The sequence below is a fragment of the Podarcis cretensis genome (genome assembly GCF_951804945.1).
Source record: "Podarcis cretensis genome assembly, chromosome: 8".
Taxonomy (NCBI): Eukaryota; Metazoa; Chordata; class Lepidosauria; order Squamata; family Lacertidae; genus Podarcis; species Podarcis cretensis.
In genome coordinates, this window is record NC_137177.1 from 12,980,775 (window position 1) to 13,124,953 (window position 144,179).

The following is a 144,179-nucleotide window of genomic DNA, read 5'->3' on the forward strand; positions in this document are numbered from 1 at the left end:
ACATCATTAAACAGTTACTTCAACCACTCTGTGTCTATTAGGAAAGAGTTAAAACATAAACCTCAACCTGTAACTTACACAAAATACACATTGTGAATACACAAATGAATAAGCAGCTTCTGGAAAAATCTTCACACACATTTCTCCCTCTCAAATACAAATTGACATTTCTAATTAGGCAGATTTGAACAAACCACTTTAAACACATGCTTGCTCCTTCAATCCTGATCCTTCAAATGTCAGGTAAGGAAATAAATGCAGCGTTTTGTGCTATTACTCTCAGCACACTTCATGCTAGGTTTAAAAACCCCACCAGAGTTGCATGTGACCGCAGCCTTTGCAAACTCTTCAGAAAACCTTTTCGGTCTTACCCCCTTGGTTGTTCTCTCAGATCTGCACAAAACTCTCTGAACCTCTTGTTCTGGTGCTTCCTCCTCTTTGGGAGAATGGGGAGCTAAAGTATATGAAGCTGCTAAGCCTGAATCAGCGTCAGACTCACCTGAGGCTTTTGGGCTCTGATAATCTGTGCCATCATCTGGAACTACATTGGCATCAGGATTATCAATCACATCAGAACTTGCCTCCCTTTTAACTTTCTTCGCCCCTTTTGCACCATCATCACAAATGGGATGGCACTGAAAAACGCCAACTCTGTCCCATTGTGGATTGTCGTCAATACTCCTGGTCAGCCTTATGGTTTTCGTGTCTGTGATCAGGACACGATAAGACCCTTTCTCATATCCTAGGAAAACACCATGTTCTCCACGCTTACTCAATTTGTCACCCTGCGAGGGGTGCACCCAAACCTCTGAACCAAAATTTTTAAAGTGCTTCACACATGGCTTCCTTCTGTGAAGCATCTCATACGGGGTGCAATTTACACTAGACTGGTACCTCCTATTATACACGTGACAGAAAAACGAAAGAGCTTCGGCCCAAAAAGGATTGGGCAGCCCCGAATCATGCAACAGCGTTCTGATTCCTTGCTGCAGGGTCTGGTTCATTCTCGCACATAAACCATTCTGCCAGGGCGATCTGGGCGTGGCAGTCCTATGCTCAATGCCCTGTTCAGAAAGAAAAGCCTCAAACTCTTCTGAACAAAACTCTCCACCCCTGTCAGTGAAAATACAATGTACATTCTCATTATGTACATTCCTGAGCCATTTACAAAACTGACGAAACTTGGTAAAGGCTTCAGACTTTTTCTGTAGTATATAGACCCAAACATATTTCGAATAAGAGTCTATCAAAACCATGAAAAACCTTGAATTGCCTCTAGAGAGCGCTAGAGGCCCCACTAAGTCTGCATGAATGACTTCATATGGTTTCTTGGCCTCTCTCCCAGACTCTGTACCTTTGGGAGCTTGCCTTGCCTTACTCTCAGCACAAGAAACACATTTCATGTGGCAGGGACATTCTTTCAGCTTCATACCCTGAACTATATCAGGCATTTTTGCCACAGCCTGGAAATTCAAATGACCATAAACACGGTGGTAATAATGAATACATTGATCATGCAACTTCTCATTCTTATCAATAGACAAATTGCAACACTCTTTCTCAGTTGCTTCTGCAGTACCTGTACCTGAAACAAAAGGCAATTGATACAGACCATTTACACATTTTGCATATAGAATGAGCTTGCCATCTCGACGAATTTCACAGCGAGATTTAGCAAACACCACCTTAAAACCCTGATGATCAAGCTGGGAAACACTCAACAAATTGTCCTGAATATCAGGCGCATACAGGACATTCTTAATTGTTGCATTCAGGCTCTTTAAGAACACAGTTCCCTTAGCCTCACTCGTGAGAACTGTCCCATCTGCTTGATGAATTTCTTTCTCTTGCCTCTCAAGCTGAACAAAGAGATCCTTATCTTTGGCTACGTGGTTGCTACAGCCAGAGTCGATCACAAAGAAACTCCGCCCACGTTGATTGCAGCAGCGAGAGATCAAGGCCTTTGAAGTAGCAGGTGCTTGGGGCTTTCGTCCTCCTCCCCCTCTGCCTCTGAAGTTTCCCTTCTTCTTTGAAGATTTCTTGCAGCACTGGAAACTCAAATGGCCTTGTGCTCCACATGAAAAGCACCGCTTCAACTTTAGTGCTTTAACAGCAGCAGTTTCACTTTCACTTTCCCCTGCTGAAGACTCAGGCACATTTTCAAGCACATTTTTAGCAGCACAGTCCCGGCTTTCTTTAACAGCCTGTCTGCGATCCCACTCATTCAAGAGCACGCTAGACACATAATCTTCTGTTAGCCGGTCAGAAGGCATTGTAGAAATCTGGGCAGCTACTCCATCATAAGAATCATCTAGGCTATTTATCATCAGCATTGCAAACATAGCCTCTGAAATAGCCAGGTCTCGCTGAACAAGGTCCTGTCTGAGACGCTTTAACTGAGATAGATGGCTAGGCAAATCACCACCTTTCTGCAACTGTAACCTGCACAGCTTCTTGAAGAAAATCACACTGGAACCAGCATTTTGTCTCAGATGCATATCTCTCAACTTATGCCAAACAGCTTGTGCAGTCTCTTGACCCTCTAAGTTTACCAGCAAGTGGTTTGAAACACTCAAAACAATTGTCCCTCGGGCTTTCATATCTGCAGCATGCCACTCAGCCCAATCATCATTATCCTTATCTGGAGGGTCACCTTCTATCGTGTGAAATAGCTTTTCCCTCTGTAAAAGCGCTTTCATCTTAACTTGCCAAACTGCATAGTTTTCAGGCGTGAGGAGAGGAAAGGACATAGCCATCTGGCCAGAATGTGCACAGGCCATGTCTGTTATTACTTAGAGCAAGACACTTCCCTCGTGCAAACACAGATAAAGCCTTGGACTTCTTCAGCCACTCTCTCTCCCACTCAGAGCGCAATTAACAGGCAAACAGGGATGCTATCTTCTTTCTATGGCAGTCAGCAACATACCTCAAGCAGCAGCAACAGCAACAGCGACAGCTTGAACACTCTGCTCCAACACAGCTCTGCTTCTAGGCACCATAAATCAGTCCAGCATGCAGCCTCCGTTCCGCCGTCCAGCAATCAGCAACAGACACCTCTGGCGACTGGGACGACTGGGATGACTGGAACAACGACTGGTCAGACGACTGGGCCCATAACCGATGTCAGCATCGCCCTTGAGCCAGTGTACCAACTGGACTCATGCACTACAGCCCCGACTGGGCTAGGCGAGCTGGGTAGCACTGCCAGAGACCTCCTTTCCCACAGGAACACGTCACAGTGCTGTGGACTCACAGCTTGGAGCTGAGAGCACCGGATTCACTGTCACAATTATACAGCCGTTGCGCAGCAGCGTTTTGCAGAGTCTTGCAGAGTATAAACCACTCGGAGAGCAGCTCTGTAGAATATCTTCCTTTTATTCTGTAACTACAGCTATTATACAAACTATATACAGAGCTAAATATTCTGAGCATAAATCAATGCTATACTCTGAGTGCCTGCAGCTGCTCTTAGCAGCAATCTTATCTATAAACACGATCTCTTGCACTCTCTCTCCGACACACTGACTGACTCTCTCACACACAGAGAGACTAACTCACTTGACTAATTAAGTAGAGAGCAGTACATTGCTCCTCCTCTCTGTAGAGTCAGCAGAGACCTCAGGAGATGATCAGGAGATTCTTGGGTATGGGAGGGGTGAAATCTCCTCAAATGAGTCCCTATACCTCTGTGCCAAAAGGGAGATGGATTGATTGAAATGAGTCCCTTCGGTGCAACTGCTTGGGCTGCGCAATGTTCAGCCCTACTAGGAAGGCCCTGATTCCATTTGTTGTTATGAGGCCTATCCTGCTATAACAGATAAGGGATGATTGATGATCGATGATCTCTGGCTGGGTAGGCACAGAGGTGAAAGCTGTTACCTGGTTCTGCTGGATCTCTCAGTGGCTTTTGATACCATTCACCATGGTAACCTTCTGGATTGTCTGGAGGAGTTGGTACTACTGCTATACAGTGGTTCTGCTCCTTCCTCCTGGGCGTTGCCAAGAAAAAGGTGCTGGGGGATGAGCGTTCAGACGCCTTGCCGCTCATGGCACCCTCTGAGTTGCCAAGGCTGAACTGTTCAATGACTGAAATGTGTCCCAATATGGGACTGTGATTCATTAATCTTTCCCCAGAATGTCAAAGTGAGTGAATGCAATGAACATCCTGTGTGAGTGCCTGGAGGTGGATGGAGGATGGATGGTGGTTAACGGGTTGAGGTTGAATGATGACAAGACAGAAATACTGTTTCAGGGGGCCAAGAGGTAGGTGTGTGTGAGAGAGAGAGGGGGGAGGGGGACTCCTTGGTCCTGAAGGACCAGGTGTGCAGCCCGGGAGTCATTTTGGACGCACAGCTGTCCATGGAGGCACAAGTCAATTCTGTTTCCAGGAAAGTTGCCTACCAGCTCCATCTGGTGCGCCGGCTGAGACATTACTGCCCAAATGCTGTCTTGGCAGAGTGGTACATGCTTTGGCTATCTCCTGCTTGGATTATTGCAATGTGCTTTACTTGAAACTACCCTTGAAGGTGACTTTGAAACCATAACTAATCCAGAATGTGGTTGCCATAATGGTGACTGGGACTGGCCACTAGGACCATATGACACCTAAAGGATCCTAAAGGATCTAAAATGGCTCCCAGTGTATTTCTGAGCACAATTCAAAATGTTGGTGCTGACTTTTAAAGCTTTGGCCCTGCATACCTGAAGGAGCATCTTCACCCCCATTGTTCATGATGCTAAGATCCAGCTCTGATGGCATTCTGGTGGTTCCCTCACTGTTAGAAGTAAAGTTACAGGGTACCAGGCAGGCTGCCTTCTTGACAGTGGTGCCCTCCCTGTGGAACGCCCTCCCACCAGATGTCATGGAAATAAATAAATACCGGTACATAACTTTTAGAGAGAAATCTTTGCTCTGCGCTCCTCCCAGCTGTCATTCCTCTTCTGGTGACTGCTATGAATGCATGACCTAACTGCCTGCTTCCAGGCACTGTGGTGGTCTGCAATGGACTCCCAAATAGCTGGGTGGATGTTGCCAGTCATCAAGTCATGTTTGCAGACATATTTGTAACCCAGAGCTAGTCTGCCAATGGGTCTGGTGCCTGAAGCCAGCTCCCTGTAGAGCATATCCTTGGGGCCATCCTACTATCTTCCATTCTCTGGGAATGACCAAGCCAGTGCAGAATCTTTGAATGAATTAATCTTTATTTGTATTAGCCATTGGCCATAGCAACAAAACAACAATGTGATATACAACGAACAGAAATAAAAAGTCGATTATATAAAACACACCTTAGGGTCCTGAATCAGCAGTCAAATAGTGGACCTTATTCTGATTTCCCCAGCTAAAAACCTAGCAACCTTTGCTGTCATCTGCTCATCTTGATCTACCAAGAGAAAGGACACTGTGGCAGTGGTTGGGCAACCCAGAATGGACAATAAAAGAGAATCTTTGTGAATCTGTCCTGTCATGTGATGCCCAAAAATCTCCCTGATACAGTACATGTGGAAGGCATTAAGGTATGGCTCTTAGTGGTTGTAAATTGCCCACAACATACATTAATAAAGCAGCATGCTCAACGTGCAAGGCTAGTAGACCTTCAATTTGGTATTGGTCATAAGTATCACATTCTCCCACACCCTTTTGGAGAGGTGAGCCATTGCTGCAGCTGGCCTGCCAATACACTTGCCCATTAATGGAGAACTTGATGGTTATGGTAAAACCCAGGTAGAAAAAAAACATCTGTTACTCCATGGATGTCTGAGTGCTGTGAAAACAATGAAACAAAAAAATAGATTCATCTTCACTTCTATTTATGTTTTGAAGGATACATTTTGTAAAATGACTGAACGTTACAGAATTGAACACGTTAACTTGGCTGACTCTAGTGATACAACACTGAACTTTGTGTTCTAATAAAACATTATACGCAATCTCTATTTTCATCATCTCCCTCCTCTCACTGGATAAATTCTTTCCAACTCTAGCCGCATTGATCCAGGCCAATGTCTTCCTCCACAGGTCCCCTGCTGCTTTGTCTGAGTCTTCCTCAGAGGTATGAAGTTGTTCCTCAGTATCTGCCTTCTCTTGGTCCTGCTTTCTCCAGGTGAGTAGGAACCTGAAATCCTGCTTTATCCCCCCCTCCCATCTAGGAGGAGATATGTATGCAGTGGACTAAGCTAGGAAGACTGAGATAGGTTCATGGATGAGAAAGGAAGCTGAAAAAAGTGGATTAGACCAAGAGGATCTGGGGACACAAGACCATAAATTTTGGAGGGTGGGAGAAGACCAACAAACCATATTTCCAGCACCTATAGTCATTCAAAACAAAATCTATCCCCTAAACACCTCACTGTCAAATAGAATAGTAATTTTGTTATGGGACTCACTAGTTGAGGGTCTGGTAGAGATTCTGTTTCATGAAGTTGGCATTATGTAAATCTTCACTGGTAGTGCTTGATTTTAGGGTCAACACTCCCAGTGTTACCTGTGCTGATCTGGCTACTCTGCTTTGGCTTGATAAACTTCTCATGAGACTGGGGTACCAATGTGGCTTACAGGCAACCTTCCAGCTGCAACAGGTTGCTTATGACCCCTATCTGTGGATTCACTCTTTGCCTTGTGTTGGTAATTGTGGTTCCCTCAGCTGGCCAAGCAGCGGTTTGGCAGGGCTGATGAGCACAATTTCCATTGTGAGGAAGGTGGATGGGGAAGCCTCTCTTGGTGTGCCTTTCTCCCCATTACCCTCATGCACCCAACAGCTTTTTGTGAGCTGTGTGCAGAATGTGTGGTGGGATTTCTGAAATTGCACTGTGGCGCTTAGTGCCCATCTGACTGGTGCTGGGACAAAGTGAGACCGACATAGCCAGATATCTGGTCAATAGGAATGCAGAAGGTAGAATGGGGGTGGATTACATTTTCCTATTATCATGTGTTATGGTGGGGAAAGGGGATGCCTTTGCTCTAGTGTGTGAATGCATAAATCAATATAAACTATTTGGCTGTCTGTCACTGTGTGCTTGTGTGTGAGAAAGGGGGGGGAGTGTGTGTCTGTGAACATGCATCTTTCAATCCATTACTGTTTGTGGATCCTGAAAGCTAGTAAGATTGTTATATGACAAGACTTCCAAAATTCCATTCTGCACCTAAATTGATTGGTGGATAGGAGGAAAGTGTGATGGGGTGTCAGGGTGCTTCCCGTCTCTGTGTTTTGAGAAATGGAAACATGTGTATGCATATGTGGTTATGAATGGGAAGAAGACTATGCATCTGCCAGTTTCTCTGTATATTTGTGTGTTTGTGTGATGGGGAAGTTGGTGTTTCTATGTATGCAGCCCTCGACCCACCATTGCAAGTGGATCCTAAGAAGATGAAAACTGCTCATGTCTGGCTGGGTGGATTGCATCCAACAAAGGGTGTGATCATGGCCATATTTCTAACCATGAATGTAGATGTCATTTCTCAAAAAAACGGGCAACTCAATGGGGTAGCACTGTCTCCTCCTCTTTCCCTGCAGCAATGGCATATGAGGAATGTTTTGACAATTCTTTGGGTGAAGATGTATGGGATCCATTTTGCGCTATTGAGGATGGCCTTTGTTTTGCACATTTAACCAGAAACGGGTTACGTGAGTACAAAACATTTCTGTCTTATTAAAACTGAGTCTGTGGGCCTACCATCCCTAGAGTATCTAGGGATGACTTGCATATGTACGTTCACGAGAAATGTACGTGTGCATCTTGATCTCATCCTATGTTGAGAAACAGAAACCATTTTTTTTTTTTAAAGTGGAGAGATAGTTCATGTATTCAGCTGAGTCATTAAGTGCTGAACCATTAAAGAACTAGAAAAGATACAAGGTGTATATGTGAGTTTGTACGTGAACCAAGCCTGTGATTCTGCCTAAAACACTTTGTTTAGTCTGTTGACATATAATGGGCTTGCTGTCTAAGGTGCATCCAGAAGATTTCTCTTGCTGAGATCCAAGAGATGCTGCCTGGGCACATTCATTGAAGAAAGGGCTCAAACTTCCCACCATTTTGTGGGGTCTGCTGAGCCACCCCTCTGATACCAGGCAGGGTCTCTAAAGATGGCCTGGGGCAGTGATTGGTTCACTGGGTTGCTGGGGTAAAAGTTATGTTGCAATTTTGGTGGGAGGGGTAATGTTTAAATACTCTGCACGCAGCCTGGAGCTTTCTCTTTGCTGCGTGCAACGGATCACCTGGAGCACTTGGACCGTCTGGAGGACAGTGGAGCGATCTTCTCATTGTCTCATTGTCTGGTTACATTTCTTTATTTTCCCCTTCTTTTTAATCTTCTCTAGTCCCTTAATTAATTTAATTCTCCCCTTTTTCCCCCTGTTTGATTTCCCACCCCACCCCCTACCCTGCCCTTTGGGAAGATTCTCCCTGTACCTGTGAGTGCTGCCTGTGCATAATCCTCCTGGGCTTGCCTTTCCCAGTAGGGAGAGAGCCCCCATTAGGGGCTTTCTTTGCAAAAAGGTTTTCCCCATTTTCGCCTGTTTAATTGTGGGGCTAGTCAGGGCTGTTCACAGCTTACCTGGAATCACTTTCATTTATAGTATCCCCATAGGTTGGCTTTATTTTGGGTGCGTGCAGTGTTGGCCAAATTTTAATCTAGCCTTGGGCGGGAGCACTATTTTGAGTTCCTTTAATATTGCAATGAGACAAAAAGGCAGAGAGCAGAAGCAGGGAGGCCTGCATGGCCTGCACATATCATTCAAGCCTAAGCCTGCTACAGTTAGCAGTACAGTAAATTGTTAAGTTTCTGTGACATGTGACTCGTTCTCTCTATTAAGAATGTATTTGTTTGTTTGCAGGCTCACTTGTTGCTAATGTATATCTTAGGCAGACAGAGTGGAGCCAGAGGCTCTCTGTGCCTCCAATGAGCACTCTTTGTATGCTCTTTAACTATGCTGTTTCTGAACAAGTTTATTTTCTTCAAGTTTGTTTTTCCCTGATAGTGGCGACTGCCGTTTTAGAGACGAGCCATTGTGGCTTAGTGGCTAGAATACAGGACTAGGACCTGGGAGACAAGGTTCATATCCCCCACTTAGCCATTGTTATAACAAAGCAAAACAAGCTGCTCCTTTTGGACTATTTTGTTGCTGGGTAGTTTGGCCCATTTGTGTTATTGCTCCCAAAAAGAACTTTGGGTTTCTTGAGGAGTTGCTTCCCTCTAAAGGGCAAGCAAGGGTACCTGGACAGGCGGTGGGCTGCCTCGAGTTTGTTATCTCATTGGAAACATTTATGTCTGGCCTAGCAGGTGATCCTAGGGCTTGGCCCGCTTGGCCCTAGAATTTGATGGCCTCTGGAAGCATTTCTGGCCTGAATAGCATCCCCATGTGTGGCACAAAGCATTGGTTTCACCTGTTCCTCACATTGTTTAGGTTTTTCTTTTTGCAGACTATGACAGGGCCTTTGCAGATGCCTCCAAAGCTTGCCTCTCCTGCAGAGGATGACTTGCTGATGCCCCAAGTGCCTTCTTCCAGAAGGAAGCGTCTTCAGAGGCAGGAAAAAGCAGAGCAGGGATGATGCTTACACCTCCTTGCAGGTAAATCATCCCTGGGCTCTGATGATGATTCAGACATCACCTTGGACCTCTCCAGGGGTCAGGGTGAGGCTGTTCCGGGTCTTTAGGGATCATCCTGGATAGCTCAGCTGGTTGGCGTATGGTGCCGGTAATGCCTAGGTTGCAGGATTGGTCCCTGTATGGGACAGCTGCATGCTCCCTCATCACTCTACCCGGACACTGAGGTCCAGCGCCGAGGGCCTTTCTGGTGGTTCCTTCACTGTGAGAAGCCAAGTTACAGGAAACCAGGTGGAGGGCCTTCTTGGAAGTGGCACCCGCCCTGTGGTACACGCTCCCACCAGATGTCTACTACCAGACTTTTAGAAGACATCTAAGGCAGCCCTGTTTAGGGAAGCTTTTAATGTTTGATGCATTTTAATATTTTGTTGGAAGCTGCCCAGAGTGGCTGGGGAAGCCCAGGGTACAAATAGATTATTATTATTATTATTATTATTATTATTATTATTATTATTATTATTATTATTATTTTGTGGGAGAGTGGACTAGATGATCCTCGGAGTCCCTTCCAACCCCACTATTCTATAAGTGGTAATTCGCTATGATGGGAATGTTAGACGCAGGGCTGCCATCATCCCCTCAGCTCGCTAGGATCGCAGGGACGGGGACATGTGGACCACTTGCGCAGCTCCACATTTCAAATGGAAAGTCCCTGAGCAATAGAACCTGAAGCTGGTATGCAGGAAGCTGGCCCGGTGGCAGCTTTGTTGGGACTTCTTTAGGGTTTCTGGCCAGTGTTGGCCCTGTAAATTTACACATCATGGTGGCAACACAAGGCAGGGCATCTTGCCCAAGCGGGGGCTGGCAAGCAATAACTCAATACCTCTCACCCATATTTCCATAAAAATATCTCCCTTGAAAGCCTGGCTAAAAGGTTATCTAGATGGGTCAGTAGCTTTGTGCTTGTGGGAAGGGTTTTTCCCAAGGTGTTGGATTCCTCTGGCTTTTCAGCCAGTGGCTCAGAATACTGCAACTCAAAAGCCAGTTAGAGAGCTACCTGTGGTAGCCAGAAAGAAGGTTAGGAAGCAGCTTTCATTGGGACGTACGGTGGGATCCCCTTGATTCTCCTTCTAGTCCCGATTTTCATTTATCCCCATTGGGGATCGTCCCTAAGAAAGCCCCATATAATTCCATCTGATCCATATTTATTGCATCCCGAAGGCACCTCAGTGAATGATGCTATCCCTCCGGAATTTTTCCGTGAAATATGCATCTTTGGATCAGGCAGTTGAGCTTACCAACAAATTGGAGGAGGTGCCTTGTTGGCATTATGCGATACTGAATCGGCTGTTAGGCTGCTGCCGGTTCACCCTCAAGATTTTAAGTAGTTAGGCTTTAATTGGATGGTCCTTATAAGGCAATGCCAGTGAGTTGCTCAATAGGCTGTGCAGCACTTGAGTCCTTTAGCGCCTTTCTGGATTGAACATTGCGAGTCAAGACTCGTTTAACTGGGGGTATCGTTATGTGGATTATTTTACTGGCTGGTTCATGTGACACCAGCCTCTGCTTAGCTTACTAGATGCCCCTTTATTCCCTGAGGAGCTGGGTGTTCTGTTGGCAGTGGAGGACAGTGGGTCCTACTGCCCCTTTTAACGTATTTGGGGGCTAGCTGGATACCGTTGCTCAAACATCTGCTTGCCTGTGGAAAATCTGTTTGCCTTGAAGGATGTTATTCTTGTAATACTTCCTCTGAAGCAAGTGTTGCTTTGTCAGATCCTATCATTCCTAGGTCAGTTAAATTTTGTATGCAGGGTGGTTGCTCCAGGCTGCCCCTTCCATTCCTGCTTGGCCAGGTGGTCTCATGGCCCGGGGTCCCTTCATCATCATGTACAGTGGCCTTGAGCCTGGCAGGGCAAGGCAATCACATATAACCTAACTTTTCTTGAGTTTTCCCCATTGTAGTGTCAGCGCACATCTGGACTGAGGAGTTTAGGGACCGTCGGGTCTGTCTTGGTCTGATAACCAGGCAGTGTGAGAGTCCTGCCAAAAGGTCCTCATGCTCTGGCAGAGTCTTCGCACTGCTTAAGGTTTAATGCTGTGTTTCTGCTCGCTTTATTTCGGGATCATCTAATGTTTTTGCTGTCGCTCTATCCCGTTTTTTCAGTTGGAGAGCTTCAGATCCTGGGCTCTGGATGCCCAGCTATAGCTGGATTTTTCTGGAGCTCCTGTGGCACTTGGCAACAATTAATAATTATGAGGAGTAGTAGCTTACGTTTCCCCATCCACTTTCAGGTCTTATGAGAAGGCCTGGACTGATTTCTTAAAATTTAGCTGGCAGTCCTCGGCCATTCAGAGGAACCTGCCCCCATCCTCTGAGCAGGACCTGCAGTAATTCGCCCACCTGCTGCAGATCGGATGCAGTGTTAAAACTATCAGAATTCAGTCCGCTGCAATGTCTGCTAGAGTAAAGCTTTATTTTTTCAGAGACCCTTCTAAAAGTGTGTCGTGCACAGGGTCTCGGAAGGTTGGAATAGGCTCCAACCTTCACAGGACAGCAGGCAGGAAGCCGGTCAATCTGACCTATGCAGTATCCGCTACAAGTTAAGACTTGTCGGCTGGTTCAAGATCAAGACAAGACTTATTTCAGTATTCCATTGTAATTTTGGTGTACTGAGGGTTGGGGAAATTGTGTTGGAGCCAGCATGGGGCTGAGAGTTTGGAGGCTTATTGCCTCAGGACTTTTCCTTATCTCCTTTGGAGCTTGTCATAAGTGTCTGGAGCTCTAAGTCAGACCTAGTGAGCAGGGTTGCCACCATCAGGCTTCCAGTCACAGGTGAGGTGGGCCCTTGCCCTGTTATTGGATACCGGAAATATTTGGCTTTTCATTCCCCTGGGAGCTGGCTCGATCCTAGTGCACAGAAATGGGTTCCAGTTCAACAGGCATCTAATTGCTCACGTCGTGCGCCAGTTATTGCAGCCTGCGGTTTGCCTACCGCTGAACACGCCTCATTCCTTCCAAATAGGTGCTGCTGCAAAGGCTGCACACTGGGGCCTGTTAGTAGACAAGATTGTGAATACGGGTCATTGGAAGTCTGATGCTGACAAAGGTTATGTCAGGAAGCATCACCAATGATGCCTGTGCTGATGCCTGTCTGTTATTCCTTTTTTTCATAGGAGCTGCTGTGCGCATTTGGATTGTCGGCCACAGCATCATGCACTGAGCTGGCAAGCACCCTGACGAGTCTGGACTGGGGGCGCCATCTTGGCCTTCCTGCCCATGTTTCTAGCTCCAGTCCGCATCTGGATTGTGGGGCACAGCATCGTTTACTGGGCTGGCATCAGAGCTAGGCAGTCTGGAAGGGGACTGGGTCTTGGCCTCCTGCAGCATGTGCAGGTGTTGTGGATGTCCAGGCGCAGAATGCAGTGGAGCGAATTCATCCCACTAATTAAGCAGAGGGTGCTTTCGGATGCCCCCCCCCCATGGCAATTGTGGTTCAGCTGGGGGAGAACGATGTGGCAACTTATGATTGCTTTACTTTGCGCACCACGATTCAGAGAGACTTGGGGGAATTGGTGACCTTAATACCCACAGTTAAAATATTTTGGTCACAATTGCTGCAAAGGCGCAATTGGCACGGCATTTCTCGACCTGAGGCTGCTGAAAGGGCCAGGAAGCGCATTACTTCCGCAGTGTGTAAGAAGGTGGCGGATTTGGGTGGATTGGTTATTTCCCGCCCGGATATTACCTTCAAGGCTCTGGCCCTTTACCACAATGATGGAGTACATCTCTCTGTACTGGGAAATGATGTTTGGTTGGATGTGGTAACTGCAAGGTTGAAGGTTGGGTTGGGATTGTGAGTGGTTGGCGGCGAGCGTAAAGGGCTCGATTGGCGGTTAGGCATTGGTTATAAATTGGTGGAGGAGGGGTTAGGATAGGCTGGGCCTGCCCCTTGCTGCGGAAAGGGAATTCTGTTAAAGGAATCCTGGGGCTTGCCATCTTTTCGTCCAATCCCTGGAATGGGACTAGGGCTGGCAAGCTTCGGGGAGCATGCGGATGAGAATTGTTTTTTTTTTTTTTTTTTAAAGATATTTATTGAAGTTTTAAAGGTTATACAGAAAAAGAAAAAAAAAAACAATAGCAAAACAAAATACAAACACAGAAAATAACAGATATAAAAAAGACAAAATACAAAACTAAAAACTATTTAAAAACAAAGTTTCGTTCCCTTATTTTCTTATAATTTACTTCCCCAACCTCCTCATACCTCCCCTTTCTGTATTCCAATTTCTAATTATTAATTCAGCAAATCCTCTCCCTTAATTTTCATTTAATTTTTAACCTTTCTTTTCTTTTTACTTAATCATTACAGCTGAAAACCACTTAGTTTCTAAACAAACATCATTCTAACATTCATTAATTTTGCAATATTTCCTAAGATAGTCCTTAAATTTCTTCCAATCTTCTTCCGCCGTCTCTCTTCCCTGGTCTCGGATTCTGCCAGTCATTTCTGTCAGTCCCATGTAGTCTATCACCTTCATCTGCCATTCTTCCAAGGTGGGTAGATCTGGTGTCTTCCAATACTTTGCGATGAGTATTCTTGCTGCTGTTGTAGCATACATAAAGAATGTTCTATCCTTCTTTGGCACTAATTGGCCGACCATGCCCAGGAGAAAGGCCTCTGGTTTCTTCAGGAAGGTATATTTAAATACCTTTTTCATTTCATTATATATCATTTCCCAAAAAGCCTTAATCCTTGGGCACGTCCTACCTTCATTTTCTTTGCATTTCCAACATTTATTATCAGACAAGTGGTAAATTTTTGCAAGCTTGACTGGGGTCATGTACCACCTATAAATCATTTTCATAATATTTTCTCTTAGGGCATTACATGCCGTAAATTTCATACCGGTGGTCCACAACTGTTCCCAGTCAGCAAACATAATGTTATGACCAATATCTTGTGCCCACTTGATCATGCCTGATTTAACCATTTCATCCTGCATAGTCCATTTCAACAGCAAGTTATACATTTTTGACAAATTCTTGATTTTGGGTTCTAACAATTCTGTTTCCAATTTTGATTTTTCCACCTGGAAGCCAATTTTCTTGTCCAACTTATAAGCCTCCATTATTTGATAATAATGAAGCCAGTCTCGCACTTTATCTTTTAATTTCTCAAAACTCTGCAATTTCAGTTTATCCCCTTCTTGTTCCAGAATTTCCCAATATTTCGGCCATTTGGACTCCATATTGAGTCTTTTCACAGCCTTTGCCTCCATTGGTGACAACCACCTTGGAGTTTTATTTTCCAACAAGTCTTTATATTTAATCCAAACATTATACAATGCTTTCCTGACAATATGATTTTAAAAAGCTTTATGAGCTTTAACCTTGTCATACCACAAATATGCATGCCACCCAAAAATATTGTTAAAACCTTCTAAATCCAAAATGTCTGTATTCTCAAGAAGCAGCCAGTCTTTCAACCAGCAGAAAGCTGCTGATTCATAATAAAGTTTGAAATCTAGCAAGGAAAAGCCCCCCCTTTCCTTTACATCAGTTAAAATCTTAAATTTTATTCTGGGTTTCTTGCCCTGCCAGACAAATTTAGAAATGTCTTTTTGCCACTTCTTGAAACAGTCCATCTTGTCCACAATTTGCAATGTTTGAAACAAGAACAACATTCTAGGCAATACATTCATCTTTATAGCTGCAATTCGACCAGACTAGGAAAGCTTCAAATTTGACCAGATTTCTAAATCTTTTTTCACTTCTGTCCAACATTTCTCATAGTTATCTTTAAATAAATTCACATTTTTAGCTGTCATATTAATCCCCAAATATTTCGCTTTCTTAACCACAGTTAGACCTGTCTCATTCTGAAACCTCTCTTTTTCGATAGCTGTTAAATTTTTCTCTAATACCTTAGTTTTTAACTTGTTCAGTTTAAATCCTGCTACTTGACCAAACTCTTGAATTAATTCTAAAACCCATGCGGAAGAGAATTGAGGGTTTGTGACTCAGCTCCATTTCTCCCCGATTTGCTTTCCCCCGCACTGTCTTTCGGTGGTGCCCGGAAGTCAGTTCTGTCCCCAGGCGGGGGAACAGATAGTCTTAACCAATACTTAAACAACCACTCACGGTTTTGTATTTAAATAAAGTTGTGGCCAAAATTATGCCAAAAACCTTAAACAAAAATTAAGTGTGCGTTGTGAGTTATTTGGGGGGTGGCTTGGGGACCTCGACATGCAACACCCTTCATCCGAGGATCACAGGGTGCTTTACAATATAAAAACACAAAAATGTAAAACATAGTAACATCTTCTGTCTCTCAAAAATATAGTTTGAGGTAGCTTCTTGAATTTGGCCTCTCAAAAAACTCAGCCTTCTCCCATTTATGTGCAAATTTTACTGGAAATATCCTAGAATATTTACATGGTTTTGTTGATTCTTAAAAAAACAACTTGAAGAAATAGCCTGCTAAATTCAGTTGTTGAAATCCCCCCCTTATATCACCCATTCAGCCCCCCAAAATCAGTAAGCAGCATACTGTCCCCAAACTTTGCCCCCAAAGACCACTTGCCTGTTGTAGTAATTATAATGTGAGGTGCAAAATGCTCTTGGGTTTTTAATTCTTCCTTTATTACTTCCTTTATTTATTTTACTGTATTTTATTACTTCATATGAACTTGCTCTGTGAAGTGAACATTCATGACCCCCATACTAGCCTTATCTTTTTCCAGGGTTGCCAGTTCTTCTTACCATCTCCTTCATTCATTTCTTTAATTTCTACACCACCCTTGCCTCTTAAAAATATAGTACAAGGCAGATTCTTGAGTTGGGCCACTGAATCAACTCAGTGAATATCAGGTATAGATGGATGAACTCTCTTTGAGTGCTTACCAGTTTGTGTGTGTAGAAAAAAAAGTCTGTCTTCTCCCATTTATGTCCAAATTTCAACAGAAACATCCTCAACTATTTACGTGGTTTTGTTAATTCTTAAAGAAACTAAATTCAGTGCTTCCATTCTTTTTCTTAAATCACCCATTAAGCCCCAAAATATGTTAGAAAGCATTATATAGATCTCAATAAGAATCATCTTGATTTTTGTGTGTGGAGATGTAGTTATTTCCTTCCAATTCTCTCTCACAGGTGGCTCTAAAAAAGAAAAATTTGTAGTGGGGTGTACTCCAAATTGTACCGAAGAGAATTACAGTTTCACTACAGTAGACGGTTACTTACAGACTATCCATGAGTGCTGTGCCGATTTTCTCTGCAATGATGAAATACATGATACTGGTAAGTAGCTGCATGCTTTTAGAATTATATATCTGTATACATTCCTAAACATGAATAGCATTGAGTGTCAGGGAACTGACATCAGAGCGAGAGGCGGAGGCAGGGCTCCAGAGCGATGCCGGAGAGGGGACCAGCAGGGGGGAAGGAATTCAGCGCAACACCAGTAGAGAAGGGAGGGAGATGGAGGAATTGGAGACTGGTCTCCAAGACCCTGCATCAGAGACTAGTGGAGAGAGCGCTGGCACACCCCTGCCTTCCCCTTACTTGCGCAGACGAGTTCCGCGCAGGGAAAGTAGGAGGAGACTTGGCGTCAAACAGCTCTTATGCTGGAAAAGGTTCAAGAAATGCCCACTGACAGATTCTGCAAGCGACTGACCGGCCACGGAGTATGTGCTGTCAGCCGAGGCATGGAGAACCAGGCAATCGGACACAACTAGCAGGCAACTTACGAACAAGTAACCCCTTACAACCATTACATTGAGGTTTCAAATTTCTTCCTTGGTTGGTTATATAGAAATGACACTGTTCTAGTCCTTGATTCATTTCCCTAGTTTAAATGGGAGAGTGTTAGAATCAGCATCACAACCTGTGTTTCAAAGAGAAACCATGTGTACTGCCCAAAAGCATTTATTGGCATTATTTACTGACGATACTTGGGTGTGTGAATCACTCCGGATGCATTTTGGGTACTAGAGAGGGGGAAGGAGAGAATAATACATTTCCACCATGCTCCTTGCTATTCCACTTAGCTCTGGGAGTTGTCCTGCTGGGAAGAACTGGGGAGGAAGTGAGTGGAGCCCTCAGTTGCTGCTGATGGCCCCCCAGCCAGATAACTACAAAAGCAGCACTGCTGAGAAAAAGGGTGTTGGGATTGTGATGATGGTTTCCTCAGTCAAGGTTTTAAAATGGCCTCCTGCATGGGTTGGATTGTCTGAGTGTACTGCTTGGTGAAAGGAAGGAGTATTAGGGAAGTGGAGTGTACACTTGTTTGTACACAAACAAAAGAAAATATGATTATGAAAACCTTTCGTCCATGCATACACCCATCTTCTCCAGTTTCTATTTAACAATGTCTTTTCAGTCTGGGTGTATCAGAATCATTCATTTCTTTTTCTTACAAAAAGTCCAAGAAAGTTTCCCTAATTGTTCATATTATTAATAAACGTTAACCTTTTTCTTTTCTTTTTCTTTTACCTGTATTAATTACCACTACCATTACTCTGTCTTGAATAATACTAAATTCCATAAAATGTCCATATTAAAGTCTCTCAGTTGTGATCACACATTGGGTCAGTATTCAATTTTTGTTTCTCATTATAATTTGTTGGTTCATTTTCCAGTTCTGTATATTGTGTTCCATTTCTTTTTGTGTTTATGATAGCATCCCAAATTTCTCTTCTTGGACCTTCCATTTTCATTTTTTTTCTTCAGCCTTCTCCCATAAAAAGTACCATACTGGCTCCGGATTGTATGCAGAATACTTTTTCTCTGCTAGAACTAAAGAAAGGCCAGGACTGAAGTCCCAAAGCTTTGTCCCTTCTTGACTCCATCAGTGTCAAAAGCAGATTATTCTCCCAATCAGCATTTGTGATTTTATCTTCTACTTCTCCAAATTCTTGTATGGAAGTCATTTCGATTTCCGCATGACGATCTGCTTCCTTCAATTGAATTATTTCCTGATGCAGTCCTGCCAACTTTTCATCAATTTGGTTTGAAGCCTCTGCACATTCCCCATTTCCATTTCCCACATTAGAGTCCTCTGGCTCATTCTTTTCATCATCCTCTGACTCGTTTTCTTCTTCATCAAATATTGTTCTGATCATTTTTAATTGTTCAGCCAACAGTCACTGGATGATCCAAATGTGCCTTTGGCATAAGATATACTTTTAATGTTCTGAAACATATTAGCCACTTAATCCATTTTAATGTTTCCTCACAGAATTGGACTTCCATAAGTGTGACTGTGTTATCTTAAAGCAGATTCCTTTCTCATAGCTAATTATGGCTGTGTCACTTTCATTTTCTCCAGTTCTTTAGTGGCAGAGAACAAACAAAGACACAAACAAAAAGTATTATGGATTATGGATTTTTTCCATACCGGAGTTCCTATCATATGTTTTAATCTTTCTTGTCCACCATAAATCAAGCTTTCTTCTCTACTTTAGACACTTTAAGAATTAGTTTCCTTTCTGTTTTCTCAACAAGAGAAAGTGGTACCCACAGATTTTCAATTGTAGATTCACCCCAGCAAATGGAGGGGTGTCTCTCATTACAATGTCATTGTCCAAGAGATGCTTTTAAAAGAGAGGGTGTGATTCTTATAAGGCAATTTTGTGGCATTTGGGCATGATGGCCAGCTCATTCTAAACCCTGTCCAAATTGCGAGGCCTAGGCTGTAGAAAAATAACCTTGATCCCAACATCTTGGAGCTAACTCCCAGATCATCCTTATGTCCAGAGTGATTTAATAGCCAGTCTATTTGTTTGACTATTATCAATCACCATGTAATTATCTTCTGTCAGGCAGAGCTAGCAGAGAAATAACCACCGTGCCTCTCTCCAGGAAGTCCTACACTGTTACCTGGTGTTTATGTGTTTGTGTGTGTGTGTGTGTGTGTGTGTGTGTACACATGCAGAGACCTGGGGCCTCTTTTAAGTATTAAGTGTATATAAATGTATTACATACAAAATAATAATAGTAATAAATAAAATGCACAAAAACACATTTACACACAAACATACACATATATATTCTTCAATAGGTGACAGTACAGTTTAGAACAACGTAACAAAGAAAGAACATAATGTACGTACATAACATTATATACATAAATATATTTAATAGTAATAAGAAATACATGCCACAATGCATAATGGAAGATAAGCAATGCAGTAAAAGCAGCAGTGGCAAATTAGCTACATTGGCAACCCAGCACTATACTTTGCAAGTCGTCCACTACAATGTACAACTCTTTTTTGCCCATTTCAGTTGCGACTTTAAAATATAACACATATTTTAAAACAGTATCAGTATGAATATTAAGAGAAGAAATGAGAGAAAAACTATCAGCAGCATATTTCTCTCTCTTGAAAGCTAGCTCTTAATTCCTTCTCCTGCCAAGGACAGATAGCACCCAAAGCAGAAAACACCAAGCAGAAAGAAACTGCTGTTAAAGTTGCCCTTTCAGGGTCAACCTACCAGGGCTGGCTAATCACAGGACGGTCTTCCACCTGAAACCTATCTGTTCTCTCTCTCCCCATCCCAAAGCACACAATAAGACAGGTGAAGTCCAGCACCCCAGTTGCTGGCACCTCTGTCTAGTTTTTCAAGGTAGTAACCAAATCTGCTTGTTTAATGCCAGAAGCAGAGTGCAGTGGAGAATACTGCAACTACCTCTGAGAATTATAGAACTGTAATGTAGGAATTTTTATGGAGATATATGGGTTGGATCTAGGTGTTAACTGTAGTCATTGCTTTTGATAGACACAGAACGTGTTCGCAATCGGCGAAAGTGTGAGGCCTGTCGTGCATCTGGTTCAGAAGGTTGTCTGGACTTGGAAACTATCAGTTGTTATGGGAATGAGACTCAATGCATTTCATTCGTCCTTGTTCATAGTAAGTAGCATTGCCTGCCCAGGAGTGGGAGAGGAGAAACACAGCCTGCCAGGGTGCATGGGTTGCTGTAATTCTGTTTGTGGCTTCATGCCAGAAAATAGTCTGTCTGTTGCGGGGGCAGGTTTTATTTTTCTTGAAAATATTACAGTGTTAAACTCACTTTTGCTTCATATTTATATAGATGAGCCTGTATATTTCGGTGGGGGGGGGGGGGTGAGAAAGAGAGAAATAATTTGTTTGTTAATTTACATGCGAGACTGTTTTTTAAAAGAGGGTTTTCGTTAGCCTTTTTTGAAAAGTAAAAGCAGCCATGGGGCTCTGATCTGGAATGCAATTTCAGTGTGGATTGGGCCCCTCTCCCATAATAACTAAAAGAGAATTTAGTTAATTGTTTTCTACGTTTTAAACATATGTGTGATATTCAGCTATACAACTTTTAGAAGACATCTGACAGCAGCTGGGGCAACCCATTCAGGTGGGCAGGGTAATAAGAATAAGAATAAGAATTCATCTCATGATGTGATTCTGACATGCTTTCTATACTTGTGCAATGCCATTAACAGTAAAAACAAAGTGCCTATTCTCTCTCTTCTGCACAAACCCACATCCGTTACTACCCATTACTCCTGTGACCATGCCCCTTTCTCTTTACCAGATAACAGTTTGGTTCCTGATGTATCTTATAAAGGCTGTGCAACCCCATCTTTTTGTGAGTTGGCAAGGACATCACCATATAATGGATACTTTTTGGGCACTATAACCCAGGCAAGATGCTGTGACACTCTGCCTTCCCCACAGCCGCTTAACTTTGAAGGGTAATTAGGAGAGGAGAATACCTTCTTCCTTTTGGAGTCCACCACTTAATGGAGGTGGAGGTTGCTTGTCTATGGTGGGATTGCAGAGCGACTGGGATTCACAGGACCCTTGATTTTGAGTCCTCTATTTTGGAAATGTGATGCAGGGGATAGAGAAGCTAAGGAAGAAATGTGGGTCTTGGGGGCTTTGTCTCATGATATATGGGTTAAATTTTCCTTTGTTCACAATCAAAATAAATTGTTGTTGCTGAAACATCTGTGTTGTGTTTCAGTATTTATCTAATTAAGGATATTTGGTCATGGTGTTGGGGAAGGGCAATGTTCTTAGAAGAATCAAATTGGTAATTGTTATTTTATAGATTGATCACTATTTGTAAGAATAGAAACATATAACAGAGACACTGTATCAGTTATTGCTTTTGTAAATTTAAAACCAGTTTTTGCAAGTAAAGCTTTAAAACTTACTTTTGTGTGATGTGAATTTATTTCTACACAACGGTCAGATCAGAAGAAAATTTCCACTAGCTCCTCATTTCTTTCTTTTTTTTCAAATAATATTTATTCAAATTTTCAAAAAAAAAATTACAAAAAGGAACACAGAATACAGAAACACAACATATCCAAAGTAAAAGTAAAATAAAGAGATAAAAAAGCAAAAAACAGCCAAAAAGAAAAAAAGGGGGGGGGGAAAGAAAAAAAGAAAAAAAATACAATAAAAAAACCAACCTTAATATAGTTCCATTTCTTAACTTATTTCCTTGACCTCCTCACACCTCCCCTCTTTGTATTCTACCTCAAATAGATATTTCAGCAAATCCTTCATCCTTGTTTTTATCCTTATAACTTATCTTAATATACTGTAATTTTCCATTCTCTCTTTTACCAATTAGCCATCCACTTTTACTTTATTTAATCTTATTTCTCATTTAAAACTTATATATCTGAACTTATTCTCTTAAGACGTTTCCCCTGAGATAATAGAAATTCCATTCCACGATTTTCCCATCTCTCAATAAAAGAAAAAAGAAAAGAAAAAAGATATACACTTTAGATTCCCAATTTTTCTTTCACCAACTCCCCTCCCCGGTCTCGGCCCCTACCAACAGTTCCATCAATAAAAGTCAATCAACCTGGAGATCTTAAGTCTGAGGCTCTTAGCTCTCTTTTGTGTCCCCTCTGCCGATCTTTTGATAGTCTTTGGTGTTAAAAGACAAATCTCGGGGGAGCTCCAACCCAACAGTACTCATATTCCTTCTTAGCAAGTCTGCCAGGCTTCCATAGTTGAAGGTAGGGCCCATAGAATATTCCAAATCTTGTTTCACACTCCTTCCAAATCCAGAGGCCCCAAAGACTCCAATCTCCACCTGGCTCAGATTCACATCCCAAAAGTTACCTGATCCCCACATAGGGTGATCTCTCCATCCCTCATTTTCCACCCCAAGCCAGGCTCTCACCTCCAAAGACTGGCTTCTCGTAGTAGCAATCATATAGGGCCTCAAGTTATAATCCAACATTTGCCTCTGTAGGGTTAGAGCTCCCCCTTGCATCACTTTCACAGCAGCAACTTTCTCCTTCTCTGGTTCTCCAATTTGTTCAATTAAGATAGACTCCTGTGCCGGGTTCCTGTCAACCTCTTTGCCGATGCCCACTTTTGTTCCCAGAGTTTCAACATTAGTAGCCATAACATTTATCTGTTCTTGCAGCTTACCCAGCAGATAAAATGTCCTGTTCAATTCAGACGCAACTTCCTTCTCAACCGCCATCCTTAAAAATATCCAAGGTCAAAGCTGATTTCTCAGAGCCTTTATCTTTAGCCCAGCTGCATTCTTGCAACAATATCCAAAAGCTCCCTCTAGAGGGACACAGTTTCCATTCGCTCCTTCCAGCACGGTCCCAAAAGTCCCAGACGTAAAGTTGTAGCAATTCAAATTACCTTCCTTCTTTTTGTACACAGAAACGGACAATAGCAACAAAGCCCTTCTTTTATATCTTGACAGGTAGCTGTCAGATTTATCAATTCACCGTCAATGGGCTCTTGCAGACCGCTCCCGGTTTTAGGGAAGTGGCGCTTCAGTTCCTAAATTTTAACCTTCTCCTGCAGGTTTCCCTGCTTCCGAAAAGAGTATTGATAGTAGTTTCAATCAGTGGAGTTTTAATCCTTTAGGTAAGACTCTCCACGACCTTAGTTAACATATTCTTTGCTTCAGTTTATTTACAGAAAGGGGAGGTGGACTTCCTGTTTAGACCTTCCCCGATTGGTGCCAATTTAAAAATATTTTAAAAGCCCAATTTCCGTTCTACTCACGGGTTGTTGTTTAAAATCCAATTGTCCACAAGAAAAAGTCAGCGCTCTCCAGCAATGGCTATGCAGCTTCGCTCCGTGAAAAGAGCTCACCCCGTTCCGCTCCAAAGCCCGTAAACGGGTTTCCTTGCGATTTGGGGGGGCGCAAAGGGTGCCCGCCGAGTCCCACGTTCACAGGCTTCACCCGCCTGTGATTCCTGTAGGGTCCCCGCTTCACCGTAGCTGTGCAGACCCGATTTTCACGGAGCTGGTCCCTCCAAATCAGAGGGAATCCGCCATTAGCTTATGGCGCTAACCCGGAAGTCCTAGCTCCTCATTTCTTCAGCTGACACTCCTCTGGCCCAGGGGGATCGTTTGATGAGAGGGAGAAGCAACTTGGTCACTTCAGCCCGTTGAAGCGCTGTAAAACAATCACCACCCCACCCCATCTGTTGTAGCTAATCAAGGTACACTCAATGTACTTCTTTTGTAGCTGACAACCACATCTCTCTTTTATGTGAGGGGTGGAAATTGTGCACCCTCTTCAAAAATCTCCCAGTTGGGAAATTGGGTCTAGCCCTCTAGTTTTCAGCACCCTCATAGCAATCATTACAACTTGGGCATTTGATAGGTTTAGTCTTAATCTGAGCACTGATTGCAGTCTCTGCCTGCCCCCCCCCCCCCCCAAAAATAGGGTATCCAGATAAGAAGCTTCTGTTTGTATGCCCATGTGGAGGCAACAGGCCACAATACTCCCCACGTGCAATCCAGTGGGGTTATTACCCCATTATGTATGTCAGGACCTCCTCAGCCCAGACACTGAGATCCAGCACCTAGGTCCTTCTGGCATTTCCCACACGGCAAGAATTAAAGTGCAGGGAACCAGGCAGGGGGCCTTCTCAGTAGTGGCGCCCACCCTGTGGAAAGCCCTCCTCTCAGATGTAAAGGAGATGAGTAATTCTATATATTTTAGGAGACATCTGAAGGCAGCCCTGTGTTAGCTTCGCCTTTGAGCCAGTGCCACCGACTGGGCTCAACCTCTTCAGCCCCGACTGGGCCAGGCGAGCTGGAAAGCACTTCCAGAGACCATCCACGCAGGAAGCAGGTCTAAGTGCTGTGGACTCACAACTCAGAGCTGTGAGCACCAAACTCGCTTCTAGTAGTCAGCGGAGCACAGCAGAGCATGAACCACACGAATGACAGCTTCTGTAGAATAACTTATTTTATTCTCTACAGCTACTATACAAACTAACTACAGACTAAATGGAGACGCTGGACTGCACTGAGTGTTACAGCTGCATGAGCAGCAACCTTATCTATACACAGATAACACTCAGACTCCCTCTTCGAAGTCAGGCTGGAGCGGAATAAGTAATAAGCAAAATCCGCCCCCTCCTTTCTGAAACATCGGCAGATTCTTGCAATGGGAGGGGTGAAATATCCGCACCCTGTATGTTTATTTTTACAGATTCCTGAGCAATGTGAGCCCAAAGTACATTGAGGACAGCACAATCCCTTATGCTCCACCTTAAGCAGCGAGATCCTCTGGTGGAACAATTCTCCCTGCACCCCCGGGGATTAGCCTCCAAGTCAGATCAAGCCTTTTGTGTGACAGGCCCTGCCAGGTGGAACGCCCTGCCAGTAGACTTTTGACAGGAATCTGTGGCAGTGAATGGCCTTGGTGGAGGCCTCGTGCCATCTCCATGGAGCCGTGGGAACCTACGCTCCAATGCCTCAGCCCTGCCACTGTGGAAGCGGGCTCCAATAGAGGCCCAGTTGATGCTGGGGCACCTGAGAGCAGTGGCAGCCGGCGGAGGCCTAGCAGCATGCACATGACGTGGTGTGATGTCACGATGCACATGCATGCCACTGGGCACCCACAGTCTCTGAGTAAAACTTAGCCATTGTGACTAGTATGCCTAGACAAAGCCACCTCACCTGGTAGCCATCACTACATCTTGAGGGAATGAAACTCATAGCTTAACTATGCACTTTTTGAAAAAGGACTTCCTTTGTCCTGAATTATTCTGTATTTAGCTTCATTGGGTGTCCCTGAGTTATATATTATGAGAGAGGGAGAAAAACATCTATCACTGCAATAGTGTGAATTCTGATTCTTATTTGTAGATATATTTTCTACCTTCGAATAAAACTTCCAATATCATGATACTACTATACAAGTCTATGGTGTGACAATATCAGGAATATTGTGTACAGTTGTCTCACCTCATAAAGGATATTGTGGAGCTGTAAAAGCTTCAGAAAATGAGTATCAAAAGGAGTTGAATAACTATACAACTTCTCTCTGCGCTCCTTCCAGCTGTTGTTCCTCCTTTGGTGACTTCTATGAAGGCATGCCCTTGGGAATACTGCCATCTTCCATTCTTTGGACATGACAAAGCCAGTGTAGATGTCGCTGAAACAGGAGTGTGAACATACTGGGAAAGCGGACTTTCATTTAGAGTTCATTCAGACTTTGGCTTCCTGACCTGAGATCAAGACTGGTGACACCAAATTGGAAATGAGAAATGGGTGGAAGAAAACAGAAATGGATCTCTTTCAGGGTCAACACTTATAGTGATTCCTGGGCTGATCGGGCTACCCTGTTTGGGCTTGATACACTTCTCATGAGACTGGGCCACCTGCCTATTACTTTCATCACAGCTGAGCAACCTGTGACCTATGGGCCTCATGCCAGCCACAACAGGTTGCCTATGGATTCACTCCTTGTCCTGTGTTGGTAATTGTGCTTCCCTCAGCTGGCCAAGGAGCTGCTTCCCAAGGCTGATGAGCACGATTTTCATTGTAAGCAAGGTGGAAGCCTTCCCTGGTGCACCTTTCTCCCCATAGCCCTCATGCTCTCCTGATCAACCCAACAGCTATTTGTAGGGCTGATGGGAGCACACTTACCATCACCAATAATGTGGGCTTTGTGTGGAAGTATGTGACGCACTTCTGAAATTGCACTGTGTAGTTCAATTCCCATCTGACTGGGAAGAATTAAGAACCACACAGCCAGATATCTGGGAAACAAGGATGGGGGAGATAGAAGAGGGAGGTGTGTATATTTACATGCATCTTTCAATCCATCAACGTTTCTGGATCTTGAAAACCAACAAGATTGCTATATGATGGGACTTCCAAAATCCCATTCTGCACCTCGCTGCCCAACTGACTGGTGGGGAAGGGGGAAATATGATGGGATGTCGTTACTTCCAATCTCAGTATGTTGAGGTGGGAGAAGTGTGTGTGAGTGCATATGTGATTGTGAATGGGAATAAGGCTGTTTATCTGTCAATTTCTGAGTTTATTTGTGTGTGAGAGATGGGAGAAGTTTGTGAGAACTTTGCACCAGCCATTCTGCCCATTGCGCTCACATTTTCACCTCGAGTCACCCATCCACCACTCCCTTTAGGGCTTAGCTTTTCTCTTGACTTTGCTATGGACCTATGGTTGGTTGTCCTGGCTGCCCAGGGGGCCTGGTAGGATTTTTTCCCCCAGTTGGCAAATTGGCACCGGCCTTTGGGTTTTTTCCGCCAACCTCATAGCAATCATCACAACTTTCGTGGTATTTGGCGGTTAGGCATTGGAATGTGTTGTTTGTGTTTGGGAGGGCAAGGTGTGGCCATCGTCTACCCCTTCAATTTTGGGTATTCCGTTAAAGGAATCCGGCGGTCGTGGATCCTGTCCGATGCCTGTGTGGTGGGGGGGCCATGGCACGACTCTTGGTGATATCAGGGGAGAGCTTATGGTTGTATTAGCATCAACAGGCTCCCCCGACTGTGGTTAACCCCTCTTCAGACTCACCCCTCTCCGAGTGGGTGGAGTCAAATCTTCCGTGGTCCAATGCTTAAGCCAATACCTTCTCACATGCTGTAATAAATAAAGTTGTGGCCTTTTCTTGCCCATTAACCTTATATACCGTGTCCACGTGTCTTTATTTCCCAAGCGGGGATCGGGTCCTCGAATCACAAGTACATTTTGCATACATTTGTGTCTAAGATAAATACTGTTACAGACTGACTACCTCTGAGGCAAAGAGTTCAGCTGCTCTCACACAAAAGACGATTAATAAGTGCCACTGCTGTACCACCTGACATAACTGCCTCACATGTATGACATGTCTGGTTTGGGGGACTGCATCCAACAAAGGCTGAGATCATGACCTTATTTCTACTGTGAATGTTGATGCCATTTCTCAAAGAATGAGCTGCTCAATGGAGAGGCACTGTTTCCTTCTCTCTCCTCACAGGAGTGGCAACTCTCTTCTGTCACAGAGCTTTTGACCCTGGAAACCCTGTTGAGATGGGTTGCAGTATTGCCAAAGGCATTTGCTTTATTTGTTACACCAATGTCCTTTTCGGTGAGTATAAGGTTTTTCTGTCTAATTAAAATTAGTTGTGTGGCATTTTATTGATTTATTGCAATGCATTGTAGATATGTTTAAAATTGCTTTTTAATTTATTGTAGTTTCTCAGGTGTGTGTGTGTGTGTATGTACAAGCACAGGGGTGTCAACTTGAATAAAATGTTAAGTAGGCCCAGGTAAGCTCCACCCCACATAACTGATTACAAGATGTGGCACACATATACCATTTGAAAGGCAACAACCTTGAACTTTGGGGGTGCCTGGCCCCTGAATTTTTTTATTGTGGGGTGCAAAGTGACCTCAACCCCTGTTTCCAAACATTTGTGTTAGATTAAAACTACTAATAACCATTCCAGGAGCATTAGCAAACTTCAGCTAATTAAGAATTATTTATGGTCTTAATGTCTCAGAAACATCTTGTGAATTTGGCCAGGCTAGGTATTGCATCCACCATTGCCAGAACAATTAGTTTTCATGCTAGCATTGAGGTTTCACGTTTTCTCATTGGTTGTTCATAGACAAATGATACTGTTCCAGTGCAATATTCATCCTGGTTTACATGGGAGATGATTAGAATCAGCATCACCATCTGTGTCTCAAGGGGGAAGCAAGTGTCCTGTCTGAAGCACTTATTGACAAAGAGCTTCAAATGACCCCTCAGTGATTCTTCATTTATAGGGGGAGTCAGGATTCCCTGTTGAAGGGGCTTTTGTGAAGGGAGTCACTGGCCATAGGCAGATACGTTGTCAATGAACTTCCCAAAATTGGGTGGAGAACTGGGGGCTGGCTATGTAAACATGCGTTTTAAAGTGCCTCTTCTGATCCGATTAACTCTGTTGTGCCTCAGTTCCCCAGCTAGGGGGGCTGAGAGGGAAACACGCCCAATGCCTAAGCCAAGGTTTCCTACATCTGAAACTGTTAATAAAGTTGTGGCCATTTTAATCCTAATACATGTTATCATGTGTGATTCATTGTTCTCGGTCTGTCTCCCAGGGGAGAGGGGATCTCTGCCTGGGAACGCAATACATTTCCTCCTTGCTCTCTTCTAGCCCAACAAGATCCTAGGAGTTCTCCTGTAGGGGAGAACTGTGGAGGAAGTGAGTTGACCACCAGTTGCCGCTGGTGGCTCCCCAGCCAGAGAACGACAAAAGCAGCCCTGCTGAGGCAAAGGGTGTTGGGACTGTGAGGAGGGTGCCCTCAGTCAAAGTTTTAAAATGGCCTCTTGTGCTGTTTCTTTCTTTCCTGGGTTTTTGTTGTGTGGAAAGAGTGACTGGCGATAGGGGCTGGTGACTTTAATAAGCGATGCTGGAGTGACTGGGAAGATGATATATCTTATTTTTATTTCTTTTGAGATTTGATTGTTTTATTGCATTGCATTGTAGTTATGTGTAAAATTGCTTTTTATTTTATTGTACTTTCTCAGTTACACACACACAGTTTTAATTGGCAAACCGTTTAGAGACTGTATTGTGGTATATAAATGTTTAAAATGTATATAAATGTATTGAATACAAAATAATATTAAATAAATAAATAAATGAAAATTTAAAAAAAAAATGAACTCCAGGTTGTATTTACAATTGGCAGGGGCGAAATGATTACTTGTGGAAATATATCACCATGTCAAAAAGTAATGTGGAGAGAAACACTTTATCTTCATCAGAGCAATCTCCTGCTACCCTTAATGGTGATGGTTTTGGAAAAGAAATCCAACATTTATCTATCTATCTATCATCTATCTATCTATCTATCTATCTATCTATCTATCTATCTATCATCTGTCTATCTATCTATCTATCTATCATCTATCTATCTATCTATCTATCTATCTATCTATCTATCTATCTATCTACCATTTATCTATATCTATCTATCTATCTATCTATCTATCTATCTATCATCTATCTATCTATCTATCTATCATCTATCTATCTATCTATCTATCTATCATCATCTATCATCATCTATCATCTATCATCTATCATCTATCATCTATCTATCTAATCTATCTAATTAATACTCCTGTTTTCCTATGATCTGATTTGCGTTGCAATATAAAAAGACATTTCAATGTGAATTCTTTCTCTTTATCTGTAGGAATGACCACTGGGATGAGCACAGAAAGAAGGAACACCGGGGTATACCTGCAGCACAGCAGCCAGACACCTTCAACCTACCCAGCAGCAACAAAACAGGTCTCTCCCTTATCGGTCTCTACATCCACAGCAAGCGCTGTAACTCTCCAGGGGTTTGACTTCACCCCTTAAGGCACATTCTTCCATTGTCCCTGGAGACAGACAGTTGCCAATTTATATGAATATATTTATACTTATTATGGAGGAAGTATTAGCAGAAATCCATAAATGCAGAAAATTAGCAGAGCCTTCCACTCTATCCCTCTCTCATCTTTCATGACCTTTTTACTTTAAAGCCTACAGCTCATGGCACATAAAACCATAGTGGATGAAAACAGAATGACTACTGGAGAAGCGAGAGGGCCCAAAAGAAATTGCATACTCCCTGAAAAAATCATCTCAGAGGTCCTGCCTCTCCACCTGGAGTTGCACAAGGCGAGAGACTCTCTGTAGGCCAGGCCCCTCGTCATTCCTGCAGCACCTCTCTTAGGGTGCTTAACTGTGACAATGTCTTGCTTGCCTGGATGGAAATGTTAACTTTCATGTGAATGTTACATAGTGTATTGTCACATCCATTTTGTGTGCATGACCAAGCCAGTGTAGATGTGATAGAGACAGGAGTGCAAAAATGCTGAGAATGTGGGATTTGGAGAGCACGTCTTGGTTTAAGACTCTGTGTTGCCATGTGATACCCAAAATCTTCCCGACACAGTGCATGTGGAAAGTGTTGAGGTGTGTCTCCTGGCAGCTGTAAGTTGCTTGTAACTTACATTCATATAGCAATGGGCTCAACATGCGAGCATGGTAGACCTTCATCTTAATATTGGTCATAAGCATTATATTCTCCCATATATTTTCAGAGAGGTGATCCATTGTTATAGCTGCCTTGCCAATAGGCTTGACCAGTTCAGCACTGATGGAGAGCTTGCTGATGGAGAGCTTGCTGGTTATGGTGGAGCCCAGGTAGAAAAAACATCTTCAAGCATAGCAAGCATATGCAAGTCCCATGAGGACCACAAAACAAACAAACAAAAAAGATCCATCTTCATTGAATTAGCCTTCCAAATATGTTTTGCAGGATACATTCTGTAAAATGATTGAATATTACAAAACTGAACAAGCCAAGTTGGCTAACAAGTGACTATCTCCAGAGGCATTGTGGAGAAATAGGGGTGGAGATAGACTGGGTAGTCTTTTGGTGAAATTACAACCAAAGGAAAACAATCGTTGTTTCATAACCTTGCTAATAAAATGGAATGAAAGAGGCAGTTGGTAGAACACCATGCTGTTCCAAAAAAGCAAATTTCATTAAATTTCAACACTGAACTTTGTGTTCCAATAAAACATTCTATGCAATTTCTAATTTCATCATTTCCTGCCCCTCACTGGACCAGTTTTTCCCAACTCTACTCCCAGGCCTCCCCGCTTTGGCCTATAAGTTCCCCCACATCAGCCTCTTCCTCCACAAGTCACCTGCTGGCTTCTTCTGAGTCTTCCGAAGCTTTTGATCTCCTCAGCGCTATGAAGGCTTTCCTCAGTACCTGCCTTCTCCTGGCCCTGTTTTTCCCAGGTGAGTCAGAAGCTGAAATCCTGCACTCTTTTTTCCCCTACCTGGGAGGGGATGTGAAGTGGACTAAGCTAGGAAAACTGAGATAGGTTCATTGAAGAAGAAAAAATAAGCTGAAAAGGGTGGATAAGACCAAAAGCAGTTGGGAATCCAGAATAAATTTTGGATTTAGCAAACTGTATTTCCAGGATCTATACTCATTCATAGTAAAACAAGTACCCGCTACATAGACCACCTTCAAAGGGAATTTTGCGGGCTTGGTAGAGTGTACTTCTGTTTTATGAAGTTGGCTTCAGATAAGTTTTCACAAAGAGGTCCATAGACTTTGGCTTCCTAAGTCCAGGATTGGTGACACTAAATGGGAAACCTGCATGGGGTAGAACAAAATAGAAAGGAATCCCTGGTAGCAGGGGCAAAACTAGGCTTTATTTTCCCCAAGTCAAAAACCCAGTTTGGCACACACAAACCACATACATTTGCACACACACACACAGGCTGAGAGCCTCAATGGAGCCTCTGGAGGCTTCACCCAGGGCAAAGAACTTGGCTAGTCCTCCCCCCCCCCCCAGCAACAGCACTGCCTGTTAGTGCTAGATTTTATAGTGCTTCTTGTGCTGCTGTGGTTACCCTGTTTGGGCTTGATACACTTCTCATGAGACTGGGCTACCTGCCCATTACTTCCAGTATAAGTGAGCAATCTTTGACCCATGGGCCTCATGGCAGCTGCAACAGGTTGCCTATGTCCCATACCTGCGGATTAACCCCTTGTCCTGTGTTGGTAACTGTTTTTCCCTCAGCTGGCCAAGCAGGTTTGGCAGGGCTGACGAGCACAATTTCCATTGTGAGGAAGGTGCATGGGGAAGCCTTTCCTGGTGCACCTTTCTCCCCATTGCCATCATGCTCTGCTCATGCTCTGGGCTGGTGGTAGCACACTTGCCAGGACCAATAATGTGGGCTGTGTGCAGAAGTGCGTGGTGGGACTTCTGAAATCACACTGTGTGCACCTTAATGCCCATCTGATTGGTGCAGGGAAGATCCACTGCTTGTGGATCCTGAAAACCAATAAGATTGCTATATGACAGGACTTCCAAAGTTCCATTCCGACCCTCGCTGCCTATCTGATTGGTGGGGAGGAGGAAGTTATGATGGGATCTCAGGGTACTTCCCATCTCTGTGTGTCCAAGAGGGGAGAAGTGTGTGCATATGCAATCGCAAATGAGAAGAAGGCTGCGCAACTGTTAGTTTCTGAGTTTATTTGTTTATGTGAGATGCAGAAGTTTGTGTGCTTGTGTGTGTGCATGCAGCCCCTGACCTGTGGGAATTATACCTTACAGAATTATGCTGAAGGGAGCCCAGGTCATCTGACCCTTTAATTAGTTCCCTTTTCCTTCCTATAAAAACTGCACAAGACACTTTAAACAAGAAATTACTTTTACTTGGTGAGCTTGCACTTGCAAATTAAAATGTACAATGCAGGTACTTGTTGCTAATACATCTTAAATAGATTTGTGTCTAACATAAATACTCTTACAGACAGACTAACTGAGGCAGATAGCAGCACACCACTTCTGCTGCTCTCACACAGAAGACAGTTCATAAGGGCCACTGCTGTATCAACTGACATAACTGTCTCAAACGTATGACATCACAAATTTCTATAGACCTGGTGAGCATTATTTAGAGTATTCAGATGCTTTCATCCCACACGGCCCACTATTGCAAGTGGATCCTGAGATGATGAAAGCTGCTCATATTTAGCTTGGTGGATTATTTCCAACAAAGGCTGAGATCATGGTTGTATTTCTAACCATGAATGTAGATGCCATTTTTCATGGGATGAGCAACTTTGTGGTGCCACTGAATGTTTCCTCATCTCTCCTCACAGAAGTGGCAAATCTAATCTGTAGCAATCTTGACAATTACGAGATATTTTGCATGATTGACGATGGCTTTTGCTTTAATCGTGATGTCTCTGGCTATTTACGTGAGTATAAGTCTTTTCTGTCTAATTAAAACTGTGTGTGCGGGTCCATCATTTGATCCCTGGAGTATCTCGTGATGACCTTTCATGCATTCAGCTGAGTTATTAAGTGCTGGACAACCAAAGACCTATAGATGATACATGATGAGTATGTGAATCAAGCCTGTGATTTTGCCAGAAAGACTCTCTTCAAGGGATCTAGCGTGCATATGGAAGATTACTCTTGCCTGGGACGAAGAAATGCTGCCAGGAAACATGCTATGAAGAAGGAGCCTGAGCTGCACATGAATTCTCTGTGTCAAGCCTCTCCTTTACAAAGAACTTAAAGGGCCTATTTGAGGGACCAGAGAAACTTGAACAGAAAATAGCCAAGGCTTCTCCGTTCCAATGAGCGGGTGAGTGAGCCTTTAAAAATCTGAGCTGCTTCTTGCAGTTTGCTCCTCTTCCAACAGCAAGTGATCCAGTTGCCTTTCCAGCACTGTGGTTCCAAGATGGAATCTTCTAAAAATTCATGGTTCTTTGTTAGTAAAATTGAACAACAAGTGTGTTTTAGCTAGGATTAGTTTAGTTTAGAGCCACAGTGCTTGGGTTTGAAAACAGCACACAAGATGTAATTAACTGGTAGATTTATTGCTTCAAATGGCCCCACCCTCTGAGGGTTCAACTTCTGGCAGCTCCCCTTTCTGGGCAAATCTTTTGTAGACAGCCACACTTGGTCACCCACCCTTATCCTTGTTGTCTATGCTAATCTGCCTGCCTCTTATACGTGTCTTTCACCTGTTCCAACTGCTCTTGTAGTAAGCTGTGCAGAGTCGCCAATTCTTTTGCCAGATGTTCTGTAACTGGTACTGCCATGTTGTCACCTCAGATACTGTTGCAAGGTTGCATTTGTCCTTTCCAATTCTCCATTGGTCTGTGGGTACCTCGCTGACTTGAGGCAGACTTCCACCTTCAGCAGCTGCATTAGTTTTCTCCAAAACTGGGAGGTAAACTGTGTCCCTCTATCGGAGATAACCCTTAGAGGCAATCCATGCAGCTTAAACACATGCTCCACAAAGGGTTGAGTCATCTCCTGAGCTGAGGGCAACTTCTTACAGGGAATAAAATGCACCATCTTTGAGAAGAAGTCCACCACCACCCATATCATCCTCTGCTTCTGTGACTCAGGCAGGTCAGTAAAAAAGTCCATAGCTATCACCTCCCATGGTCCTTGAGGTGTGGGTAGCGGTTGGAGTAGTCCTGCAGGTGCTTCGCGGGGTCTCTTTGCCCATTGACAAGTCTCACAGGTCTTCACATCCTTCATTTCCTCCTTCACCTTTGGCCACCAAAACTGTATCATCACTCGGAATAAGTTTTTGTACTGCCCACAATGCCCCACCATGGGGCTGTCATGACACTGCCTCTGGGACATGTAACACTATTCCCTTATACAACAATCCACCTCTTTCAGCAAATCCGCCCAAATCACTAACCCATCTCTGTATTGCCTCTATCTTCCTCCTTGAAACTCATCCTTCACAGTTTGCTTCTGTAAGTCAGGTGTCTCTGCTGCTGAGACCGCTGCTATCTGTATCTGTTCTGGTGTGAGGATGTGCCTCAGCACTGAGGTAGTTTCCTCTTCCACATACTCTGGTTTCCGTGAAAGAGCACCTGCTCTTTGGTTCTGAGGGCCCACTACATGCTTCACTCTGAAGCTGAATCTAGCAAAGAATTTTGCCCACCTTATCTGCCTCTGGTTAAGACACTGAGCTGTTTGCCAGTGTTCTAAATTATGGTGATCGGTGTGCACCTCCACCTAATGTTGCGCACCCTTCAGGAAGTGTCACCACGTCTCCAGAGTGTCCCGTATAACAAGAAGTTCCTTCTCTCAGATGGTGTAATTCTGCTCTGACGGATTTAGCATATGTGAGTGGAAAGCAGACAGTCACAGGTCCCCATTTTCATACTCACAGAATCACAGGTCCTGGCCAAGGCCCTCCTACTGCCTCTGCTCCCAGTCCTGGGCCCCCAGAAGGGACTGAGACTTGTCGTTTCCTGCCAGCATCTCTTTGAGCTCTGGCTTTCTGTCCATGCTCACCCATGACAGGGATCCTTGGACCATCCTGGCTGTGCATTGTGTCACCATGTGTGAGGCTGAGCTGCAGATAAAGCACAACTGCTCTTTTTGGCGCTTCTCCTTCTTGGCTGGAGCAATTACAGGGAAGCGCCCCCCTTGGCGGCACCCAGTTGCATAGGCTCCTCCCTGTCCTGCGCCTCACTGTGCCTGCTGCCAACTCTCTCCTCCATCGTGTAGGATCTAGGAGTTACAGACCTTCTCTGCCCTTGCCATACCCTTGTGTGCTCCTGCAATCTCAGGCCCACCTGCAGAGATGCCTGCCCTACCACTTGAAGTGTACTCAGAAGCAGTGTTCGAGCCAGTTCATCCAAAATCCACTCATTCACTCCAGCCTTGTATAATGCAACCAGCAGTTTCCCCTCCCATCGCAGTTGCTGAACAAGCATGTGAAAGTCTTGCCAGATTGCTGGTACTGGCCTGTTTCCCTGTATACAGCTCAATAACTTCTGGGAGAGAGCATCTTATTGTGTGGGGTTTTCATATATTCTGTCCATCACTTTCACAAATGTATCCAAATTCACAAGCATCACCTCCTGGCTTAACAACATCGGGGTTACCCAATGATGTGTTTTGACTTCTCGAAGGCTATTGAGAAATCCCACTTTCCCCCGTCACTGTGGAATTCTGCCCTCTGAGGCTCACAAAGGAAAAGAATGCCATTTTGAATGATACATACTATAAAGGTTTCCCTGAAAAATTCGGGGGAGGGGGGAGGCATGAGCTCTTAGACATACGGCTTCCATATTCCTCCACTAGCTGTCTGCCCTACTCACCCACAATCCCTGTGTTGCCACATGATCTGATAAGGCTCAGCCTCAGGAGCAGGGTGCCCCCCTCTGCCACCAACAGCGCCACCTGTTTTTTGTCCTCCTCAGTCATTGTGCCTTTTCTCTCTGCAGTCTGACATGGAGAACAGTGAGAAGGGTCAAGCTGTTAGCAGCCAGCTTGATGACAGCACGCAAGACATAATTAACTGGTAGATTTATTGCAAGCATCAATTTGTCTCTGACTAATTAGAGTCCTTCCAGTTTTTGCAGAATATCCTGAACTTCTGACCCTTACATTTTGGGGCTTGTTTTCTTTCTAGGACTTTCCCAATTCACCTAGTTTTGGGACTAATGGTGTTATTTGCCTCCTCTTCCTGTGAAGAACTGCTCTCTCTCCTTTGTGCCGGTCATGATTGTGCTTCTTGCAAGAGCGGGCTGCTCCCCAGCCCACTTTGCTGAAACACATCAGCTGCATTCTTGCCAGCCCCTGTAAGAGGAGGGGTTGACAACCCCCATGTTTCAACTGTCTGAGAAATATGCAAGGCTCTCTGCTCTCTCTGCATCTGCCTGCTTTTTATTTCAGACAGTACATCTTGGCCTTGGGCTGGCGTGTTCATGACAATAGAAAACTTCCTGCTCTTGAGGGGCAGTAACTGTCGGCATCTCCACTCGGCCAAGCTGATAAACTCCATTTTCCGGTCTCCAGAATCGCCTCCGACGAATAATTAATGACTTCAAGCCTTTGATGAGGCTCCAAGGCATGTTTCCATCCATTCAGCAGAGTTCCCAGCACAGGGAAGAGACAAGAGGTTTGGCTACATGCTATGCTTTATTTCTAAGCTACGCAGAGAGCAAAGAATAATACATCCTCTCTCTATGAAAACAGAGAACAAAGGAACAAAGGAACAAAGGAAACAGGAAACCACTAACGTCACATCCCGTCTCCTCACTCCCGTGAGACTTCCAATAGCCTGGAATCCCTGGAATGTAAACAGAGTCCTGTGACTCCAAGCAGCTGCTCAGTGGCAAAACAGAAACTAACACCCTCCCTCTTTCTGTGAACACCACTGGGCAGTGTATCAGTACAATCTCAATACAAACCCAATTTCTGTACATAGGTACAGTATTGATCCCTTGGAACAACCTTGGACAATAATTCAGCAGGAATTTCATTACCTGGCATGTAGGACACCGTTGCGATTCCTTTCTGAACACATTCTCTAGCATGTTGCAGCTTCAATTGCAAGTGCTTTGTGCTTTGCTTACAACCTTCAGAAGTCAGCAAAGCCAAACATGCTTTGTTGTCCTGATAAACCTGGATTGGACACTTTACAGGAATTCTCATGTCTTTACACAATTGTAACAACCATTCACAATCCACAAATGAATAAGACAGTGCATTCAGTTCAGCTTCACAAGAACTTAAGTTTACTGTTGTTTGCTTCTTGTACAACCAATCAAATAGACATGTACATGTAGCAAACTCCAGACGTACTTTTCCTGTCTGTAGTGTCACTTCCAAAACTCGCATCAGGAAATATCTCAAGACCTCCAGACTTCTGATTGTTAAATCTCAGTCTGTAATGCATAGTGCCTTTCAAATAGCGTGCTATGCGTTTCAGAGCTTTCCAATCCTTAACAGTAGGATTGTTGACTTGTCTGCTTAGCAAATTACAGCTAACTGCAATGTCAGGTCTTGAACATCTGGCAATGAAGTTTAGTTTGCCTAGCACACTTCTGTACAGTGTCAGAAAATGCTTCTTCAGTATCATCTACCTGATAATCTCTTGTCATTGGTGTGTCTACAGGGTTAGCATCCATCAGGTTTAGTTTTGTTAACACATCAGCAATTTTCTGTGACTGGTGTACTAAAATATTACCATCTTGGTCTCTCTCTATTTCCAGAGATAGGTAGTTGGTTACCTCACCAAGATCTTTCATCTCAAAGTGCTCCTTCAGTTGAGCTAGGGTGCTATTGTGCATTTTGACATCCTTCCAAAAGAAAAGTATATCATCAACATAAAACAAGCAATACAGCTTCTTTGGCCCTTCCTCTTTGACAAATACACACAGATCAGCTTTACCTTGCTGAAAACCTAGAGAAAACAACACTTCAGTGAGTTTAGAGTGCCAGCATTGAGCACTTTGTTTGAGACCATATAGGGACTTCTTCAGAGAACAAATAAATCCCTGTTTTACCTGTACGCCATCAGGTGGAAGCATATAAAGTGATTCACCTAAGGCTCTTTACAAAAATGCTGTATTCACATCGTGATGAGAAACGTGTAGATTCTCTTCTGCAGCAAGTTTGAGCATAAGCCTAATGCTCTCATATCTCACCATGGGTGAGTAGGTCTTGTGATAGTCTTCTCCTGGTACCTGTGAAAAACCTCTGGCTACCAATCTGCCTTTGTGTCTGACGACCATGCCATTTTGATCTGTCTTTGCTTTGAATACCCATTTGCTGTCAAGCAGTTTCATCCCTGGAACTGTCGGAACTAGCTCCCATGTTTTGTTCCTCTCTAAGGAATCAAGCTCAGCCTTCATGGCAGTTAACCATGGCTCAGCATCCTTCAAGGCCAAAGCCTGGATCTCTTGGAAGCTTGAAGGTTCAAATACCTTCTTGGAGCTATTAACAACAGTTACAGCTTTAGCTGCTTTAGCAAATTCATCAGCAAATCTCTTTGGAGGCCTACTTTTTGTGGCTCTTTCAGACGTGAATTAGACGTAAGTCTTCAATGCTCTCCTCTTCTTTCTTAGGAGAAAAGTGGCCTATAGTGAACAGTGGTTCCTCCAATTCTCGATCAGAGCCTTCAGAGGGTCGCAGAGAGGCTTTAGCACTCTTGAAATCCTCTGAACCATCTGATTCAGTTTCAGATTCAGGATCAGAATCTTCATCAGTGGGTGTGGGGTTTTGTTGCTGCTTATCCTCAGACTCTTCACTGTCATTAGGATAACACCGGAAAATTTCCATATTCTCCCCCCACTTGGCATCGTACTCAACACTTCTAGTGAGTCTAATTGTCTTAGAGTCAGTCATCATTACTCTGTAAGAACCTTTCTGACACCCTAGAAAGATACCATGCAAACCACGTTAGCCTAACTTAGAGCTTTGTGGTGTGTGAACCCACATGTCAGAACCAAAAATTCTCATGAGCTTGATGAATGGTTTCTTGCCAAACATCTTTTCATAGGGGGTACAACCAATTGGTGATTATAAGTGTAAACCAAACAGCTGAGCGATTCTGCCCAATAACTCTCTGGAAGATTTGTATCATGCAGCAAGGTTTTCAAGCCTTGAAGCAATGTTTGGCTTGCCCTTTCATAAAGTCCATTCATCCAAAGAGACCGTGGACTTGACAGGTCATGTTGAATTCCTTTCTCAGTCAGAAAAGCTTCAAACTGCTGAGAAGTGAATTCTCCCCCTTGATCTGTAAATAAATATTTCACCTGCTTACCATGCACATTTTTCAACCAAGCACAAAATTCCTTGAACCTAGGAAACGCTTCTGATTTCTGCTTGAGATTGAACACATGAAAATGAAATGAACACCTGGAAAATGAATTGAACACCTGGAAAATGAATCAGTGAGAACCATGAAGTACCTGGCTCCACCCACAGAGGGTGCTAGTGGACCAATGAGATCAACATGCACTACCTGGTATGGTTCTGTAGCTTGCCTACTAGACACCTTACCTTTTGCAGCCATTTTGACCTTGTTTGCTGTGCATGCCTTACACTTCATGTGGTACCTGCAGCACTACGGCAATCCACTTCATCTAACACCACAGCAGTAACATGCGCTACCGTTAGCTGAGCAGTAGGCAAAACAGCAAGCTGGCTGGCAATCGCTTCCCAACTTGAACCCAAAGAATGTAAAATCATGAAGGAATACACAGCCTCTGGAAAGGTGATTCCACGCTGTTGCAACTCATGCCTTAGATTCTGCATTTCCATGAGGTGAGCACGTACGACTGCTCCTTCAGCAAATGCCATATCTTGCAATTTGGCATAAAAGAACAAAGAAGCACCAGCCTCCGTTCTCAAATGTGACTCTCGCAGACTGTCCCACATCTGCCTGGCTGAGGCCTTGTCACGCAAGAGATATAACTCTTCAGGAGACACAATCAGCGTCAGAGTTCCCCTTGCTTTGGAATCCTTAGCTTTCCATTCATCAGTTACAGGAGCTGGGGGGGGGGTGCACGCATCTGTTATCACATTAAACAGACCCTCTTTTCATAGCAGAGCCTATGCATACTGCACCCAGTTTTGATAATTATTTTTTTGAAGCTTTGGAATTCCAAACGCATTCTCAAGAGCCTCTGTTACTCTATCACCGGCCATGTCTGTGTCTTTAAAGCAAGCTGCGTCTATTTACCAGCTGCATTCCAAAAGCACACTACTTGAGGCCTTTGCGTTATGCTGAACTTCTGCCGCAACCAGTCAGTGCTTTGAATAAAAGTTCAAAGTCCACCCCTTACTGCCATCAATTAGGGACCGGCAGGCTTCCCGGGGCAAGAGCACATACCTCTCATCAATCTTCTTGACACGCAGAGAAGATAAGCTGCATTTCGTTCTTCTGCCATTCATCTGGGCCCATGACCAAAAATGTCGGCATCTCCGCTCGGCCAAGCTGATAAAGCTCCATTTTCTGGCTGAGCCTCCGGAATCGCCTCCGACAAATAATTAATGACCTCGAACCTTTGATGAGGCTCCAAGGCATGTTTCCATCCATTCAGCAGAGTTCCCAGTACAGGGAAGAGACGAGAGTTTTGGCTACATGCTATGCTTTATTTCTAAGCTACGCAGAGAGCAAAGAAAAATACATCCTCTTTCTATGAAAGCAGAGAGCAGCTGAACAAAGGAACAAAGGAAACAGGAAACCACTAACGTCACATCCCGCCTCCTCACTCCCATGAGACTTCCAATAGCCTGGAATCCCTGGAATGTAAACAGAGTCTTGTGACTCCAAGCAGCTGCTCAGTGGCAAAACAGAAGCTAACAGTAGCTTGGGGTGTTTCTAGTGCCATACGGTAGCTTGAGGGCCAGGTGGCCTTAGTGGCATGGAGTGCCATGTGTCACCTTCAGTTGATATCCCAGCTTTGCCAATTTCTGGACAGGACTAGCCTTACTTCATTGCCCACGCTCTGGTAACATCTAGATTACAATATGTGGGGCTGCCTCTGAAGATGGTTCAAAAACTTGAGCTGGTGCAAAATTGAATGTCCAAATTGCTCATAAGAACAAGACATTCTGACCATATAATGTTGATCCTGGCCTGACTGCACTGGTTGCCAATTAATTTCTGGGCCAAATTCAAAAGCTGGTGTTGACCTATAATGTCTTGCACAGCTGAGGACCGTAAGGACTGCCTCTCCCCATATGAACTGACGCTGACCCTGCGCCTGTCATCCAAGGCCCTTCTCTAGGTTCAGAAAATGACAGACCTGAGAACAGGCTTTTTCTGTGGCAGCTTCCTGCCTGTGGAATGCTCTCCCCAGGGAGGCTCACTTGGTGTAATCATTGCATGTGTTTCAGCACCAGGCAAAAGCATTATTCTTTATCATTCCAGACCTTTGGCCATTGAATAATCTATGGTTTGTTAAAGCAGCGGGGGACTGCTAATATGGTTATATTATAAGAATAAGAATAATAGTTGTAGATTGATGCAGTAGCCACAGGTTCTTATTCCTAAAGGATGTTGAGTTTGGGAGCACTGCAGAAGTGGTCCCCAATTCCCCCTCCCCCAAAGACATTTGCTTGTTGCAGCAGTTATCATGTGATGTGCTAAATGTTGTGTGATTTTTAATTGTGCTTTTCTTATTGCCTTTAATTCTTCCGTTGTATTTTATTTTCTCCTACAAACTTGGCCTGTGAAGTGAACATTCACTACCTCCATCCTTTTTTCAGTTTTTTTGCAGATGTAGTTATTTCTTTCCAATTCTGTCTCACAGATGGGTCTATAATTTATGGCATTCCTGACATGGGATGTGTTACAACTTGTTCCTCAGAGAACTACAGTTTCACTACATTACAAGGTTACTTATTAAGTGAAATCAACTGCTGCCAAGATGACTTTTGCAACTACAAATATATTTATGGTAAGTAGCTGCATTCTTTTAGAATTATACATATCTATGTATTCCTGAGCATGAATAGCATTGATGTTTCACATTTTCTCATTGGTTGCTCATAGACAAATGATACTGTTCCAGTGCAATATTCATCTTCCTAGTTTACATGGGAGGTGATTAGAATCAGCATCACCATCTGTGTCTCAAGGAGAAAGCAAGTGTTCTGCCTGAATCACTTATTGACAAAGAGCTTCAAATGACTCCTGGTTGATTCTTCATTTATTGCATGATTGGGAGGAGATAGAGAGAAGAATACATTTCCTCCTTGCTCCCTACTAACTCAACTAGATCCTAGATCCTCTTGCAGGGGAGAACTGTGGAGGAAGTGAGTTGACCCCTAGTTGCCGATGATGGCTCTCCAGCCAGAGAACTACAAAAGCAGCACCGCTGAGGCAAAAGGTGTTGGGACTGTGATGAGGGTACCCTCAGTGAAAGTTTTAATATGGTCTCCTACATGGTTTGGATTGTCTGGGGACACTCCTTGGTAGCAGGAAGGAGTATCAGGGAATTGGGGTGTGCACTTCCGCCCGTCCTCAGGTAAGAGTCTGGAATGGGAGGCAGTGACCTTGGAAGGAATGAAATTGTCAGGAATATCTGTGTGACTAGTAGGGGGAAATCTGCACTATTATTTTATATGGTTCAGCCAGTGAAAAGTTCCTTTCTTTTCTTAGTTTTTGTAGTACATTTTGTGTGTATGTATGCGGTAGGAGTGACTGCTGGTAGGGGTTGGTGGCTGAGTAAGAGATTTTTAAACAACTAGACCAGCTGGTTAAAGGGGTTCAGGTCGGAGCGAAACAATATAAATTGAGAGCCTTTGCAGATGATCTGGTACTTACATTACAAGAGCCAGAATCTAGTACTAAAAGAGTTTTGGAACTGATGCAAGAATTTGGTCAAATGGCAGGGTTTAAATTGAATAAACTAAAAACTAAGGTATTAGAGAAAAACTTAACGGATATTGAGAAAGAGAAGTTTCAGAATGAGACAGGTTTAACTGTGGTCAAGAGTGTAAAATATTTGGGGATTAATATGACAGCTAAAAATATGAATTTATTTAAAGATAACTATGAGAAATGTTGGAAACAAGTGAAAAAAAGATCTAGAAATTTGGTCAAACTTGAAGCTCTCCTTGTCTGGTCGAATAGCAGTTATAAAGATGAATGTATTGCCTAGAATGTTATTTTTGTTCCAAACATTGCAAATTGTGGATAAGATGGACTGTTTCAAGGGTTGGCAGCAGGACATTTCTAAATTTATCTGGCAGGGCAAAAAACCCAGGATAAAATTTAAGATTTTAACTGATGCAAAGGAAAGAGGGGGATTTGCCCTGCCGGATTTGAAACTATATTATGAATCAGCAGCTTTCTGCTGGTTAAAGGACTGGCTGCTTCTCGAGAACACAGACATTTTGGATTTAGAAGGATTTAACAATTCTTTTGGATGGCATGCATATTTGTGGTATGACAAGGTTAAGGTGCATAAAGGTTTTAAAAACCATATTGTCAGGAAAGCATTATATAATGTCTGGATCAAATATAAAGATTTGCTGGAGAACAAAACTCCAAGGTGGCTGTCACCAATGGAGGCAAAAGCTTTGAAAAAACTTTTTAAAAAATAATAATAATTTTTTATTAATTTTCCAATTTTAAAACAAAATAACAAACATACATCAACAAACAAAAACATACAAACAAATATAATTTCATATCCTCATTTTCATACACCTTCTTTCTCGGACTTCCCCATACCTCACCCTTTCTGCATCCTTATTTAAGAGTTTTTCAGCAACCCTTTACTCCAATTAAATTGTAACTTATTTTCATTCTCAATTTCATCTTAATTCGTCAAACAGTTTCAGCTGTAATTCTGCATCTTCCTTTCCCTTGACATTTTAACACTCATCAATTTTAAAACAGTTCTTAAGGTAAGCTTTAAATTTCTTCCAGTCTTCCTCCACCGTCTCTTTCTCTAGGTCACGGATTCTGCCAGTCATTTCTGCCAATCCCATAAAGTCAATCACTTTCGTCTGCCATTCTTCCAGTGTAGGTAATTCTTGTATCTTCCAATACTTTGCTAGAAGAATCCTTGCTGCTGTAGTAGTGTACATAAAAAAAGTCTTATCCTTTCTTGACACCAATTGGCTGACCATGCCCAAAAGAAATGCCTCTGGTTTCTTATGAAAAGTACATTTAAGTACCTTCTTAATTTCATTATAAATCATTTCCCAAAAGGCTTTAATCTTTGGGCAGGTCCACCAAAGGTGAAAGAAAGTGCCTTCAGTCTCATTACATTTCCAGCATTTATTATTGGGCAAATGATAAATCTTTGCAAGCTTGACTGGGGTCATGTACCACCTGTAAATCATTTTCATAATATTTTCTCTTAAGGCATTGCATGCCGTAAATTTAATGCCGGTGGTCCATAACTGTCATGACCAATGTCCTGTGCCCATTTAATCATAGCTGACTTAACTGTCTCATCTATTGTATTCCACTTCAGCAACAAGTTATACATTCTTGATAAATTCTTAGTATTGGATTCTAACAATTCTGATTCTAATTTCGATTTCTCCACCTGGAAACCAATTTTCTTGTCTTGTTTAAAAGTCTCCATTATTTGATAATAATGGAGCCAATCTCGTACCTTGGACTTTATTTTCTCAAAACTCTGTAGTTTAAATTTACCACTTTCCTGCTCTAAGATTTCAAAGTATTTTGGCCATTTAGATTCCATGTTAAGTTTCTTCACCTCCTTAGCCTCCATTGGTGATAGCCACCTAGGAGTTTTATTTTCCAACAAATCCTTATATCGAATCCAGACATTGTATAATGCTTTCCTAACAATATGATTTTTAAAACCTTTATGAACTTTAACCTTGTCATACCATATATATGCATGCCAACCAAATCTATTGTTAAATCCTTCCAAATCCAAAATATCTGTGTTTTCAAGAAGTAGCCAGTCTTTCAACCAGCAGAAAGCTGCCGATTCATAGTACAGTCTTAAGTCTGGCAGGGCGAACCCCCCTCTTTCTTTTGTATCAGTTAATATCTTAAATTTTATTCTGGGCTTAATATGGAGGTTAAATGGCCAAAATATTGTGAAATTTTAGAACAGGAGGGTGATAAGTGGAAATTGCAGAGTTTTGAGAATCTAAAAGATAAAGTGCGAGATTGGCTTCATTATTATCAAATATTGGAGGTCTTTAAGTTGGACAGGAAAATTGGCTTTCAGGTGGAAAAATCAAAACTGGAGAGAGAGTTGCTAGAACCCAATACTAAGAATTTGTCAAAAATCTATAACTTGCTGTTGAAATGGAACACACAGGATGAAACAGTAAAATCAGCTATGATTAAGTGGGCTCAAGATATTGGTCATAACATTATGTTTGCTGACTGGGAAAGGTTGTGGACCACCGGTATGAAATTCACGGCATGTAATGCCTTGAGAGAGAATATTATGAAAATGATCTATAGGTGGTACATGACCCCAGTCAAGCTTGCAAAAATTTACCACTTACCAGACAATAAATGTTGGAAATGTAAAGAAAATGAAGGTACATTTTTTCACCTCTGGTGGACATGCCCAAGGATTAAGGCTTTCTGGGAAATGATATATAATGAAATGAAAAAGGTATTTAAATATACCTTCCTGAAGAAACCAGAGGCCTTTCTCCTGGGTATGGTAAGCCATGTGGTGTCAAAGAAGGATAGAACTTTTTTTATGTATGCGACTACAGCAGCAAGGATTCTCATCGCAAAGTATTGGAAGACACCAGATCTACCCACCCTGGAAGAATGGCAGATGAAGATGACAGAATATATGGGACTGGCAGAGTTGACCGGCAGAATCTGAGACCAGGACAAAGAGACAGTGGAAGAAGATTGGAAGAAGTTCAAAGACTATCTTAATAAACATTACAAAATTAATGAAGGTTAAAAAGATATGGGCTTAAAAATTAGTGGATTACAGGGGCATTGATTAAGGAAAAAGAATAAAATTAATAAAAACTATGGGAAATGTGGGAATGGATTTGCTGATAAGATAAATGAGATTAGAATACAGAAGGGGGAGGTGTGAGGAGGTCGGTGAAATTAGGTTCAGAAAATATGGTTCAAACTTATACTTGTTTTTGATTTGTTTGTTTGATTGTTTATGTTTTTTATTGTCTTTTTGTGTTTATATGTGTTTATTTAAAACTTTAATAATTTTTTTTTTAAAAAAAGAGATTTTAAAACAACTAGATGGATGATGTGTTTGCGTGAATTTGTGAGGGAGAAGGATGTGCTTTGATGATACCTTGCTTTTAAATAGATCTTATTGTTTTATTGAATTTCACACCATTTGAAATGCAATGGTCATTCACTGTGGGGGTGCCCAGCCACCTCAAACATTTTATGTGGGGGCAATGGGACCCCGACCCCTAGGAGTTGGCTACTATAATATTATGTATATACATACATATGCTTTTGATTTATAAACCACTTAGAGCAGGCATGTGCAAAGTCCAGCCCGGGGGCCTAATCCGGCCCGCCAGTCGGTTTAATCTGCCCCCTGCGGCAGTTAAATATGAGGCACAGTGGTATATGGTTACCAAGCTCTGGCCTGCCCTCCTGCCATTCTGGCCAGCACTTATATTTCCTTAATCCAGCCCCCTTGCTCCTCCTGTGGCTGCCTCTGTCCAATCAGCCTGGTTGAAATTCCTATTGGCTGTTTGCTAGAACCAATCACAAAAGATACACCCATTTCCTCTTGTCCTTTTATGGGAAACAAAAAGCTATATATTCTTCTATCTATAAATGACAAATAAGTAGTAATATATCTTACATGTGTCTCAACAAGGAACCTTAATTACCAGCTCACCTCGCCCTATTGCCCTCCAAAACAAATGGTTTAATCTCAAATTTTTATCTTAAACAGATGTCAAGGATCTTGAATTCACATCATCATTGAAAGATCTCCTTCTCTTGAAGGTCTTTTAAACAAAGGCCTGACAACCATATGTATGCTCTAATGATGTTTCCTGCTTGGCAGGGGGGCTGGGCTGGTGGCTGATGGCCCCTGTGATCTCTTCCAACTATATGAAATAAGAATCTAGCATAAGGATTTAACATTTCTTAGCTTCTAATTCCTTTGCATAATTACATTTAAGCCAATATATTTAATACATAACATAGATAGCTTTTTAGAAGAATAAACCTTTTCAAAGTAAAAAAAGGAAGGAACAGTTTCCAGCCTCAAAAATAGAAAGAAAGAAAACCTATCTTCTCCAACCAAGCCAGTTGCCTTTTTCACTGCTCTTGACCTTTCAACCTTAGGAAAATATGGCTCAAGTTTAATGGGAGGCACATGGTTTTATTTTACTATTTACCCACTCTTAATTATGTTTATCTCTTTTTTTATCTTCTGTAATATGTAGGGTCAGTGTAACCTTGGCTGTCAGCCTGTAATTCCCTTTGACTTTGAGAATTGTTTTCTGCTATAAATCAGGGGGCCCCCTTATCCAGGAGAATAAACATCTTGCCAAGGTTCTTAGGCAGCTGGTCTTCTGCCTGGCATGAACATTTGAAAATCTTTAAGCCCATTTTAAAATACAGGCCCTGATCAAGCCTCAATAAAAATGCAGGCTATGGTTAGATGCCTCAATATCTTTAGGTCACAACACAGTTTACAACATAGCAACAAAACAAACAACATAATATTCATGCATAACATTATATGGCATTTCAATCTAGTTTTTCAAGGTAGTAACCAGATCTGCATCATCTCCTTGATTAATTCCAGAAGCAGTGGAGAATATGACATCCATCTTGGAGGATTCTAGAATTGAGATATATGTGTTGAATCCATGTCATTGCTTTTGGCAGGGCCACTTCGTGACGTCAATGGGCGAAAGTGTGAGGCCTGTCATGCTTCTGTCTCAGAAGGCTGTTCAGATTTGAAAACTGTTGGTTGCTATGAAGCTGAGACTCAATGCATTTCGTTTGTTATTGTTCACAGTAAGTAAGCACTGCCTGCCAATGAATGGGAGAGGAGAAACTCAGCCTGCTAGGGGTGGGTGGGTTGCTTTCTCGTTCTATTTGTGGATTAATGCCAGAAAACAGATTGCATGTGTGTTGGGGGGGAGGTGTCCCCCCCCCGAAAATATCACAGTGTAAATGTCACTTTTGATTCGTATTTCTTTAGATGAGCCTGTATCTTCTGAATGCAGGGGGGATGAGAAATTACATAAATTATGTGCAAAACTGTTTTTAAAAAAGTGTTTCAACTAGTCTTTTTTTGAAAAAAGTAAAAGCAGACATTGAGCTCTGATCTGGAATGCAATTTGCCATAATAGTCTCTTCTCTATAAGAGACTTTTATTATTTCTAAATGTTAAACATCTGTATGATATTCAACTATACGACTTTTAGAAGACTTCTGATGGCAGCTCTGTATAGAGAAGTATTTAATATTTGATGCTCTACTGTCTTTTATATTTTGTTGGAAGCTGCCCACAGTGGCTGGGGCTACCCAGGTAGATGGGCCGGATACAAATAATAAAGTAGTAGTAGTAGTAGTAGTAGTTGTTGTTGCTGCTGCTGTTGTTACTCCTCCTCCTCCTCTTCCTCCTCCTAACAGTAGCAGCAGCTACAACAACAATCTCTTTCTTATTTTTGACAATAATTTTTATTGAATGATTTTATGTTACAGAAAACATTATAACCATACTACCACAAAATATAATTGAGAAAGAAAAATTACATACATCAATATTTTGTTTGTTATTTGTTATTTACCATCTTATTTCCTCCCAAACAATTCCATACAAAACACACACCCGCACAAACACACACACATAATAATAATAATAATAATAATAATAAAGAGTGATAATAATGAAAATCATTTCCCCCTCTTTTATCTTACAAAATATTTTCTTCAATCTTGACTTCCTGTCAAGTCCCTTCACATATATGTTATCTTACAATTGAATATACACAAAGCAGTAAACCTTTCTATATAGATTTTCCAATACATTCAGAAAACATAATAAATCCTTAATTGTTGTCCACCTACTTTTACTTTCTTTGTCACTCAAATGCTAGCATGGAGTCAAAACTATTATTGTATTTTTGAAAATATCTTCTATAACCATCCCATTTTTCCACAAATTTTTGCTTTGAGTTTTCTCTGAGTTTGCTAGTCAATTGAACCATCTCCTCAAATTCCTGTAATTTAATTTGCCAGTCTATTATTTTTGGAGCCTCCTGATCTTTCCATCCCTTGGCTACGAGTATTCAAGCTGCTGCAGCTGCATACAAGAGTATCTCTCTTGAATTTTTTGGGATCTCTTTATCTAAAATACTTAATAGAAATGCCTCCAGTTTTTTTAGTAAAAGTTATCCCCATCATCTTTTTTAATTCATCATATATTTTCCCCAAAAAAGTCTTAATCTTTTCACACATCCACCACATGTGGATCATGTCACCATTATTTCCTCCACATCTCCAACAAGCATTCACCAAAGTTTTATACATTCTTTATAATCTGGAAGGAGTGAGGTACCACCTATGGGCCATTTTCATCATGTTCTCTCTTATGTTATAAAGGTAATGGTACCCCTGCCCGTACGGGCCAGTCTTGACAGACTCTGGGGTTGTGCGCCCATCTCACTTAAGAGGCCAGGGGCCAGCGCTGTCCGGAGACACTTCCGGGTCACGTGGCCAGCGTGACATCGCTGCTCTGGCCAGAGCCAGAGCCGCACACGGAAACGCCGTTTACCTTCCCGCTGGTAAGCGGTCCCTATTTATCTACTTGCACCCGGAGGTGCTTTCGAACTGCTAGGTTGGCAGGCGCTGGGACCGAGCAGCGGGAGCGCACCCCGCCGCAGGGATTCGAACCGCCGACCTTTCGATCGGCAAGTCCTAGGCGCTGAGGCTTTAACCCACAGCGCCACCTGCGTCCCTCTCTTATGTTATAGCTGGCTGTAAATTTCAAATTTACATTCCATAAGTTTTCCCAATCTTTTAGCATAATTGGATGGCCCACATCTTGGGCCCACTTTATCACTGAAGCCTTAACCTCCCCATCCATTACTTTGTAGTCTAAAAGAAGTCTATACATTTTTTGCAATTATTTTGGCTTTACTATTCAGTAGTTCTTTTTCAAATCTTGAAGGCTCCTTTTCAAAACTATCTGCTTGTCCTGTCTGAACACTTCATTCACCTGTGTCAGGGAACTGCCATCAGAGCCAAGGGTGGTGCTAAGGCTCCCAGATGACGCCGGGGAGGGAACCAGCAAGACTAGAGAGGAAACTTCCGCTGGGGAAGGAAATAGACGTGACACAAGAGAAACAGTGGAAGGTGAGGGAACCTCGGAGGCTAGGCTCCGAGACTCTTCCAGCGAGACCAGCGGGGAGAGCAGAGGACCTCCCCTTGGGACGCCCACTCTGCGCAGGAGACTTCCACGCAGGGAAGCCAGACGTCGATTGGGTGTCAAAGAATTGTTATGCTGGAAGAAATTCAGGAAACTCCCACTGACGGATTCTGCCAGTGATTAAGACGGTCATGAAGTAGGGATCGCCCGGACAGGGGAAAGTTTTAACCAAACTTCTCAGCTTGGAGCAGTTTGCGCTTTTACACACGAGCAACCCCCAACCCCATTACAACCTGGAAATAATCTAGCCAACTAGAAAAGTGATATTTTATTTTCTCGTAACTTATCAGTATTTATTGACCCTCCTCTTCCCTTAATATTGTGTTATATGTTATCCAGTTCTCTTTTATGTTTTTTCTTTTCTTTTTTTTAACAGTGATTGCTTCTAGTGGAGAGTTCCATCTTGGGGTTTTCTGTTCCAAATATCTTTTGTATTTTTCCAATACCATCTATATGGCATTTAGTATTACAGTGGTGCCACGCAAGACGAAAAGAATCCGTTCCGCGAGTCTCTTCGTCTTGCGGTTTTTTCGTCTTGCGAAGCAAGCCCATTGACGGCTTAGTGGATTAGTGCTATTAGCGGTTTAGCGGCTTTTAGCGGCTTTTAGCGGCTTATCAGCTTAGCGGCTTAGAAAAAGGGGGGAGGGGAAAAACCCGCAGGAACTCGCAAGACATTTTCATCTTGCAAGCAAGCCCATAGGAAATTCGTTTTGCGAAGCACCTCCAAAACGGAAAACTCTTTCGTCTAATGAGTTTTCCGTCTTGCGAGGCATTCGTCTTGTGGGGCACCACTGTATATGATTTGAAAAGCTCCTATGTGCCTTTAATTTCCTGTAATTAAGATAGCCATGCCACCCAAAACAGGTATCATGACCTTCTAGTTCTAAAATATCCCAATTTTTTAATGTACACCCATCTTTCAACCAGAGAAGACATGAGGCTTCGTAATATAACTTCAAATCCGGTAACCCGTAGCCACCTCTTTCTACAGTATCTATTAATATCTTATGCTTTACTCTTGGTCTTTTACCCTTCCACAAAAATTTAGAAATTTCTTTTTGCCACTTGTCCATACTGCTGGTCTTTCCTATAATTGGAATCGTTTGGAATAGAAAGAGTAGCTTCGGTAAAGCTATCATTTTAATTACCGAAATAAGGCCCAAGAATGATAAATTTAACTTAGTCCATGTCTCCAACTGTCTTTTGATATCTTTCCAACAACTGGTATAATTATCTTCATATAAGTTAATATTCTTTGGTGTTAACTATACTCCTAAATACTTAATTTTGGGGTAGACTTTAATTTGTATTATGTTCTCTAGTTCTGCTTTTTCATCTGGCGACAGATTTTTAACTAATAGTTTTGTCTTATATTAATTCAGTTTAAATAGCAGCTACAACAATCATCTCATGATGTGATTCTGGTATGCTTTTTATACTTGAGCAATACAGTTAATAACAATTAAAATGTTCCTATTCTGTATCTTTTGCACACACAAACTCATCCCTTACAATGCAGGTGTTCATTTGACAATGTCTCTTTCTTTTTACTAGATGACAGTTCAGCTCCTGATGAGATTTATAAAGGCTGTGCCAGCCCATCTCTTTGTGACATGGCCAGGAAATCCCTGTATAATGAATACTTTTGGGGCAGAATAACTGAAGCACGATGCTATGATACACTGCCTTCCTCAGAACAGCTCAACTTTGAAGGGTAGTTAGGAGATGTCTTCTTCCTTTTGGATTCCACCATTTGCTGCAGTAGTGGAGGTAGAGGTTGCTTGCCTGGTGGTGGGAGTGCAGAGTGACTGGGATCCACAGGACTCCTAAGTCCTCTCTTTGGCATTTTGTGGAGGGTGAATGGAATGCACAGAATAGAAAAGCTAAAGTAGGAGTGTGGGGTTTGGGGCCTCTGACTCATAATAATATGATATATGGGTTAAAATTTCATTTGTTCATAAACAAAATAAATTGGTGTGGCAAATGAATCCTTGTGTGTGAGCATTTATCAAATTAAGAATATTTTGCAGTGGCAATAGCAAAGAACAGTGTCTTTAGAAGTAACTGTGCCAAGATGGCATCCAGCACTCTTCTTAGCTGCGTCACTGCTGCTGTCCGTGCCGGTACAAACCTCTTCCAGCTTCCTTAGCACTTGTAGCAGAGCTTGCACAGCGGGAGAGCTGCTGCTTTGTGTGGGTATAAATCAGACTGCGATGCAGGCTTTTTCTCTTATCTCCAAAGTCTTTATTGCATAGAAAAACATCGTTAATCAGCCCAGAGAATTGGCTGGCATCTTATCCGCTTCTCAGTAAAAGCGAAAGAAGAAAGACACACAGAGAAACACTCCCCTATGTGAACATAGCCACGCCTCAGAATGTGAGACGTCACTCAGAACTGTTTAACCCTGTAAGTTCTGATTCTCCTCACCCCCCCCTCTCGTCTCGCATCCTGAGGGAAACTGTGAGTACACATTTACAGACCTCATTGAGTTCAACTCCTTTCCCATTGCCTTTTGCCCCTTCCCGGCTTTTGTCTTAGGCAACTGTTGAACCTTCTCAAAACTTTCAGGTTCGCACTGTGCGAAACCAACCCACGCGCTGGTGACCTGAAACCTCTCAGGTGGTACCCCCTTTGTCGTGCATGCAGAACGTCTGAGCACTGTCTCAGGTGCTCCCTCTGACCCACTGGGGCCAGCAAGTGTTTCACTGGTACCAGGAGGCTCCCCCTCTGACTTACTGCGTCTTTGGGCCTTCTGAACTTTGCTAACAGGAGACGAAGGCTCACTCTTGGGCTCTCTTTTAACAACCTGTGGAGATGCCCAATCCTGTTCTTGACCCTGGTCATCAACAGGTTCAGCTTCTGCCTCTCCCTCCTCCTCAGAATCAGACAGACATTCTGAGAGAACGTCAGGATTCGCATGGATCCTTGACCAACCATTCTGTTCACAGAACTCAGCATTTCTGCTGACTAGAATCCTGGACTGATCACCATCCGGATATGCAAACTTCCACCCCTTTGTCCCAGGCGCGTACCCACAAAAGATCATTTTCTGGGACCTCGGGCCACCTTTATTTTGTTGAACCTTTGGCACAAGCACCCACGCTTCACAACGAAAGACACGGAAGAAATGCACCTGCGGCTTCTTTCCGTGAAGCAAGAAATACAGGGTGTCACCTACCACTGAATTGTAGGACCTGTTCATCGTGAAAGTGGCCGCCTTCACCGCCTCCCCCAAAAACTTTGAGGCAAACCAGAGTCAATCAGTAAAGCGTCAGCTGCTTGAGCCAGTGCCCTGCTCCTATGTTCCGCCACACCAATCTCCTGAGGAGAAGTAGCAACCGTCAACCAGTGACGTATTCCCTTCTGGCGGAAGAAACTCTGCAGAGCAGACCCAGTGACCTCTGCGCCTCGGTCACTCTGAAACCCCTGCACCTTGGTGGAAAACTGTAGTTCCACTGCCGCAACCCAATCTTTGATCAGTTGCGCTGCCTCACTTTTGCATTTCAGCGAGAAGACCCAGGCGTTCTGGGTAAAATCATCTGTCAGCGTCAGCGCAAATCTGGCCCCACCCAGACTCTCTGGCATGGGCCCAAAAAGGTCTGTGTGCACAAGCTCAAAAGGCTTTGTGGTTACCCTCTCCAATCTGGGATAACTGCACCCTTTTACCTTTGCTCTTCTGCATGCCCTACAATCTAGGGATCGGTCACATGGTTTTATCCTGCAACCTACAGCGCACTGGGGCAACTTCTGGATACCTCCCCAACAGCCATGTGACATTCTCCTGTGCCACAAATGGGGACATGAATCATGAGGTGGAACGTTTGCACACTTCACCTGTGCTTCCTCAGCGTCGCCCTTTCCCTCCAGAGGTGTCTCCAAAACAAAGAGATTGTTCTGACATGCGACACTGACCAATTGCCTCCCACCCCTGGATATAGAACAGACATTATTTTCAAAACAAACCTTGTACCCCTGCTGTAAAAGACAAGATACAGATAAAAGACAATGTTTCATACCAGGCACAATGTAGACCTCCAGCTCCGCCTGCAAGAAAGAAACAAACACATTTCCAACAGTGGTTAAATGTCTCTGTGACCCATCAGCAAATTCAACTGTTTTCCCAGTTGAAACAGCCCTGCAGTTCCACATTTCATCACTAGGTGGCGCTGGCATTAGATGATTACTGGCTCCAGAGTCAATGACCCAATGCAGCACTCTCTCCTTACTGGAGTTGGCCTTTAGCGTTGCCATAGAGGCAGTTAGGTGATAAGAACTGTCCTCCACTCTGTCACGTCCTCCTTGTGCATTCCCACACTGGCCTCCTTTCCTGGACTGGCTGCCATGGAAACCTGGCTGACTGCCATGGGAAGCAACCTTGGAGACATCCTGCCCGGCATCTCTGGCTCTCCGGGGGCAGGATCGACGCAGATGTTCAACCGACCCACAGATAAAGCAGCGACGAGTGGAGAAAGCCAGAACTGTGTCTTCCGCTGGCCTGGCCCCCCCTCTGCAACCGGATGGGCTCCCTGTGCCAGCTTGACCCTCTCTTAGGCGGTGTTCCTGTTCGTCACACAAACGACCTGTCACATACGCCAGCGTAAGATCGTTTGGATTCATCGATTCCAAAGTTAGACACAAATTGTCATAACTTTTGTCCAAAGAGCTGAGCAAAATATAAACTTTCAGTTCCTCAGAAAAGTTGACTTGCAACAGTCTCAGCTGGTTGAAAACAGCAAGCATCTCAGTCACATGCTGTCTGATGCTATCACCAGGACGCAGCTTCATCTCAAACAAGCGTCTAGTAGTGTGGATTTTTGCCCCAGCTGTGGTCCTGTGGTGCACTCTCTCTAGTGCCTGGTAAACTCAGCCCTCTAAACTGAGCACGATAGCTCCCAGGGCTTTCTGATTCTTTCTCTGCGAAGCATGGGCAGCTGCGATATCTGCTGCCGAAACACCGGCTGCAGCTTGCTGTGGAGGCCCTAGTACCACCTCCCACAGACCCTTGGCTACCAGCCATGCCTTCAGCTTCCTGCTCCATTCCTGCCAATTTTTCCCATTTAATTTCTCAAAAGGGACGAAGTATGACTCCTGGCCGTCTTCCATCTTCTCCCCCGGGGCTCAGCGTACTCACGTAACAGCAGCTGCTCCGTCACCCGGTTCAGCAGACCAGATCCTCCCCAGCGAGCTTCTCCTTGCCTCAAAACATTAGGCACAGCTCCAACTGGCTCCAGCTCAGCTCAGCTGGCTTCCCCACACACTCAGGCACAACTTGGCAACAGCTTCCAAAGCTTGGCTGATCCCCCATAACCTGTGCCAAGATGGCGTCCAGCACTCTTCTTAGCTGCGTCACTGCTGCTGTCCATGCCGGTACAAACCTCTTCCAGCTTCCTTAGCACTTGTAGCAGAGCTTGCACAGCGGGAGAGCTGCTGCTTTGTGTGGGTATAAATCAGACTGTGATGCAGGCTTTTTCTCTTATCTCCAAAGTCTTTATTGCATAGAAAAACATTGTTAATCAGCCCGGAGAATTGGCTGGCATCTTATCCGCTTCTCAGTAAAAGCGAAAGAAGAAAGACACACAGAGAAACCTCCCCTATGTGAATATAGCCACGCCTCAGAATGTGAGACGTCATTCAGAACTGTTTAACCCTGTAAGTTCTGATTCTCCTCACAGTAACTTTATAAGTTATTTTATTGATTTAGCAAATGCATAAACCACTCCATTTTTCAATGAAATCTCCAAGTGGCTAACACTATCAAAAGGACATCATCAAAAATTCAAATAAATGCATAAAAAACAACAACTTCCCACCGATTTATCTAGAGGAGAACATTGAAGAAAGTTTTAAAATGCAGCTGATTCTGGGCTATCATAGCTGCTTTTCTGGCAATTTGCCATGCAGCACTAGGCAGCCAGAGGAGATTACCGCTATCTGGCAGAACTCTGGAGAGCCATTGAGAGACTCAGGAGATAGGAACAATATCTTTGCACCACTAACCCCGTCCTCGTCCAAAATATAGCTATGGCAAATGTGTCCCTATACCTCTGTGCCAATTAGAGAGATTGATTGGTTGGTTGAAATGAGTCCCCACGGTGTCTTTAGAAAGGGGGGGGGGTGACTGCTTGGGCTGTGCAATATTCAGCCCTACTAGGAAGGCCCTGATTCCATCTGTTGTTATGAGGCCTATTCTGCTATAGCAGATAAGGGAGGAGCCATGATTGCTTCAAGAACAGCGCCATATGGTAGTCTCAGGCTATGTCAGAATCCTACATTGACTATCTTGTGGTGTGGTCCAATGCAAGAACACATTGTATACTAGTATACTAGTCAATATACTAGTATACTAGTCAATAATCTCTGGCAGGCTAGGGACAAAGGTGAAATAAATAATAATAATAATAATAATAATAATAATTTATTATTTGTACCCCGCCCATCTGGCTGGGTTTCCCCAGCCACTCTGGGCGGCTTCCAACAGAGATGAAAAATACACTAAAATGTCACATATTAAAAACTTCCCTGAACAGGACTGCCTTCAGATGTTTTCTGAATGTCAGGTAGTTGTCCATCGCCTTGAGATCCGATGGGAGGGCATTCCACAGGGCGGGCACCACCACCGAGAAGGCCCTCTGCCTGGTTCCCTGCAACTTGGCCTCTCGCAGTGAGGGAACCGCCAGAAGGCCCTCGGAGCTGGACCTCAGTGTCCGGGCAGACCGATGGGGGAGGAGACGCTCCTTCAGATATACTGGACCGAGGCCATTTAGGGCTTTAAAGGTCAACACCAACACTTTGAATTGTGCTCGGAAACGTACTGGGAGCCAATGTAGGTCTTTCAAGACCGGTGTTATATGGTCTCGGCGGCCGCTCCCAGTCACCAGTCTAGCTGCCGCATTCTGGATTAGTTGTAGTTTCCGGGTCACCTTCAAAGGTAGCCCCACGTAGAGCGCATTGCAGTAGTCCAAGCGGGAGATAACCAGAGCATGTACCACTCTGGCGAGACAGTCTGCAGGCAGATAGGGTCTCAGCCTACGTACCAGATGGAGCTGGTAAACAGCTGCCCTGGATACAGATTTGACCTGTGCCTCCATGGACAGCTGTGAGTCCAAAATGACTCCCAGGCTGCGCACCTGGTCCTTCAGGGGCACAGTTACCCCATTCAGGACCAGGGAATCCTCCACACCTGCCCGCCTCCTGTCCCCCAAAAACAGTACTTCTGTCTTGTCAGGATTCAACCTCAATCTGTTAGCCGCCATCCATCCTCCAACCGCCTCCAGACACTCACACAGGACCATCACCGCCTTCACTGGTTCTGATTTAAAAGAGAGGTAGAGCTGGGTATCATCTGCATACTGATGAACACCCAGCCCAAACCTCCTGATGATCCCTCCCAGCGGCTGCATGTAGATGTTGAAAAGCATGGGGGAGAGGACAGAACCCTGAGGCACCCCACAAGTGAGAGCCCAGGGGTCTGAACACTCATCCCCCACCACCACTTTCTGAACACGGCCCAGGAAAGCTGGTTCCTAGTTCTGTTGGATCTCTCAGTGGCTTTTGATACCATTCACCATGGTAACCTTCTGGATTGTCTGGAGGAGTTGGGAGTTGGGGGCACTGCGGTGCCCAGAAAATGGTGTTGGGGAGGAGTGTTCAAACTCCTTGCCGCTCAGGACTCTGTCCCCCTCCCATGCTTTTTAACATCTATATGAAGTCACTGGGAGAGATCATCAGGTGGTTGGGGCTGGGTGTTCATCAATATGAAGATGATACCCACCTCTACCCTCCCTTTAAATCAGAACTAGTTAAGGCAATGAACATCCTATGTGAGTGGCTGGAGGCAATTGGAGGATGGATGCTGATTCACGGGTTGAGGTTGAATGCTGACAAGACAGAAGCTGTCCATGGAGGCACAGGTCAATTCTGTTTCTAGGAAAGGTGTCTACCAGCTCCATCTGGTACACCGGCTGAGACCCTACTGCCTGCATGCTGTCTTGCCAGAGTAGTACATGCTCTGGCAGTCTCTTGCTTGTATTATTACAATGTGCTCTACTTGGAACTGTTGGCTATTTGCAGTATGGTAGCGCTGCAGAGAGCTTGCTGGGGAGACCATGCATTAAAAAGGGACTCAAAAATAACTTAAGGTTTTAATTATGAAAAAACAAAAACTCCTTATACACTAAATACATTAACAACAAACCAGACCCAACCACCAACCCAACCCCCAGGGTAATGGGAGAGCTAGGTGCTGCTCCTTATATACTACATGCAAATGCTGACACACCTTAATCAATGCAACTCGGCAGCACCTGCTATGTTTCACAGCTGTAAAGCTGGGTCTCATTATCTTGCTCTGGCCCTTGCTCTGGCCCCTTAAAGACATACACATTAGGTGGAACAATGATGAACCTTTACATTTAAAGTAACCATTCAACATTTCCCCTGCGGTTCATCATTGTGGAACAAAAACATAAAGCATACTTTGTACATGTCTTTCATGTGTAACCTTTGGAAGTGCTTTTGTAAAAATGTCCGCAATTTGATTGTCACCTGGAACATATTCAAATACAATCATTTCATCAGCAATTAGTTTCTTTACAAACTGCAAACGTAATCTTAAGACTCTGGTGCGCTGCGTATTGGTTTCTGAATATAGGATAGCGAGTCCACTCTGGGAATCAAGGTAAACTTTTACTGGTAGTGTTACTTGCATCTGTAGGTCTGCAAATACTTGCAGATACCATTCTACATCACGAGTGGCCTGAACGCATGCACATAATTCACTCTCGGTTGTGGAGAGACAAATAATGGTTTGTGTCTGGGACTTCCATTCAAATGGACAACCGTTATAACAAAACACCATACCAGACACACCCCTGCAATTATTTTGTTCCACTGCATGAGATGCATCGCAGAAAATTTCAAAACCTTTGTCAATACTTGACGTAAACTGCAACCTATAATGTTTGGTATGTTTAAGGTACATTACCACTCTCTTAAGAGCAGAGAAACATTGTGTAGTGGGCTTTTCCACAAATTTTGCCAGAAAGTGAAAAGCATAAGTTATATCTGGTCTTGAGATTCTTTGAATGAAATTTAGCTTGCCTATAGCAGAACGATACAAAGTTTTGTTAGGGAATGGCTTATCTTCACCTGTAAAGGTGAAACCACACACCATAGGCGTTTCCTTCCCATTTGCATTTTCTAAACGTAGCATTTCAACAAGGTCATCAATTTTTGCAGTTTGATGAACCAGAAAAGATCCATTTTTGCCTTTCTCAATTTGCATGGATAAGTAATTTTTAGCTATGCCTAATTCCACCACATCAAATTTCTTCTGTAACTGTGATACTACCTCTTCATATTCCTGTTTAGTTTTTGTAGAAATTAACACGTCATCTACATACACACATATCTTTGTTACAGAGTTTGCCCTTTCCTTTATAAACACACAATTGTCTGCCTTTCCTTGTGAAAAACCAATATCTTGCAATTCTTTTGCTAAAGTTTGGTGCCAATTCCTTCCACTTTGGTGCAGACCATAAAGGGATTTATTTAATTTGCATACCAAACCTTCAGCGGCGTCTATGCCTTCAGGGACACGCATAAAAATTTGTTCTTTTAAATCTGCAAACAAATATGCAGTTTTTATATCTAGGTGATAAACAGAATGTCCACGTTGTGATGCATCTTTTAACAAGAGCTTAACTGTTTCATATTTTACACTTGAATAACACAAATCATAATCTTCGCCTGGAATTTGTTGAAAACCCTAGCAACTAATCTTGCTTTGTACCTTACAACTTCATTTTTGTCATTCATTTTAACTCTATAAACCCATTTTGAATCAATAAGTCTCATATCTGGGGTTTGTGGTACAAGAGACCAAGTGTTATGCTCTCTTTTTTTATCCCAGCAACAAAATCATCAAGTTTGCTGATGACACTACGGTGGTGGGGCTCATTTCAGGAGGGGATGAGTCCGCCTATCGGGACGAGGTGGAGCGGCTTTGTGTTTGGTGTGGAGAGAACAATCTGGCTCTTAATACGGCTAAGACCAAGGAATTGGTGGTGGATTACAGGAAAAAAAAGGCGGACATTCAGCCCTTGTATATCAAAGGGGAACGGGTGGAGAGGGTGGCGGAATTCAGGTTTTTGGGAGTGACTATCGATCAGGGCATGACTTGGAGCGCAAATACCACTGCTCTGGTGAAGAAGGCCCAGCAGAGAATTTATTTCCTCAGACTTTTAAAGAAGAACAATCTGAGTGAGAGACTGCTGGTGTCCTTCTACCGAGGCTCCATAGAGAGCATTCTCACATACTGTATTTGTGCCTGGTTCTCCAGTTGTACAGCTAGGAAGAGGAAGGTGCTCCAGAAGGTCATAACCACAGCCCAAAGGATTATTGGTCATCCTCTCCCATCTTTGGAAGAACTGTACGGTTCCCGTTGTCTTAGGAAAGCAAACAACATCCTGCAGGATGCATCTCACCCGGGATACAGTCTGTTTGCACTACTGCCTTCTGGCAGGAGATATAGAAACATCAAGTCAAGGACAAATAGACTGAAAAATAGTTTCTATCCAAGAGCTGTGGCCTTTTTAAATGCTGTAACTCGATAGTGTGACCTGGGAGTTTGATGGGTGTGGGTGTGGGTGTGGCTGGAATGTGGTTTGTTTGGTTGTTGTTGTTGTTTTGCTTTTGTTGTTTTTAAGGGATGGCATCCAATTTCGTTGCACTTGTGCAATGTTGCACTTGTGTAATGACAATAAAGAATCTATCTATCTATCTTTTAAAGAAGCTATCTCAGAGTTCATAGCTTTATACCAATTTGCAGCTTGGTGCTTAGGTAAATTCTGAACATCATTGTAGCTTTTTGGCTCAAAAACCGCCTTATTGGCATACACAGTATTAAAATGTTCATCTGCAAAACATTGAGGCTTCTGCCTCTTTCTATCTGAACGTCTCAGTCCGGAAGGAGAGTCAGACTCAGACTTAATGGGACTTAGTGAACTACTAGTTTCAGGTTGTAAATCATCATTGTCAGACTGAAGAGGTGCCTGTAGGCTAAGCTCACAGTCAGAAAAATCAAGAGAATCTAACCTCCCCTCGGGTGCCTGTGACTTTAAATCATCAAACAAATTATCAGATTCAGCAGGCTTTTTGTCTTTTTCCATTAATTCAGAAGCACCATTTCCTGCTGCTTCTGCTTCTTCCTCTTCTTCCTCAGTACTGTCTATACCGTCAGTATCTTGGAAAACAGCAACTCCATTCCAATTTACAGTTTGTATCATGCTTCTGGTAATATGAAATTTGCCAGTTGCTGGTATGTAAATTCTGTACGCCCCCTGCTGGTAGCCCATTAATTTTCCCTGAACACTACGCTCACCCAATTTTTGCTTAGCAGGATAATGCATAGTTACATCTGAACCCCAAATGCGTAGGTATTTCAGATTAGGGCGTTTTTTTAAACAGCTTCTCATAGGGGGTGACATCTAAACCAGAATGATAACTGCGATTTCTAACATAACAAAAAGCATTAAGCGCTTCAGCCCAAAAGTCTTTGGGCAGATTAGCATTGTGCAGATACGTTTTAACCTTTGCCTGTAAGTCACGCTGCACAACTGCAACAAGCCCATTTTGCCAGGAACTTCAGGGGCAAGATAACTCATGAGTAGTCCCCTGCGCTTCCAGGAATTTCTCAAAATCCTCAGAAACAAATTCTCTGCCCCGGTCAGAAAACAGGTTCTTAATAGGTTTGTTAAAGTGTGTTTTTACCCAGTTGCAAAAAAATTTATACTTCTCAAATGCTTGGGATTTCTCAGCTATTGCGTAAGTCCAACAATATCTACTATACTGGTCTATGAGAGTGAGCCAGTACTTAGAACCTCCTAATGATGGCGGGAGTGGCCCAATTAAGTCACAATGTACACGCTCAAATGGCTCAGTTACTTTCCTATCTGAGCACCTACCCTTGCGTGCAACCTTAATCTTATTCTTGCAACAAGATAGACATTGCATAAAGAATTTACATGGTTTTAAGTTGAGGCCATTAACAATATTCTTTGTCTTAATTACATCAGCAAATTCAAGTGTCCTAGAATTCTGTGCGCCTCATGGACACACCCGGAATGTGGCCTTACATTCCTCAACCCCTGGCTTGACTGTGCTGCTCTGCAATTTATAGGCGATTGGGAGTAGGTGTGGAAATACAGTCTATATAAACCATCAGAGTCCCGGGCATACAATAGACGTTTGTTCCCCTCAAAAAACTCACACATTGAATTTAAGAAACGCACACTTATGCCTTGACGAGCAAAACACCTTACTGATAATAAATTGTCCACTGATGGGCAGTAAATGCAGTTTGCTATTGTAATATTTAAAGAGTCAAGTTTAACAGTACCTCTGCCAAGTGACTGCAAGACTTGTGAATTGGCTAAATGTACATTACCAATTTCCTCTTCGAAAGAAATAAACAAGCTTCGATTGTTGCAAACGTGGTGAGAAGCTCCTGAGTCCACAATAAAAGAATTCCACTTGGCACCTTTAATTCTTTTATGATCTGCAGTCCGAGCATGAAAAGCTCGCGGCTCATTTCTGTCTTTACGGTGCGATATTGGCTGCTGAGATGACAACCATGACTGACGAGCAGAAACAGGCTTAGGAGTACTTTGCTTTCTTTTGGATCTGCAGTCCTTTGCGAAATGTCCTTGCTTATTGCAGAACCAACAACGCTTTGCAGCTTTAAATGCAGTCGCATCACCAAAAGGTTGCATATGGCGTTCCTCATTACTTCTGGAAATAGGAGTGCTTATGGCACAAGCCTCCCTTCTATCCAACTCGCCCATTAATCTTGCCGTCACCCCTTCCACAGTTAATTGTGCTGGTGGGATGGCAGATATCTGGCTAGCTATACCATCAAAGTCCTCATTAAGGGAACAAAGAATGATAAAAACATACTGAATATCAGGTATCTCCATGTCCTTTCGAATTAATTCGCCGCGTATTGCCTCCAGACGTCTCAAGTGTGCTGCCAAATCACCACCAGGCTGCAACTTAGTCTGGTACAGCTGCTTTAAAAACGTCAATGCAGACGCTGACTCTTTTCTAACATGCACTGCTGCAAGACTGTCCCACATTTCTTTGGCAGTTTTCTTATTCCTTATATAGACTACTTGCTGGTCGCTGACTGCCAAATTAATTATCGCCCTGGCTTTCGCATCTCCTTTCGACCAAGCATTTGTTACAGGGTCAGGAGGGTCATCAGTTACATAGGTCCATACTTCTCTAGAGGTCAAAAGCGCCTCCACCCGAAAAGACCATAATCTATAGTTCTCATCTGTTAGCTGTGGGAAGACCAGAGCCTTCTCAGCTTCAGGAACCCGGTCAACCATTCTGGAAATCTTCCAGACCCACAAAAACTACACTAACAGGGGAAGGAGTTTTCAAACCTTTCTCAGAGTCCAAAAATATGCAGTCATCCACTCAGCAGCTGGGCCCATAACCAAAGATGTTGGCTATTTGCAGGATGGTAGCACTGCAGAGAGCTTGCTGGGGAGATCATGCATTAAAAAGAAAGCGACTCAAAAATAACTTAAGGTTTTAATTACGAAAAAACAAAAACTCCATATACACTAAATACATTAACAACAAACCAGACCCAACCACCAACCCAACCCCCAGGGTAATGGGAGAGCTAGGTGCTGCTCCTTATATACTACATGCAAATGCTGACACACCTTAATCAATGCAACTCGGCAGCACCTGCTATGTTTCACAGCTGTAAAGCTGGGTCTCGTTATCTTGCTCTGGCCCTTGCTCTGGCCCCTTAAAGACATACACATTAGGTGGAACAATGATGAACCTTTACATTTAAAGTAACCATTCAACAGGAACTACCCTTGAAGGTGACTTTGAAACCATCGCTAATTCAGAATGCAATTGCCATACTGGTTAATGGTAGTGGCCACTAGGACCATATGACACCAGTCCTAGAGGATCTACACTGGCTCCTGGTACATTTCTGAGCACAATTCAAAGTGTTGTTGCTGACTTTTAAAGCCCTACACAGCTTCAGTCCTGCATACCTGAAGGAGCATCTTCACCCCCATTGTTCATGATGGTCCAGCTCTGAGGGCATTCTGGTGGTTCCCTCACTGTTAGAAGTAAAGTTACAGGGTACCAGGCCTCCTTGGCAGTAGTGCCCTTCTTGTGGGACACTCTCCCATCAGATGTCAAGGTAATTATTAGCTACATAACTTATAGAGAGAAATCTTTGCTCTGTGCTCCTTTCAGCTGTCATTCCTCCTCTGGTGACTGCTATGAATGCATGACCTAACTGCCTGCCTCCAGGCACTGTGGTGGTCTGCAATGGACCCCCAAATAGCTGGGTAGATGTTGCCAGTCATCATGTCATGTTTGCAGACATATTTGTAACCCAGAGCTGGTCTGCCATTGGGTCTGGTGCCTGAAGCCAGCTCCCTGTAGAGCATATCCTTGGGGCCATCCTACCATATTCCATTCTCTGGGAATGACCAAGCCAGTGCAGGATCTTTGAATGAAATAATCTGTATTTGTGTTAGCCATTGGCCATAGCAACAAAACAACAATGTGATATACAAGGAACAGAAATAAAGTTGTTTATATAAAACTCACTTTAGGGTCCTGATTCAGCAGCCAAATAGTGGACCTAATTCTGATTGCCCCAGCTAAAAACCTAGCAACATTTGCTGTCATCTGCTCATCTTGATCTGCCAAGAGAAAGGACACTGTGGCAGTGGTTGGGCAACCCAGAATGGACAATAAAAGAGAATCTTTGTGATTCTGTCCTGTCATGTGATGCCCAAAAATCTCCCTGACACAGCACTTGTGGAAGGCATTGAGGTGTGGCTCTTGGTGGTTGTAAATTGCCCACAACACACATTAATAAAGCAGCATGTTCAACGTGCAAGGGTAGTAGACCTTCAATTTGGTATTGGTCATAAGTATCACATTCTCCCACACCCTTTTGGAGAGGTGAGCCATTTCTGTAGCTGGCCTGCCAATACACTTGCCCATTGATGGAAAACTTGGTGGTTATGGTAAAACCCAGGTAGGAAAAAAAAATCTGTCACCCCAAGCATGTTTGAGTGCTGTGAAAACAATGAAACAAACAAACAAAAAGATTCATCTTCACTTAATTAGCCTCCATATATGTTTTGAAGGATACATTTTGTAAAATGATTGAAACTACAGAATTGAACATGTGAACTTGGCTGACTCTAGCGATACAAGGATATATTTTATCCTTATACAAGGACATATTTTAAAACAGTACCAGTATGAATATTAAGAGAAGAAATGAAACTTTCACCACAGTTGAGCAACATGTGGCCTATAGGCCTCATGCCAGCCACAACAGGTTGCCTATGTCCCATACCTGTGGATTCACTCCTTGTCCTGTGTTGGTAATTGTGCTTCCCTCAGCTGGCCAAGGAGCTGTTTCCCAAGGCTGATGAGCACAATTTTCATTGTAAGCAAGGTGGAAGCCTTCCCTGGTGCACCTTTCTCCCCATAGCCCTCATGCTCTCCTGATCAACCCAACAGCTATTTGTAGGGCTGATGGGAGCACACTTACCATCACCAATAATGTGGGCTTTGTGTGGAAGTATGTGACGCACTTCTGAAATTGCACTGTGTAGTTCAATTCCCATCTGACTGGGAAGAATTAAGAACCACACAGCCAGATATCTCGGCAACAGGGATGGGGGAGATAGAAGAGGGAGGTGTATATATTTGCATGCATCTTTCAATCCATCAATGTCTGTGGATCTTGAAAACCAACAAGACTGCTTTATGATGGGACTTCCAAAATCCCATTCTGCACCTCGCTGCCCAACTGATTGGTGGGGAATGGGGAAATATAATGGGATGTCAGGTTACTGCCAATCTCAGTATGCTGAGGTGGAAGAAGTGTGAGAGAGGCATATGTGAGTATGAATGGGAATAAGGGTGTGTATCTGTCAATTTCTGAGTTTATTTGTGTGAGAGTGATGGGAGAGGTTTGTGTGGATGTGCGTGCAGCCCCCGACCTGTGGGAATTAGACCTTACAGAGTTATGTGGAAGAGAACCCAGGTTGTTTGACCCTTTAATCAGATCCTCTTTCCCTCCTATAAAAACTGTACAAGGCACTCTCTTTTAAAGTTTAAATAACAAATAATGTTTACTTAGTTTGCCTCCACTTGCAGATTAAAATATTGCATTCAGTTACATGCTACTTAGGGACGCGGGTGGCACTGTGGGTTAAACCACAGAGCCTAGGACTTGCCGATCAGAAGGTCGGTGGTTCGAATCCCCGCGATGGGGTGAGCTCCCATTGCTCGGTCCCTGCTCCTGCCAACCTAGTAGTTCGAAAGCACGTCAAAGTGCAAGTAGATAAATAGGTACTGCTCTCACGGGAAGGTAAACGGCGTTTCCGTGCGCTGCTCTGGTTCGCCAGAAGCGGCTTAGTCATGCTGGCCACATGACCCAGAAGCTGTACGCCGGCTCCCTCGGCCAGTAAAGCAAGATGAGTGCCACAACCCCAGAGTTGGCCACGACTGGACCTAATGGTCAGGGGTCCCTTTACCTTTTACATGCTACTTAATTTGCAAGTACATTTTGCATACCTTTGTATCTAAGATAAATACTGTTACAGACTGACTACCTCTGAGGCAAACAGTTCAGCTGCTCTCACACAAAAGACGGTTAATAAGTGCCACTGCTGTACCATAACTGCCTCACCTAACTGCCTCACATGTATGACATGTCTGGATTGGGGGATTGCATCCAACAAAGGCTGAGATCATGGCCATATTTCTACTGTGAATGTTGATGCCATTTCTCAAAGAATGAGCTGCTCAATGGAGAGGCACTGTTTCCTTCTCTCTCCTCACAGGAGTGGCAACTCTCTTCTGTCACAGCGCTTTTGACCCTGGAAACCCTGTTGAGATGGGTTACAGTATTGCCAAAGGCATTTGCTTTATTTGTTACACCAATATCCTTTTAGGTGAGTATAAGGTTTAATTAAAATTGGTTGTGTGGCATTTTATTGATTTATTGCAATGCATTGCAGATATGTATAAAATTGCTTTTTAGTTTATTGTAGTTTCTCAGTTTTTGTGTGTGTGTGTGTGTGGGTGGGTGTACAAGCACAGGGGTGTTAACTTGAATAAAATATTAAGGAGGCCAAGGTAAGCTCCACCCCACATAATTGATCAGAAGATATGGCACACATATACCATTTGAAAGGCAACAACCATCATATATACTGTACCTACAGATGGTTTTCATTTATAAACTACTTAGAGACTTGGAGTCTGCATTAAGTATAAATAAAATAAAAAGACCCCCAAGGCTTTATTTACTGTTTTATCTATATCCTTCATCAATAGGTCAAAGCATAGTTTAGAACATAGAAAAAACAACAACAATAACATAATATACATACATAACGTTATATATATATAGAGTTAATAGAATAAGCAATACATGATGCATAATGGAAGATAATAAATGATAAGCATCGCAGGAGAAGCAGTAGTGACAAACTTTGATATCGCAGTACTGCACTACACAACTCACCCATTACTATGTACAACTCCTTGTCTATTCATTTCTGTTGTGACTATAACGTATAATACATATCTTACACACATACAATGCACGTTCATATAGTTTTAATTTGTAAACCACTTGGAGACTGTGGATCGAGAGGAGATGCTTCTGTTTTTACGCCCATGTGGGGGCAAGGGGCCACAGCATTTCCCAGGTGCAATCCAATAGGAGTCTTACCCCATGATGTAGGTCAGGTACTCCCTCATTTCCATTGCACCCAAAAATGTAAGTTCTTCCAGCAGGGGCCAGTATACATTCTATACTGAGCCTACGACAGAGAAATTCACAGCATTAGCACCTCAAAAGGGTCTTCTTTTCCCTTAGTCACAGTCTTGGATTTAAACAGACATCCTCTGCACATCAAGCAAATTTTGTAAACGTTCAGCTAAAGCCATTAGAATTGTTAAATTTGGCAACAGTGTGCAGACTTTGTGACCTGTTTCCAAACATTTGTGTTAGATTAAGACTACTAATAACCATTGCAGGAACATTAGTTTCTGTAGGCAGGTCATTTAGCAAACTTCAGCTAATTAAGAATTATTTATGGTCTTAATGTCTTAATGCTGCTGCTTGCGTGAGTGTTGGGAAGACCGCTCCCTCTCCTGCCAACTCCATCCGGCCTAGGGGGCGGGGCCTGCACTCACTGCCACAGCATAAGAGGCCTGAGTAGCTACCGGCAGCAATGGACAAAATGGTTTTAAATGTTTTAATCGCTTTTAATTTGCAGCACTTTAAATGGTGGTTGTTGTTTTTTATAATATTATATTATTTCATTATTTTATTTTTGCTTGGGGTGGGATAAGCACTGAGTCAGCACTATTGTTCCTTGTTTTGCTTTGCTTTGTTTTGTTCTGTTTTGTTTTATTATTATTGTTATTCTGTTAAATTATTATTTAGTTTGTATTTTGCCTTTTAAGGGGGAGGGTCATGGCTGCCTGGGAGTGGGCCTCAGCCAATAGATTGGGTGGGGCAGGTTCCACAGGGGGAGATGTATTGGGACACCCGATCTCGGTGATCACGGGCAGGAGGAGGAGTTATGCTAAGACCAGACCATGTCATTACCGAGGAGGCAGGTTTAGTCGTTGTTTGAGGACTATCCCTGCCTCCAGGTCTGGTCCTGACCGGAAGGATACAGTAATCAGCAAGGGAAACCCACATGACCTGAAAGTGTTGCTGTGCAATGCCAGGTCAATGATGAATAAAACCACTGCCATCCACGACCTGATTGTGGATGGAGGATTTGACCTGGCATGTGTGACAGAGACCTGGTTGGATGAGGCAGATGGGCCTGTCCTTGCCGCTGCTTGCCCACCAGGTTTCTCTTACGCACAGCAACCCAGGTCATGTGGGCGGGGAGGGGGGGTTGCAGCGATTTTTAGGAAGTCATTAGTCTGCACCAGGCGTCCTATTGGGAAGACCCAGTTTTCTGAGTGCATGTTCTGGAAGTTGGGCAATAGGGGCAGTACAGGATTCCTACTGGTGTACCGACCTCCCCGCTGCACCAAGGATTCCCTGCCCGAGCTGCTTCAGGTCGTGGCGGATATACTCCTGGAGACACCTAGCTTGGTTGTCCTGGGGGATTTTAACATCCATGCCGACACGACCTTACAAGGGGCAGCTCGGGACTTCGTGGAAAGCATGGCCTCCATGGGGCTGTCCCTGAATAAGTCTGGCCCAACTCATAGCCACGGACATGCCTTAGACTTGGTGTTTACCTCTACGGATGTTGGTGATCTGACATTAACTAAAAGCGAAACAAAAGAAGTGCCATGGTCAGATCACTTCCTCGTGCAACTGGACTTCTCCGCAACCCTTCCCCTCCGCAGGGAGGTGGGACCGATTCGGATGGTCCGCCCCCGCCACTTAATGGATCCAATTGGCTTCCAGAGAGTGGTAGGGGATGCTTTATCCCAAGTTGATGGCCTTTCAGCTGATTCCCTGGTGGCACGCTGGAATGCGGAGTTAACCAGGGCTATTGACTGTCTGGCTCCGAAGCGCCCTCTCCGATTGCATGGAGCCCGGACAGCCCCGTGGTTCTCCCCGGAGCTGAGGGTGATGAAACAATCGTTGAGACGGCTAGAGCGCCGGTGGCGGAAAACTCATTCTGAATCAGACCGGACACGGGTTAGAGCTCAACGTCGAGCCTACCAAGTGGCAATGGCGACGGCGAAGAGGGCCTTCTTCGCCGCCTCCATTGCATCTGCAGAAAACAGCAGCAGGAGACTTTTTCAGGTGGTTCGCAGTTTATCGGAACCACCTGTACCACCGGGGCCTGGTAGGGACCCCAAGATCTCCTGCAATGCTTTTGCAAAGTTTTTTGCAGATAAAATCGCTCAGATTCAGAAGGAAGTAGACTCCACAGTGGGAGCAGGGCCAGGGCGGGAGAGTGCTAGAGTTCTGTCTGGTCCTGTTATATGGGATCAATTCCAATCTGTTACCTCCGAGGATGTGGACAGGCTGCTTGGACGAGTGAAACCGACCACCTGTCTTCTTGATCCTTGCCCATCCTGGCTGATAAAAGCGAGCCGGGAAGGGCTGGGCGATGGGCTTTGCGGGGTGGTGAATGCTTCCCTCTGTGAGGGAGCCTTCCCAGACCCGCTGAAAGAGGCGGTCATTAAACCGCTTCTTAAAAAAACATCTTTAGACCCGGCCAATTTGGCCAACTATCGCCCAGTCTCAAATCTTCCATTCTTGGGCAAGGTGATTGAGCGGGTGGTTGCTGAACAACTCCAAGCACGCCTGGAGGAAACGGACCATTTGGATCCCTTCCAATCGGGATTCAGGCCTCACCATGGGACTGAAACTGCCTTGGTCGCGCTGGTTGATGATCTCCGGCGGGCTAGGGACAAAGGTGAGAGCTGTTTCCTAGTTCTGCTGGATCTCTCAGCGGCCTTTGACACCATCGACCATAACATCCTTCTGGACCGCCTAGAGGGGCTGGGAGCTGGGGGCACTGTTATACAGTGGTTCCGCTCCTTCCTCCTGGGCCGTGTTCAGAAAGTGGTGGTGGGGGATGAGTGTTCAGACCCTTGGGCCCTCACTTGTGGGGTACCTCAGGGTTCCGTCCTCTCCCCCATGCTTTTTAACATCTATATGAAGCCGCTGGGAGAGATCATCAGGGGGTTTGGACTGGGTGTTCATCAGTATGCAGATGACACCCAGCTCTACCTCTCCTTTAAATCAGAACCAGTGAAGGCGGTGAAGGTCCTGTGTGAGTGCCTGGAGGCGGTTGGAGGTTGGATGGCGGCTAACAGATTGAGGTTGAATCCTGACAAGACAGAAGTACTGTTTTTGGGGGACAGGAGGCGGGCAGGTGTGGAGGATTCCCTGGTCCTGAATGGGGTAACTGTGCCCCTGAAGGACCAGGTGCGCAGCCTGGGAGTCATTTTGGACTCACAGCTGTCCATGGAGGCGCAGGTTAACTCTGTGTCCAGGGCAGCTGTCTACCAGCTCCACCTGGTACGCAGGCTAAGACCCTACCTTCCCGCGGACTGTCTCGCCAGAGTGGTGCATGCTCTGGTTATCTCACGCTTGGACTACTGCAACGCGCTCTACGTGGGGCTACCTTTGAAGGTGACCCGGAAACTGCAATTAATCCAGAATGCGGCAGCTAGACTGGTGACTGGGAGTGGCCGCCGGGACCACATAACACCGGTTCTGAGAGATCTGCACTGGCTCCCAGTACGTTTCCGAGCACGATTCAAAGTGTTGGTGCTGACCTTTAAAGCCCTAAACGGCCTCGGTCCTGTATACCTGAAGGAGCATCTCCACCCCCATCGTTCAGCCCGGACACTGAGATCCAGCGCCGAGGGCCTTCTGGCGGTTCCCTCATTGCGAGAAGTGAGGCTACAGGGAACCAGGCAGAGGGCCTTCTCGGTAGTGGCGCCCGACCTGTGGAACGCCCTCCCATCAGATGTCAAAGAGATAAAGAATTACCTGTCATTCAGAAGACATCTTAAGGCAGCCCTGTTCAGGGAAGTTTTTAATATGTAATGCTGTATTGTTTTTAACACTGATTGGGAGCCGCCCAGAGTGGCTGGGGAAACTCAGCCAGATGGGCGGGGTATAAATAATAAATTATTATTATTATTATTATTATAGAAACATCTTGTGGATTTGGCCAGGCTAGGTATTGCATCCACCATTGCCAGAGCAATTAGTTTTCATGCCATGATTTAAAAGTTTTCACAAAAAAGGCCAGAAAAGTTGTTTTTCTAAAGTAAATTGGATGTCTACAGTATATCTATCTGTCTGTCTATCTATCTATCTATCTATCTATCTATCTATCTCTATCATCTATCTATCATCTATCTATCTATCTATCTATCTATCTATCTATCTATCTATCTATCTATCTATCTATCTATCTCTATCATCTATCTATCATCTATCTATCTATCTATCTATCTATCTATCTATCTATCTATCATCTATCATCTATCTATCATCTTACTAATACTACTGTTATATGATTATGCAGTGGTTAAGAGTGGTAGCCTCCCAATCTGGGGAACCGGGTTCGTGTCCCCACTACTCCACATGCAGCTGCTGGGTGACCTTGGGCCAGTCACACTTCTTTGAAGTCTCTCAGCCCCACTCACCTCACAGAGTGTTTGTTGTGGGGGAGGAAGGGAAAGGAGAATGTTAGCCACTTTGAGACTCCTTCGGGTAGTGATAAAGCGGGATTTCAAATCCAAAATCTGCAATATAAAAAGAGGTTTCAGCGTGAACTCTTTCTCCTTATCTGTATTGTAGCTGTTCAAATCAAATGGGCTTTCTTATCTCTGATCTCTGTGCCTGGAGATGATCAGTCAGGACATGGATCCACAGCAGTGACCAGAGGAGGAATGACCACTGGGATGACCATAGAAAGAAGGAACACCATGGTATACCTGCATCACCACAACCAGACGCCTTGAACTGACCCAGCAGCAACAAAACATTTCTCTCCCTTATCAGTCTCTACATCCACAGCAAGCGCTGTAACTCTCCAGTGGCTTGACTTCACCCCTGAAGGCACACTCTTTCATTGTCTCCTGAGACAGACAGTTGCCACTTTATTTAAATTTATTTATCTTTATTAGGGTATATATATTATAGTTGTCAGGGCTGCCCGAGGTCCCAGCTCACAAAGGACCAACGCCAGTCCGTTGTTATATACAAAAGTCTTTATTGAAACGCAGTTTCGATTTCAAAGCCGCGGCGTGCAGCCCTACGTCTTAAACCCTAGACCGCTGAAGCTCCGTCTGAGTCACCACCCCCCAGACACCAGTTTAAGACTCTAGCCTTGCTCCACCTCTTCCTTTGCTCTTTCCTCCTCTGGGTCCTCCTGTCCACTGGGGTCTTGCCCTTTGTAGACTCTTCTGACGCTGAGTCCGCTGAGTCTTCCCCCTGCCTCCGGCGGGCTTTAGGACCTGGTTCCCAATCCGGGTTTTCTGCTGTCCCGCGCGCCTGTACATTTGAACTTGGCGCGCGCGCCCAGCCGGCAACCTTCCTTCTGACCGTTTCACTGCTCCTGTCACTGCTTCCCCCCTCGGGGGGGGGGTAGCTGGACCTGACTTCCCCTCCGTTCCCTCACTCTCCGATGGAGGCGTGGCCAGCCCTCACTCATCTTCTCTCCCTACTGGAGGAGACGCTGGCCCTGATTCATGGGACTCTTCCCCCCCACTCCGCTCTGGTGGGGGAACTGGTCCTGATCTCCCGCTGCTGCTTTGGGAGTCCCCGCTAGCCCCTTGCTTCGGGTGTGTCCCCCCTGGGACCCCCCTTGCCCTGGCCATCGGCGCCCCCCTCTGGGAATCTTCTGAATCGCTGGAGAAGCTCATGGAATCTCTCGGGCCACTGTCATACTCCCCTACGCTGCCCTCAGATTCTTCCCCTTCGCTCTCCGTTTCCTCTCTCCCCTGTATCTCTGCTCCTGAACCCCTGACAATAGTATGAGCAGAAATCCATAAATGCAGAAAATTAGCAGAGCCTTCCAGGCTATCCCTCTCCCATCTTTCACAACCTTTCTACCTTAAAGCCGACAGCTCGTGGCATAGAACCATAGTGGATAAAAACATAATGACTACTGGAGAAGGGAAAGAGCCCAAAATAAATTGTGTACCCCTGAAAATAATAATCTCAGAGGCCCTGCCTCTCCACCTGGACATGCACAAGGCCAAAAAATTGAGGTGTGTCTCCTGGTAGCTGTAAGTTCCTCGTAACTTACTTTCATATAGCAATGGGCTCAACATGCGAGCACAGCAGACCTTCAGCTTGATATTGGTCATAAGTATCATATTTTCCCACATCCTGTTGGAGAGGTGAGCAATTGTTGTCGCTGCCTTGCCAACATGCTTGTCCAGTTCAGTGCTGATGGAGAGCTTGCTGATTATAGTGAAACCCAGGTAGAAAAAATCTTTTATCATGGCAAGCATATGTGAGTGCCATGAGGATAACAAAACAAAAATATGATTCATCCTCACTGAATTAGCCTCCCAAATATGTTTTGCAGGATACATTCTTTGAATGATTGAATATTACAAAAATTAACGTGGAAGGTCACTTGGTGAAATTATATCAAAAGGAGAGCAATACTAGTTGTTTCTTAACCCTGCTTATGACATGGAATGGACTAATTTGGGACAAAAAGTGAATATCTATACACAAACTATTCAGGAACCGATACAGGAATCTACTCTGACATGCCAAATGGTGGAGAAAGCGAGGGAGAAAGTTGAGGTTGTTGAACCTAAAGTATTACAAGTGGAGAGGGAGAGAGCCCCAGCCTTACAGAGGCAATTTGATGATTACAAGTTGTTGCCCTCTATGATTGAATTCAGAGAAAGTCAGATTGGAACCCTGCTTGGACTGGAGAAGGAAAGTTGGATAGATTATCTCATGCAGGGATTTATTGACCTTTGGGATCTGGACCTGAGTCAGAAGGAAATGGGAGTTGTGGAGACCTTCAGATTTGGAGGGATTTTGAAACACGTCCTGAAATATCTGTTGGATTTTAGTTTTAACCATGGAGATGTGGATGACATGTCGAGAAGGAATAAAAACATTGCTAGGTTGGAGCTCCCCCGAGACCTACTTTTCAGCATCAAAGAAAGGAAATTAAGAACAAGATCAGCAGAAGACAAAGTAAAGTGCATGTATAAATACGAAGAAGACTTGCAGAAGGGACCTGGAAAAGAGTTAAGAGCCTCGGACAGAAGATCACCAGGTTGATGGACTATATGGAATTGACAGAAATGACTGGCAGAATCCGAGACCGGGGAGAAGAGACGGTGGAAGAAGATTGGAAAAAGTTTAAAGTTTATTTATAGAAATATGATAAAATTAATGAGCGCTAGAAAAATGTTGGAATGAAATTATATGGCTTTAGTAGAAGTGTTATAAGCATAAATAAGTATTATAGTATTAATGGAAAATAAGGTTAAAATAAGTTAAGATAATTATATGACAGAAAATAGAGAAAGATGGAAAGGAATTGCTGAAACAATTAACAGAAGTGGAATACAAAAAGGGAGGTGAGAGGAAGTCGATGAAACAAGGGAATGAAAGATAAGGCATCGAAATGATATGATGTATGTTTTTTTAAACTGTTTTTGTTTTGTTTAGTTTAATGTGTTAATGTTGTGTAGTGTATTGTTTATATATTGTATTGTATTGTTTTTTCTTTCTTCTGTTTTTTCTTCTCTTTTTCTTCTTTTCTTTTTCTTCTTGTTTGTAAGATTTAAAAACAATAAATATTATTTTTTTTAAAAAAATAGAAAGGAATCCCTGGTAGCAGGGGCGAAACTAGGCTTTATTTCACTCAGGCCAAAGGCCCAGTTTGGCACACACAAACCACATTCATTTGCACACACACACACACACACACACACACAGCCTGGTAGTGCTTGATTTTATAGTGCTTCTTGTGCTGCTGTGGTTACCCTGTCTGGGCTTGATACACTTCTCAGGAGAGTGGGCCACCTGCCCATTACTTCCTGCACAAGTGAGCAATCTGAAGCCCATGGGCCTCGTGGCAGTTGCAACAGGTTGCCTATGTCTCATACCTGCATATTCACACCATGTCCTGTGTCGGTCATGCTCTAGGCTGGTGGTAGCGCACTTACCAGGACTGATAGTGTGGGTTGTGTGCAGAAGTGTGTGGTGGAATTTCTGAAATCGCTCTGTGCACCTTAATGCCATTTGATTGGTGCCGGGAAGATCCACTGATGTGGATCCTGAAAACCAATAAGATTGCTATATGACATCCAAAGTTCCATTCCACCCCTCGCTGCCTATCTGATTGGTGGGGAAGAGGACTTTATGATAGGATCTCAGGGTGCTTCCCATCTCGGTGTGTCCAAGAGGGTAGGAGTGTGTGCATATGTGATCGTGAATGGGAAGAAGGCTGTGCATCTGTCAATTTCTGAGTATATTTGTTTATGTGAGATGCAGAAGTTTGTGTGCTTGTGTGTATGCATGCAGGCCGTCCTATGGAAATTAGACTTTACAGAATTATGCGGACGGGAGCCCATGTCATTTGACCCTTTAATTAGTTCCCTTTTCCCTCCTATAAAAACGGCACCAAATGCTTTAAATAAGAAATAACTTGCAGATTAAAAAATACAATGCAGGTATAGGTATAGGTAAAGGTAAAGGGGCCCTAACCATTAGGTCCAGTCGTGACTGACTCTGGGGTTGCAGTGATCATCTCGCTTTATTGGCGAAGGGAGCTGGCGTACAGCTTCCGGGTCATGTGGCCAGCATGACTAAGCTGCTTCTGGCGAACCAGAGCAGCACACGAAAATGCCGTTTACCTTCCCGCCGGAGCGCTACCTATTTATCTACTTGCTTTTGAACTGCTAGGTTGGCAGGAGCAGGGACTGAGCAACGGGAGCTCACCCTGTCACGGGGATTCGAATCGCCGACCTTCTGATCGGCAAGTCCTAAGCTCTGTGGTTTAACCCGCAGCGCCACCCGCATCCCACAATGCAGGTATATGTTACTTAATTGTCAAATACATAATAAATTGATTTTTTGTAACATAAATACACTTACAGACAGACTAACTGAGGCAGATAGCAGCACACCACTTCTGCTGCTCTCACACAGAAGACAGTTCATAAGGGCCACTGCTGTATGAACTGACTTAACTGTTTCAAATGTATGACATCACAGAGTTCTACAGACTTTGTGAGCATTATTGAGAGTATTGGATGCTTTCATCCCACATGGCCCACTATTGCAAGTGGATCCTCAGAAGATGAAAGCTGCTCATATTTAGTTTGCTGGATGACATCCAACAAAAGTTGAGATCATGGTCATATTTCTAACCGTGAATGTAGATGCCATTTCTCATGGAATGAGCAACTTTGTGGTGCCACTGAATGTTTCCTCATCTCTCCTCACAGAAGTGACAAATCTGTTTTGTGGCTATTATGACTCTTACATGTTGCATTGCAAGATTAACAATGGCTTTTGCTTTGAGCATTATGTCAAAGGCTATTTAAGTGAGTATAAGTCTTTTCTGTCTAATTAAAATTGGGTGTTTGGGTCCACCATTTGGTCCTTGGTGTATCTACGGATGCATGTATCATGCATTCAGCTGAGTCATTAAGTGCTGGACAACCAAAGAACTAGAGATGATACAAGGTGAGTGTATATGTGAACTAAGCCTGTGATTTCCCCCCAAAGACACTGTTCAGTCTGTTGACATATAATGGGCTTGCCCCTGCATGCCTCTCCACAGCGCTTAGGAGAGGGGGTTGCAGGTGGTACATCATACCCCTGTGGTCTAAAAAGGACCATAGAGCCAAAGGAGAGGAGTCAGATATTTCTTTCATATATTGTGTGAAGACTAGCATTTCCATTTTGTGTAAGCTTACACAGGAATTCCCTGCACTCTCACTCTCTCTTCAGATCAGAGCTGAAGCTCTGGGGTGCCTGGAGATAGGAGGATGTGCGGGAAAGCAGCAGCAGCTTCTGCAATACCATGTGCATCACCTGCTAGGAAGGGAGGCTGAGCAGCCTAAACAAAGCCCCACTGCACCTCCACTGTCTTTGGGGCTTCATCCACCCTCATTGAAGTCTACTTCGGGTTCCTAGGAGGGTCTCCTCCCAAGCCACGAGGACTCTCCTGCTTTCTCTCACCATTTCCTGGTATTCTATTTCTTCATGTACTTATCTTCTGGCACTGTGAGCATATGCAGTCGCGCTTGTCGATCATGCATAAGTGGGGGAATGCTTGTATAAAATGCCACAACAATTCTTCCCCTGCCCCCTTCTCCTTTGGCCTACGTGCCCCCGCCTACTACCAGCCTACTACCACTGCTGCTGCAACTTCTATTAGTATATAATATTTTTTGTCTTATTTTCCTCTCTCCCTTTCTGAAGATATATAAAAAATCCATTAATTTATAAATCACCCTTCCAAATTGTATCACAGATCAGGGACAAGAAAAGACAAGAAGGGAAAAGTGAAAAAAAAGGGGTCAACAAACTCTCTTTCAATTTGGATTAAGTGAAGCTTCATTTTGTTTTATTTTTTACTTACCTGTAGGATTGCAGCAAGATAATCCTTTGGAAAACTTCATCCCCAAACAAGGAGCTGTTGATCTGGATAATCATTGTACAGTATTTGGATGAAGGGGCAGATGCAGAACATGAGAATGGAAAACAGAAAGAAACAGACATATGGGGAAGCGAATTTGGAAGGAGAGAGGAGTAATCATGATGAAACTTGACAGTGGTTAACTTTGGCACCTCAAATTTCAGTGGCACCCTGTGCACCAAAATCTACCCCCCACCCATCTCTCACCTTTTGTTGCATGTCATAGTTGCAGTATCTCCTGCAGTGACTCCAGAATCTCCACACCTGATGCAACCGCACCAGTCATGCTCCCCTAGATCCATCTTTGCACTGAATGTAGGAAAAGCAAGTATCCATCTCAAAAGCAAATAGAAAAGTATATTATGAACAGTCTCATCTCTCTGCCCAAAACATTCCCAGAACTAGAAAGATGCCTCCTGTCTTGGACAGGAGTTGACATCATTACAGAAGTGTCAATTTTGAAGTGCTTCTGCTTAAAACATTTTAACTTTTGTTCCATCTCTTTGTTTAATCATGGCTGTCAAATTTCCCCCTTTTTAAAGGCAGATTCCCTTATTCCAAATAGGATTAGTCACAAGAAAAGGGAAAAGTTGACAGCTATGGGTTTAATAACAATGACAGTCTAATAGTTTGTAACATTTTATTATCACCAGGCTTGTCAATTAAAGAGTTTTCACAGTTTGCTATTTCTTTTAATATGGCTTTTGATCTTTCACCTTTTTTGATAAGCACTTTGCTGTTTGAAGGAGCCTTTAATAATCACCTTCCCAGTATGCCATACTGTATTTAAATCTGTACATTTTCCAAAGAAGTCAGTCAAACATTAAATCCCTTTTGCATTATTCCAGTCTTTCTAATAAGCTGTCATTCAGCTTCCATCTAAAAGTGGTATTTGATTGGCATTTCATAATACTAAATATCAGCTTATGATCTCAGTTGTATTTCAGTGTTCTTAAAACCAGATACTATGGACTTTGATACCCATAACATGTCTATTCTTCCAAGGTTGTTTCCTGGAGGAAGCTGGACCAAGAGGAGGCAGGTGATCAGGAGTGTCTTAATCATTCTAGAAAGCTGAAGAGTCAGGAAGAGCAGTGGGCCAAACTTGGAAGCATGACGAGGCTTAGTTGGAGGGAAGTATAGGCCACGACAAGGAGCACTTTGCCAGCACCCAGGAACAAGAGGTTCAGCACAGTGTCACAAATTGCTAGAATTCTAATAGCACCATACCAGAATTTAAAGCAGTGTTGAAAGCAAATTAAATCTCTTTCCCCTCCCAAGAACTCCAAGGACACGTCCCTCCTAATCTGTGCCAGCCTCAGTTTCACCACCCTGTGGAAATGAGGCCTCACAGGTTACACTAGATTTCATAGCTCAGCAGCAAAATTGGACTAGGTTTCTGGAACCTCAAGCATTTTGCCAGATTTCACTGTCAGTGGTATGAAACTGATTGTGAGGTGGAGACAAATGTTCAAACAAGGGATTTCAACCTTGTGCCTTAAAATCTTAGGAATCCTAGGAAAACATGTAGTCCATAATCATCATGCCTTTGTCTCTGACACAGGTAAAAGGTAAAAGTGAAAGGACCCCGGATAGTTAAGGCCAGTCAACAGTGACTGTGGGGTGCATCGCTCATCTTGCTTCAGGCCGCAGGATCCAGCATTTGTCTTCAGACAGCTTTCCAGGTCATGTGGCCAGCATGACTAAATGCTGCTGGCACAATAGGACACCGTGACAGACACCAAAGTTGCTTTATCTCTCTATCTTCCTCCAGCTTGCTGTCTTAACATCTGTCTCACATCACTGCAAAACTCTGCTCTCACCTCTGGCTTTGTTTCTTGAAGGAGGGCCCCCCACCCATTTTCTGTTTTGCACAAAGCCCCTTAATACCCCATCAGCTCACCAGGAACATGGTTTGACTATTCTGCCAATTGACTAACTTTTAACACTTACTGGATCCAGGGAATAGATGGGTCTGGCATACATCTTAGGACCCCTTTTGTCCGCCCCCTCCAACCCTCCCCCCAAAACCCCCACCTCGTAACAATTTATTTATTTTATTCTGTCTTTTCCCTGATGGGCCTCAAGATGGTTTACAGGTAAGAGTAATAACCATTTTTAAAAAAAGGAAAAGAAGGAGAAGTATGAACAACAATTAAATATTGATAGAATTAAACAATATACAAAATAATCACAAATGGGGGGAATGGTTTGATGTCCAGTCCTGCATTGAGGCTTTGCACAGGCATCTGGTTGGCCATTGTGAGAACAGGGCTGGGTTCAGCCGGTTCATTTCAACTCTACCAGTTGAGGTTCATGGGAAATCTAACATCAGCCAATATTTCCTCAAAATGCTGCTCAGCCAATTTACCTTCTGAATAAGAGTGGATTCATAGTGCACTTGTTGAAGAAATGTGGTTTCATAGTTTGGTCTAAAATTACCAAACTGCTCTTTTGGCTGAAAAAGGGAAGCCAAAAGCCAGAGAAGATTGGAGGACTATGACCACCAAGGGTGGAGGACATTTGGCTTGGGGGCCAAAAGCAACCCCTGCAAGCCTCTCCAAATGGCTCAGGGGAAGGGATAGCAGGTGGTATATTATAGCTTTGCTTGGAGACAAACAGGAAACAGGGAGCCAAAGGAGTGGAGCCAGAAATTTACCTGGACATCGGAAAATGTTTGCATATATTGTGTGAAGATTACAGTTTACATTTTTTGTGTAATACTACATAAAATACCATGGCACTTCTTCTTCCGTCTGCTTCCTCTTCTGCCAATATGCTCCTGCCTACTTCTCCCAGCCAATCCAGAGAGGCAGCAATTAAGTCCCGCTGAAAGATACTATTCCTTTCTGTGAGGAATAGAACTCAAGCCTATGATAATGGGCAAATATGGCTGGAAAATATAGCAGCGCACAAGCAAATATACAGAAACAGTGCTTCAGCTTGCGGTTGTCAAACACTCAACTGATGTGCAAATGAAGCCACTGAATGCATGCCTGAAGCACTAGCCTTTCTTGGAACAATTCAAGCTGTGTACCACCGGTTCAGTTCCAGACCAAAATGGAGGGAATTTACTACAAAACCATATTGATTGTTCTCTTCATGTTATGTCTGAAACAAAATGGTTGACTGTGTAAAGCCTTCTGCATCTCACTTGACTGTCACTTGACTGGTCACTTACCATCGGCTGTGGTGAGGACTGAAGGGCCTGCCCCTTGCAAGGCCTTTACCATCTGGCCTACAGGGCAGGGCCCAGGCCCTTGCACTCCAGCTATAAAAACTCCTGCTGCAGTGAGGACTGGACCTTTGACTGTGGTGCGGACTGCAGGGTCTGTTCCCTTTGTAAGGCCATTACCAGCTGACCTATGAGGTGGAACCAGACTCATGTGAATGAACTCTGTGGGCAGGGCTTGGCGGCGGCGGCCGGGGGGGGGGGCGGTTCTGCTATTGTTTCCCTGCTCCAAGTTTCTAATTTGTTTAAAACATTCTCAAGCAGCTTTTAATTTGTGTGGTTTAAAAATTCAGCTGTTTTGTTTTGCAGGATACATTCTGTAAAAGGATTGTATATTACAAAACTGAACGTGCCAAGTTGGCTGACTCTAGAGACTTTCCTCAGACATTGTGGGGAAATTGGGGTGGAGAAGGACTGGAAGGTCATTTGGTGAAATTACATCCAAAGGAGATTGATCGTTGTTACTTAATTGAAGAGTTGTTTCTTAATTGAAAAGGCAGTTGGCAGAAGATCATGCCATTCTAAAAAAAACACACATTTTATTAATTTCAGCACTGAAATTTGTGTTCCAAGAAAACACTCTATGCAATTTCTAATTTCATCATTTCCCGCCCCTCACTGGACCAGTTCTTCCCACCTCTACTCTCAGGCCTCCCCGCTTTGGCCTATAAATTCCCCCACATCAGCCTCTTCCTCCACAAGTCACCTGCTGGCTTGTTCTGAGTCTTCCTAAGCTTTGATCTCTTCAGTGCTATGAAGGCTTTCCTCAGTATCTGCCTTCTCCTGGCCCTGTTTCTCCCAGGTGAGTAGGAAGCTGAAATCCTGGATTCTTCTTTTCACTACCTAGGAGGGGATGTGGGGCGGACTAAGCTAGAGAGACTGAGATAGGTTCATTAAAGGGGGGAAAATATGCTGAAAAGATTGGATAAGACCAAGAGCATTTGGGAATCAAAATAGAAAGGAATCTCTGGCAGCAGGGGCGAAACTAGGCTTTATTTCACCCAGGTCAAACACCCAGTTTGGCACACACACCCCACATGCATTTGCACACACATACACACAGAGGCTGAGAGCCGCAATGCAGCCTCTGGATGCTTCACCAAGGGCAAAGAACTTGGCTAGTCTTCCCTCCCAGCAACGGCACTGCCTGTTAGTGCTTGATTTTATAGTGCTTCCTGTGCTGCTGTGGTTGCTCTGTTTGGGCTTGTTACACTTCTCATGAGACTTGGCCACCTGCCCATTACTTCCAGCACAAGTGAGCAATTCATGGCTTATGGACCTCATGTCAGCTGCAATCGGTTGTCTATGTCACATACCTGTGGACTGACCCTTTGTCCTGTTTCGGTAACTGTGTTTCCCTCAGTTGGCCAAGCAGGTGTTTGGCAGGGCAGATGAGCACACATACAATTGTGATGAAGGTGAATGGGGAAGCCTTTCCTGGTGCACCTTTCTCCCCATTGCCCTCATGCTCTGCTCATGCTCTGGGCTGGTGGTAGCACACTTCCCAGCACCAATAACGTGGGCTGTGTGCAGCAGTGTGTGATGGGACTTCTGAAATTGCACTGTAAAACTTAATGCCCATCTGACTGGTGCAGGGAAGAAGGGGGAACCACACAGTCAATTATCTGGACAACAGGGAGAGGTAAGGTGGAATGTGTTGCAATGGGGGAAGGAGATGCCATTGCTTTGGTATGGGGATGCATGAATCACCATAAAGCTATTTCTCTGTCTGTCACTGTGAGTGGGTATGTTTGGTTGTGAGAAATGGGGGGAAGGTGTGTATATGTATACATGCATCTTCCAACCCACCACTGCTTGTGGATCCTGAAAACCAATAAGTTTGCTGTATGATAAAGGGTCATTTGACCCTTTAAGGAGTTCCCTTTTCCCTCTTCTAAAAGCTGAACAAGACACTTTAAATAAGAAATAACTTTTACTTTGTGTGCTCGCACGTTCAGATTAATATGCACAATGCAGTAAAATGTTGATAATACATCTTATATAGATGATTTGTTTCTAACATAAAGACTGTTAGAGACAAACTGAGACTGATAACAGTACACCACTTCTGTTGCTCTCATACAGAAGATGGTTAATAAGGGCCACTGCTGTACCACCTGACATAACTGTCTCAAACAAATGACATTACAGAGTTCTACAGACATTGTGAGCATTATTTAGCGTTTTGGATGCTTTCATCCCACATGACCCACTATTGCAAGTGGATCCTGAGTTGATGAAAGCTGCTCCTATTTCATTTGTTGGATTATATCCAACAAAGGTTGAGCTCATGGTCATATTTCTAATTGTGAATGTAGATGCCGTTTCTCATGGAATGAGCAACTTTGTGGTGCCACTGAATGTTTCTTCATCTCTCCTCACAGAAGTGGCAAATCTAGTGTGTTACAACGGTTACTTTAGTTTTTGCAAAATTGACAACGGCTTTTGCTTTCAACATTATGTCGACGGCTTTTTAAGTGAGTATGTCTTTTCTGTTTAATTAAAATTGGGTGTGTAGGTCCACCATTTGGTCCCTGGAGTATATAGGGATGACCTTTCATGCATTCAGGTGAGTAATTAAGTGCTGGAAAACCAAAGAACTGGAGATGAATTGAGGTGAGTGTACACATGAACCAGGCCTGTGATTCTCCCCAGAAGACCCTGTAGAGTCTGTTGACATATAATGGTCTTGCTTTCTTCAAGGGATTTGAGTACATCTGGAAGATTTCTCTTTCTGGGGCCCAAGAAATTCAGCCAGGAAACATGCTGTGAAGAAAGAACCTGAGCTGCACATCAATTCTGAGTCAAGCCTCTTCTTAGCAAAGAGGATAGTTAAAGGACCTATTTGAGGGACCAAAGAAACTTGATCAGAAATAGCCAAGGCTTCTCCGTTCCCATAATAGAGGAGTGGGTCTTTAAAAAACTGAGCTGCTTCTTGCAGTTTGTTCCCCTTCCAACAGCAGGGGATCCAGTTGCCTTTCCAGCACTGTGGTTCCAAGATGGAATCTTCTAAATATTGACGATTCTTTGTGAGTAAACCTGAACAACAAGTGATGTGCTTTGGTTAAGATTGGTTTAGTTTAGAACCACAGTGCTTGGGTTTATTTTGTATTCTGCTTTGACTTTCTGCGTGTTTCCCTGTTACCTTAATTCCTAGTAGGTTGCTTAAATAGACTGCTGAAGTGTACATGTCTTCCAATTTCGTGGTTTTAGAATCCACACATGCATAGAACCTACTGTGAGTTTAGGATAAGAGATGTAGGTGACCAGCACACTCTTCTGAGTCCTTGGAGACTCAGAAAGAGTATGGGGTGCCACTACACTTTGAGACAAACCACAAAGATGCAGGGCAATCAGTGGAGTGTTGTGGTACTGGCTCCAAACCTTTGAAAAAGTGATTGCTTTAGTGTACTCCAAGTTTTCTCCCAACTGGGACTGCAGGAGTAAGTGAGAGCATGGTGACAGCAACTACTGGAGAGTAAGGATCTACTGGCTGTGCTGCAGGGCTGTTGTGCTGCTGTTGGCCAAAACAAAACGTATTAGAGCCTTTCTTGGGAACCCCTCCACTACCACACATACCACGACAACACACCTTGTTATTTGCTTGCATACAACATAGTGCTGTAACACACCTCTGTATTTTCTTTGTGCATGTGTGCAGGAGTTTTGTTGTTTAGAGTCACATTCCATAACATTTAGAGAGTGCCAAGAAAGTGACATAACTGGGAGTGCGATAGCACTAATCTATGCAAATGGTAATGCATTTAATTCAAGCCTCACATATATTCTTCACTGAAATGCAAGATGGTTTATACATTACATTGTTTCGGTGATATAATACCTGCTCACATGAAGACAGGAAGCGGAAGCTACCTCCTGCAGACTCAAACCCTTGGTCCATCTTTATATTGTCTAAACCAATTGGCATGAGGTGTCTACTGTCTATTGGTAATTTCCCCCATCCATACCTGGAGATGTTAGTCATTGAATGCATCCAATGAAAATGATCTACTGGTGAGTTAGGGCCCTTCCTCTGTAACATAATAGAGTGTGTAATATCTCAGCTATGGAGTTCAGACAGGGCAGCCAATTACTGTTAAAATGCTTTCTATGAATATTCTCTGGCCTTTGCCTCACACCTCCCTCAACTGATTTTCCCAACTGCCCTGTATGTTAATTCCTCACTGACAGTTAACTACCAAGTGATAAGAAACATGAGCCTATCGGGGTCTGCTGTTTCCTTGACTAACCAGAATTAAATGACCTGAACCCAGCCCTTTGAAGCAAGATTCAAAGTTATCTTCTCACTATCTGCAAAGCAGCTGCTGCCAAGTAGGCAGTGATGTAGCGTGGAGGGGGCATTGCCCTGGGCACATTTTTTCAAGTGGGTGCCACCATGTACTGCCACTATAGCTCCCTCACTGAGGGAACCCACAACTGGGCTGGCCTTTGGGGCTGGAGTGTGGGTGGCAGCAGCAACCGGTCCATTTCTGGATCAGGCGTGACTTGGGAGCAGAAGCGTTGGAGAGGTGGTGATACTGCAGCCGAGGGAGTAACGAAGTCCATCTGCCGCTATGCCTTGCATGGCTGTTGGAGCTCATTTCTCGCTCAGTACATGGGGCTACTGGGGTGCTGTGTTGGGCTCCTTCATCTTCTGCGTCCCTCTCCCAGTCTGCCCTGCCCTCCGGTGCTCACAGATACACACGCTGGGTACCATGGGCTCATGCAATGTCATGGCAAGTAGGTCTGCAATATTATAATACCATACTTCCTCAAACCCTGACAGGCACACTCTCACATTTCACACAAATCTCTCTCTTAAAAAAAAAGCCAACATGAACAGACATATATACATTTCCTCTTAGAAGGTTACATGCATCAACCACTGGATCCTCCTGGAAAAGCTATCTGAGCTGTGGGTGGGTGGTAGTGCTTTGTAATCATTCTGGTTGTCTTCAGTGGGTGATTTTCAACTCTATAGAGACTTGTACCTGAGGGACAGGCCATAATGATAAACAGGAATGTAAAGTTGCTGGAGCATCATGAGTTAAGTGAATTAACCAACCTGATATAGTTTGCAAATTGAGGCAAAGAGGCAGTAGGGATGTTGAGTTTGGGAGCTCTGCGGTCCCCAATTCCCCCCCCCCCAAGACATTTGCTTGTTGCAGCAGTTATCAACTGATGTGCTAGATGCTGTGTGATTTTTAATTGTACTTTTTTTATTGCCTTTAATTCTTTCATTGTATTTTATTTTCTCCTACAAACTTGGCCTGTGAAGTGAACATTCACCACCTCCATACTAGCCTTCTCTTTTTCCAGGGTTGCCAGTTTTTCTTAGCATCTTATTTATTTATTAAATTTCTATACCACCCTTCATCCGAGGATCGCAGGGCGGTTTACAGTATAAAAATACAAAAATGCATAGCAAAGTAATATATTATTCTTCTGCCTCTTAAAAATATAGTATATGGCATATTCTTGAGTGGGCCTCTGAAACAACTAACTGATTATTAGGTAGAGGTGAATGGTATATTAGCCTGTTTCGAGCCCTTAGCAAAACCAAGTCTGCCTTGACCCATTTATGTGCAAATTTTAAAGGAAATATCCTAGAATATTTACATGGTTTTGGAGAATAAAATATGTTGTGCTCATTGGTTGATTACTAATGAAATGACTTTAATCACTAGCTTGCAAATCCAGTGCTTGACATATTTTATTTTCTTCAGTCACCCATTTGACAATTTTTTTTAAAAAACCTACATCATCTAGATTTCAGTAAGGAGAGATGTGATTTGAATTTTTGCAGATTTAGTCTTTCCAATTCTTGCTCACAGATGGGTCTTCAGTAAATTCCGATTTTGAAATGGAATGTGCTACAAATTGTCCCTCAACGAATTACAGCTTCTCTACATTAGAAGATTACTTAAAGAGTAACATCTACTGCTGCCAAACTCACTTCTGCAACAATGCACAGATTGACTGTAAGTAGCTGCATTCTTTTAGATTTATATATCTCTATCAATCCCTGAACATGAATAGCATTGAGGTTTCATGTTTTCTCATTGGTTGTTCATAGACAAATGATACTGTTCCAGTGCAATAGCCATCTTCCTAGTTTACATGGGAGATGATTAGAATCAACATCACCATCTGTGTCTCAAGGGGGAAGCAAGTGTCCTGTCTGAAGCAATTATTGACAAAGAGTTTCAAATGACCCCTGGGTGATTCTTCATTTATTGGGGGATTGGGGAGCGATAGAGAGATGAATAACCACTAAAACATCTGACAGTGGGTGCCATTTGCGGACCAGCGTGCAGCACTCCCGATCTCCCTAGAGACAAGCCAGTCGGCCTGAGTGTCCGGAAAGATGGCGCCCAGTACACTTCTGCTGCGCCAGATGGACGTCCGTGCCGATCGAAAACTTCCCTTAGCTCTCTTAGCATAGTCCTAGCAGAGTTCAGCAGCAGCAGAAACTGTTGCCTTGTGTGTGGATAATAAATCAGACTGAATGCAGGCTTCTTGCTAATCTCCAACAGTCTTTTAATGAGTAGAAAAACATCATAAATCAGCCCGGCGAAAGAGCAGGCATCCTTTCGCCTCTCAGTCAAAACCGAAAGAGAACTCACACACAAAGAAAGATTCCCGTATGTGAACATAACCACGCCTCAGAATGTGAGACGTCACTCAGAACTGTTTAACCCTGTAAGTTCTGATTCTCCTCACACCCCCTCTCTTCTCGCATCCTGAGGGAATCTGTGAGTATAACTCACCCCAAACACAACCCTTCACAGAGTTGGACTCCATGGGCGTTCTGACCCCTGCACAGTCAGACATCCGGAACTTCTCAAGCAACTGCTCAATCTTGCCTTTTGAACTGAGCAAGAAACTCCCATTCTCAGACCTGTCTATCTTATCACCTGGATAAACCCGAACGGGACCAGGGTTTTTGAACTTAAACATCTCACCAAGCTCTTCAGCAAAACCCTGCACCTGTCTATCTGTCTGTGCACAGCTCTTGACCTGCCTGCCCTCTGGCAGCTTCGTGGTTGAGTACACATCTAAAGACCTCATTGAGTTCAACGCCTTTCCCATTGCCTCTTGCCACTTCCTGGCTTCTGTCTCAGGCAACTGTTGAACCTTCTCAAAACTCTCAGGTTCGCACTGCGCGAAACCAACGGACGTGCTGGTGACCTGAAACCTCTCAGGTGGTACCCCCTTTGTGGTGCGTGCGGAACGTCTGAGCACTGTCTCAGGTGCCCCCTCTGACCCACTGGGGCCAGCAAGTGTGTCTCTGACACCAGAAGACTCCCCTCTGACTTACTGCATCTTCGGGCCTTCTGAACTTTGCTAATGGGAGATGAAGGCTCACTCTTGGGCTCTCTTTTAACAACCTGTGGAGATGCCCAACCCTGTTCTTGGTCAGAAACCTGGTCCTCATCAACAGGTTCAGCTTCTGACTCTCCCTCCTCATCAGAATCAAGCAGACATTCTGAGAGAACGTCAGGATTCGCATGGATCCTTGACCAACCGTTCTGCTCACAGAACTCAGCACTTCTGCTGACTAGAATCCTGGACTGATCACCTTCTGGATAGGCAAACCTCCACCCTTTTGTCGCAGGCTCGTACCCACAAAAGATCATTTTCCAGCACCTTGGGCCACCTTTCTTTCATTGAGCCTTTGGCACAAGCACCCAAGCTTCGCAACCAAACACACGTAAGTAATGCACCTTCGGCTTCTTTCCATGGAGCAAGAAGTACGGGGTGTCACCTACCACTGAATTGAAGGACCTGTTCAACGTGAAGTTGGCCATCCTCCAAGCTTCGCCCCAAAAAATCTGAGGCAAACCAGAGTCAAACAGTAAAGCGTCAGCTGCCTCAGCTAGCGTTCTGTTCCTGCGCTCTGCTACGCCATTCTCCTGAGAAGCAGCAACCGTCAACCTATGACGTATTCCCTTCTGGCAGAAGAAACTCTGCAGAGCAGACCCAGTGAACTCTCCGCCTTGGTCACTCTGGAAACTCTGCACCTTGGTGGAAAACTGTAGTTCCACCGCTGCAACCCAGTCCTTGATCAGTTGCGCTGCCTCGCTTTTCTGTTTCAGCGAGAAGACCCACCCGGTCCTAGTAAAATCATCTGTCAGCGTGAGCGCAAATCTGGCCCCACCCTGACTCTTTGACATGGGTCCACAAAGGTCTGTGTGCACAAGCTCAAAAGGCCTTGGGGTTACCCTCTCCGATCTGGGATAACTGCACCTTTTTACCTTTGCTCTTTTGCATGCCCTACAATCTAGGAATTTATCACATGCTTTCAACTTGCAACCTTCAGTGCATTCGGGCAACTTCTGGATATACTTCCAACAGCTATGCGACATTCTCCTGTGCCACAAGTGAGCACACAAATCATGAGTGGGAACATTAGCACACTTCGCCTGTGCTACCTCAGCGTCCCCCTTACCCTCCAGAGGTGTCTCCAGAACAAAGAGGTTGTCCTGACATGCAACACTTACCAGTTGTTCCCCACCCCTGGAAATAGAACAGACATCATATTCAAAGCAAACCTTGTAACCCTCCTGTACAAGAGAAGATACAGATAAAAGACAACATTTCATTCCTGGCACAATGTAGACCTCCAGCTCTGCCTGTAAAAAAGAAACAAACACATTGCCAACAGTGGTTAATTGTCTCTGTGAGCCATCAGCAAGAGTGACTGTTTTCCCAGTTGAAACAGCCCTGCAGTTCCACATTTCACCACTAGCATCAGGTGGTGGCTGGCTCCTGAGTCGATGACCCAATGCAGCATTCTGCCCTCACTGGAGTTGTCCCGTAGCGTTGCCATGGAGGCAGCTAGGTGATAAGAACCGTCCATCTCACTTCCTGTGTCACGTCCTCCCTTCGCATTCCCACGCTGGCCTCCTCTCCTAGACTGGCTGCCATGGAAACCTGGCTGACTGCCATGGGAAGCGACCTTGGAGACATCCTGCCTGGCTTCTTTGGCTCTCCGCGGACAGGATCAACGCAAATGGTCAACAGACTTGCAGACAAAACATTGACGAGTGGAAAAAGCCTGAACTGTGCCTTCTGCTGGCCTGGCCCCCCTGCAACTGGCAGGGCTCTCTGCGCCAGCTCGGCCCCCTCTGAGACGGCGTTCCTCCTCGTCACACACAGTAGAAAACTTTGCAAACTTGCCTTTGGTCTTCTCTGCCCCCCCAACCTTGCCAGCAGCTCTCCTTGAGGCTGTACTGCATCTGGGGACGTGGCTTTTGGCTTCTGCTGTGGTTTCTCGGCAAACCCTCTCCAGCTCCTGCCAAACAGCCTGGGCACTGTCAAGACCTTCCACTAAAGGTAGCTGTGAGCCCTCCAAACTGAGCACTATAGCTCCTAGGGCTTCCTGGTTCTTCCTCTGTGAGGCTTGGGCAGCTGCATCATCTGCTGCTGCAGCTCCGTCTGCAGCTTGCTGTGGGGGCCCTCGGACCGCCTCCCACAGACCCTTGGCTACCAGCCAGGCCTTCAGCTTCCTGGACCACTCCTCCCAATTTCTGCCATTTAAAGGGACGGAGTATGACTCCTGGCCGTCTGCCATCTTCTCCCCCGGGGCTGAGCCTACTCACGTAACAGCAGCTCCTCCTGGCACCCGGTCCTGAAGATGAGATCCTCCCCAGCGAGCTTCTCTGCCTCAAACGTTAGGCAGAAGCTCCAGCCGGCTTCTCCCACACACACAGGCACGACGTGGCAACAACTTCAAAGCTTGGCTGGCTTCCCATAACAGCTCTTACTGTCAGGATGTTCTTCCTAATGTTTAGCTGGAATCTTCTTTCTTGTAGTTTGGAACCATTGCTCTGTGTCCACTTCTCTGGAGCAGCAGAAAACAACCCTTCTCCCTCCTCTATGTGACATCCTTTTATATATTTGAACATGGCTATCATATCACCCCTTAACCCCCTCTTCTCCAGGCTAAACATGCTCAGCTCCCTTAGCCATTCCTCATAAGGCATCGTTTCCAGGCCTTTGACCATTTTGGTTGCCCTCCTCTGGACACGTTCCAGTTTGTTAGTGTCCTTCTTGAACTGTGGTGCCCAGAACTGGACACAGTACTCCAGGTGAGGTCTGACCAGAGCAGAATACAGTGGCACTATTACTTCCCTTGACCTAGATGCTATACTCCTATTGATGCAGCCCAGAATTGCATTGGCTTTTTTAGCTGCCGCGTCACACTGATGGCTCATGTCAAGTTTGTGGTCAACCAAGACTCCTAGATCCTTTTCACATTTATTGCTCTCAAGCCAGGTGTCACCCATCTTGTATTTGTGCCTCTAATTTTTTTTTTGCCGAAGTGCAATACTTTACATTTCTCCCTGTTAAAATTCATCTTGTTTTTTTTTGGCCCAGTTCTCTAATCTGGCAAGGTCGTTTTGAAGTGTGATCCTGTCCTCCGGGGTGTTAGTGTTACTATAAAGAAGCAATGCAGAAGAAAAACCAGCTGCTGGAGGCTGGAAAGCCAGACAGGATGTTTGTGATTGTTACCATGGCAATAAAGGGGCAGTCCATTCTCCGTATTGAGCACAGGATGTGAGCTCAGTGTGTGACATATGACCTGTACAGGATGTACAAGGGTGGAGTTGTGATTCTCTCTGTTGTTTGTGGAGAGTGCAGACATCTTTATCTGTATGGCTGCTAAAGACAGAAATAAAAGCATGTAGATACACTTCTGTCTGTCTGATTCCCCTCCCTGGGGAAGCAGGGAGGAGGGAGAAGCAGTGGTGTGTTTTCCTCACAGTCTGGGAAAAATTGCCGATACAGACCTCGCATGTTTACCTGCCGGGAGTCGCAGGAGGGAGGTCAAAGGAATTCAGCCAGTGCATGGAGAGCTAGGCACATTCCTCTGACCGAGGCAGAATTCCAACAGTTAGCTACCCCTCCCAGTTTGCTGTCATCTGCAAATTTGATCAGGATGCCCTTGAGTCCATCATCCAAGTCGTTGATAAAGATGTTGAATAAGACCGGGCCCAAGACAGAACCCTGTGGCACCCCACTAGTCACTCTTCTCCAGGATGAAGAGGAACTATTGATGAGCACCCTTTGGGTTCGGTCAGTCAGCCAGTTACAAATCCACTGAGTGGTAGCATAGTCAAGTCCGCATTTTACCAGCTTCTTTACAAGAATATCATGGGGCACCTTGTCAAATGCCTTGCTGAAATCAAGGTAGGCTACATCCACTGTGTTCCCTTCATCTACCAGGCTTGTAATTCTGTCAAAAAACGAGATCAGGTTAGTCTGACATGACTTATTTTTCAGAAATCCATGCTGACTATTGGTGATCACAGCATTCCTTTCTAGGTGCTCAGAGACTGTTTGCTTAATGATCTGCTTCAGAATCTTCCCTGGTATTGATGTCAGACTGACTGGGTGGTAATTATTTGGGTCCTCTCTTTTCCCCTTTTTGAAAATAGGGACAACATTTGCCCACCTCCAGTCTTCCGGGACTTCGCCTGTTCTCCAGGAATTCTCAAAGATGACTGCCAGTGGTTCTGAGATCACATCTGCCAGTTCTTTTAATACTCTTGGATGCAGTTCATCTGGCCCTGGAGACTTGAATACATCTAAACTAGCCAAGTATTTTTGTACTATCTCCTTAGTTATTCTGGGCTGTGTTTCCTCTGCTGAATCATTTGCTCCAAATTCTTCAGGTCAGGCATTGTTTTCTTTATCGGAGAAGACTGAGGCAAAGAAGGCATTGAGGAGTTCAGCCCTTTCTGTGTCCCCTTCTCCTCTGAGTGACACCACTGTTTCTTTGTTCTTCCTTTTGCTACGAACATACCCATAAAAGCCTTTTTTTGTTGCTTTCAACCTCTCTAGCAAGCCTGAGTTCATTCTGTGCTTTAGCTTTTCTGACTTTGTGTCTACACGTGCTGGCTATTTGTTTGAATTCCTCTTTGGTGGTTTCCCCCCTTTTCCATTTTTTGTCTTAACTCAGTTAAAAGTTCTTTTTTTAAAAAATATGTTTATTAGATTTTTATAAAAGAAAAAAACACACATAAAAACCAAAAAGGTAAGAAAAAAACAAAAACATAATCAAAAATCCACATAAAACAAATCAGAAAAACAAAATACACACGAAACAGATCGAGAAAACAAGATATAGGAAATATAAAATTCCTTCCAACAATAAAAAAAAGAAAAGAGAAGTAAAAACTCCAGCTTTTAAATTCATATTTGATTAACTTTCTTTCTTGGCTTCCTCACGCCTCCCTTTTTTGTGCTCCTCTTTACCCAATCAGATACAGCAAATCCTTACCCTCTTTCAGAACTCATTTCTAATTATTAAAATCACTCTATTATGTCTCCAATCTTTCCTCCTTATCCTTAAAATATTATTTACTTTTGACATAACAAAACTTTTGTCTTTCACCCTCTTTCTATTACCCTTTTGCATATTTTTTCACACTGTATCACTAATGCCATATTATTTTCATATCCAACATCCTTTTAACATTCATAAACTTTGCAGTGCTTCTGCAGATAGTCTTTAAACTTCTTCCAGTCCTCTTCCACCGATTCTTCTCCCAGGTCTCGGATTCTGCCGGTCATTTCTGCCAATTCCATGTAGTCTATTACTTGCATCTGCCATTCTTCCAAGGTGGGCAAATCTTGTGTCTTCCAATACTTTGCGATAAGTATTCTTGCTGCTGTTGTCGCATACATAAAAAACGTTCTATCTGTCTTTAACACCAATTGGCCGACTATACCCAAGAGAAAGGCCTCTGGTTTCTTAAGGAAGGTATATTTAAATACCTTTTCCAGTTCATTATATATCATCTCCCAGAAAGCCTTAATCTTTGGGCACGTCCACCAAAGGTGAAAGAAAGTACCCTCAGTTTCTTTACATTTCCAACATTTGTTATCAGGCAGGTGATAAATTTTAGCAAGCTTGACTGGGGTCATGTACCACCTATAGATCATTTTCATAATATTCTCTCTTAGGGCATTACATGCTGTCAATTTCATACCGGTGGTCCACAACTTTCCCCAGTCAGCAAACAAAATGTTATGACCTATGTCCTGTGCCCATTTAATCATGGCTGATTTAACTGTTTCATCCTGAGTGTTCCATTTCAACAGCAAGTTATACATTCTTGAAAGGATCTTAGTTTTAGGTTCTAACAGTTCTGTCTCCAGTTTCGATTTTTCCACCTGGAAGCCCAATTTTTTATCCAAATTATAGGCCTCTCTTATTTGATAATAATGAAGCCAATCTCGCACTTTGTCTTTTAATTTCTCAAAACTCTGCAAATTCATTTTGTCTCCTTCCTGTTCTAATATCTCCCAATACTTCGGCCATTTGGCCTCCATATTGAGTCTTTTCAGAGCCTTTGCTTCCATGGGTGACAACCACCTTGGAGTCTTATTTTCCAATAAATCTTTGTACCTAATCCAGACATTAAACAATGCTTTCCTGACAATATGGTATTTGAAATTTTTGTGCACTTTAGCCTTGTCGTACCACAAATAAGCATGCCACCCAAAAGCATTATTAAAACCTTCCAAATCCAAAATGTCAGGGTTCTCAAGAAGCAGCCAATCTTTCAACCAGCAGAATGCTGTTGATTCATAATAAAGTTTAAAGTCCGGCAGGGCAAACCCCCCTCTTTCCTTTGCATCAGTTAATATTTTAAATTTTATTCTGGGCTTTTTGCCCTGCCAGACAAATCTAGAGATTTCTCTCTGCCACTTCTTGTCCACAATCTGTAAAGTTTGAAACAAAAATAACATTTTTGGCAATACATTCATCTTTATAACTGCAATTCGACCCAACAAGGAAAGCTTCAAATTAGACCATATTTCTAAATCTTTTTTAACTTCTGACCAACATTTCTCATAATTATCCTTAAATAAATTCACATTTTTAGCTGTCATATTAATCCCCAAATATTTCACTTTCTTAACTAAGGTCAAACCAGTCTCATTCTTCTTTTTCAGTCTGTGTTAAATTTTTCTCTAAAACCTTCGTTTTTGACTTGTTCAATTTAAATCCTGCCACCTGACCAAATTCTTGAATCAGTTCTAATACCCTTTTCGTACTAGATTCTGGCTCCTGTAATGTCAAAACTAGGTCATCTGCAAAAGCCTTCAATTTATATTGTTTGGCTCCGACCTGAATTCCTTTGATCAGACGGTCCCTTCTAATCATATTCAGCAGCACCTCCAGGACCGAGATAAATAATAATGGAGAGATAGGGCAACCCTGTCGTGTTCCTTTTTCTATCTTAACTTCTTCAGTCACCACATTGTTAACTATCAGTTTGGCTTTTTGTTCTGAATAAATTGCACTTATACCATTTTCAAACCCTTGTCCCACCCCCATTCCCTTAAGATTTTTCTTCATAAAGTTCCAGGAAATATTATCAAAGGCCTTCTCTGCATCAATAAAAATTAAGGCAGCTTTTGTATTGATATTCACTTGTAACATCTCCAAAATGTCAATTATATTCCTTGTATTATCAGACAAGTGTCTACCTGGGAGAAAGCCTGCCTGATCCTTATGAATCTCTTCTACTAATACTTTTTTTAGTCTGTTAGCTAAAATGTCAGCAAAAATTTTGTAATCCACATTTAAAAGGGATATGGGACGGTAGTTCTTAAGTTGTGTCTTTTCAGACTCTAGTTTGGGTATAAGCGTAATAAAAGCTTCTTTCCATGACTCTGCGCCTTCTTCCCCTCCATGATTTCGTTGCAAACCTCCTTTAATGGTTGAATTAAGTAGTCTTTCAAAGTTTTATAATACTTGGAGGTTAGCCCGTCTGGCCCTGGAGATTTGCCCAGCTGCATGTTCTGAATGGCACCTTCAATCTCCTGTTCTGTAATTGCGTGATTCAACATTATCCGTTTTTCTTGAGATATTTTTTGTAATCCATTGGATCTTAAAAATTGATCTATATCCGTCTCTTTCTGTGGCCCTTGTGTGTAAAGTTGTTTAAAGTATCTCTGGAAACATCTTCTAATCTCCACAGGATTCTGAATACTTTTCCCCTCTATCTCGAGATTTGTAATAGTATTTAGCTTCTGTCTTTTTTTCAACTGCCAAGCTAGCAGTTTCCCACATTTATTAGCCGATTCAAATGTCCTTTGCCTCATCTGTTTTATTTTCCATTCTACTTCTTGGTTTGTCAATTTCATGTATTGTACTTGATATAATTTAATTTCTCTCAGAATCTCCTTAGAGTTGGGTTTCGACTTTAATTTCTTCTCCCCTGCTTTTATTTTTTTTCCAAAATTTTGTCCTTTTTTTCATTTTGAGTCCTCTTTTTTATAGCATTCTGTTGGATTAGAAACCCTCTCATGACCGCTTTACTTGCGTCCCAGATTACTCTTTTTTCCACCATAGTTCTCAAATTTACTTCAAAATAGTCTCTCAGTGTCTTTTGTGCCTTCTTGATAATCTCTTGGTCTTGTAATAAGGTGTCATTCATCTTCCATCTAAAGGAACCGGTTGGTGTTAGTTTCATTTCCATCTTTACAGCATTATGGTCGGAGCAAGTTCTTGGGCAGATTTCCACCTTTTTTATCTTAGGTGCCAGTGCTCTAGTTATCCATATCTGGTCAATTCTGGTCCATGTCAGTTTGGCTTCAGAAAAGAATGTTCCTTCTCTTTCCAGGGGGTTTTTGGTTCTCCATATGTCAATTAAATCCATATTGTCAGTCAGTTCAAAAAAGGTTTTTGGTAGTCTGCCCTCTTTTTTTACAGTCTGTTTCTGTGCCTTGTCCATGTTCGTGGATACCACTCCATTCATATCTCCCATCATGATAATGTTGTTATAGTCCATATAATCCAACATTGTCTCATGCAACTTCTTGTAAAACTCCGATTTCCCCTCATTTGGTGCATAGATTCCTAAAATCAGAAATTTTTCTCCTTGAATTTGAATTTCAATTGCCAAGATTCTTCCTTGTTCATCTTTAAAAATAAATTTTGGTGATAGGCTTTCTTTTGCATAGATGACCACTCCTCTCTTTTTAACCTTATCCGATGCGATAAACTCCTGGCCCAATCTTTTATTAATCAAAACTTTCCTGTGAAGCCTAATCACATGTGTTTCCTGTAGGCAAATTAAGTCCAATTGTTCCTTTTTTAATAAATGAAAAACCTTCCTCCTCTTCTCCAGGGAATTTAGACCACAAATGTTCCAACTTAATAGTTGCAGAGACATGATGTTGTACTTCTATTTCCCTCCTACTGCTCCCAGAAGTTCTGCCTCCTTTGACGGTGGTATCACTTTCCCTGGTTGGTCAGATCCCAAAGGTAGTAGTATTGAGCCCAATACTCCAGATCTTAGGGCTATCAATTCTTCCTCAACCTCTTTTTGAAGGTCTCCTCCGTGGTCACTCAAATTTTTTTCCTTATCTTCAACTGATCTTATTTTAACTTTTTCCCCTTTATATGAAAAAGATACCCCCTGAGGGAATTCCCATCTAAAAACAACTTTGTTGCTTCTCAGTAATGCCACTAAGTCTCCGTAGTTAGCTCTAGGTAAAGGTAAAGGTACCCCTGCCCGTACGGGCCAGTCTTGACAGACTCTGGGGTTGTGAACCCATCTCACTCAAGAGGCCAGGGGCCAGCGCTGTCCGGAGACACTTCCGGGTCACGTGGCCAGCGTGACAAAGCTGCATTTGGCGAGCCAGAGCCACACACGGAAACGCCGTTTACCTTCCCGCTGGTAAGCGGTCCCTATTTATCTACTTGCACCCGGAGGTGCTTTCGAACTGCTAGGTTGGCAGGCGCTGGGACCGAGCAGCGGGAGCGCACCCCGCCGCAGGGATTCAAACCGCCGACCTTTCGATCGGCAAGTCCTAGGCGCTGAGGCTTTAACCCACAGCGCCACCTGCGTCCCTGTAATTAGCTCTAAGTTCAAGCAAATGTTTGGGAATGTCCTTGTAAATTTCCACTCTTGAATCTTGGATCTCTAAAGTTTTCTGGAAGTGTGCACTCAATATCTTGTCTCTCTCTTCCTTCGATCTGAGGGAGATCAAGCAGTCTCTTGACCTGATTTTCCTCCCTCCCTTGCCAAGTCTAAACGCACTTACTATCTTAAAGTCTTTATCCTCTTCCAGAGACCAAAATTCTTTAAATTCCTGTGTAAGATACTCACTTAAGTTCTCTTTTTCAAGTTCTGGCACTGACCTGATCCTCAAATTATTCTCCTTATTTTTCAATTCTATCATAGACAGAAAGTCCTGATGTTCCCCAATTTGTTTGCGCATCGGCTTTATTTCCTGTTGCACAGCCTCTACTTTCTCTTTAGCCTCCTCAGCTGTTTTCCGATTCGACGCAGTTTCTTCCAAAAGTTTCCCAATGGTTTGTGCATTTGAGCTCACTTGCTGAGTTAGATTATTAATACTAGCTGTATTTTGATCAATTTTGGTTGATTGTTCAGTCACTTGCTTACTTAGGCCATCCAATTTTTCATAAATTTTATTTAACACAGAAGTAAAGTCCCCTCCTGAGGCCATTCCTTCAGGCCTAGTTTGATCTAAGTCTTCCTCTTGTGCCACCAGGAGACTGGGAACAGATGATCTGCGTAACTGAGAAATTATGCTAGGCTGCTGTGTTTTGGTTTTAGTTGATCTTGTTATCCTGCTCATCCCAATTCTATCTATGAGTCAAGGTCAGTCCCACGGTCAGCTCTTCCCATGGAAAATCCCCAAGTCCAGAGATGGAAAAATCCCCCAGTAGTTGCACAGTTTCAATACTCCACTAGAGGGACACTATGTTTATCTTTAAAGTCACAATTTATAAAGTCTTTCTCAATTTTCAAAGTGTCCCTTAGAAATTTACACAGTAGTGAATCTCCAGAAAACCTTCCAAAACCTTTAACTTTTGCAGAGTTAGTCCTAATAAGTTTACAATGTCCCCAAGGAGTGCGAGTTACAATATAACAGTTCAAAGCAGCCTGACAGTTCTGACAACTTGGCAGCCCGATTGCCGGGAGTTCAGAAGTTTTTGTAAATCCACAAATGAACAGGCAAAAATCAAGTTTATCCCATTCCCCCTCAGTTTACTTGAGAGGGGATCTTCTGTTTGATGTTGAGATTTAAGTCTTTAAAATCACAATCTCCAAAGCATTAGACTTAAACGTCGTTGCTTTAAAACCTTAAACAGAGCCGGGAGACGGACTTCCTGGTTGCGCCTCCCGCTTCAGTGCCAAATTCAGACTCTATTTTCCAATTGATCACAGGTTCGTTAAACTTCACCTACTCACGGGTAGTTGTTTTCTTAGCCGAATAGTCCCAGGAAAAAGGTCAGCACTCAGCGACAACAGCTTTGCGGCTTCACCCCACAGAAAGAGTGATCGACTCACAGCACCGCGCCGACCCGTCACGCTCCGGGACCCCCTATGAGGTCCTTTTGCAAATTCGGGGGGCGCTGATGGTGCCCGCTGAGTCCCACAGTCACAGGCTTCCGCTGCCTGTGGTTTCCCAATGAGGGTCCCCACTTCGCTGTAGTGGGCGACCCATTTCTGCGGAGCTTCCCCTTCAAAGGTAGAAGGAGACCGCCATTGCTGTTGGCGCCACCTCCGGAAGTCCCCAGTTAAAAGTTCTTTAGATAGCCACCCTGGCTTCTTTAGGCACCTTCCATGTTTCCATCTCATTGGTATTGCCTGAAGTTGTGCTTTTACTATCTCCCTCTTAACAAACTCCCAGCCATCATGAACTCCCTTTCCTTTTAGTATTACTGTCCATGGGATCTCACCCAGCACTTCCCTAAGTTTTATGAAGTCGGCTTTCTGAAAGTCAAGTAATTGAGTCCTAGTATGCTTGGCTGCTCCTTTCCGCTGTATAGTAAACTTCAGAAGAGCATGATCACTCGCACCTAATGATCCTTCCAATTCTACCCCACTAACCAGGTCATCAACATTGGTTAGGACCAGATCTAAAATGGCTGTTCCTCTTGCTTCAATTTCCTGCCCAGAGCCTCGTAGTCTCTTTTGATCTTCTGGAGGCTGTTGCTTGCAGTGTCATTGGTTCCCACATGAACCAAGAGGAAGGGGTATTTGTCAGTGGGTTTTATGATTCCTTGCAGTAGTTCAGTTACATCTTGGATCTTAGCCCCGGGGAGACAGCACACTTCCCGAGACATCTTGTCCCTACTAGCCCAACTTGAGTTTGGAAAGGGAGACTGTGACCTGGGAAGTAGCGAAATTGTTGTCAGGAATATATGTGTGACTCATGGGTGGCAAATTGTATTATTATTTTATATGGTTCAGTAAGTGAACCATTTCTTTCTTTCTTTGGTTTTTGAAGTACATTTTTGTTGTGTGGAAGGAGTGACAGGCGATAGGGGATGGTGACTTGAGTAAGAGATGCTGGAGTGATTGGGCAGATTGTGTGCATTTGTGAAACAGAATGGGATCTGTGATACTGACTGAGTAGCAGGTATTTTATTATTTGTGTAAATGTAGGGCATAAATTCAGTGTAATGTGTAGTGAGTTGGGAGATGTCTTGGCAAAAGGGTCTCTGAAGAGAGGGAAAAGATCCCTGAATCTAAATATATCTTATTTTTATTTCTTTTAAGATTTGATTGCTTTATTGCATTGCATTGTAGTTATGTGTAAAATTGCTTTTTATTTTATTGTAGTTTCACAGTTTCATACACACACACACACACACACACACACATACATTTTTAATTGGCAAATCACTTTGAGACTGTATTGTGTATATAAAACATATATAAATGTATTGAATACAAATAATAATAATAATAATAATAATAATAATAATAATAATAATAATAAGCTGTATTTACTATTTTAAAAATGTATATATCTATATGTAGATATATATGTATATCGCCTTCAGCAATAGGTGACAGCATAGTTTACAACATAGTAACAAACTAAACAACATAATGTAGGGCTGCCAAACATCTGGGTTTTCCCGGCCATATCCATCTGTTTGTGGGAGGGTTGGGGCGGGAGATGTCCCAATGTCCTCTCAAGAAATGTTGGAACATATGCCTACCAGGGCTGAGTCTGGCTCACAAGTGGATGGCCTACCACCTGAAGCCTGTCTGGCTTCTCTCTCCCCATTCCAAAACACACCATCCAGAGCAGGTGAAGTCCTGCAATCCGACTGCTGGCATCTTAGTCTAGGTATTCAAGGTAATAACCAGATCTGCGTTGTCTGCATGATTAATGCAACCCTCTGGCAGGATTAAAGAACTGAGGCCTAGGATTTTTTATGGAGATATATGGGCTGGATCCATGTGTTTATTGTATGGATTGCTTTTGGCAGGGCCAGGATATGGTTTCAATGGGCTAAAGTGTCAGTTCTATGATGCTTCTGACTCAAAAGATTGTCCGAAGTTGAGAAATCTCAGATGTCGTGGTGATGAGACTCGATGCTTTGAGTTTGTCCTTGTTCACAGTAAGTATCACTGCCAATAGAGATTAGAAACACAGTTTGCCAGGGTGGGTTGGTTGCTTTCTTATTCTGTTTGCAGCTTCATGCCAGAAAAAAAGATTTCATGTTTTGTGGGAAAGGGCAGGTTTCTCTCCCCTGAACATATTACAGTATTATGCAGTATATAGTTGAGCCTATGGAGCGGTGATCCAGAATGCAACATTGAGCCCCTCTCTCTCCCCATCCCAGAATGTGGATTAAGCCTCTCTTGCATAATAACAAAAAAATACACATGTGACCATGCCTCTTTCTCTTTACCAGATGACAGTTCGGTTCCTGATAAGGTTTATAACGGCTGTGCCACCCCAACGTTTTGTGAGTTGGCTAGGACATCACCGTATTATGACTACCTTTCAGGCACTATAACAGAAGCACGATGCGGTGATACTCTGCCTCACCGAAAGCGGCTCAACAATGAAGGGTAGTTAGGAGAGAAGAATGTCTCCATCATTTTGGATCCCACCACTTGCAGCATTGGTAGAGGTGGAGATTGCCTCTCTGATGGTGGCTTTGCAGAGTTTCTGGAATTCACAGGACTCCTGTGTCTTTTATCTGGCATTTGGTGGAGGCTGAATGGGATGCAGGGCATAGAGAAATGTGGGGCTTGAGAGCTATGTCTCATGGTTTATGGGTTAATTTTTCCTTCCTTCATAATCAAAATAAACTGGTGTGGCAAATAAAATTGTGTTGTGTTTCTGCATTTATCAAATTAACAATATTTGGCAGTGGTGGCAGTGAAGGACAGAGTCTTTAGAAGGAACAAATGGATAATTGTTAGTTAATAAAATTACTAGTAACTAATTGGATTAAGTTTATGGAACCCAGGCCAATTTGCCAGATTTCCCTGAGAATCAGCAGCATGAAATTCAATGAAAGGAGAGAAGGTTGTCTGTCCACAGTTTCCTCTGCGATACAGTAATAAAATGAATAATGACTTAAGTTGTAGATTTCCTCACTTCCATTAAATGCATTTGTATCTGGGGGCAGGGAGAGTGCCATTGTGATAGCGTCCCTCTTCCTCCTCCTCCATCATCATCTTCTTATTTAGATGTGTTAGATGCTTGGTACCTGATAGTCTCCAAGTAGTTGCTGTTGCTAAAATTTGTATACCACCCTATACGCGGAGGTTCAGGGCAGTTCACAGAATAAAATTAGAATATAAAACCACAAAATACACCATCAAAACAAAAGCAAACTATAACTCTCCCAACACATTTTAAAGGGGCATAGGATGCCAATCAAACAAAGGCTTGGTTAAAGAGGAACGTTTTTTACCTGGTGCCTAAAGGCATATAATGAAGACCGCAAGCAAGCCTCCCTTGCAAGCATTCCACAAGTGGAGAATTACTGCAGAAAAGGCCCTTCTTTGTATTGCCAGGCTCCAGACCTCTTGGGGATGAGACACATGAAGAAGGGCCTTAGAAGATGATATCAGGAAATGGGTGGGTTCATATGGAAAGAGGCGATCCTTGAGGTATTGCGGTCCTGAGCTGTTTAAAGCTTTAGAGGTCAAAACCATCACTTTGAATTGAGCCCAGAAACTAATTGGTAGCCAGTGCAGTCAGACCAGGATCAGTGTTGGGGTAATGATGCACCCCTACACTACCTTGTTCGTTACCCAGGTGAGGAACAACCACCTTTTGAATAAACCATAGAACCAAGGAAACAATTTTCAAGTCCAGCATCTATATTTAAGGACCCAGCATTTATTATAGCTATTGCAACAGAACAGAGCTCACTCAACTCAATGTGAGAAGGTCTGCCCCAAGGCACTTCAGAACAAAAGCTTATATAGTAGTTCAAACAGAGCAAACAAAGAGACATAAAACATATTTGCATACATCAGGGAAGGTTACAGGTCTGGAGATAAAACACATTTATGGCTCCATACTGGTATCTTCACCCCTCCAATCACCTTGGAGTGGCCCCGATGTGCCCAGACCATTTGACCATTTTAGGTCTTGGATGTCTGGCGTTACAGTGGCAACCTTGCCTCCAGTGAGGGAAGAGCATCATAAAATCCTCTTCCTGGGTCTCAGATAGCTTCAAAGATAGCTGATTTATACTCTTGTGCTAAAACATCCTGACATTTGTACCACTTTCAGGGTTAGATAAGGAGACATGAAATGACGCGTAGGAGGGAGAGACTCACAAATGCAGAACACATGAAAATCAAGCCTAATACATTCTTTCTTTCATGTATTTTTTATTAAAGTCTCTTTATTCAAGTTACATTTTCTACAGATCAGTTTCATTTGTTGAGATGCAATTGAAGTGAAACATTGAAACATTATTAAAATAATAAGAATATACACCTGGGGTCTCTAATATTTATATCAGTGTAATGAGCTCAAACCATCTTGCTAAGGTGAGCAACCTGGTTGCTGAAGTCTGCACTATCTGAAGTTTCTGAACCGTTTTCAGAGGCAGCCCCACATATAACACATTGCAGCAATCTAACCTTGAGTTTACAAGAGCGTAGATGACAGTAGTAAGGCTATCCTTGTCCAGATAGGGGTGTAGCTGGGCCACCACCCAATGCTGATGGAAAGCACTCCATGTCGCTGAGGCCAGCTGAGCCTCAAGTGACAGCAAAGGAACCAGGAGTACCCCAAGCTATGAAGCTGCTCCTTCAAAGGAAGTGTAACCCCATCAAGAGCAGGCAATCTCCCACCCTTCCGGTCTAGGCCACAGTGCCTCATTCTTACCTGGATTCTTACTTGGCTTCAGTTTTTTTGCCATTATTGAGGCAAGGCACCAGTCCAGCACTTCCACTGCCTCACCTGCAGAAGCAAAGGAGAAATAGAGTTGAGTGTCACCAGCATATTGTTGCAATGCTCCAAATCTCCAGATAACCCCAGCTAGTGGTTTCAGGTAGATATTGAAAAGCATAAGGGATAGGATTAAGCACTGCAGAACCCCACGTTGGAGGCTCCATGGGTCTGAAAAACACTCCCCAAGCAACACCCTCTGGAAATGACCATCCAAGTAGGACTGGAACAACCACAAAACATTGCCACCCACCCCTAGTTTGGACAGCCGGCAGGAGAATGAACAGGGACATGTTTCCCTTGTTTCCAGAGGTCATCATAAAAGGCAACCAAAGCAGTTTCTGTGCCAAAACCAGGCCTAAATCCTGATTGAAATGTACAGTGGTACCTCAGGTTACATACGCTTCAGGTTACAGACTCCGCCAACCCAGAAATAGTGCTTCAGGTTAAGAACTTTGCTTCAGGATGAGAACAGAAATCGGGCTCCGGTGGCACGGCAGCAGCGGGAGGCCCCATTAGCTAAAGTGGTGCTTCAAGTTAAAAACAGTTTCAGGTTCAGTACGGACCTCCGGAACGAATTAAGTACTTAACCTGAGGTACCACTGTATCTAGAAAAACAGTTTCTTCCAAAAGCGCCTGGATCTGGAGCAAGTGATTTGCATTTCACAACCATTACTATAAAAAGAGTATACCATGAAAAGCAAAACAACTCCCATAAGAGCACCAGTAGCAAAACTGTCATCTGCAGCAAAAGGTCTGGGCAAAAGATAAGTCTTTCCTGTTGCTGAAAAAAAAAATGTTAATGAAGGTGCTTGACAGACCTTGCCTGGGAAAGCATCTCCTCTCATTTCTTCCTTCCTTTGCCTTTCCCTCTTTTCTTTTGTTGTTTTCCTTCCTTCCTTCCTTTCAATTTCATTTGTTCTAGATATCATTTTATTGTATTGTGAAAACTTCCCGGGGGGAAATAACGTAAGTGGACCTCGCTGGAGAGAGCATCCCACAGACAGGGAACCACAGTTGTGCCATGGAGAAGCTTCCCATAGAAATCTGTTTGGACACTGTGAGAAGATAATACTGGACTAGGTGGGTCTAAAAGGGCAGGTCTAACAGGCCTCTTCATATGATTTTATGAACTAAAAGCAGTTCCAATGGATTGGACAAAAGTCCTTTTGTGAGTTGGCTAGGACATCACTGTATAATGACTACCTTTCAGGCACGATAATCAAAGCATGGTGCCTTCTGGAAAGTGGCTCAACACTGAAGGGTAGATGGGAGAGAAGAATGTCTTCATCATTTTGGATCCCACCATTTGCAGCATCGGTGGAGGTGGAAGTTGCTTGTCTGATGGGGGGTTTGCAGAGTTTCTGGAATTCACAGGACTCCTGAGTCTTCTACTTGGCATTTGGCAGAGGCTGAATGGGATGCAGGGGATAGAGAAGCTAAAGTAGAAATGTGGAGCTTGGGGGATCTGTCTCATGATAATATGGTTTATGGGTTATTTTTCCCCCTTTGTTCATAATCAAAATAAACTGGTGTGGCAAATAAAACTGTGTTGTGTTTCTGCATTTATCAAATTAACAATATTTGGCAGTGGTGGCAGTGAAGGACAGAGTCTTTAGAAGGAACAAATGGATAATTATTAGTTAATAAAATTACTAATAAGTAATTGCATTATGTTTCTAGAAGCCCTGGCCAATTTTCCAGATTGCCCTGAGAATCAGCAGCATAAAATTCAATGAAAGGGGATAGAGGTATCTGTCCTCACTTCCTCCTCATGAGGAGGATAATGGTATAATGTTGTTATCTAATTGACTCTTGAAGCTTAGATACTTCTCTTTGTTTCTTTTAAAAATGAGAATCTAACATTGGGACTCCCAGATGCTGGCAATCATGATGGAGGGGGCAGGGAGAGTGCCATTGTGACAGTGTCCCTCCTCCATCTCCCATTTCGCCAAAAAATAAGTTAGTAAACATCATCTAGATTTTAGAAAGGAGAGAACTGATGAGAATTTTTGCAGATGTAGCTATTTATTTCTTCTCTATCATAGATGGGTCTAAAATACATGGCAAGTATGACATGGGATGTGCTACAAATTGTCCCTCAATGAATTACAGTTTCACTGCATCACAAGATTTCTTGTGATAGTGATAGTGTCCCTCCTCCATCACCATCATCTTCTTCTTCATCACCATCATCTTCTTATTTAGACATGTTAGTTGCTTGGTACCTGAAGGTCTCTAAGTAGTTGTTGTTGTTAAAATTTATAAAAAGGTAAAGGTACCCCTGCCCGTACAGGCCAGCCGTGACCGACTCTGGGGTTGCGTGCTCATCTCGCTTAAGAGGCCGGGAGCCAGCACTGTCCGAAGACACTTCCGGGTCACGTGGCCAGGGTGACAAAGCTGCTCTGGTGAGCCAGCACCAGTGCAGCTCACGGAAACGCCGTTACCTTCCTGCTATAAAGCGGTACCTATTTATCTACTTGCACTTAGGGGTGCTTTCGAACTGCTAGGTGGGCAGGAGCTGGGACCGAACGACGGGAGCTCACCCCGCCGTGGGGATTCGAACCGCCAACCATACGAGCGGCAAGTCCTAGGCACTGAGGTTTTACACACAGCGCCACCCGCGTCCCTGTTAAAATTTATAAACCACCCTATATCCAGAGGTCTCAGGCCGGTTCACAGAATATAAAACCACAAAATACACAAACAAAACAAAAACAACCCAGTAACTCCCCCAAAACATTTTAAAAGGGCATAGGATGCCAATCAAACAGAGGCTTGGTTAAAGAGGAACAATATTCCCTGGCACCTAAAGATGTATAATGAAGACCGCAGGCAAGCATTCTACAAATGGAGAACTACTACAGAAAAGGCCCGTTTTTGTGTTTCCAGCCTCTGGACCTCTTGAGGATGAGAAACGTGAAGAAGGGCCTCAGAAGATGATCTCAAGATCTGGGTGGGTTCATATGGAAAGAGGCAGTCCTTGAGATATTGCGGTCCTGAGCTGTTTAAGGCTTTATAGGTCAAAACCACAACTTTGAATTGGGCCTGGAAATTAATTGGTAGCCATTGCATTCGGACTAGGATTGGTGTTGTGGTAAGAATTCATCTCTACACCACCTTGTTCATTACCCAGGTGAGGAACAACCAACTTTTGAATAGACCACAGAACCAAGGTAACTATTTTCAAGTCTAGCATCCAGATTTAAGGACCCAGCATTTATTATAGCTATTGCAACAGGACAGAGCTCACTCAACTCAAGGTGCCAGTTGAGAAGGTCTGCCCCGAGGCACCTCAGAACCAAAGCTTTTATAGTAGTTCTCAAACAGCCAACAAAGAGTCATAAAACATCTTCGCATACATCAAGAAAGGTTAAAGGTCTGGAGAAATAACACATTTATGGCTCCATACTGGTATCTTCACCCCTCCAGTGACCTTGGAGTGGCCCCGATGTGCCCAGACCATTTGACCATTTTTGGTTTTGGATGTCCAGCATTACCCTGGCAACCTAGCATTCAGTGAGGGAAGAGCATCATAAAATCCTCTTCCTGGGTCTCAGAAAACTTCTAGGGTCGCTGATATATAGTCTTGTGCTAAAACATGCTGCCATTTGTACCTTTCAGGGTTAGATAAGGAGACATGGAATGCAATGTAGGAGGGAGAGACTCACAAATGCAGAACACACAAAAATCAAGCCTAATGCATTCTTTTTTTCATGTATTTTTTATTAAAGATTTCTTGGTTTACAAAAGTATGTACAATGTCTCTTTTTTCAAGTTACATTTTCTACAGATCAGTTTCATTTGTTGAGACATTAGTGTTACATTATGAAGAAAAGGGGGGAAGAGGTTGTTGGGATTTTTATATCTCACCAGCTGTGAAGAGCAGCTACATTGTTGACATCATGTGATGTCTCTGAGCATGAGAAAGGAAGTCTCTGCTAGTTCTCATGTAACGGGAGAGTTACTTTCGCTTCTGAGTCAAAGTGTGAGTCGAGTCATAGACTCTTGTGTTTGCTTCTCTGGAGAGCAGTAATGCTTATAAGAGCTCCGTGTACAGTCTTAATAAAGTTGTGAGTAGACCATGGACTGTCTCTTTCTTCTGTGATGGGATGCCAGAAGATTAGTGTGCTCCTCTCATGATGGAGGGGTCGCTTATTACTGGTCTCTCTGGACTGAAGACAGCTTTCTAGCAAGCTGTCATTCAGCTTCCATCTAAAAGTGGTATTTGGTTGGCCTTTCATAATAGTAAATATTATATTATGATCTGATTAAGTTCTCAGTTGCATTTCAGTGTTCTTAAAACAGATACTGTGGACTTTGATACCCATAATATGTCTATTCTTCCGAGGCTCTTTCCTGGAGGAAGCTGGACCAAGAGGAGGCAGGTGATACGAGTGTCTTAATCATTCTAGAAAGCTGAAGAGTCAGGAACAGCAGTGGGCCAAACAGGGAAGCATGATGAGGCTTAGTTGGAGGAAAGTATAGCCCACGATAGAACCTCAAAGCCAAAGTGAGAGCATTTGTGTCAAAATTAAGGGAGAGAAGAATAACAGTGACCTAATTGTGGGAGTTTACTATAGATCCCCAAGCCAAACGGAGGACATAGATGATGCCTTCCTGGAACAGATGGCCAAGCATGCAAAAGGAAGAGAGATAGTAGTAATGGGGGACTTCAATTACCCGGATATTTGTTGGATGTCAAACTCAGCCAAGAGCATAAGGTCAAACAGATTCCTCACTGGCCTTGCAGACAACTTCATTGTCCAGAAAGTGGGAGAAGCAACAAGAGGAACAGCCATTTTAGATCTGGTCCTAACCAATGTTGATGACCTCGTTAGTGGGGTAGAAGTGGAAGGATCATTAGGCGCGAGTGATCATGCTCTTCTGAAGTTTTCTATACAATGGAAAGGAGCAGCCAAGCATACTAGGACTCAATTTCTCGACTTTAAGAAAGCCGACTTCATAAAACTTAGGGAAGTGCTGGGTGAGATCCCATGGACAGTAATACTAAAAGGAAAGGGAGTTCATGATGACTGGGAGTTTGTTAAGAGGGAGATAGTAAAAGCACAACTTCAGGCAATACCAATGAGACGGAAACATGGAAGGTGCCTAAAGAAGCCAGGGTGGCTATCTAAAGAACTTTTAACTGAGTTAAGGTTAAAAAAGGATGTGTACAAAAAATGGAAAAGGGGAGAAACCACCAAAGAGGAATTCAAACAAATAGCCAGCACGTGTAGACACAAAGTCAGAAAAGCTAAAGCACAGAATGAACTCAGGCTTGCTAGAGAGGTTAAAAGCAACAAAAAAAGGCTTGGCTAGTTTTGATGTATTCAAGTCTCCAGGCCCAGATGAACTGCATCCAAGAGTATTAAAAGAACTGGCAGATGTGACAGTCAAGTGAGATGCAGAAGGCTTTACACAGTTAACCATTTTGTTTCAGACATAACATTAAGAGAACAACCAATATGGTTTTGTAGTAAATTCCCTCCACTTAGGTCTGGAACTGAACCGGTGGTACACAGCTTGAAGTGATCCAAGAAAGGCTAGGTCTTCAGGCATGCATTCAGCGGCATCATAGAATCATAGAATCATAGAATCATAGAGTTGGAAGAGACCACAAGGGCCATCGAGTCCAACCCCCTGCCAAGCAGGAAACAGCATCAGAGCACTCCTGACATATGGTTGTCAAGCCTCTGCTTAAAGACCTCCAAAGAAGGAGACTCCACCACACTCCTTGGCAGCAAATTCCACTGTCAAACAGCTCTTACTGTCAGGAAGTTCTTCCTAATGTTTAGCTGGAATCTTCTTTCTTGTACTTTGGAACCATTGCTCCGTGTCCACTTCTCTGGAGCAGCAGAAAACAACCTTTCTCCCTCCTCTATGTGACATCCTTTTATATATTTGAACTTGGAGATCATATCACCCCTTAACCTCCTCTTCTCCAGGCTAAACATGCCCAGCTCCCTTAGCCGTTCCTCATAAGGCATCGTTTCCAGGCCTTTGACCATTTTGGTTGCCCTCCTCTGGACACGTTCCACTTTGTCAGTGTCCTTCTTGAACTGTGGTGCCCAGAACTGGACACAGTACTCCAGGTGAGGTCTGACCAGAGCAGAATACAGTGGCACTATTACTTCCCTTGATCTAGATGCTATACTCCTATTGATGCAGCCCAGAATTGCATTGGCTTTTTAAGCTGCCGCGTCACACTGTTGGCTCATGTCAAGTTTGTGGTCAACCAAGACTCCTAGATCCTTTTCACATGTACTGCTCTCAAGCCAGGTGTCACCCATCTTGTATTTGTGCCTCTCATTTTTTCCCCCCAAGTGCAATACTTTACATTTCTCCCTGTTAAAATTCATCTTGTTTGTTTTGGCCCACTTCTCTAATCTGGCAAGGTTGTTTTGAAGTATGATCCTGTCCTCTGGGGTGTTAGCCACCCCTCCCAGTTTGGTGTCATCTGCAAATTTGATCAGGATGCCCTTGAGTCCATTATCCAAGTCATTGATAAAGATGTTGAATAAGACCGGGCCGAAGACAGAACCCTGTGGCACCCCACTAGTAACTCTTCTCCAGGATGAAGAGGAACCATTGATGAGCACCCTTTGGGTTCGGTCAGTCAGCCAGTTACAAATCCACTGAGTGGTAGCATAGTCAAGTCCGCATTTTACCAGCTTCTTTACAAGAATATCATGGGCCATCTTGTCAAATGCCTTGCTGAAATCAAGGTAGGCTACATCCACTGAGTTTCCTTCATCTACCAGGCTTGTAATTCTGTCAAAAAACGAGATCAGGTTAGTCTGACATGACTTATTTTTCAGAAATCCATGCTGACTATTGGTGATCACAGTATTCCTTTCTAGGTGCTCACAGACTGTTTGCTTAATGATCTTCTCCAGAATCTTCCCTAGTATTGATGTCAGACTGACTGGGCGGTAATTATTTGGGTCCTCTCTTTTCCCCTTTTTGAAAATAGGGACAACATTTGCCCTCCTCCAGTCTTCCGGGACTTCGCCTGTTCCCCAGGAATTCTCAAAGATGACTGCCAGTGGTTCTGAGATCACATCTGCCAGTTCTTTTAATACTCTTGGATGCAGTTCATCTGGCACTGGAGACTTGAATACATCTAAACTAGCCAAGTATTCTTGTACTATCTCCTTAGTTATTCTGGGCTGTGTTTCCTCTGCTGAATCATTTGCTCCAAATTCTTCAGGTCGGGCATTGTTTCCTTTATCGGAGAAGACTGAGGCAAAGAAGGCATTGAGGAGTTCAGCCCTTTCTGTGTCCCCTCTTTGCATTTCACCAGCTTCTCCTCTGAGTGACCCCATGGTTTCTTTGTTCTTCCTTTTGCTACAAACATACCCATAAAAGCCTTTTTTTGTTGCTTTTAACCTCTCTAGCAAGCCTGAGTTCATTCTGTGCTTTAGCTTTTCTGACTTTGTGTCTACACGTGCTGGCTATTTGTTTGAATTCCTCTTTGGTGGTTTCCCCCCTTTTCCATTTTTTGTACACATCCTTTTTTAACCTTAACTCAGTTAAAAGTTCTTTAGATAGCCACTCTGCCTTCTTTAGGCACCTTCCTTGTTTCCGTCTCATTGGTATTGCCTGAAGTTGTGCTTTTACTGTCTCCCTCTTAACAAACTCCCAGCCATCATGAACTCCCTTTCCTTTTAGTATTACTGTCCATGGGATCTCACCCAGCACTTCCCTAAGTTTTATGAAGTCGGCTTTCTTAAAGTCAAGAAATTGAGTCCTAGTATGCTTGGCTGCTCCTTTCCATTGTATAGAAAACTTCAGAAGAGCATGATCACTCGCGCCTAATGATCCTTCCACTTCTACCCCACTAACCAGGTCATCAACATTGGTTAGGACCAGATCTAAAATGGCTGTTCCTCTTGTTGCTTCTCCCACTTTCTGGACAACAAAGTTGTCTGCAAGGCTAGTGAGGAATCTGTTTGACCTTATGCTCTTGGCTGAGTTTGACATCCAGCAAATATCCGGGTAATTGAAGTCCCCCATTAATACTATCTCCCTTCCTTTTGCATGCTTGGTCATCTGTTCCAGGAAGGCATCATCTATGTCCTCCGTTTGGCTTGGGGATCTATAGTAAACTCCCACAATGAGGTCCCTGTTATTCTTCTCTCCCTTAATTTTGACCCAAATGCTCTCACTTTGGCTTTGAGGTTCTAAATCTTGGATCTTTTCACAGGTATACACATCCCTGACATATAACGCCACTCCTCCTCCTTTCTTGTCTGGTCTGTTTCTCTGAAATAGATTGTATCCCTCCATTCTTACATCCCAGTCATGGGACTTATCCCACCAGGTTTCAGTGATGCCTATTATGTCATATTTAGTTTGCTGTACCAAGAGCTCAAGCTCATCTTGTTTATTTCCCATGCTTTGCGCATTAGTGTACAGACATTGAAGTCCATTAATCATTCCCCCGTGTCTCTTATTTAAGGATTTTTTCCTCCCACCACTGGGTACATCTGGAAGATTTCTCTTTCTGGGGCCCAAGAAATTCAGCCAGGAAACATGCTGTGAAGAAAGAGCCTGAGCTGCACATCAATTCTGAGTCAAGCCTCTTCTTAGCAAAGAGGATACTTAAAGGGCCTATTTGAGGGACCAGAGAAACTTGATCAGAAATAGCTAAGGCTTCTCCATTCCCATAAGAGAGGAGTGGGCCTTTAAAAAACTGAGCTGCTTCTTGCAGTTTGTTCCCCTTCCAACAGCAGGGGATCCAGCTGCCTTTCCAGCACTGTGGTTCCACGATGGAATCTTCTAAAAAATGATTATTCTTTGTGAGTAAACCTGAATAACAAGTGATGTGCTTTGGTTAAGATTAGTTTAGTTTAGAGCCACAGTGTTTGGGTTTATTTTGTATTCTGCTTTGACTTTCTTCATGTTTCCCTGTTACCTTAATTCCTAGTAGGTTTCTTAATTTGACTGCTGAAATGTACATGTCTTCCAATGTCGGGGTTTTAGAATCCACACATGACTAGAACCTACTGTGATTTTAGGATAAGAGATGTAGGTGACCAGCACACTCTTCTTAGTCCTGGGAGAGACCCAGAAAGGGTATGGGATGCCACTGCCCTTTGAGACAAACCACAAAGATTCAGGGCAATCAGAGGAGTGTTGTGGTACTGGCTTCAAACCTTTGAAAAAGTGATTGCTTTAGTGTACTCCAAGTTTTCTCCCAAATGGGGCTGCAGGAGTAAGTGAGAGTGTGGTGACAGCAACTACTGGAGATTAAGGATCTACTGGCTGTGCTGCAGGGCTGTTGTGTTGCTGTTGGCCAACACAAAACGTATTAGAGCTTTTCTTGGGAACCCCTCCACTGCCACACATACCACGACAACACACCTTGTTATTTGCTTGCATACAACATAGTGCTGTAACACACCTCTGTATTTTCTTTGTGCATGTGTGCAGGAGTTTTGTTGTTTAGAGTCACATTCCATAACATTTAGAGCAGTGTTTCCCAACCTTGTGCCTCCAGCTGTTTTTGAACTACAACTCCCATCATCCCTGACTAGCAAGACCAGTGGCAAGGGATGATGGGAATTGTAGTCCAAAAACAGCTGGAGGCACAAGGTTGGGAAACACTGATTTAGAGAGTGCCAAGAGAATGTCACAACTGGGAGTGTGATAGCACTAATCTATGCAAATAGTAATGTATTTAATTCAAGCCTCAAATATGTTCTTCATTGAAATGAAAGAGGGTTTCTGCATTACATTGTTTCGGTGATATAATACCTGCTCACATGAAGACAGGAAGCTACCTCCTGCAGACTCAAACCCTTGGTCCATCTTTGTATTGTCTAAACCAATTGGCATGAGGTGTCTACTGTCTATTGGTAATTTCCCACATCCATACCTGGAGATGTTAGTCATTGAATCTGGGACCTTATGCATCCAATGCAAATGATCTACTAGTGAGTTAGGGCCCTTCCTCTGTAACTTGATAGAGTGTGTAATATCTCAGCTATGGACTTTAGACAGGGCAGCCAATTACTGTTAACATGCATTCTGTGAATATTCTCTGGCCTTTGCCTCACACCTCCCTCCTCAACTGATATCCCCAACTGCCATGTATGATAATTCCTCACTGACAGTTAACTACCAACTGATAAGAAACATGAGCCTATCGGGGTCTGCTGTTTCCTTGACCAACCAGAATTAAATCACCTGAACCCAGCCCTTTGAAGCAAGATTTAAAGTCATCTTCTCACTGTCTCCAAAGCAGCTGCTGCCAAGTAGGCAGTGATGTAGCGTGGGGGGGGGGGCATGGCCCTGGGCACATTTTTTCAAGTGGGTACCATCATGTGCTGCCACGATAGCTCCCTCATTGAGGGAACCCACCACCGGGCTCACCTTTGGGGCTGGAGTGTGGGTGGCAGCAGCAGCTGGTCCATTCCTTGGGAGCAGAAGTGTTGGAGAGGTGGTGATATTGCAGCCGAGGGAGGTACGAACTCCATCTGCCACTGTGCCTTGAATGGTTGTGGGAGCTCTTTTCTCCCTCAGTATGTGGGGCTACTGGGGTGCTGTGGTGGGCTCCTTCATCTTCCGCGTCCCTCTCCCAGTCTGCCCTGCCCTCCAGTGCTCACAGATATACATGCTGGGCACCATGGGCTCATGCAATGCCGCAGCAAGTAGGTCTGCAATATTATAATACCATGCTTCCTCAAACCCTGACAGGCACACTCTGACATTTCACACAAATCTCTCTCTTAAAAAACAAAGCCAACATGAACAGACATACATACATTTCCTCTTAGAAGGTTACATGCACCAACCACTGGATTCTCCTGGAAAAGCTATCTGAGCTGTGGGTGGGTGGTAGTGTTTTGTAGTGATTCTGGTTGTCTTCAGTGGGTGATTTTCAACACTATAGTGACTTGTACCTGAGTGACAGGCCATAATGATAAACAGGAACGTAAAGTTGCTGGAGCATCATGAGTTAAGTGAATTAACCAACCTGATATAGTTTGCAAATTGAGGCAAAGAGGCATTAGGGATGCTGAGTTTGGGAGCTCTGCAGACGCAGTGCCCAATTCCCCCCACCCCAAGACATTTGTTTGTTGAAGCAGTTATCAGCTGATGTGCTAAATGCTGTGTGATTTTTAATTGTACTTTTCTTATTGCCTTTAATCCTTTCATTGTATTTTATTTTCTCCTACAAACTTGGCCTGTGAAGTGAACATTCACCACCTCCATACTAGCCTTCTCTTTTTCCAGGGTTGCCAGTTTTTCTTACCATCTTATTTATTTATTAAATTTCTATACCACCCTTCATCCGGGGATCACAGGGCGGTTTACAGTTTAAAAACACAAAAATGCATAGCATAGTAATATATTCTTCTTCTGTCTCTTAAAAATACAGTGGTGCCCCACAAGATGAATGCCTCGCAAGACGAAAAACTCGCTAGACGAAAGGGTTTTTCGTTTTTCGAGGTGCTTCGCAAGACGAATTTCCCTATGGGCTTGCTTCGCAAGACGAAAACGTCTTGCGAGTCTTGCGAGTTTTTTCCCTTTCCCCCCCTTTCCCCCCCTTTTTCTAAGCCTCTAACCCGCTAAGCCGCTAATAGCCGCTAAGCCGCTAAGCCGCTAATAAGAGTGGTGTGTCCACTCTTAAAAAAAACTTCATTAGATCCCTTAGACCCTTCCAATTACCGCCCAGTTTCAAATCTTCCATACCTGGGTAAGGTAATTGAGAGAGCGGTTGCTGAACAGCTTGGTAGGTTTCTGGAGGAAACATCGGCATTAGATCCATTTCAGTCCGGTTTCCGTCCTGGTTTTGGGACGGAGACGGCTCTGGTTGCCCTAACAGATGATCTCCGTAGACACCTGGATCGAGGTGAGTCAGGACTGCTGATCCTTTTAGATTTGTCAGCAGCCTTTGACATGGTTGATCATGATCTTCTGGACCACCGCCTCGCAGACGTGGGGATACAGGGCATAGCCCGTAACTGGTTGTGCTCTTTTATCTCTGGTCAGGGTCAGAGGGTGGCACTAGGGAGGGAAATGTCATCGCGCCACTCCTTGGTGTGTGGAGTGCCGCAGGGCGCAATTCTCTCCCCGATGCTTTTTAACATCTTTATGCGCCCCCTTGCCCAGATTATCCGGAGCTTTGGGCTGGGCTGTCACCAATATGCTGATGACACTCAGCTCTATCTGCTGATGGATGGCCACACCGACTCGACCCCGAACACACTGACCAGATGCTTGGAAGCTGTGGCTGGATGGTTTCGTGGGAGCCAATTGAAACTAAATCCTTCGAAGACAGAGGTCCTATGGCTAGGCCGGGACGGCATGGGGATGAGGGAGCAACTCCCTTCTCTTGCGGGGGCCCAATTAGTGCCATTGCCTTCCGTTAAGAGTTTGGGTGTAATCCTTGACGCCTCCCTTTCCATGGAGGCGCAGGTTACAGCAACAGCCAAGGCGACATTTTTCCACCTTCGCCGCATCAAGCAGTTGGTCCCTTACCTTTCCCGCCCCAACTTGGCCACAGTGATCCATGCGACGGTCATCTCCAGGCTTGACTACTGTAATTCGCTCTATGCGTGGCTGCCCTTGAAGCAGTCCCAGAAACTCCACCGGGTACAGAATGCTGCAGCAAGGCTCCTCACGGGGTCTCTGCCATGGGAGCATATTCACCCAGTGCTTTTCAAGCTGCACTGGCTCCCAGTGGAGTACAGGGTCAGATTTAAGGTGCTGCTTTTGACCTTTAAAGCCCTTCACGGCCTAGGACCCTCATACCTACGGGACCGCCTCTCCCGGTATGCCCCACGGAGAGCCTCAAGGTCCATAAATAGCAACACCTTAGTGGTCCCGGGCCCTAAGGAAGTTAGATTGGCTTCAACCAGAGCCAGGGCCTTTTCAACTCTGGCTCCGGCCTGGTGGAACGCTCTGCCTCATGAGACCAGGGCCCTGCAGGATCTGATTTCTTTCCGCAGGGCCTGTAAGACAGAGTTGTTCCGCCTGGCCTTTGGCTTGGAGCCAATTTGATTCCCTCCCCCCCTCTCTTTTTCTTTCTTTTCCTTCTCCTCCTGCGATGAGGCTACATTTTAATATTTTAATGTTCCATTATTTTAATGTTGTATTTTATTTTTGTTTTTAAGTTGTAATCATTCTTCTTGTTTTTATTATTGTTTGTAAGCCGCTCTGAGCCCGGCCTTGGCTGGGGAGGGCGGGGTATAAATAAAAAATATTATTATTATTATTATTATTAATCCGCTAAGCCGCTAATAGGGATGCTTTGCAAGACGAAAAAACCGCTAGACGAAGAGACTCGCGGAACGGATTATTTTCGTCTTGTGAGGCACCACTGTATAGTATATGGCATATTCTTGAGTGGGCCTCTGAAACAACTAACTGATTATTAGGTAGAGATGGATGGTAGATTAGCCTGTTTCGAGCCCTTAGCAAAAACAAGTCTGCCTTGATCCATTTATGTGCAATTTTTAAAGGAAATATCCTAGAATATTTACATGGTTTTGGAGAAGAAAATATGTTGTACTCATTGGTTGATTACTAATGAAATGACTTGAATTACTAGCTTGCAAATTTAGCGCTTGACATATTTTATTTTCTTCAGTCACCCATTTGACAAAAAAAATGTTTAAAAACATCATCTAGATTTCAGTAAGGAGAGATGTGATTTGAATTTTTGCACATTTAGTCTTTTCAATTCTCGCTCACAGATGGGTATCCAATACCCACCATGTTAAAAAAGGGATGTGCTACAAATTGTCCCTCAACAAATTACACCTTCTCTACATTTGAAGGTTACTTAAGGAGTGTCATCGTTTGCTGCCAAGATGACTTTTGCAACGAAAGATATATTCGTGGTAAGTAGCTGCATTCTTGTAGAATTATATATCTCTATGTATCCCTGGGGGACGCAGGTGGCGCTGTGGGTTAAAGCCTCAGCGCCTAGGGCTTGCCGATCGAAAGGTCGGCGGTTCGAATCCCTGCGGCGGGGTGCGCTCCAGCTGCTCGGTCCCAGCGCCTGCCAACCTAGCAGTTCGAAAGCACCTCCGGGTGCAAGTAGATAAATAGGGACCGCTTACCAGCGGGAAGGTAAACGGCGTTTCCGTGTGCGGCTCTGGCTCACCAGAGCAGCGATGTCACGCTGGCCACGTGACCCGGAAGTGTCTCCGGACAGCGCTGGCCCCTGGCCTCTTAAGTGAGATGGGCGCACAACCCCAGAGTCTGTCAAGACTGGCCCGTAAGGGCAGGGGTACCTTTACCTTTACCTTTATGTATCCCTGAGTATGAATATCATTGAGGTTTCCCATTTCCCCATTGGTTGCTCATAGACAAATGCTGCTGTTCCAGTGCAATAGCCATCTTCCTAGTTTACATGGGTGATGATTAGAATCAACATCACCATCTGTGTCTCAAGGGGGAAGCAAGTGTCCTGTCTGAAGCACTTATTGACAAAGAGCTTCAAATGACCCCTGGGTGATTCTTCATTTATTGGGCAATTGGGGAGTGATAGAGAGATGAATAACCATTAAAACATCTGACAGTGGGTGCCATTTGCGGACCAGTGTGCAGCATTCCCGATCTCCCTAAAGACAAGACAGTCGGCCTGAGCTGGCCTGCCTTCCAAGAGTCACAGACCATTGGGGTTCCTGCCAACCCCCTATTTAAACCAGCCAGTCTGTGGTGTCACTAAGCGCCAGGCCAAGTGAGCGGACCGCGAGTGAGAAAATTTCATTCCGGTCTGCTCTGGGGTTTTATAAGTTGTGCGGAGGCAGCATGGGATGCACAGTCATTTCCTGAGCTTCACCCACCCAACCCTCTCTTTAATCTTTTCCTTTTATTTTAGTTTAACCATTTTCCTTTCAGGTTTGTCTTATGATGGCTGCTGTTGAAGAACCAGGAAGGAATTGTCCCTGCTCCGCAGGATTCACCTTCCCCGTAGGAATTGTCACAACTTTAGTCGTCATTCGAAAGGAGGGGCGACTGCAGTGGTGACTCACCCCTCCTTGCGATGGCGTTTTCAGGGTTTCTTGTGTGAAGGGGGTCACTGGCCATACACTGGTAGGTTGTTGGTGAACTTCCCAAAATTGTTTGGAGAAGTGGGGGCTGGCTATGTAAAGATGCATTTTACAATGCCCCCTCTGATGCGAGTAACTCTGCTGTGCCTCAGTTCCCTGGCTGGGGGCTGAGAGGGATACACGCCCAATGCCTAATCCAAAGTTTCCTACATGTGAAACTGTGAATAATGTTGTGGCCATTTTAATCATAATAAATTTTGACATGTATGATTCATTGCTCTGGGCCTGTCTCCCGGGGGAGAGGGGGGTCTCTGCCTGGACACATAATACATTTCTTCCTTGCTCCCTACTAGCCCAGCTAGAGTCTGGAAAGGGAGACTGTGACCTGGGAAGTAGCGAAATTGTTGTCAGGAATATATGTGTGACTAATGGGTGGCAATTTGTATTATTGTTTTATACGGTTCAGTAAGTGAACCATTTCTTTCTTTCTCTGGTTTTTGAAGTACATTTTTGTTGTGTGGAAGGAGTGACAGGCGATAGGGGATGGTGACTTGAGTAAGAAATGCTGGAGTGACTGGGCAGATGATGTGCTTGTGTGCATTTGTGAAACAGAATGGGATCAGTGATACTGACTGAGTAGCAGGTATTTTATTATTTGTGTAAATGTAAGGCATAAATTCAGTGTAATGTGTAGTGAGTTGGGAGATGTCTTGGCAAAAGGGTCTCTGTAGAGAGGGAAAGGATCCCTGAATCTAAATATAACTTATTTTTATTTCTTTTGAGATTTGATTGCTTTATTGCATTGCATTGTAGCTATGTGTAAAATTGCTTTTTTTTTTTTGTAGTTTCAGAGTTACACACACACGCACACGCACACACACATTTTTAATTGGCAAACCACTTAGAGAATGTATTGTGGTATATAAAAGTTTAAAACATATATAAGTGTATTGAATACAAAGAAGAAGAAGAAGAAGAAGAAGAAGAAGAAGAAGAAGAAGAAGAAGAAGAAGAGGAAGAAGAAGCTGTATTTACTATTTTAAAAATGTATATATCTATATTTAGATATATATGTGTATACCCTTCAGCAATAGGTGACAGCATAGTTTACAACATAGTAACAAAGTAAACAGCATAATGTAGGGCTGCCAAACATCTGGGTTTTCCCGGCCATATCCATGTGTTTGGGGGGGGGGGGCAGGAGATGTCCCAATGTCCTCTCAAGAAATGTTGGAACATATGCCTACCAGGGCTGAGCCTGGCTCACAAGTGGATGGCCTACCACCTGAAGCCTGTCTGGCTTCTCTCTCCCCAACCCAAAACACACCATCCAGGCAGGTGAAGTCCTGCAGTCCAACTGCTGGCATCTCAGTCTAGGTATTCAAGGTAATAACCAGATCTGCATTGTCTGCTTGATTAATGCAACCCTCTGGCAGTATTGTAGAACCAAGGCCATGGAATTTTTTATGGAGATATATGGGCTGAATCCATGTATTTATTGTATGGATTGCTTTTGGCAGATCCATCATACGAAAAGAATGGACTAATGTGTCATGCTTCTGGCCCAGAAGAATATCCGAAGTGGGAAAATCTCAGCTGTAATGGTGATGAGACTCGATGCTTTGAGTTTGTCCTTGTTCACGGTAAGTATCACTGCCAACAAATGTGAGGGAGATTAGAAACACAGCTTGCCAGGGTGAGTTGGTTGCTCTCTTATTCTGTTTGCAACTTCCTGCCAGAAAAAAGATTTCAAGTTTTGTGGGGAAGGACAGGGGTTTTTTTCCTGAACATATTACAGTATTATGCAATATATAGTTGAGCCTATGGAGCGATGATCCAGAATGCAATATTGAGCCTCTCTCTCTCTCTCTCTCTCCCGTTCCCAGAATGTGGATTAAGCCTCTCTTTGCATAATAACAAAAAAATACACATGTGACCATGCCTCTTTCTCTTTACCAGATGACAGTTCAGTTCCTGATAAGGTTTATAACGGCTGTGCCACCCCAACGTTTTGTGAGTTGGCTAGGACATCACTGTATTATGACTACCTTTCAGGCACTATAACAGAAGCACAATGCGGTGATACTCTGCCTTCTGGAGGGAAGCTCAACAATGAAGGGTAGTTAGGAGAGAAGAATGTCTCCATCATTTTGGATCCCACCACTTGCAGCATTGGTAGAGGTGGAGATTGCCTCTCTGATGGTGGCTTTGCAGAGTTTCTGGAATTCACAGGACTCCTGTGTCTTTTATCTGGCATTTGGTGGAGGCTGAATGGGATGCAGGGCATAGAGAAATGTGGGGCTTGAGAGCTATGTCTCATGATATGGTTTATGGGTTAATTTTTCCTTCCTTCATAATAAACATAATAAACATAATAAACTGGTGTGGCAAATAAAATTTTGTTGTGTTTCTGCATATATCAAATTAACAATATTTAGCAGTGGTGGCGGTGAAGGACAGAGTCTTTAGAAGGAACAAATGGATAATTATTAGTTAATAAAGTTACTAATATTAATTGCATTATGTTTCTGGAAGCCCAGGCCAATTTTCCAGATTTCCCTGAGAATCAGCAGCATAAATTTCAATGAAAGGGGATAGAGGTATGTGTCCAGTTTCCTTTGCAAAACAGTAATAAAATGAACAATATAGATTTCCTCACTTCCTCCTCATGAGGAGGATAATGGTATAATGTTGTTATCTAATTGACTCTTGAAGCTTAGATACTTCTCTTTGTTTCTTTTAAAAATGAGAAACATTGGGACTCCCAGATGCTGGGAATCATGATGGAGGGGGCAGGGAGAGTGCCATTCTGATAGTGTCCCTCCTCCATCACCCATTTGGCCAAAAACTAAATTAGTAAACATCATCTAGATTTCAGAAAGGAGAGAACTGATGAGAATTTTTCCAGATGTAGTTATTTAATTCTTCTCTATCACAGATGGGTCTAAAATACATGGCAAGGATGACATGGGATGTGCTACAAATTGTCCCTCAACGAATTACAGTTTCACTGTATCACAAGATTTCTTTTTTGTGATAGTGATTGTGATAGTGTCCCTCCTCCATCACCACCCTCTTCTTCTTCATCACCATCATCTTCTTATTCAGACATGTTAGTTGCTTGGTATCTGATGTCTCTAAGTAATTGTTGTTGTTAAAATTTATATACCACCCTATATCCAGAGGTCTCAGGGCGGTTCACAGAATATAAAACCACAAAATACACAAACAAAGCAAAAACAACCCAATAACTCCCCCAACACATTTTAAAAGGGCATAGGATGCCAATCAAACAAAGGCTTGGTTAAAGAGGAACGTTTAACCTGGTGCATAAAGGTGTATAATGAAGACCGCAGGCAAGCATTCTACTACTACTACTACTACTACTATTACTAATCCTCTTGAGGATGAGACACGTGAAGAAGGGCCTCAAAAGATGATCTCAGGATCTGGGTGGGTTCATATGGAAAGTTGCAGTCCTTGAGATATTGCGATCCTGAGCTGTTTAAGGCTTTATAGGTCAAAACCACCACTTTGATTTGGGCCTGGAAACTAATTGGTAGCCATTGCATTCAGACTAGGATTGGTGTTGTGGTAAGAATTCACCTCTACACCACCTTGTTCATTACCCAGGTGAGGAACAACCAACTTTTGAATAGACCACAGAACCAAGGTAACAATTTTCAAGTCTAGCATCCAGATTTAAGGACCCAGCATTTATTATAGCTATAGCAACAGGACAGAGCTCACTCAACTCAAGGTGCCAGTTGAGAAGGTCTGCCCCGAGGCACCTCAGAACAAAAGCTTATATAGTAGTTCTCAAACAGCCAACAAAGAGTCATAAAACATCTTCGCGTACATCAGGAAAGGTTAGATGTCTGGAGAAATAACACATTTATGGCTCCATACTGATATCTTCACCCCTCCAGTGACCTTGGAGTGGCCCCGATGTACCCAGACCATTTGACCATTTTAGGTTTCGGATGTCCAGCATTACCCTGGCAACCTAGCATTCAGTGAGGGAAGAGCATCATAGAATCCTCTTCCTGGGTCTCAGAAAACTTCTAAGATAGCTGATATATACTCTTGTGCTAAAACTCTTGTGCTAAAACATCCTGCCATTTGTACCACTTTCAGGGTTAGATAAGGAGACATGGAATGCAGTGTAGGAGGGAGAGACTCACAAATGCAGAACACACAAAAATCAAGCCTAATGCATTCTTTTTTTCATGTATTTTTTATTAAAGATTTCTTGGTTTACAAAAGTATGTACAATGTCTCTTTTTTCAAGTTACATTTTCTACAGATGAGTTTCATTTTTTGAGACATTAGTGTTACATGAGGAAGAAAAGGGGGGAAGAGGTGGAGGGGCCATGGTGCGTGGGTGGGACGTTGGGTGCTATTTGCTTGTGTTCCTTTGGTAGTGAGAGAGATTGGGGTGGCCTAGGGTATGGTTGTTTGTTTGTGATGTTGTATTTACAGAATCAGTGTAAAGAAATGGACTCACTAGTAGGTTTTGAGTAAACAGTTACAATTAACAAAATTAATATAGAAGTTATAAAGATCATGTTAAAATGATAAGAATATAATAACATTTACTGTAAAGAATATAATATCGAAGCATAGTATAGCAAGCAGGACAAGTTCATTTGTAAAAAAAAACCAGAAGGGGAAGTTGAGGGAAGTCATGGAAGGGGAGAGAGCGGGGAATGTAATTTGTTATTACCGGTTATGATGTGATTGTGATAAAAATGTAAAACCCAATAAAAATTATTTTTTTAAAAAATAAATAAATAAATGCAATTGAAGTGAAATACTGAAACATTATTAGAATAATAAGATAAAGACCTGGGGTTTCTAATTCTTATATTGTTGTAATATCCTCAAACCGTCTTGCTCCATTGAGCAACCTGGCTGCTGAATTCTGCACTAGCTGAAGCTTCCGAACTGTCTTCAGAGGCAGTCCTACATATAACGCATTTCAATAATCTAACCTTGAGGTTAACAGAGTATGCACAACAGTAGTAAGGCTATCCCTCTTCAGATAGGGGTGTAGCTGGGCCACCAGCCAAAGCTGATGGAAAGCACTCCATGCCACTTAGGCCAGCTGAGCCTCAAGTGAGAACAAAGGATTCAGGAGTACCCTCAAGCTATGAAGCTGCTCCTTCAAAGGAAGTGCAACCCCATCAAGAGGCAATCTTCCACCCATCTGGTCTAGGCCACAGTGCCTCAGTCTTATCTGGATTGAGTTTCAGTTTGCTGGCTCTGATTCAGTCCATTATTGAGGCAAGGCACCAGAACAGCACTTTCACCGCCTCACCTGCAGATGTAAAGGAGAAATAGAGATGAGTGTCCCCAGCTGTCACAATCTAGTTGGCTCCTTGGCTTAATCAGGCAGCAAGCAGACTTCGTCAGTTTTCAAGCAGATTTATTATACACAGTAATTACACCCAGAGCAGTTCACACGGCTACCAACTCCTTACAAGACATTGACGTATCTGGACTCTGATTCCAGCGCCAACAGGATGTCTTCCAGAACCCCCCTTTTGTTTCTTTGATTGATGTCTTTCCTTGACCCTCGTTAACCTACGAGCACGGGGGGATTCTGGCTGGTGAACTACCTCTTCCTCTGACGATTCACCCCTCCTCTGTGTTGTTACTAGAGACCACTTATCAGTGCCTTGGCCTCTCTCCAGCTCTCTCTTGCTTCCATGAGAATTCATCTCCTCCGGCTGAGGAGAAAGGAGGTTGCAGGGGACTGTCTTCAAATGGCTGAGAAGGAAAGAGAACTACTCCTTCTTCCTCTGTCTCTCTGGAGAGCCCTGTCTCTGGCAAACTTGGACTCTCTGTCCCCAACATCATCATCCTCTTCACTCGGGGGGCCCTGTCTCTGACATTCAAAAATAAAAATAAAAAAGTTCAACCATCATCATGCCATTGTCTCTTGCACAGGTACACTCTGCTGTATTATTATCATGTTATTGTGATTCGAGGACCCGATCCCCGCTTGGGGAATAAAGACACGTGGACACAGAATGTAAGGGTAATGGGTAAGGTAAAGGCCACAACTTTATTGATTACAGCATGTGAGAAGGTATTGGCTTAGGCATTGGACCACGGAACATTAGACTCCACCCACTCGTAGAGGGGTGAGTCTGAGGAGGGGTTAACCACCAGTAGGGGAAGCCTGTTGATGCTAATCCAACTATAGGCTTTCTTCCTGATGTCACCGAGGGTCGAGCCATGGCCCCCCGCCACACGGGCATCGGACAGGATCCACGACCGCCGGATTCCTTTAGCGGAATACCCAAAATTGTCGGGGAAGGCGATGGCCACACCTTGCCCCCTGAAACACCAACAACACATTCCAATGCCTAACCGCCAAATACCACGAAAGTTGTGACGGTTGCTACGAGGTAGGCAAAAAAATCCAAGAGGCTGGGCCAATTTAGCCAATTGGAAAAAACTCCTACCAGGCCCCCTGGTTAAACAGGGTGACCAACCAGAGGTCCATAGCAAAGTCTCAGGAACAGCTAATCTAAAGGGAGTGGAGGGTGGGTGACTCGAAGAAAATGTGTGTGCAATGGTGGAGATGGCTGGCGCGGCTGCATTTGAGCAGCAAGCCACGCCCCTGCCGAGCTTCCCTATTGGGTGCCCAACCGGGGAGGGGTGTGGCGCCAGCCCTGGAGTTGAAGCAGGGGGCGGAGCTCCCCCTGCATGATGCAGGAATCGTCTCCCGCTCACAATCCCTTCCCTCCTGGGAGTAGGAAAGGCTTTGTTGCACACCACCCCAGTCTCTGAGCAGTGTGACAGTTTAGGGGTTCCAGGTGTTTAAGCTGGGTTTGTGTTTCCTTTGGGAATGAGGCACAGTAGACATTGTAGTGTCTTAATGAGAGATCGTCTATTTTCACATCTATTCAACCTGAGCCTATGACAGAGGGGTTCACAGCATTAAAACGTCTATCACTGCATTGGTGTGAATTTTTATTCTTATTTGTAGATATCTTGGCTACCTTTGAACAAATCTTCCAATATCATGATGCCATTATGCAAATATTAGGAATATGATGTACCATCTTCCCACCTCAAAGGCTATTGTAGAGTTGAAAAGTTTCAGAAAAGGAGGAGTAATCGATCAAGAGCAAGTCGCTTATGAGGTTGCAAAATTTGGGGCGTTTCAGTTTAAAAAGAAGGCAAGTAAGGGGCATGAAGAGGTATACAAATTTATTGATAGTGTGGGAAAATGGATAAAGAAAACTTTTTATTCCTCTCTCATTGTTAGGATTCTTTTCCCATGCTTGCAGTCATTGGATTGTTTTTTATCACATGACAGTGTATGTTTTCATTCCACATAGTGGGAAGTGACGGAGACAGCATTTTTGTATTACTGTGTTCCATGATGTAGGATTATTGTTTGTTCTTTCTCTTTGCTGTTTGATGCTGATGAGGAAGGAGCTGCTTTAGAATGTTCCGAGTGTATTATATGTAAATAAAGTAGTATAGCCAAAATGCTGCGCTACTGAGTCCGTCATGCGAACTGCACACACTCTGCTGATCCTAAAGTGTCCTGGTGCCTCTTGGTATCAGTCACTGTGATGTTCGGCCTGGAGAAAGCTTTTGAAGTTCCCAAATGACTGACCAGGAGGGAAAGAGCATGACAGTCGGGCATGTGTGTGCTGGTCCCAGGGGGAGGTTACTGTGAGGCATGGTCAGAGTTCGGTCCTGGGTTGAGGGTCTGGAGTCTGTCCACAAAGGGTTAAGCAGGGTCCAAAGTAAGAAGCCGGGCGTGGTCGGGAACTCTGGAAGAACAGGTCTGGGTGCTGGCAGAAACAGGTTTCCAATGATGTTGCTCCCACAACCAGGGACTGGGCTGACTGGCCTTTATCTCCTCTGAGGCCAGGGGCGGTCCCAGCCCACAGGTGACCCGCCTCTCCTGGCCTTAAGGCGAGCACTCCGCCTGATAGAACTCCTTCCGCCTCTCTGCCCTGAGCCTCTGCAGCTCAGGAGAGGCTGGAGGGTTAATGGACCAAGAGGCAGCCTCACCTTCCCCTGACCGGGCTGGGAGAGGAGCACCTGTAGGCAATGGGTCCTCAATCACCCCCAGAGCCAGATTGGATTAATCTGGTTTCTGCTCCTGAGGATCCGGCGCAGGTGCGGGCCCTTCAGATTCAAGGCCCTGCCCTGGCTCAGCCGGCCCTGGAGGTGGGGACTCCTGTGCAGACTGGGAATCCTCCCGTTCAGCCTCTGAATCAGATGCCTACTCGTGTGTAGGATGCTCCTGACACTCATAACACTAGAACTCATGGCCAATGTGCCCCCGCTACTACTAGCCTACTACCACTGCTGCTGCAACTTCTTCTTCTACTAAATTATTAGTATATAAAATGTTTTGTCTTGTTTTCCTCTCTCCCTTTATGCAGATATATAAAACCCCCAAATAATTTATAAATCACCCATCCAAATTGTATCACAGATCAGGAGACCATAAAAGAGAAGAAATGAGAAGAAAAGACAAATGAAAAAAGGGGGTCAACAAACGCTCTTTCAATTTGAAATAAGTTTCATTTCATTTCATTTCTTACTTACCTGTAGGATTGCAGCAAGATAACCCTGTGGAAAACCTCGTCCCCCAACAAGGAGCTGTTGATTTTGGTAATTATGCACTGTATTTTGAAAATAATGCCCCACGGGAAAGACACGGAGGGGAGAGATATCTTTGATCACCGCGGCCAAATGGAGAGGCAGTGCCTTTCCTGTGGGGCATTCTCAGTCTGCTTGCCTCTTCCCACTCTGTCCACCCTACAGGCAGAGGCTGCAGGTGTGATCTGTTTTTTTTCTGCGTGGCGTCTCCGTGCGGCTCCATTTGTGTGCAGGTGGTGCAATATTACACAGGAGGAGTGCAAGGCGTGATGTTTCGCTGATGTAAAAAGCACAGAGGGGGATATTACTTCAATCACCATGCTCCTCCTGTGTAACTTTATGCTGCCCGTGCACAAATGGAACTGCGCGAGGACACCGTACAGCAAAAGCGGACTGCCTACAGCCTCCCTCCCAGCTGTATGGTGGGCAGAGTGGGAGGAGGCAAGCGGAATACTGTATGGAGGCTCCATGGGAAAGGCAAAAAGTGCTAAAAGTAATTGGAAAAAAGCTTCACCACTCTCCCCACCCCAAAGCTCAACTCTGCCCCCCCAAAAAGCTCGGCGATTGCTGGTGAGGGAACAGCTGATAGGCGGCCTGTTAGACACATGGGGCTGTTAGCATCTGGGCAATCCTCCCCCCAAAAATTTCAACAAGTCAGGTCAATTTCCCCCCATTTTCTTAATTTGGGGTCCCCCAAAATAGGGGGTGTCCTATACATGGGGGCATCCAATACATGGAAAAATACGGTACTTAAATTTCACCGGAAGGCAATTGGATCAGATTTAAGATCCTGCTCACCTTCCACACAGGCTTTTCTCAGTCTCAGAGCCTGTACTTTCTGCCACCAAGGCATCCCCAAATGATTCCTACCTGCCACCCATACCATCCACCTCTACCATGGGTATCTCCTGATCTTTCTTCATGTTAAATCCTTGCATAAAAAACACCACTACCCCGCTTCTGTTTTCTTTGTCAATGGTTCTATCTTAATAGTCAGTTCTGTCATCACTTCAGTGTTTTTATCCATTTGGGCTAGTAACTTGTCTGTTAACTTGTCTAAATTTTCCTTCATCTCTTTTATCAGCTGTCTTTTCAATTCAAAGAAAAGCTCCACCAATTCGAAATGGGACTTACCTCCCGGGTCCTGTTCAGAGGCCCTTCTATCCAAACTTGAGATTGACTGCTTTTAAATTGCCATATTCTTCCCTTTCCCTTATTCTCAAAACAGCCAGTTCTCCAACAATACCTTATCAGTTTGTCAATGGCACCAAGTAACACTTTCCAGTAAACAGAATTTCCTGTACTTTTCCACCCTCCTAACCCTTTCCCCTCCAGCCCAATTACCCAATACACTTATACAGTTTAACATAAAATCCACATTTCTAATTAATATCTAGATTGTGTCATGAGACAAAGGTTGTTGAGAGCAGAAGAAGCAGTAAGGCCTACAAGGCCTTATTCAAGCCTAAGCCTGCTAACTGGTTAACTGCTAACAGCAAACTGCTAAGTCACTGTGACTCATGACTCATCTTAGGTGATGACTCATTCTTCCGATAAAAAGTAGCCAGCCTCTCTATGGGTCTCAGTCAGAGAGCTGTATGGTATAGGTATGGAGTAGTCTGTGGAATAATGCTGTTGTTATTGCTATATAAAGCTAAGGCAGACAGAGTGGTTGCAGGATTCTAGAAAATCACTAAGACTGTGCCACTGTGCCACTGAGTCAGATAGCTACTATGAGCACTCTGTTTATACTCTTTGACTATGCTGTTTATGAACAAGTTTATTTTCTTCAAGTACAGTGGTACCTTGTTTTGAATCCAGGATCTGTTCTGGAGCCCCAGACGCTTGACGAAAGAGACACTTGACAGAAGATCAGTCTACATCCCAATCCCAAAGAAGGGCAGTGCCAAAGAATGCTCCAACTACCGCACAATTGCACTCATTTCACACGCTAGCAAGGTTATGCTTAAAATTCTACAAGGCAGGCTCAAGCAGTGTGTGGACCGAGAACTCCCAGAAGTGCAAGCTGGATTTAGAAGAGGCAGAGGAACCAGAGACCAAATTGCAAACATGCGTTGGATTATGGAGAAAGCTAGAGAGTTCCAGAAAAACATCTACTTCTGCTTCATTGACTATGCAAAAGCCTTTGACTGTGTTGACCACAGCAAACTAGGGCAAGTTCTTAAAGAAATGGGAGTGCCTGATCACCTCATCTGTCTCCTGAGAAATCTCTATGTGGGACAAGAAGCTACAATTAGAACTGGATATGGAACAACTGATTGGTTCAAAATTGGGAAAGGAGTACGACAAAGCTGCTTATTTAACTTATATGCAGAATTCATCATGCGAAAGGCTGGGCTGGATGAATCCGTAGCCGGAATTAAGATTGCCGGAAGAAATATCAACAACCTCAGATATGCAGATGACACAACATTGATGGCAGAAATTGAGGAAGAATTAAAGAAGTTTTTAATGAGGGTGAAAGAGGAGAGCGCAAAATATGGTCTGAAGCTCAGCATTAAAAAAACTAAGATCATGGCCACTGGTCCCATCACCTCCTGGCAAATAGAAGGGGAAGAAATGGAGACAGTGAGAGATTTTACTTTCTTGGGCTCCATGATCACTGCAGATGGTGACAGCAGCCACGAAATTAAAAGACACCTGCTTCTTCGGAGAAAAGCAATGACAAACCTAGACAACAGCTTAAAAACTAGAGACATCACCTTGCCAACAAAGGTCCGTATAGCTAAAGCTATGGTTTTCCCAGTAGTGATGTATGGAAGTGAGAGCTGGACCATAAAGAAGGCTGATCGCTGAAGAATTGATGCTTTTGAATTATGGTGCTGGAGGAGACTCTTGAGAGTCCCATGGACTGCAAGAAGATCAAACTTATCCATTCTGAAGGAAATCAGCCCTGAGTGCTCACTGGAAGGACAGATTGTGAAGCTGAGGCTCCAATACTTTGGCCACCTCATGAGAAGAGAAGACTCCCTGGAAAAGACCCTGATGTTGGGAAAGATGGAGGGCACAAGGAGAAGGGGACGACAGAGGATGAGATGGTTGGACTACTATATAAGCGACTTCCGGGTTAGCGCCTCCGGCAATGGCGGAGCTCCTCCGATCGGGAGGAACTTGCTCCGTGGAAAGCAGGGTCTGAACCGCCACGGCGAAGGTGGAGACCCTTGGAAATCACAGGCGGAAGAGCCTGTGAACTTGGGATTTGGCTGGCACCTTTTGTGCCCCCTTACTTACAGGGAGACCTGGTATCGGGAATCCGGAGCGATGTGGGGTGAGTGGCGCGGTGCTTTGAATCGACCACTTCTTTCACGGAGTGAAGCCACATTGCTGCTGTCAGAGAGCGCTGACTTTTTCCTGTGGACAATTGGATTTTAAACAACAACCCGTGAGTAGAATGGAAAAATTGGATTTCTAAATACCTTAATTCGGCATCGAACGGGGAAGGCTCAAAACAGGAAGTCCGCCTCCCCTTTTTGTAAATAGACTGAAGCAAAGTATTCATAAGCTAAGGTTGTGGAAAGCTTCATGTAAAGGATCAAACTTCCATTGATTGAAACTATTAAACCCCCCTTGGAAGCAGGGGAAGAGGGGAAAAATTTTGACCAAGTGTGCCTGCAGGAGAGAGTGGAAAACTAAATTACCACGTCTCTGAACCTGGGAACGGGCTGCAAAAAGGAAAAAAAAAAAAAGGAAAAAGTCCATTGACGGTGAATAGTACATATTTGACAGCTAGCTATAAGAGAAAGATACTGTTTCCATTGTCCGCTTCTGTGTTTTAAAAGAAGAAAAAGTAACTGAAAATTGATACTATTTTTCACCTTTGGAACTGTGTTGGAAAGGACTGAGTTGTTGAAACTGTTACAAGAGTGGAGCGGAGGCATCCAGCTGTAAGATAAGGACTGTGAGAAACCAGAGTTTGACCTTGAACATCCCAAGAATGTCGGTTAGGGAAGATTTAGTGTCTGCATTCTATAAGACAAACGATTTGCTGGAAAATCTTCATAAACAGATAGATGCTATGGCTACTAAAATTGTCATCTTGGGATCAAAAGTGGGAATTAACACAGAAGTTGTCAAGGATCCGGCACAGGAATCTATCATGACTGAACAAATCGTTGAAAAGGAGAAGGAGAAAGTTGCTGTGGTCGAACCTAAAGTAATACAAGGGGAAGCCTTAACCTTACAGATGCAAATTGAGGATTACAAATTGAGGCCCTTTATGACTGAAACTAGAAAAAGCCAGATCTTGAAGACTGGAGCCTGGCCTGGTCTGGAAAAGGAAAGTTGGAGAGATTCCCCAATGCAGGGATCATTTGACTTTTAGGATATGGATTTGGGTCAGGAGGAGATTGGAGCTTTTGGGGCCTTTGGTTTTGGAGGAATTTGGAAACAAGATTTGGAATGCTTTATGGATCCTAGCTTTAACTATGGAAATCTGGCTGTCCTGTTAAGAAGGAATAAAGGCATTGTTGGGATGGAGCTCCCCCGAGATCTGCTTTTTAGCACTAAAGATTATGAACAAAATCGGCAGAAGGGACGTGAAGAAGAGTTAAGAGCCTCGGATATAAGATCTCCAGGTTGATGGACTGTTTGGAGTTGACAGAGGGGACGGCAGAGGCCAAGACCAGGGAGAGGAGACGGTGGAGGAAGTTTGGGAATTTAAAGTTTATATTTGGAAATTTTGTAAAAATTTAATGAGGGAGAGAAAAATCGTGGAATGAAATTTCTATGACCCTAGTGGAAATGTCTTAAGAGTTTAAGTTCAAATAGATATATTAATTTTAAGGAGAAATAAGGTTAAAAAAGAAAGAGCAAAAACGGATTGTTAATTGGTGAAAGAGGAGAATGTAAAATTATAGTGTAATAAGATAGATTATAAGGATAAAATAAAGAGGGAAAAGATTTGCTGAAATATTTAACTGAATTAGAATACAAAAAAGGGAGGTGGGAGGAGGTCAAGGAAACAAGCAAATGAAAGATATATTATGTGAAGGTTTGATGTGTTTTTTGCTTTTCTTTTTTCTTTGTTTTTTGTTATTTGTATGGTATTCTTTTTTTCTAATGTGATACACTTTGTTTTTTGTTTAAATTGGTGTTTTTCTGTTTTTTTCTGTTTTATCTGTAACCTTTAAAACCTTAATAAATATTTTCTTAAAAAAATATAAATACAATGTTCTCGAAGCTACCAGCATGAGTCTGACCAAACTGTGGGAGGCAGCGGAAGACAGGAGTGCCTGGCGTGCTCTGGTCCAGGGGGTCACGAAGAGTCAGACACGACTAAATGACTAAACATCAACAAATGCTATATTATCATGAGGAAGAGTCCCCAAGCCCCATTTTTCTACTTTAGCATATCTATCCTGCATCCCATTCACCCTACACTAAATGCTAAATAGGGAACCCTGCAGTCCTGTGAACCCCACTTTATCTGCACTCCCAATATCAGGGAAGCATCTTCCTCCTTCACTGCCGCTGCAAATCATAAATGTCAAAGGGGAAGACTTTGCTATCTTCTAATTACTCATCAAGGTTGGACTTCTTTGGTGGTGCTGGAGTATCACAGCATCGTGCTTGGCTGATACTGCCAAAAAAGTCATAATCCATTGTTATCCTTGCCAGTGTACAAAAATCCTGTGTTGCACAGCCTTCGTAAACTTTATCAGAACATTTACAGTCATCTAATAAAGAGAAAAAAGCATAGTCATAAAAGTCCTTGGCTAGTACCAGAGTCACAGGGTGCAGAAGACAGAGCATGGGAACATTTTAATCATTATAAAATGTATTGTGCATATAGAAACATGTTAAAATCACCATCCTAATATCACACTGGATGTTTAAAATCCAGAAAAAGATTTCTACCACATGTTGTGGAAATGTCGAAAGGTGAAGGACTTTTGGGATTTAATTTATAACGAGCTTAAAAAAATCTTTAAGTATAACTTTCAAAAAAACCCTGAAGCCTTTCTTTCGGGATTAGTGGGAAAGGAGATTAAAAAGAAGGATAAGAATTTATTTTTGTATGCCACGACGGCAGCAAGGATTATGTTGGCCCAGAATTGGAAGACAAATGTAATACCAGCTATTTCGGACTGGCAGGTTAAATTGATAAATTATGCGGAACTGGCTAGATTATCAGGGAGAATACGAGATCAGGAAGATCAGAAGTTTTCTGAAAATTGGAGTAAATATTTGGTGTGTATAAGAGATAATTGTAAATCTTTAAAGACACTGGCAGGGTCTGATTAACTTCAACAGCATATGGTTAATTAGATAAACGAATAAAGTACAAGATGTAATGAAATTATAAGATACTTACCGAAGGGGGGGGGGGGAGGAAGTCTGAAGCTCGGCAGAGCTAAAGGTTTTATATGAGATTTATTTGTATAACAAGTGTACATAAATGTATTCTGGTTGAAAATCAATAAAAAATAAAATAAAATAAAATAAAATAAAATAAAATAAAATAAAATAAAATAAAATAAAATAAAATAAAATAAAATAAAATCCAGAAAAAGAAAAGTAAAGGAAAAGAAAAGAATGTCCCCAAATTTTCCTGGTACATCCAAGTCACAGCACCAAATGTTATAAGCCAGAAAATGGTTTATCTCCTGAATTTACGCCAATAAAACTCAGAAATGAGAGGAGTTTGGGGTCCAACATTGTTTATTGCAATGCAAGGTTACAGTCGGATCGTTCTGCAAAACTACAACCTTGCCCAGTGGTCCAGGGAGTGGTATTTAAAAACTTCAGACAAAGCATTTCACTTTCCACCAATCATATACATCATTACCTCATTTTATGTCAGAGATGATGATGATGATGATGATGAGATTTACATTTAAACCCTGCCCATGCAGCTGGGTCACTCCAGCCATCCTGGTTGACTTCCAACACACATAAAAACATAATAAACCACCAAACATTAAAAACTCACTGATATTGGGTTGCCTTCAGATGTCGTCTCAATGTTATATAGTTATTGATCTACTTGATATGTGATGGGAGGGCATTCCACAAGGAGGGCACCATTCCTGAGAAGGCCCTCTGCCTTGTTCTGTATAACTTCACTTCTTGCAGTGAGGAAAGTGCCAGAAGGCCCTCAGAGCTGGATCTCAGTGTCCAGTCTGAATGATAGGGGTGGAGACATTCCTTCAGGTATACAGGGCTGAGGCTGTTTAGGGCAGCACCAACACTTTGAATTGTGCCCAGAAACATACTGGGAGTATGTGCATCCGTTATATGCTGCTGGCAGCCGCTCCCAGTCATAAGTCTAGCAGCTGCATTCTGGATTAGTTTCCAAGTCACCTTCAAAGGTAGTCCCTATTGTGCATTGCAGTAATCCAAGTGGGAGATAACCACGCTGGCAAGACAGTGTGCAGGTGGGTAGGGTCTCAGCTGGCCTACCAGAAGGAGATGGTAGACAGCTGCCCTGGACACAGACTTGACCTGTGCCTCCATGGACAGCAAGCAGTGAGTCCAAAATGACACACAGACTGTGCACTTGGTCCTTCAAGACTACAGAGTCCCCGACACCCGCCAGCTCCTGTCCCTCAGAAACAGTACCTCTGTCTTGTTGGGATTCAGCCTCAATCTGTCAACTGCCATCCATCCTCCAACCACCTCCAGATACTCACACAGAACATTCAGTGCCTTCACTGATTCCAATTTAAAGGAGAGTTAGAGCTGGATATCACTCACAAAAAAACCCTGTTGATCTCTCACAGTGGTTTCATATAGAAGTTAAAAAGCATGAGGGAGAGGATGGAGTACTGAGATATCCCACAAGTGAGCACTCAGCACACTTATTCCCCAGCTATACATTCAGGACACTGCCCATGAGGAAGGAGTGGAACCACTGCATAACAGTGCCCTCACCTCCCAATTCCTCTAGACAGTCCAGCAGGATACCACAGTCACAGTCAATGGTATCAAAAGCCTCTAAGAGATCTAGCAGAACCAGGAAACAACTTTTACCTCTGTACCTAGTCTGTTGGAGATCATCGCCCAGCACGACCAAGGTGATTTCAGTCCCATGATGGAACATCTTTCTTTCTTTCTTTTTTATGAATAATTTTTTATTAACCGACCAATCACATCAAATCAAACCAAATTACATAAATTCCAAATTACACAGCCGAATTTTAAATTTTTGTTGGGGGTACCCATATTTCAAGTTCCAAAGGGATCCAATCAACTTCTTGCTTCTTACTGCTGTTTTAATGTCCACAAATCTAACCTTATGATGTTCACAGTACTATCCAGTCCTTTCTTATTATTTTTCCACATCTCTTGTTGTTATTTTCATATATTTTTCCTTTCTCTTTGTGACCTCTGATAGTCTCCGCAAGCTGGTTAGAACAGTTTGTAATCCTGCGTGGATATTATTTTTTTTATCCAGTAGCCATATCCAGACGTTTCCCATATAACATCACTTCCATACATCAAAACAGTCTTAGCGTCATTAATCTTCACCAATCTGCCTCCTTTCTCAAAACCTCTGAGGAGATTCACTAGGAATGCAGTCTGAAAACAAGTCCGTTCTTCCTCCCGGCTATAAATCCTTTAGCAAGATGGCGACTCCGAATTAATTGCTGCGCCATTCCCAAAAGCTCTTATTGCTTCTTGGTCTCTATAAAGCATACGTTTGGTTAAAGTTTATCTCCACACAGACCTTAATCATCCTGCTTGGGTCAGTTCAACCGACGGTTCTAATGAGGAGGGGTTCTTGTAAATCACATAGAAGGAAAGTAAAAAAGGTTTCCTCCCCCCATTCAGCCCCGTTGTCAACATACCCCGCCTTTGGTGTATCTTCATCGTAAAATATTCCTGTTTCTCCAGCCCGTCGTCTTCTTTCGCAGAGGTCACTTAAATTAGCAGACTTCACTCCCCTTCTTCACTTGAAATATGTGCATTTGCTTCTTTTGTAATTAATTATTCCAAATTACTGCAACTAGTGCGCGATCAGAGACAGCATCCAGGAGAGCCGAGGTCCACACGGGGGCATTCTGCCTAGGGCCCTCACCCTCTTCTTTCGAATTAGGGGGTGATTTATAGGCACAGCAGGCAAGGGCAGTGTTCCCCATTTCCTTGGGGCAACAAGGGAGGCTGCCTACTCCCATAACAGCCTCTTAATTACCCCGTGTGGGTCGGAGTGATGGTACTGTCGACCACCTTCCAATGCGCTCCCTAGTGGCCCCCGATGGAACATCTTTCTTTGAGCTACAATACAAATAAGGAGAATGAATTCACATCAAAACATCCTTTTATATTGAAATGCAGATCAGATAATCACAAAACATTAGCATTAGTAAAGATAGATAGAAAGATGATAGATGGATAAACATACTATTTACAGAGTACTTTAGAAAAGGATTGTTTCTGGCCGTTTTTGTGAAAACTTTAGAATCACAGCATGAAAACTAATTGTTCTGGCAATGCTTGATTATTTAATTTACTTAGCCTTTCCAAATCCACAAGATGTTCCTGAGACATTGTAGTCCTTAAATAATTAATAATCATTAATTAACTTAAGTTTGCTAAATGACCTCTCTGCAGAAGCTACTGTTCCTGGAATCCCTTTCAATCAGGACTGGAATTGAAAGGTAGGAAACAGGTTGAATTACTCCCCCCTGCCCCTGAAAAAAAGGTAATTGCTTCAGGTAGGCATTCAACAGCATAATTTCCACATCAGTTGATTGTGTGACAACCACGGGGGGGGGGGGAGACGTTGAGTATTCTTCTTGAATGTTTGCTTGTGCACCATTGTATTTTGCAGTCAGATTTGCCCCATTATTGTAGGCTTGAGCTTGACAAACACTGACCATGTTTCATTTAATGTTATGAAATGAGCAATTTATTCAACTTTTGTTGCTACAACCTGCCAACTTGAGAAATCTTTCTTGAATCTCATACTGTATTTCTTTAAAAAGTATATATCTCAAAAGAAATGTTGCTTGTTCAATATGGGAACAATCTGGCTTAGAATATACTCATACTGCAAAGTACTTTGCAGATGGCCTCTCAAGCAAAACACGTTGTTTCAAAAGATTCAACCCTTCCGTTCTGTTCTGTTGCTTTTGTTGTGTTGTTGTATATTATGTTGGAATCCACCCACAGTGGCTGGGGCAACCCAGTTAGATGGGTCAGGTATAAATTGTTGTTGTTGTTGTTGCCTTTTTAAGGTTTGAGGATCCTATGGGAAAGTTTCCACCTCTTCCCATTAAAATCCCAGCCTTCAGCAGATACCAGTGCAGGCTTAGACACAGAAGTGCTAATTTTGACTGCCTAGTTCCAAAATAATCAACATGGAAGGCAATATAAAGCTTCTTTCTGTTGACTCCAGACAAGACACTCTTGTACATGTGCGTCTCCATTAGTGCCCTGAAATTTTCAGGATGCTTTCTGGGAAAATTTGATTGCAGGTATCTTTTAGGAATGTTTTAGGCTCAGGGATGAGACTCTTTGTGATATACTTTTCTATTTGCTTTTGAGTTGGAAACTCAATTGTGATACATCCTGTGCAAAGCTGGATCTAGGGGAGCATGTCTGGTACAGTTACATCAGATGCAGAGCTTCTGGGGTGCTGCAGCAGGTGCCCCAACAGAAGGCAAGAGACAGGGGGTGCTGAGTTTTGGCACTGCCACTGAAATTTGAGGTGCCAAGGCCTCCATCGCGATTACTCCTCTCACCTTCTAAGATCACTTTCCCATTTGTTTGTATGTCTTTTTCTTTGTCAGTCTCATTTTTTGAATCTACCCCACTATCAAAATACTGTGCAAGATTATCCAGATAAGCAGCTCCTTGTTTGGAGATAAGGTTGCCATCAGTTTCTTGCTCCAATTCCATATTTGAGTATACTGATGAATTTTTTTTAATTGCAGTTAATGCAACCTGAAAGAGCATTTTTTGACCCCCCTTTTCACTTTCTGCAATATATTTTTCTATTTCCTTTGGAGATGGAAACTCGCTTGTGATACAGCCAGTGGCAAGGCTTATTTTATGATTCCTCTACTCACCTTCCAAATTCAGTTCCATATGTCAGGCATGTCCAACTTCAAGTATCCAGCATCAAAAACTGGCAGTGATTGACCCCACTCTCCCATGGTCATTCTTCACATCTTCACTTTAGGGGCAAGGGATTAGGCGTTGTTGGTGGCCAGGAAAAAACCCTTTCTTAGCACAGATTCATGGTAGATTCCATCATCTTCTTGCATGTATTGCCCAAATGGAGATGACACCTGATTAAGCCACAGGCCACTCTGCATGGAGGAAGAAGGAAAGGCGCTCTCCTTTTATCAGCCTCGTCCCAAATGCAGAACATCAGCACCCTCGCACCCCACTTTCCTTCGCTCCTGAGGGGGACCACTGCATGCTCTCCCCACCGCACGAGTGAGGCCATGCAGCACCCAGTGAGGACCGCCCAGCCAAGGGCGGCTTCCTTAGCAGAGCAAAGCGAGAGAGGTGCAAGCTCTGGAGCTCACAGGACAGCAAAAACAGAGGCACAGCTCTCTCCCTCCTGCAGCCGAGCCCCTCGCAAGTCCCATTTAACCCACTGGTGTACACTCTGGAGCTCATGGGAGGTGAAAGTGGAGGTGCAACTCTATCCCTTTCACATCTGCCTTGCAAGCCCATGGGATGGCGAGAGCCCCAGCTGTGAGGGAGGAGCAAAGGCTGCCTGGCCATAGTGCAATTGACCAAAATCCATCCAGCGATTGACCGTTAGATCATGATCGATGTGTTGGACATGTCTGCCATATGTCATATGTCTGTATGTCTCACATACTCAGTAAATCATGCAGTTCAAGTTGGAATTAACTCTTCATTAGCAAAAACATGATCTTCACAGACGGCTGTGTGTCAGACCAGTGAGCACAGCAACTCATTCCCTGTGGGTTATACTCCATGAAATCAGTTGCTGAGACTAAAGATCCCTGACTCCCCACACCTGTCTATGTCTCCTGCTCTCCAGGGTTTTTTTTTCAAGCAATCAGAGACTTCTGCCCTTTTCATCCCTTCCTGGTTCTTGTGGGGAGGTTGAAGGGGAACTTGACACAGCAGGAGGGGGAGACACACATGACTCTTCAACTGTCGGGCTCATCTTTGCCTTGTGACCTCCCTCCTGCCATTTGCCAGCTTCAGCTTTCTTTCTGCCATAGACTCTCCCAGCTCACTAAGAAGCTGCGGTATCCCTTAAGCTTCTGACACCTCCTCTTCCCAGTCTTTCCCCTGTGACATGTAGGAATGCAGGGGCCACATTTCACCCCCACAACACAGGTTATCCACCCCTGGTACATATTACAAAAGGGCTCTATATTCTCTCAATTATTTCTCTCTGTTGGTTTCCCTTACTCAGCCAAGTGAGCAGGCTGGTGATTTTAGACAAAATTGTGAAACCACGTTTCTTCAGCAAGTTCATTATGAGTCTCCTCTTCTTCAGCAGGTACACTGGGTGAGTACCACTTTGAGGCAATTAATATTTTGGCTGAAGTTAGATTCCCCACAAGCTTCAGTTGGCCAGGGCTTTCTGTTGCAAAACCCTGTTGTTGCAATGGCTAACCAGATGCCTGTGCAAAGCCTAAAAGCAGGACTGGACAGCAACACCACTCTGCCCACTTGTGAATCCCAGCAACAGACGTTCAGACAGCAGCATAGCATGGGGGATCAGGGGACTGTGGCCCTGGGTGCAAATTTCTGAGGGAGTGCAACAAAGGTACCCTCATGACAGGTTCCCTTATCGAGGTCACAAGCACAGGGAGGCAAGTCATGCCTGGGTTGGGCCTTCAGGGCCAGTGAAGGGATACCTGAACATGACCCCACCCCCTCTGATCCATGGGGTCACAAAGAGTTGGGCATGACTAAACGACTAAACAACTAAACAACAACACAACCACACCCTGGAACCTTTTGGAGCCATTAAATGGCATAGGCGGGCCATCCGAATCGGTCCCACCTCCCTGCAGAGGGGAAGGGTCATAGAGAAGTCCAGTTGCACCAGGAAGTGATCCAACCATGGTATTTCTTTTGTTTTGCTTTTTCTTAGATCATCCACATCCATAGAGGTGAACACTAGGTTTAAGGCATCATGATCTTATACACCTCTATCATCTTGTAATTTGCCTTTCCTCTAAATTAAAATGCCCCAAATCTTGTAATCTTTCCTCACAGGGAGTTAGTCCTTCCCCTTCAGCATCATGACTCCCCATTTCTGAACCCTTTCCAACTCTACAATATCCTTTTTGGGTGGAGGCAACTGTACACAATATTGCAAGTACACTAATTGCAAATAATCCAATCCAAACTACTTTATTGGCATTAAACAACAAATATTTGTATACTGGTATTGTGATATCTTTCGTTTTTTATTCAGTTCCTCTCACAGTGAGCCTAGGTAAGGAATTTGCCCTTTTCACAACTGCTGTATACAGAGCTGGTCTTTATTAACCTCTATCCAATACGACTTCAAGATCTTGTTCCCGGTCAGATACTGCCAGTTCAGACTCCATGAGGGGATATGTGAAATTAAGTTTTTTTGTCGCACATCAAAATTCAAAGGTAAGAGAGGGATTTACAAATAGGAATTAATAACACCAGTTCAGTGAAAGGAGAGGTGCATGGAGAAAGAGCTTCAGGCAGAACTGAATTTAATCAGCATACTGATGGCACATTACTCTAAATACCTGACTGTCGTTATGACATAGTTTCAAATAAATGGTAAAAACAAGGAGGATACAATGGAAGCCTGAAGGACTCCAGAGCACAAGTTCTAAGGGGTCAAACAGAAATATATTATTACTCCTATCAGAAATAAGCGGTGGAAATGGGATCTGAATCACTTTATCACTATACCTTCCACTCCTGACTCACAGAACAGGTTCCTTAGCATTGTTAATCCGGGAGGATTGTTCTTTCAGGGCTCTGCCAGCACCATCAATCCCTGTCACTGAATGTGTCAGTCTCGTGTGGGGTACCAAGGAGAGCTTGGCTGTCTGGCTGGTGTACCGACCACCCAGCACACCAGCAGCCACCCTGTCAGACCTGCTGGAAGTGGCGGCAGGCTGGGCCTTGGAGTTCCCAAACTTATTGGTTTTGGAGGACTTCAACATCCATGCCGATGCTGCCCCCCGGGCTCTGGACTTAGTGCCTTCCATGGCTACACTAGGGCTCTCCCAGTTTGTTTTGGGCCCCACTCATCAAGCAGACCACACGCTGGATTTGATCTTTGGTGCCGGCATGTGATCATGTCCCCCCCCCGTGGAAGTGCCATGGAAGTGCCGTGGAAGTGCCATGGTATGATCATTATGCTCTGAAAGCCAAGATTGACTTCCCGCTCTTCCCCTGCTTTGGGCTTGCCCACAGAGGCTGATGGATCCTGATAGATTCCATCATGTGGGACCCTGCTCCCCCTGGCGACTCATTAGATGACCTTGTCAAGGACTGGAACAACCAGTTCTTGGCAGCCATAGATGAGATCGCACCTAAGCACCCTTTGTGACCCCGCTGAAACCAGGCCCCTTGGTTCACTGAAGGGCTCCTGAAAATGAAGTGGACCTCAGACGGCTAGAGCGGGTATGGCGACAGACTCACAACGGAGCTTCAGGAACGTCTTATAGGACGCTTATGAAAGCCTATGAGATTGCAATGAAAGCTGCTAAGAAATCTTACTTCACAGCTTCCATTGCATCCGCTAGCTCTCGCCTGGCACAACTTTTTACAATAATCAGGTTGATAATGTCCTTAGGGGGACAACCAAATTTAAACACAAATTCGATTCATAGCTGTGAGGCATTTGCG

General features: G+C 43.7%; 1 protein-coding gene and 4 long non-coding RNA genes across 12 annotated transcripts; all 5 read left to right on the forward strand.

Moving 5' to 3' along the window:
* The first annotated feature begins 7,485 nt into the window (after window positions 1-7,485).
* Window positions 7,486-21,683, forward strand: LOC307221796. The gene is made up of 4 exons (XR_013841526.1): window positions 7,486-7,625; window positions 16,701-16,847; window positions 20,331-20,462; window positions 21,118-21,683. It is a non-coding gene; the product is annotated as an uncharacterized lncRNA (long non-coding RNA).
* Window positions 21,684-25,905: 4,222 nt separating this feature from the next.
* LOC307221798 lies at window positions 25,906-75,281 on the forward strand. Of its 2 annotated transcripts, XR_013841528.1 has the most exons (4): window positions 25,906-26,122; window positions 27,811-27,921; window positions 73,430-73,560; window positions 75,168-75,281. It is a non-coding gene; the product is annotated as an uncharacterized lncRNA (long non-coding RNA). The 2 variants fall into 2 exon arrangements; XR_013841529.1 differs by lacking the exons at window positions 25,906-26,122; window positions 27,811-27,921 and adding an exon at window positions 67,831-68,066.
* A 2,021-nt stretch (window positions 75,282-77,302) lies between these two features.
* Window positions 77,303-81,097, forward strand: LOC307221783. The gene is made up of 3 exons (XR_013841511.1): window positions 77,303-78,304; window positions 79,212-79,577; window positions 80,268-81,097. It is a non-coding gene; the product is annotated as an uncharacterized lncRNA (long non-coding RNA).
* Window positions 81,098-83,232: 2,135 nt separating this feature from the next.
* On the forward strand, window positions 83,233-103,628 carry LOC307221693 (phospholipase A2 inhibitor gamma subunit B-like). 6 transcript variants are annotated; one of them, XM_079986456.1, is made up of 5 exons: window positions 83,233-83,296; window positions 84,879-84,971; window positions 88,329-88,475; window positions 102,779-102,910; window positions 103,208-103,628. In XM_079986456.1, exons 1-5 carry the CDS (start codon window positions 83,248-83,250, stop codon window positions 103,369-103,371), a joined length of 585 nt encoding a protein of 194 aa, XP_079842582.1. In that variant the 5' UTR covers window positions 83,233-83,247; the 3' UTR covers window positions 103,372-103,628. The 6 variants fall into 6 exon arrangements, 2 of the variants coding, with proteins under 2 accessions (XP_079842582.1, XP_079842581.1); XR_013841441.1 differs by lacking the exons at window positions 83,233-83,296; window positions 84,879-84,971 and adding an exon at window positions 85,913-85,937; XR_013841442.1 differs by lacking the exons at window positions 83,233-83,296; window positions 84,879-84,971 and adding an exon at window positions 86,670-86,826.
* A 12,212-nt stretch (window positions 103,629-115,840) lies between these two features.
* Window positions 115,841-123,096, forward strand: LOC307221771. 2 transcript variants are annotated; one of them, XR_013841495.1, is made up of 4 exons: window positions 115,841-116,375; window positions 119,427-119,573; window positions 122,252-122,374; window positions 122,691-123,096. It is a non-coding gene; the product is annotated as an uncharacterized lncRNA (long non-coding RNA). The 2 variants fall into 2 exon arrangements; XR_013841496.1 differs by having other exon boundaries at window positions 115,841-115,979.
* The last annotated feature ends 21,083 nt before the right edge of the window (window positions 123,097-144,179 follow it).

What these genes read in the sequence shown, in the direction of transcription:
- LOC307221693 (XM_079986455.1), top strand. Translation starts at nt 87,069, where the DNA reads ATGCCTTGCATGGCTGTTGGAGCTCATTTCTCGCTCAGTACATGGGGC. An exon ending in CAACAATGCACAGATTGACT is followed by an intron (nt 88,476 to 102,778) that starts GTAAGTAGCTGC and finishes TGCTTTTGGCAG; the next exon opens with GGCCAGGATATGGTTTCAAT. An exon ending in TGAGTTTGTCCTTGTTCACA is followed by an intron (nt 102,911 to 103,207) that starts GTAAGTATCACT and finishes TCTCTTTACCAG; the next exon opens with ATGACAGTTCGGTTCCTGAT.